This window comes from Hemibagrus wyckioides, linkage group LG02 (genome assembly GCF_019097595.1).
Source record: "Hemibagrus wyckioides isolate EC202008001 linkage group LG02, SWU_Hwy_1.0, whole genome shotgun sequence".
Lineage (NCBI taxonomy): Eukaryota > Metazoa > Chordata > Actinopteri > Siluriformes > Bagridae > Hemibagrus > Hemibagrus wyckioides.
In genome coordinates, this window is record NC_080711.1 from 12,015,285 (window position 1) to 12,138,653 (window position 123,369).

The following is a 123,369-nucleotide window of genomic DNA, read 5'->3' on the forward strand; positions in this document are numbered from 1 at the left end:
TCTCTGTGTTAGACTGGTGATTTGCACTGTTTTGTGCACATTTAATGGTATATTGCTATGTGTATTCAACCTCCACATTAAAAAAACAAAACAAAACATTTTTTTTAAAAAAAACAAACAAAACAAAACTGCCTACACACTGTTTTACTCAGAGAAAGGGTGTAATAACATCTACTCAATGCAAAGTGGGCAGGCAGTGATGAATAGAGAATTGCAGTGTTGTTTTTTTTCCTTCTTTCTTTGCCCCCAAATCATTGCTCTTTCCTCCTCCCCAATCCCTCGATTTTACTTTCTAAGCTCTCCTTTCTAAATCCCAGCAACTCGTTCAGCACTTCTTTTTGATTCTGTCCTTGTGGTGTAACGAAAACCGCTTTACGCTAATTTGAATCGGTCCCTCGTTCCACGTGGGATCTTACAACCCGTCATCCCAGACCTCCGTTTTCTTCAGCTACATGTCCAGAATTATTTATTAGACTGTACATTTTTGCGAGCTACCGAAGCAACATTGGCTGCAGTCGTGTTTACTTTTCCTGATAAACACAAACCAGCATGTACTTTTTCTTTCCCTCACGACCTTCTGATACAGAGACAACAAGACATATCACAAGATGTTCTGAAGAGCCTTTTCAGTACGATAGCCATTTTCATAAACTGCAAGAATTTCCCTTTTAAGGTCATTTCAGTTTCTTATTTAAAAAAAAAAAAAAAAGGAAGAAAAAAAAGAAGATTAAAAAAAAAGAAAAAAAGAGTGACCGTGTTTTATTAATCTTCTAAACTATGAGGATGATTGTGCCTTTGGAGTAATCAAATGGAATTCAAATGTTTTTAATTTAAGATATGAATAAATTAAGAATTTCTAAAACCGTGAACGTGTCCAACCTTTTGTTCTGTCTCTACCAATGGCTGAGAGCTGAAATGTCTCCTCAGTGGCAGATTGTATAGCTGAATACACTTCCTGTTTAACAACAACAACAAAAAAAAGACCTGTTGAATTGCTTCATATCAATAACAAGGTTTCTTGTCTGTTAGACGATTTCGAGACATAGCGTGCGCACATTGTGGTTTCCTCTTACATCGTTTAAGGAAGTCAATAATGTAAAGGCTGTATCAGTTCCTTGTAAAAACATGAACCGGAAAACAAGCAGCCATGTCTGTGCTCAGTAGGTAGATCATTCTCAGGCAGGTGGTTTGAATCAGACACTAGCGTATGTAATGTATTGAGTATTTGATGTGTTAATGTATATGAGTATTTCAGAAACTGATGAGTTTCTCTGATGTTGGTGCACAAAAACCTACAACTATGAGCATGAATCCACAGATCTAATGTGTCAACAAGTCAGGCTCTTGGAGGAATGGCACTTATATTTACAGTATTTGGCAGACACCCTCATCCAGAGAAACTTTTATATAACTGAGTTCAAGGGTCCCAGCAGTTCTGGGTTTTGATCTCAAAACCTTCTGGTCAGGAGTCCCACGTCTTATCTACTAAGCTATCACTGCCATGGATGGTGTAGGGAATGTTTTCCTAGCACACATCGCGCCACTCAATACCAGCCGAACATCGCTTAGACGCCACGGCCTATTTAAGGTCTTCCAAGGCATTTTAATCAGCTCCCTAGTCCAGTGGTCAGGGAATCGGTCAGAGAGTCGACAGTTTTAAGCACCGTCTCAATCACAAAATCCTTCCAGTCCACATGGAACATTCGCACCTGAAGAAATCCTACAGTAATTCTACAGTTAGTCCAGAATGCAGCCGCCAGAGGTCTTACCAGATCAAGAAAATTTGATCATATAACCCCAATATTATCATCCCTGCACTGGCTACCTGTTAAGTTTAGAATTGACTATCAATTAGCTCTACTTACGTACAAGGCTCTAAATGGTTTAGCTCCCACCTATCTCTCCAGTCTTCTAACACATTACAATCCACCACGCTCTTTAAGATCGCAAAATTCCGGACTCCTAGTAGTTCCCAGAATATCAAAGTCCACAAAAGGGGGTAGAGCGTTTTTGTATTTAGCTCCAAAACTTTGGAATAGTCTTCCTGACAGTGTTTGGGGCTCAGACACAGTCTCCCAGTTTAAATGTAGACTAAAGACTTATCTCTTCAGCCTGGCATACATCTAACACTTCCCATGACCTTGCACTCCAGTACATCTGATTAAATGCACATTATCATCTAGTACTGCTAATATTATGAACAGCAGCTACACTAATGCTGTTCCATTGTTTCCCTTCTTCTACCCATCCCGAGGCATACAGAGACTGTGCCGGCTCCAGTGGCATCCGGAGATGGACCAGCTCCAGCCGGGTTCTGCTTGTGAGGATTGGGATATTCAAGCAGCGCTGTGGACAACAATCTCCTTATTGATTTACATAACACTATACACATGCTGTATCTGCATCACACAACTGTCACCCAAATGAGGATGGGTTCCCTTTTGAGTCTGGTTCCTCTCAAGGTTTCTTCCTCTTACCATCTAAGGGAGTTTTTCCTTGCCACAGTCGCCTCAGTCACCTCAGGCTTGCTCACTTGGGATAACATCTAGGACTGTCTGTCTGTTTGTCTGTTCATATGTTTGTTGTTTTCTTATGTCGTTTCTCATGTAAAGCTGTTTTGAGACAATGCTCTTTCTTAAAAGCGCTATACAAAAATAAATTGAATTGAATTGAATTGAAATCCCACAAATGCGATGCAAAAACCAGGCAGCATCGATGCTTACTGGAAATTACTGTGATATTTTCTGACATCTCTTAGTGTGGGAAAAGGCTATCAATCAGTAGCTTATCATTTTATCGGGTTTTTTTTTTTTAAACTTTATTTGATGCTCTATATACTTTTAAGTGTTTAATGATAAAAAAAACCCCCACAGTAGCTAGAACTACATGCAACAGAAGAATCAATTTTGCATAATGTACTTTAAACAACAAATAAAAAAAAGGCTGATTTCGGTGTTGCCTGTTGTTAGTAAACACCTGTGGTGAATCTTTGTGAGAATGGAAGTATGTGGTCATATCACCAGAAATTAAGTAAGAAGTGACAAAGTGTGTAGTGAGGCAGTGTCCTTACCACTGACAATCTCATATAAATAATATACTAATTCATGATCTAGGGAAGTGATAAAGACACACCTCAAGTACTTTTACTGACGATGCACATCCCACAATTTACCCAGCTCTTCCAAAGCATGATAATGCACAAAGCAAAAGTTATCCCATGATGGTGTCAAGACTTACTTCTCAGTGACAGCTATGGAGATGTGCAAAATGAACCTGATGTGCAACATGGACCAGAACAAAGAAGGTTTTTCAATACCTTGTGGTTTTACCCAGAATTACTATGGTGTTTCTAATAAAGTGACTGGAGAGAGTATGTGTTTTAATCTGGGTGTTTCTCTAGATGCACACAGCAAACCTTTTACTTTAAACTAGATGAGTAAAAGAAAAATAATATGTCTGGGATATGTTAAGGATAAACTAACTAACTAACTAACTAACTAACTAACTAACTAACTAACTAACACACACTTTAGGATTCTTATGTTTATACACACACACACACACTGCTGTGTTTGGAACCAGCAGTAGTTTTTGTTACTTGACAGTTGACCACAGTCACCCCCCCACACACACACACAAACACACAGGCAATATTTTTTTCTAATTCTAAATCTCATTTCCATAATTTACACACAATTTACAGATCAGACAGTGTATGGTTTGATGGAGTCGAAAGGCAATCTGGGTAAATGAAAGTCTGACTCAAAGCGAAAATAAAGAAACTTGCCCTTGGAAGAAGGTTAAACTAAAACTATCAACTCTGAAGCTCACATATATATGTATGTGGTCTGTTCTTTGGGGGTTGTTCCTCTACCTGTTAGTTAATAGGATGTAACAGGTATCTTTTGTCTTATCAACTATGTTAGAAATTCTTAGAAACTGGTGTTTGATTCAAGGTCAAATTCAGGTTGATGTTCACACGGGGACCTGTAGAGGGCAGTATAGCACAAATGATGAAATGAAGCCTGGCACTTCAGCCTCCCTGAACGTTAGTGGTGAAGTGTGAAGCACAGAGATAGCCATGAGGAATGACACTGTTGGAGGTGCAGCTACACGGGTAGTCTGCTGTCAGTCAAATCAGCATGCTTCTATAGATTGACTGAGTTGCATAAAATGCATCTATTAAGTTGCATGAAATGCACAGACATTTTTATGCAGCTTCAGGTGAGATTTACTGTTTTTTTTTTCTTTTTCTTTTTAGCTTTTCTGACCTCATTCAAAGCCAAAAGTACTGTTTGCCCCTTTATCAAAAGAAAATCAACTCAGATGCCAAAATTGTTTCTTTAAGATAGATTCTTTAAAGCCTGAATGAGGCACCTTACAAATTTAATGCTTAACTGAACATTTTACATTAATTTACATGTAAAAGCGCCACCTAGTGGCTTTCTGTAGTCTAACGTTAGAAGAAATGTCTGTAGGGCAACACACACACACACACACACAGATTGAGAGAGAGCGAGAGAGAGAGAGAGAGAGAGAGAGAGAGAGAAAGAGATACATCTTTGCTCATGGGTGTTTCTCTCAACTCCAACAGGTGAATCTAACAGATAGGATAAACCAAAAACTTTGGATTTGAAAAGGGAAACACTGGATAGCTTCTTTGACTTCTAGGACCTGGTGTACTTCTACTAAGATCACAGGATCCCAGGCCACTTTCACTAAACTCTGGATGTGACCTGGTTGCATCAGAAACAGTTTAGGGGTTTTATAGCAACAAGGATGAATACTTATGCAATCACTTCTACATTGTTGTATATACAATCTTATGGGCTATTTCTTTGCCAATATACCTGATCTCACTTAAATCCATTTCATTTCCAGATACTTTTGCATGCTACTGAGTACCTGTGACATCTCTACATCTTTTTGGAACGTCATTCTTTTTAGTTCTGACATGAGGCTAGTTTCAACACCCGAAATAGCGCATGACTGAGTCAGTATAAAATAGGTCATTTTGCCATCCACATACATGCACATGGATGACACAATGAAAGAAACCTCTGAATCGGATCTACTGCCTGTCAGCCTGACATGACCACTCCCAACAGCAACACACAAGCTGTAAATTTCTCTTCCTCTTGGGCCTGATAGGAAGTACTGCATGTCCAAACAGCAGCCATCATTTAAAATGGTTCCTACCCTCAAGCAACATGCATCATAAACAGATAAAAAGAGTGTCATTCATTTTCATGACACTTATAAACTCAGCTTCTGACACTTCTAAGTCAAATATTCCGTAACATTCTTGTCTTATTTATGTTTGTTTTGTATCCATCTTTCTATTAGCAGAATAATTCTTCCTCTTTTTACTTCCTTTTTATATACTGAATATTTTGACCTGTCTTTAAAATGCTAACTCTCATGAACTCTGACTCTTCTTATTGATGTGAAGACACTAATTCAACTAAGATGTTATAAACATTCATTTCTCCCAGTTCAGGTCTCCTTTTTGACTAAAATAATTAAACACAAGATATCAGATTTAGTTATAAAGTGTAAAGTGAGGCTTTGGTCTTGATCTTAACTCATAGTCTCACGTTCATTTGGACTCGAGCTTGACTTGGCCTTGACCCTCCTTAAGACTCTTGAATCAGTCTTGGCTAGTCCTGGTGTTAGATTTGACAGTGATGGTCTTGAGTACAGCCCTATTATTGTGTTTATATTTGAGGAACTAGAACCAGCTAAGTTCACAAGAAAATATTGCAGGTACCTGTCAGTAACTGCAGCAATGGATAGGATTGGTCAAGCATGTTAGCAAGACTGAGTGGGAGTGGGAGTAAAAACCAGGACCTCTATAAGGTACTGTGTAAAACAATACCTGACCAACATACCAATATATGGGCATTCCCCAAACTGTTGCCAAATTTCTAAAAGAAAATTTTTAAATATACACAATTATATTAACTGTCTTTGTATACTTTAGCATTACACAATTTCCCTTCACTGGAACTAAGAGGCCCAAACCGGCACCAGCATGACAATACCCCTGTGAACAAATCGAGCTGCATAAAAACATGGTTTATCAGTGTTGAAAGAACTGAAGTGGTCTGCACAACAGTCCTGACCTCAGCCTCTCTGAACACCTTTGGGATGAACTGGAATGATGGCTGCTTCCCAGGAGTTTCCACCCAACATCAGTGCAAAGCATCACCAAAGCTCTTGTGGCTAAATGTGCAAATCCCTACAGCTATACTCCAAAATCAAGTGAAACCCTTCCCAGAAACGGGATGTTCAACAAGCATAGGTGCATTCACATAGGTGAAATGGTGAGATGTCCAGAAACTTTTTGTTATATCATGCATATTAGAAACTGATCCATTGGTTTATAAAACACTGTACATTAACTGGACATGTTATTAGACCCATCTAGCTTGTGGGCATCTTTTCCCTTGCACTGTTTGATCATCCTCAACCCTTCACCAGTGATCAGTTTCTGATGACAGGTTGCTGCTGGCCGACGATTTTTTGTTTGTGGATCATTTCTGTACCCAGCAGTTTACAAAGCCCAGCAGTGGTGCTGTATCTGATTCAGTGACACCAGAACACAGACACATACAGTACAATACCATGTCAATGTCAATCACAGCTCTTCTGAGAATGATGAACCATCGAAATAAAATCTGGTCAGTTGTAGTCCTTAACAATAACTAGTAAAAGACTGGTGAAGGTGGGCTGATAAATCTCATATCAACAGATAGGTTAACAGTAGTCTCATACGTATAACATGTACTTACATACACTATATAACAATTGAACCTAATAACCTCACATAATCTGCATTGACCAATATAATTGACTGGATCAGGTGATGCAGTGTGGTAATACTTTTCAGATCATGTTCAGCCCAGTTTATTGCCTGCTGAATTCATCTTAAAAAACAAATTGCGTTAGAATTGAGAGCATTTGTGAGTGATGATCAAAAATCTCCAGAGAAATATTGAAATTTTTAGAACAAAACAACAACAAAAACCCTTCAACGTTAGCTCATCTTAATACTCCGGCTAAAAGCTGGTATCAAGCAATAACCTCTTTGCCTGTAATTGCCAACAGGAACAGTAGTCTGTTCCCAGTGAGCTAAATATAGTCATTGGGCCACTCTGTGTCATAATACACGTGATACGAGTGGAGGGAAATATTGTACCTGACCTGACCTAACAGAGATTGGCCAAAAGTCAAATCTATTACTATGTTGTTAAGTCATGAATCAATACTCTACGTTGCTTGGTTTAAGCAGTAACCCATTGTGAGTTTTTTGAGAAGAGCAGAAGGTGAGAGAAAGATAGAGAGATAAAGAGAGAGAGGAAGACAAAAAGGAAGAGGTGGAGTAAGTTGGATGAAAAGACAGGCTTGAGGACGTAAGCTGAGATGCTGTTGGTCAATACACTGAGACGTCTGGCTATATTTGGCGGCTCCCCTGAGGTCTGCCTAGTGCAGAGTTTGGCCTTTTTCCCTCCTTTCCCTGGTTTCTGTCACAAGAACTAGAAAATAATATCAGCCCACTCACGGGGAAGAGTGTGTATTCAGACATCAACACCTCAGCACACATGCCAGCCCTGCCATCTTCTTGTCACACTCTTATTTTTGCTTTCTGTTGACTCTTTTTTCCTATCATTTCCACTCAGTTCCTTTTAGCTATCCGTTTGATGCGCTTGTCCGGCCTTTTGGCATGTGAAGCACCGTGGAGAGGGAACATATGCTGCTGCTCTCTATCTTTGCCATCCTGAAATGTGTGGCTTCCTCTGCCTCGTGTCCACCTGTTCCCGCAAGGCCTGCACTAACACTGGTGCTAATCTGCTAAGAGTCACCAGCAGCTTCTGCTGACGCGCTAACGGCTGTAATCAACGCTGATGACTGACAACAGCTACTGTAGCACTCTCTGGAGACAGACGTACCCTTCCTGAGAGACTGAATAAAGCGCTTTGGCAGAGTGAGTTGTCTACAAGAATCAATTCTTTTGGCTGCAATTTGCATTACAATACAGATCAATAAAAAGTACAGTGTGATATTATTAGAAAATACAGAGAACATGAACTTGAACTTGGACTAATCAGCTAGCTATGCTACAGGATACTTTGCACCACTGAGCTGCAACCATTTATCTCTTTTAGTAGAAGATTAAACATGTATCTATTTCATGTTGTACCTCCTACTGAGTCTAACTGCCCTTATAGAAAATTCCCATAAGACTCCCACTGGAATCTACTGCTCATCACTGGGAGTTCACAAGTCACCTAGGCCATTCCTTCAATATAATAGATTTGAATGATCATTGCAGTCAGTAGTGATTGACCTATAATAAGATCAAGTCAAGTCAAGAAAGCTACCTGACTTTTCAAGGACCATGTAGAAATCAGGCTTTAATGCAATAGTTAACATGTGCGTATTAATAAATATTCATGAGGCATCATTTCATAAATAACTGATTTCTTATTGATTCGTTTGTGTATGAATTTATGTCATTTTTATGGAACTTTAAAGAACAAGGGATTCTGTTAAAATCCCATATTCCAAATCATTGTCTTGACAAGTTTCATTTCCTGATTAGTTGTTAATTTTGTTAACGGAAACCTTTTAAAACACACTATTAAAGCAAAAAAAAACAAAGCAAAAAAACACCTTTAACTGATTTGCATAGCAATATTTATAAATAAATAAATGCTCTTCAGTTGTGAAAAAGCTTTTGAGATGATTTGGTTGGTTTAAACTTCTTATATTAGCATGTTAGCATTTTAGTCCTTTTAGTCTGCCAGCTCTTTCACCTCCTCGTCTGTAGAAATACTCAAACATATAAGATTCCAAAGCTTTAGCTTTAATGCAAATACCATCGTCAATGACATCATGCTTGTCTCCTACTTCATGCTAACTAACTGGACGAGTCAAGTTTCTGCCACAACTTTGTCATATAGCTACGTCGCATTCTGGGAAATTCTCTGTCTTTAATATTCTCTTCTTACCAAATTCTCACAGGATAACAAAATACATCACCTATAGCAAACAAATTAGCACCAAAATGACTAAACACCATAGAAATATTTCGTCATAAACATATTTAAATTGAATGTAATTCACTAAGGGTGGACTTTTCCTTTAAATAATTCCACACATGTATCTTCCAGCATGTAATTACAGCCTCATCTGTCTCACTTATTGATCATGCACTTTATTGATTTCCACAAATCCTGCTGATGAAGATTGAAAAGCGATACAGAAGATATTTATCACCCAGTTGACTGATGAGGTCATCAAGAACATCTGGCCAGAACTTGGTGCACATGCGTACATCAGGGCTTTTTATTGCAGACAACACAGAACCACAAAATCACAGTCATTCACGACTGAGGGATTTTACTCTCCACCTGCTGTTCGCATGATTTAATCATTGCTTGGTAGAGACAAGATTGTGTTTTTGGGTTTCTGTACCTGGTCGACCGTTACATTTTTGGCCTCATAAGAAGTTCAGGAGCAGTAGATCTGCTTAATTTCCTTCTGATTTCAATGGAATATGGCTGAAAAGTATTTCTCATAAGTACCATTTTCAAGTGTGAGAATATGTGTGAGGTGAAGGCTATTTATGTGAGCATGTGTCATTGTGTGAAGAAGAGAAAATGGGTTTGTGAGCGATTGTTCATGCTTGTGTGTGTGTGTGTGTGTGTGTGTGTGTGCGTGTGTGTGTGTGGGAAGCAGAGGGTTGAAATCATTTGCAGGCCCCTCAGGTTTTTAATACATCTACCCTGTGACGGGAGGACAGAGCAAAGTGAAGCCCTTAGTGCTGTGTTACTGTACAGAAGATCAGCACTACATGCATTTCATTAGTAACCTACATTAAAGTACGCTTTTCTTTCTTCTATAACATGAGTCGAGATGAGATTTGGTGAGTATTTTAAGGATCCTTTGCCTTTGGTGTTAAAAAAAACAAAAAAAAAAACAGCATCAGTGCTCCTTATAAGAGCTCCGAGCTTAATATAGTGACTTATCACAATAAAAGCAAGCAGTTCTTTCACCTGCATCTCAGTAACACAGTAACACATCCTTAAAGAAGTCAAACCTGTAATAAAGCTAAACGGGAAGGCTGTCACGAGTTCTCACCAGCCATTTGTACTGACATCATACCACTTTCACACCTGAGGAGTCAAAACCCAGCACACAAATATTCAAATATTCAGCTCACAAAAATGTGGGAAGGAAACAGAAAACAGATAAGGGTTCAATTAACCTGCCCAGTGACAGTCCTCTGAACAGTTTCTTCTGAAATGCTTCTCTGAGGTGTGTTTTTTTGTGCAAAACCGAAAAAGGTCTAAAAGGATTTCGGCTGGGAAAATAACATGAAAAGCAGCCTGGCTGACTGCAATTAAGAGCATAAGAGAAGTTCAAAGTTATAAGTCATCATAAGTTAATACAGGATACACAACATGTTGTCTTTAACGTGGCTGCAGATTGTCGGTTGTGCCGAAATATGATTTACACACAACTCAATTAAAAGCGCTGAGACATCCCTGACAATAAAGCGCAAGTCTCATTTCTCCATCTGGTGCTTGTCTTAAACAACGTCTAGGTGATGAATCTGAATAATAACCTTGTGGTTTTATGCTCCTGTCACATGAAAAATCTTGGCCATGGATGATGTACGTTTGCCAAGGGCTTGATATTTATAGCTCTTCCCGAAAAAGTAAATTGTTCTTTTGCTTTGTGTCATTACTCCAGCCTGTTTTTTTTTTCCCTTAGCCCAAATCTCTGACATGTAATCAATAGCTGTAAGCATTTTCACTTGCTGCATGCATTACTCTCGGCATAAATTTAGGCATGTGCAAAGTGCCCTATCCTCAAGATGAAGAGAATCAGGTGTGTATGGGATAGATATTGGAAGCTTATTAAATTCAGTTAGTGTCCTGATAATTGACATGATCACAATCATTCAAACTCTCTCTCTCTCTTTTTATTTTTAATATTTAATCACCATAATGCTCTAAGCATTGAACGTGTGCATATTTTGTGTGTGTGTGTTTGTGAAAGAGAGAGAGAGAGAGAGCAAGAGAGAGAGAGTACTAATCCATATCTAACAGCATCATCGCCTGGACCTGTTGATGACTTGCACCTCTCAAGGGTGAATGAATGAAGGCGGAGAGAAAACAGATATTGTAATAGAATGACAGATAACCCCTAAAAAAAAGTGTGTGTGAGCTTGAGAAATCTAAGAACCACAGTGTGGGACTTTGCGAGGGAGGGAGACGCGGTGGGAGAAGAGAGAACAGGATAAGTGAGAGAGAAACAGAGCAGGATGGAGTGGGGTGGGGTAGGGTGGGGTGGAGGGGACATGCAGGATAAATCCTTACGACATAATGATTACGGCTCACAAGCCCTTGCTCTGACACGGAGTGGACGAGGGCACGGGATTACAACCGGACACAGTAATCCGCGGGCCAAGACACCACTCACCACTGCAAGGACAAACAAACAGCAGTTTAGTAGATGCTGAAGTGACCTCTAACCTACTCAATTATCCAGGTAGAGAGGCGAAAAAAATCAAGAGTTTTACGGAGAGAAGTAAAAAGGAAAGCTCACTGCAGTTTAGAAGTTACCGCCTGCAACAAGAACACGAATGGTTTGAGCCCTGCCCGCTGGTCCGTGCCATCTGTCTGCCAGCCTCCATACCTCGTCTGCATCTGGAATAATTTCAGCTTGTCCTTAATGACAAGAACACAGTGGACCCACGTCTGGAGAACAGGTAGTCGAGGATCAGGATCTTCCAGAAATACTTCAGGGATCTTTTCTGGGGTGTGCCTGAGGGACTACACATGAGCTCCGTTTTCCTTCTGAAGAATTTTAGTTTCTTCACTTTGTATAGTGGACCGATTTTGCACCTCTTTGGACTTCACATGGAGCCAGATGGAAGGTGAGAACATCCTTTGACATTAACACATGACGCTCATTTTTTTTATTAGGATCCTTATCACAGCTGATATAAATATACATGCTCACTCCATGTAGTACTCAACCGTCTAGACATCTTTCTACATACGTATTCATTTACTCTACCTTTTCGTCGCTCTCCCTCCGCTCCGCTCCGCTCCTCTCCCTCCCTCCCTCACTTCCCTCCCTCCCCTCCCTCCTCATCCCACCCTCCCCTCACAGAACAAGATGATGTGACCTTCTGCCAAACTGCTCGAAACCATGCCACCGACACAGCAGGCTCCTCCATCCACTCTGAAATAGACTCAAACAAGTGCGGGAAGCAGAGAGTGAGCCGTACAGAGGGATAGAGTGAGGAGCGAGAGTGAGAGAAAAAAGAAAAAAAAAGAAAAGAAAAGAAACGGGACATTGGAGTCACAGAGGAGGAATGTGTTGTCAGGAGCCTGGGCTGGATGCGGTTTGTCATTGCAGGTAACTGATCACTTTTCATGCTGCTGGGTGTGTGAAGTGAATAGTTAACTACTGCCAGGGTGTGTGTGAGTGATTGTAATGCGTGCAAAGCTGTCATGTGTATTTTTAGATGCTGTGTTCTGTGTTGTGTGAAACCAGTGTGTGACAAGGTCCACGCATTCGGGTGTGTGTACACGTGCGTGAAAAGTGCCCTGCTGAATTTGTTAAACAGGTGTTATGCTTGGTGAGGGAGTTCATCCACAGGTAGGACGCTTGCTGAGACTGGAAAGGATTTCCTTTATTTGTCTTTATCTCTCAAAGGTGTAACAAAATATGGCCTGATTTAATATCTATATTTATGTAGTGGTGCGTAGCCAGAAAGAGACAGTTTGTCCTTGCACACCTGCTGTAATAAAGTAAAAGGAGATGTAATGAGTCTAAAAGCAAACTGGAGTCAGGCGAGTGCCATAGACACCGAAGCGCTGACAAGCTGCAGTAATTACCACTGGTCCACTTATTACACAGGCGGGAATGCATCCCGATGCGTTTAGGATGTGGCCCGTTGTGATTGTGATAGCAGACTTTACCTAAGGGGGATGTGCACCAAGGGTGAAAGCATTTTATTAGCTTTTAATAAGAAGAGGATAAATGACTGGGGATGAGACAGAGAAGAACAGAGGAGACTGATAGATTGAAGGTGAGGAACAACACTTGGGTGAGAAAGAAAAATATTTGAACAAATGGACTCACTAACATTCTGGAAATATAAGGATGATGTACCACACTACTGAACTAAGATGTTCATTATATTTGATTTATGACACTCGTCCTGACCTTCCTCAAAAAAAATGAGCTTATCCTGTAAATGTTAGATTAATTGCTTGGCAAAATAGTTTGAATTTTTTTGCAACAAAATCTCATAAAACATAAAAGTTAAAAAGTTGCATCTGGTTTGACCTTGAAGCCAAAACTTTATGGCATTTTATGGCGCAAGGTCTTCACATAATCATAACCGTCCATATTTTGTGGGGCTAAAAATTCAAGGTTTATTTTGGTAGGCATGGAAATCAGCCAAGGTCATATGAATGACAGAGCAGGAAAAAGTTTCGAGAAAATTTCCTCATGAGGCTGATGGAAAAAAAACCAAATCACTTCATGCTCACCTTCCAGAAAGTCTGCATTACCTGCTCATTATTCACTGAAAATCAGAATTTATTTAATATAAATGACTTTCTACTCGTTTACCTTCATAGAGTGCATCTTTTCTGATATCCCAAGCCATGAGTATGCATTGCAATATGTGATGGAGGCAGTAGAGTGGCCAGTACAGCTCACACAACAGGCGTCTAGTCAGAAAATTGCATACGATATTCTTCATATTATATGGATCAGCAGCCCTGTAACACTATTAACAGTTAAAGCGTGAGACCACGCTCTTCATTACACATGATGTTTTAAAGTACATGGCAATACACTAAATCTGTAAGGCATTCAGGTGAAAATCAATCCAATACACTGGTTGTGGAAGTAAGTGTGTGGAGTGTATGTGACAGTAAAGAGGTCTAAATGAATATTCCAGCCTCCTTGAGTGTGCTGCGTGTCAGCAAAGAGTTAAAAGGAGAGGCCTGACCATCCCAGTGTGTGTGTGGATGGAACAGATGCATTGAGCCCAGGGTATGCTGGCTCTACATGGCAAAGAATGGTCCACCACACACCAGGGTTCACACACACACACACACACACACACACACTGAAGAACACACTTTTTACTCTCTCGCGCTTAGCTGAATGTGTGCTTACAGATGAGTATGCATGCACACACACACACTTGTCTTACTATCTAACAGGGGACTTTCCACTGACATTTATTAATGCAGCTAATTGAAAAATAAATAAATAAATAAATAAATAAATAAATAAATAAATAAATAAATAAATAAATAAAATATATTTCATTTATTTGAATAAAGGAATTCTGTAAAAAATGTAAATAAAAATAATTAAAAAAAAAAAAAAACGAAAAAATCTTTTCCTTGTAGCAGTGAGCCAAATTTCCCCATAAGGTTAGAACTGTTAGGTATTATTATTTTTGTCGTGACTTTAGAGCTATCTATATAGTATATTACAAATAAATTTCCTTTTTTTACTGTATGTCATAATTTACCTCTTAAATAATACGTCACTTTACCCGACTAATAAGTGCACTGAATAGTTTCTCATCAAAACTGTTTTTTTTAAACAATGGTTAAAAATAAAAAATAAAGCCTTCATATTCCATTCGTCGTTCTCTCACAATGGCTCGACAGACAAAATGACTTGCCTTTGAGTCCACTTCTCACCTGAAGCTGGTGAACTGAGTGCAGGTTATTCTCTTGAAGCAACTTTTTGAGTGTCAGTTCTGAGGAAAGCACTGAAACTCGGTTGACGTGTATGTGTGTATACCTGAAGGAGCAAAAATCAATACATGAAATCAGCAATCGAGTGCAGATGTTTCAGCAGATGGTTGGTCTAATCTTGCCAGCTACTTGAATATGAATACATGCAGCAATGTACAGTTATGTGCCAACACACAGACACACACACACACACACACTCTCACAGTGCACACAGCAATGGGGAACAATATTGATTTAAAATGGCCCAAAGCAGACTGTCTTTGTGGTAGAGTTACCGTTCTAGCAGTGGACGTAAAAGCAGATAAAGCCGACGATGAAGCCAAACAGATATCAATACGACCACACAAAAATTCCACTGCTGTGTACAAACTGGGTAACAAACAGCCAATTAAAGATTCAGCGACTTTACTGGCTGGCCATTCAGACACCAGCTCCAAGTCTTGCCTATAAAAGCTGTCACGCTAGTGTTTGACTTCCAGATGAATGACTGATACATATTACTCGGCTCCAGCTCATCTCAGAGCCGTCTCCTTGTTTCCCCACAAAATGACCTCCAGCTCTGCATCACAGCTAAAGCTGATGCTTTGTCAGCGAGCTGCCACTAAGAGCCCATCGTCCTAATGAAAGCTTAAACATTTTAGAGCCACTGTCCCAGCTCAGAGCACTTTACATACACAAAAGGAAGTCTTCAGTATAATACAAAGTATTAAGCCCGATCATATAGAAGACAAAAAGAGGGAAATAAAGCATTTAATTAGCCTGTAGGGGCTAATAAACACATTTAATGAGAGATGAGATGAAGATTGGGAGACAGCCTTTAGACTACACACACACACACACATGCACACACACACACACACACACATGCACACACACAGCTGAACAACCACCTCCAATAAAGATTGGATCAAGGTCATGAGAGTGAAGCTGCACTCATGTGAGCAGCTTCACAGCCGTCATGGATCTCTTTCTTTGACTGATCATCAGCTGGTGTGAAACAGGGGAAAATAGCAACTTTCCATCGAGGCGAGAAAATCCGAGTCTCTCCAACGTGATGTGCGAGAGCGTTATAAGCAGGAGCTCCAACATACCGTCTCCTTTCGCGCACTAATTCGCGAGCTCACGCCTTTTGCGTGTGTGCAGAGACTGGAATGTCCCACATGCCTCCATTTGTATTCAGGCTGGCAAGCGACATGCACAATGTCTGCCGCTCTGTCCACTGAGGAAAACAAGAAAAACTCTGACAGACTGTTGACAAAAAAAAGAAAGACTGACAAACTGAGTTATTACCCTTCTATTCTTTCTAAAGTGCTTAAAAGTAAGCAGGGATCATTAGGAACAAGCAGATTAGCTCAGTCTCAGACAGATGACGTGGTTAAAAAACACTGTGTGGTGTGAAAATAACATGAAAATAATCAACAACAAGGTGTTACCATCGGAAGCAACTTGCCAACGAGTACAAATTTTATTTATTTATTGGCTATTTTTAACAACTGTACTTTTTATACATTAATAGTTACATTTAGTATCCACGAAACACGTAACTTCCTGTTATAGCTTGAGTTACCTGCTTAGTTGTTTCCACATTTTAAAAAGACATACACCTTGTCATTTTAGGGACAAACCGGACAAAACGTAATGTTGCATTGGAGCCGCCTTCCAAAGATACCAATCAGAGGCAAGAATTCACATTTTTTACACATATTTATTACATGTTCAGGGCATAAGAGCAGAAGGACAGCATTATAATAACTTGACACGAGTAAAGAAATACACCAGCATTTATCAACTTTATGTGTGATTCCAGGAGCAAACATTTTGTGGTGTTTATCTGTACTGAAAAAAAGAATGGAAAACTCTTTTAGGATGAATGAATATGTAGGAAATTCTTAGGGGAAGCTTTTAAAGATCTTTGCTAATTAAGCTCTAAATATACCACCTGCCTAATATTGTGTTGGTCCCCCTCTTGCTGCCAAAACAGCCCTGACCTGTCATGCACTGTGTATTCTGACACCTTTCTATCAGAACCAGCATTAACTTCTTCAGCAATTTGAGCAATTGGCAGCATTTGGCTGGCCATGACCCTGTCGCCAGTTCACCACTGTTCCCTTCTTGGACCACTTTTGATAGATACTGACCACTGCAGACTGGGAACACCCCACAAGAGCTGCAGTTTTGGAGATGCTCTGATCCAGTCGTTTAGCCATCACAATTTGGCCCTTGTCAAACTCGCTCAAATCCTTACGCTTGCCCATTTTTCCTGCTTCTAACACATCAACTTTGAGGACAAAATGTTCACTTGCTGCCTAATATATCCCACCCACTAACAGGTGCCATGATGAGGAGATCATCAGTGTTATTCACTTCACCTCTCAGTGCTCATAATGTTATGCCTGATCTGTGTATTACTGTATGATAAATTGTGTCACAACCTAAACATGACCATATGATCATGAACTCCAGTTCTGCAAACATGGCTAAAATGACATAAGTATGGTTTTGTTAAGACCTTTACAGTCAGCGTGTAACACTTGTATTGATTCATGTTGTGTCGGGTTTTTTTATCCTTTATTGAAAGGGTTTCTATTCCATTTCATACTAAGTCAATTTCAAGTTTTTGCTTATTTTCTTACACACACACACACACACACACAAACACACACACACATACACAAACTGTTGAAGTTTCTTCTTTACTGTTGTCTCATATACTGTAAGTGAAAAGGACTCTGGGTGGATGTGAATATGCAGCGAATGTGAGGTGCTTTCTCTGTCTACCACTGAACTTAATAGTACAGCTTCTAGAATTTGTTTTGAAATGGTAAACTGCAAGCCCATCATTCCCTGAATGTCAATCAGTTTGTTCAATCACACTGCCCTTGCTTCCACACTGCTGTATAGAGTTTGACATGCAGCTCAGTTGCTTATTCGATGTACACCAAAGAAACAATAATCTGCTGCCAAGGACATCTATGAGCTAGATTAAATAGCAAAATATTATGTTAATATACAGATTGCCAAGGGACAGTGTGTGTGTGTGTGTGTGTGTGTGTGTGTGTGTAAAACAAATGGTGAAGCTTGATGTCATCTGGATGAGGAGGGATTCTGTACTGGGTGCCACAACTACAGCTTAAACAGGGTCTTATGCTGATCCTCTGCTACACACACACACACACACACAATCCACATTTTGCCCCCTACACTGTAAAATCAGACTTGATAAGTTTACTTAACACTTATGTGAGACATCACTTAAAAACATATGCAAATGAAATGTATTGAAAGCGACAAATCCAAGACACAAGATCAAAATCTAATTGGGCAGAAATCAATGTCACTGATGTTTATAAAAACTGATGCACACAGTTTGAAAACTATGATTTTAAACGCAACCAAATTAGGTCTAAATTTGCCCTGATGGTGGCGCTAGAGCATTGGGACCAACACTTGGTCCAAATTTGGTCAGTCTGTTTCTTAAACCCTCCACAAACTGTGTGCCAAATCTTTTACCAGATGGTTCAATGGGCTGTCATATATATCGAAAGAAAAAGAAGAATATGAAGAAGAAGAATAGGTGGATAAGACTTTCAGTGCTTGGCCACCTAATAATAATAATAATAATAATAATAATAATAATAATTAGTTTTTTCCTCCGGGTGCTCCGGTTTCCTCCCACAGTCCAAAAACATGCCTCTAGGCTGATTGGAGCCCGTAGTCTGTGATTGCGTGAGTGTGTGTGTGTGTGTGTGCCCTGCGATGGGTTGGCACTCCGTCCATGGTGTATCCTGCCTTGATGCCTGATGAAGCCTGAGCACAGGCTCCCCGTGACCCGAGAATAGATCAGATAAGCGGTACAGACAATGAAATGAAATAATTCATTTTTATGCAGCAAACCATGAGCAATTAAAAGTAGTACTAACAAAACATAAAAGTTAAGTAGTTTAGGGTTGAATGCCTACAGCTACTTTACTTCACATATTTTACTACTTATATGTATACGCTGTATTTATTTCCTAAGTCGTAAGACATGTTCTTCTAACTCCTCTAATTTGCACAGATCAGCAGATTTCTTAGTGTCTAGATCAGATACATATTCATCTTATGGCAAGTTTAAGGGCTGTAATAGATCACCTCCTGACTGCCATAACTGAACACTTTATTATCACTTTGCACTTTACCTTACCTCTTAGTTTCTGTTATTCAGCAAGACACTGTGCTGCAGGTAAGAAGATGGTTTTTACCTTGCACCATATAAGAGCTACAATTGAAAATGAAAAGACAGACAAAGTGTTATTGTCATGTTATAACCGCTTTCCACGTTAAACCCAATGAAGCCCAGGCGAAGCGGCGTACTCTCGTTGTGTTTGCAGTCTTGATTCGAAAATAATGTGTAAGATTTACTCTGAATCAAGAATGATCTCTGTGTTTGTTTAAAGTGTGATTGCACTGGATATCTGCCAGGAAGTAAACAGACACTTTAGCCTTATGGTGCATTTTAAGCAGTCTCATTATCCGTATGATTATGAGACAAAAAAACAATAGCTAGTGGGTTTGACTGAGAATCAGCCTGGGAGGAAACTATAGATGTGGAAAAAAGAGGAAATAGAAATAGTTCTACAGCTGAATGCAAATTTCTTTATGTGTTTGTGTGTGTGTGTGTGTGTGTGCTGATACAGAGATCTCCTCTCTTCCCTTCAGGAAAATGTTAGATTATACAGTAGGTTAGAAATCAGCATAAGGGGAGTTTCTCCAAATAAAAGAAATAACACTCCACTTCAATGGAGAAAGGGGGTCAATGGGGCTTTAAATTCTGTTCATGGAGGTTGTGAGAGAAGAGATTCTCTCACCAGGTGCTGTTCTCTCTCTCTCTCTCTCTCTCTCTCTATCTTTCTTTCTCTCTAATTTGTGGCCTCTCCATCCTTCTCTGTGTTTGCATTAACATAAGCAAACTGACATTTTCCCCCCGTCTTTTTTAAGGACAGGAAATTACTCGGACATTTTGCATTGGAATCGCCCGTATATTTAACATCCATATATAACTTAATTGCATAGTGACCTTTGTATTCGCAAAAGTTAAACTCATTACAAGTTAATCTATCTGGAAGGGAAGTAACAAAAGAGTTAAACTAGTTTAGAGTGAGCTCAATTCAGTGTGCACAAAAAAGGTGTTGTATTGAGCACCAGTCATTTTCTCTTCTGGCTAAAAACAGACATCATGCAAATATTTTACTAAGTAAGGATTATGTTAGTTCGCATGAAGGTGAATAGCGGCCTGGAAAACAGACTTATTTTGTGGTTGATGTAAGAAAAGACACGCTAGCATTAGATGTCAAAAAATGAGAGACGATCTAACTAGATGTTTGTGACTAGAAAACGTTTTGACAAAGTTCTAAAAAGTTCGGCTAAAGCTAAAATAAACTAAATAATGGTTTAAAGAGAAGATTTGAAGTCAGGGGTCACTTTTGAAAGCTTTTTAAGTTTAGTAAGTAATTTGCTTAATTTAAAGAAAGATTAATTGGAGGCAAAGATGAATATTATGGGAACTGATGCCTATTAAATAGAGGCTAGGATAGCTTATGGAAATTTTTGAGCACAGTGTGGATTATGCTCTAAGTATGAAATAGACAGTAAGGGTTTAAGATTATTATTTTAGATAATGAAACGGCGATCAAGAAGTGTGCACTAGACTGTTTTTAAATTCCCCTTCTCAGCAGCTTCGACCTGTCCTGCTGTCTCGTGTAGAATGTTTGACCGATCCTGCTTTCACAGTTATCTGTTTTTGCATCTTCCACTTTATTTTCTGATGATGAATAAATGAAAACATTAAACTGACTGATGAACAGACTGATCACATTTTTACACATTTTAAAGAGATTTAATAATAATAATAATAATAATAATAATAATAATAATAATAATAATAATAATAATAATAATCATGGATTTCCTGTCAATTTTCCTCTAAACGTTCTCCTTTAGCTAAGTTAATTTTTTTTAAAAGCAGCATGTTCTTATGTTAATAAATATGGTCTTTTTTTGTCCCTAAAGCTACGTCCCACTTCCTGTTTTTTTTATATATATATATATACACACCAGCTGTCAGAACACAGTTTGGGCTTTGTTTGCCAGTTGGTATGTTCCAGCTATGTTATGACTAAAAGTGATTGATAAATGTTTGAGAATTGCCCTAATTTTAATATATATAATTATTATAAATTAATATTAATATTAATATTCATTATATATATGTAATTAACATATTAACATCAATATAATGTTAATATAATAATTTTAAAAACAACATTTTGAATATTGAAATATCAGTAGTTTCCATCTACCAGTTTGTCAGTAGGAATGGTTTTATTAATTGTGGTAAACAGGACATAATCTAAAACCATGGTCAAGGAACAGAAATAACTGAATAACAGAAAACCAGGCCAAAACAAGGACACAAACACTAGGCTATGTTTATACTGTGAGTGTGGCAGCGACTGTGAATGAATCCAGGTGTGTGTGTGTGTGTGTTTAGTAATCAGGTGAGTGTGAACATGATAGTGTTCAGGAGTTCTCAACAGCCTTGTTCGAAGGCTGTGCTGAATTCTGGGACTTGAAGTGAGACACAGAATAGCGTCGCTGACCAGACACCAGGCAATGAGTTAATATAATACTTACAGAGGTAGACAGTATCACCATTTCTACCTCTGAGGAACTGTGCGTTTCATTTGTGGTTCAGTGTTCAGTGCATCACTGTCTTTTCAATAACATTAATGTTAGGTTCCGCAAAATTCGACAGTCACTCTATTTCCTGAAATAGCCGAAAAACCATAACAACAATACATTCTGGCTCAGACAAAATCATTGTACAACAGGACAACATAGTCAATATACGAGATGACATAGACGTGTAATGAAATAAACCTGCCTTTACAGCACTCTCAATCATGTGAGAAAGATGCATGGGAATTTCTGTTTCCATTTTAGCTCATACACCTACACTAAATATTTTGCCACACTGGCCAAAAAGATAAGATTTTTTTGTGTCATTACGTGGGTAACAACGTATTGTACTGATATAGAACAAATGGACAAAAAAGCTTGTCACCTGCAACAGTAAGCATCAACAGACTTGTATATCATTTAAAGGTTGGTATGCCATTCATGTTCAAGCTACTGATCAACTCCCTGAAAGTACACGTACAAATATTATGACACATGCTAATGGCTTTCATAAATCTGTCTGCCTTATTTGCTGGGTATCATCACAGAGCAAATCTATCACTGTCTCATAAACTAAAATCTAGAGCCATGACTGAAATATTAGTATATCTGTACTCTCCCATCCCTGAAGTCTCATAGACTGTGACGGACAGACTGACATACTGTATGTCCCTGTTGTACAGTAATATTATCACAAAAGGTTTGTAATGTTTATGACCAATTCACCAACAGGATAAAGAGAGTATTGATGTTACCAGAGTGATGATACTAAAACACTCCATGTTTAATATGTAACTTCTGTTACTAAAAAGAAATCATGTTGCCAACGATAGGGATGAAAATGTAACTCTGGATGAGGAAACATTACACCAATCAGCAGTGAGAGGTGAAGTGAATAACACTGATTATCTCCTCATCATGGCACCTGTTAGTGGGTGGGATATATTAGGCAGCAAGTGAACATTTTGTCCTCAAAGTTGATGTGTTAGAAGAAGGAAAAATGGGCAAGCGTAAGGATTTGAGCGAGTTTGACAAGGGCCAAACTGTGATGGCTAGACGACTGGATCAGAGCATCTCCAAAACTGCAGCTCTTGTGGGGTGTTCCCGGTCTGCAGTGGTCAGTATCTATCAAAAGGGGACCAAGGAAGGAACAGTGGTGAACCGGCGACAGGGTCATGGGCGTCCACGGCTAATTGATGCACGTGGGAAGCGAAGGCTGGCCCATGTGATCCGATCCAACAGACGAGCTACTGTTGATCAAATTGCTGAAGAAGTTCATGCTGGTTCACCTTCAGGGATCTAGTGGAGTCCTTTTGGCAGCAAGAGGGGGACCAACACAATATTAGGCAGGTGGTCATAATGTTATGCATGATCGGTGTATGTCTTGTTTTAGTTTGGGGTGTTGGGGTTTTTTTGCTTTGAGAAACAAATGTGTGTGATGTCTTGAGCATCTTCATATTTAAGAAAAAAAAGGAAATTCAAATTTTAATTTAATTTAATTCATTTATATAACGCTATTTACAATGAACGTTGTCACAAAGCAGCTTTACGGAAATCCGGATATAGATTTAGATCCATGATGAGTAAGCCAGAGACAACAGTGACAAAAAAAGCATCTTGAGGTGACATGAGGAAGATACCTTGAGAGGAACTGGATTTGAGAGGGAAGCTTGACACCAGAGTCATTACTCTTCCACAACTGTATGCCATAAAGTCAAACAGTACTGAGCATGTTGAAAAGATATTCAAGTGAAGAATGGCTGAGACATACAGTATACAGTATTTACCAACATGTCAATTTGTGTGTAATTGATATAACTTATGTTACAGTCAGGATGTAAAACAATGCCTGCATCTATTTATGTCAAGTACTACAAATATTCACATCTTTTCTTTTCTTTTCTTTTCTTTTCTTTTCTTGTACAGAGATCCCCCCCCCCGACAGTAAAATCCGTTCTCATCACATGACCTTTTTTAGCTACATGCTGCAGGGTTCCCAGTCCCAATTCCTACCTCTAGTCTCAAATACATGCCATGTGAGACCTGAAACTTTAAAACCACTTCCATTCCAAAACAAAGAGTGCACACACTATTCATATTTGCATTTCTTTAGAACACATTATCTCTTTAATCCCCAAAAATGTATTGCACTAATATTTAGCGAAAACATTCAGATTTGCAAAATGTTGCTGGCACAATAGGTTTGAATGGTTCTATTATCAAAGATAATCCACCTAAGTCACGATCACTTTAAACTAATAACAATCACATGCTAGCAATCATTTAAATACCATGGATTGTCAGCGTTTCTCTGCAAAGTCTTGTACCATCATTGTGTACGTGATGATTCACAACGTTTTTGTTCTTTGCCTGTCTTGATTAGTGTTTGACTCTAGCCTGCTTAAATGCTACTGATTTAGTTTGTCTACGTATTTGATGATGAGTATTGCCTAACCCTTTACTTTCTCACCTTTTAATAAAACCAGAAAACCTGCACTTGTGCTTATCTGGCTGCCTTTTGAACCACTGCTAATATTTATTCAGTCTGCTTACCCATGTACAATTCATTTTGGTAGAATAGTGCTGCAGGAGCATATCTGAACTGGTTTTTCAGTGGAAATGATAGACAGTTGTCGGAACTTGGATTTTATTGCCAGAGGTGATCTGATGACAAGCAGACTTGTTGGTTTAAAGATTTGTCTTGTGTCACAAACCACAACCAAGATTCAAAAATAGGGACGATCTGATGTGATAGGATGTGACAATAATGATGCGGCTTTGGGATGTTTTGTTCAGATGCCAAGCCAAGAAATTCCATCTTGGCCTTCTGTCACTGTCCACATTACTTCTGGAGGGATGGTCAAACCAGGCTTTTCAACTCCGCTTGCTTAATCTATAATTGAAATTGTCATTATCATAACAACACTATCATGTCACCCACCTGTGTGACAGTCTTCCATTTATTTTGGGCAGATATTTATTCGGAACAGGCAAAGCCACGACATTGTGTAGCCAAGTACCAGATATTGTCCATGTTCTGTATTATTCGTTATACATAAAGCTTAAAACACCTACCAGAACCTCCCATGCTGGGTAATGCATAAAGGAACCAAAAACTTTATTTAATATGATGTAATTCTTGTGCAATAAAACGAATACATTTGATGTAAGACATATAGGTAGAATGTCAGAGTTACTGGATTATTGGTTTGATGAGATATTGCATTGCATTTTTGTGTTTTATTTTGTTGACATTACGGTTGAAATGTCTGGCTATGCGATATGATATGAGCATTTAGTCAAAACAGTGAGAAAGTGATTTGAAGGAGAAGAGAGTTTACTTTAACTCAGTTCGTCGAGAAGAGAAGTTTTTGGAATGCTCAGTTGAAGTATCCGATGGATTTCTAAAAGGATTAATCTTACAAAACTAGCATTGTTGCGATAACCACAACTCCAACCCTGACTCCTGATAACTCCAACCCTGACTGCTTCCACAGGAGACCATTTTAAACCTTATTGTGATAATCTGATACTTGATGACATCACTAAAATTGCTATGATCATATATTTCTAATTCAAATCTTATTAATCACATACACAACACAGTATGACATGCAGTGAAATGCTCATCATACTGTCGATAAAACGTACTTATTAGCCTCTCATCAATATATAACCAACTTTATTTCGAATCTTGGGCATGCTGTTATGGCCAAATCATCTCTGCCATCTTGTTCACACATCAGTTAAAAAAAAAAACTGAATTATTTTTTTACACACCCATTCTCTGGCCTTTTTTGATAATCAGTTATAATGATTTAGGATAATGAGATTTTGAGGTTTTATGAGATTGTTTCTCGGATTCATTCTAATCGTTGCCCTAGAAATCATTGCTGATCTAAATGATGATCTAAATCATCCTATCGTTACACCTATACTACACTTACCCACTTCTCCACCATGCTGAGCTATTCTGAAAAACATCCTCTGCAATAACAGTCTGCTTTGAAATGTTCTTACTCACACAACGCCTCCAGTCATACATACACTAAACCTGGAAGCAACTAAAAATGGTGCATCAATAGTGTGAACATATGTATATATATATATATATATATATACATAGTGTGGTGTAGTAGGTTGGTTACTGTAAATAGAGTCTGTAATTGCCACATTTCTATAAAATAGTCCAACGATTCAGGATTTATTTAACAAAGTTTTATTTGCATTGATATTGTTATTATCCAACTTATATTTTAGTAAATTATTAATTGAAAAAAATAGCATGATAATTACACATAATTTCCAGTTCAACAAACAAACATTTTTCACTGTGGCTCACTGACTATTTGGACTTTGGCTCTATTTATACGCTGGCTAACATACATGTGTCTCTCCAGTTTAGGAAAAAACCTCATACACCTTTGTTGTATTATTGAGGTTTCTTCTATGTCTGCTTCTCCTCTCCATCTCTCCCACTAGAGGGTGGTAAACCAGCAAGCTTAAGGAAGCATCCCGACTCTGTAGTTCTTTGCAACTGAGATTCGTCTGCCTGAAAGGAGAAAATGTCCCAGTCCTGTTCCATCATTTGAGTTGATCATTTTTATCTTTCATTTCTAAGTATGCACTGATATTAGAGCAGGAGAGACGGACATGGCAGAGCGCAGTTTGTGGATTGTTGGGTGCCAAGCTTGGTTCTTTGACTCCTGCTTTGATCTAATCTGGGCTGTGTGCTCTCAGGCCAAGCTGTACTGCAAAAGAGCCAAGAGCAGGAGAGAAAAAGACAGAGAGAGAGAGAGAGAGAGAGAGAGAAGGAGAGGTCACGCATTTGAAAATTGCTACTGACAGAAACTGGGGATAGGCAGGGAGAATGACACAGTTTTAAGCTCTGAGGGTGTAGGGGAGAGAGAGAGAGAGAGAGAGAGAGAGAGAGAGGAATTGGATACATGCAGATTTGTAGACTGGATTACATGTCTAGGGAGCATAAATTTTACATGCCTGTGTGTGACTGCAATTTAAAATTCAGGAGAAGATTATAAGGGTCAGCAATACTGTATGACAATTAGTTTTGGTTGGTACCAGCCTCACTTATTTGGTTAAAGGTCAAGCTACAACTTCTTAGCTGGGTGTCAATTATGGAAATTCAAAACGTATTTTTTTAAATTGACACAATTACTTTCTGGTAACTAAAAACCATTTACTAGATATAGACATATAATGGTGTCCCTCATGATTAGTATTCTTATTATGCAGTTTTAGTTCTATCAGTTTTCTTTAAAAAAAATATATGATTTAACCATTTCTGACACTTCAATTTACATAATAATAAAATAAACTTTCTGTTGCTGTATGTCTTATATTAGTGTTTACTTCACATTAAATGTGGCAAACTAGCAAAGCTAATTTATCGATGGGTCTTTTTCATGTAATCTTTTTAATTCTCTGCTTCTCATTAGTATAGTAATCCCTCACACGCTCAACCTTCAGAATTCCAGTCTCCAATCCCGTCTTTGACACATAGCTCCAGCCAGGGAGAAATGAACCCTCTATTTGTTTGCTATAGAACATTTCAAGGGGTTTATGTCTTTTCATGATTAACAGTGTTTGCAAAAACAACCTATATAAAGATCCAATCATTCATCTTATGCATTACCCTGGTGAGGGCCAGGGTCTATTCTGAGCCTATTACAAGGAAGGAATAAACCCTGGACAGAAAATACCAGTCACACACCTGTTCACACCCAGCGGCAATTTCGAGTAAATCTGGCCATATTTCTGTACTAAGTCAAGGTGTCCTGCTATTATTTTGTACAATGCTAATGTCAAATTAGCTAGCAATCATCAAGACTTTCTTATCCTAATATGTTCATACTCAACAGCCTTTCAACACATTTGACTTTATAGTATACCGTTGTAAAGGAGTTCTGATTTATAATCCCACTATCAGGATGAATTCTCTTTGAATCTGGTTCATCTAAAAGTGTCTTCTTCGAGTTTTCTCAAGGTGTTTACTCTTACTAATGTCACCTCTGCTAGGGTTACAAATCCTGCTGTTTTCTGTACTGCTTATACTATACAGCGTCACAGTGAGGCTGGAGTCTATCCCAGGCGCACAAGGCAGCTGACATCAAGCCATTGCAGGGCACAAATGCACATATGCTCACACAATACAGATAATTTAGAGATGCCAATCAGTGTACAATACAATGTCTTTGGACTGGGGAAGGAAACCAGAGTACCGAGAGTACCCCTGAAGCACAGCGAAAACATGCCACAAACACAGTACAGAGGCAGGGATCAAACCCCAATCCCTGGAGGTATGAGGCAACAAAGATAACCACTGTGCCTCCTGGGATCTAAATCTACATCTAGAATTCTGTAAAGCCTTTTTGTTATTATTAAACACTGTATACAAATAAAAATGAAACAAAATTTGATCTATCTACAGGCAGTAACTGGCTTCCAGGTCTGCCAGGCAATACCCACTGCTGCACCAGCAAGCTGCTTATAAAGATTATGTTAGAATTAATTGCATCGTGTCAAGCAACTGAATATGACTTGTTGCCAGTGTAATATACACCTTTAGTAATGTTTAAAGCAATGTAAAGCAATCGTAAGTAAATAACAGTGACGTTTACTGAAAGGCAGTGCTTGTACACAAAACCTGACATAAACCTTCATAAACATTTATCAAGTCTTAATCCCACAGATACCAGCTGGCATAAAAACTGCTTTAGTTCATGTTGATGTGAAGCCTACAAAACACCTGAGTCAAGTGGCAGATTTACTGTATGTTGGCATACAGTTGTACTAAGAGCAGATTTCGAGCTGACATTACAACCATAATAACTGTACCTCCGTACACTTCTGCTATTTCAGAGTAAGATAATAGAGATGATATGTCAAAAGTCAAAAGCAACCTCAGTCTAATTTAGAGGTAGAGAAAACATTCATAACCGTCATCGCAATGTCATGGCATTGACGTAAGTATTCATAAAAAAATTTATGAGCAGAATTACAACTCACTTGGCAAGCCATGTCATATCATAACAATTATCACTCTGACATATCACTTCCGCACTGAGCTACTGTCATTTATCATGATAGTCGAATAGAAACTAGCACAGAATGTGTCCAAATTGATCAAATCAGTCTTTAGGACAGCTGACACCTGCTGGAAAATGAATTATAAATGTTTATGCAGGTTTAAGTCATAAGAGCTACTAACATAAGAGCACTAGATGTGAGTTGGGCATACATGCTGAATGGAACACCAGTCTATAACAGAGCATCAGGTACACTCACACACACCTAGTGGAAGTTCAGAGTTACAAATCTACCTTCATGTGCTTGGAAGTTGTAAGGAAACCAGGAAAACCTGAAAGAAACCCATGTGGACATGGAAGGAAATTTAAATCTCCTTATAGACAGTAACACAAACTCAATGGAAGCTGGAACTGTAACATGGCAATGCATCAACATGCTGCCCAACAACCACACAGAATCATTTTGATGGTGCCAATTTTCTATGTGAACCAAAAATACCAGGAAAAAAAGCATCAGATATCCTCCACTATAGAAAGTTCATGTCATCTATAATGCTGAAGCTGGTATAATTATATGAGCATTAAGCTGGGCTTCTCTGTCACACTTGATAGGGTGATACCATTAGGCCAAGGGCCATGACAGGGAGGAGATTATGGGGGATTATGCAGTGTCTGGCCTGTAACACATGGTAAATTTGGTCAGCATGATAAGATTAGTCTCACTTCCACTCAATCTGAAACTAAAGCAACACGATCTCTGTAACCACTTGCTTTAGGTTCTGATAGATGTATACATACTGTACATTCAACCTTTATCTGAGTTATGATTTTCAAACAGTTGAACTGCATTGGGGGTTATAGAAGAGCGTGAATAGGGTAAAAATGTCTAAATAAGATTATTGTTAAAACCTTGTTGAAAACTATTGTGTTTTGCATAAGTATTCACCCCCTTATCCTCTAAATTGCTTGTCTGACTTTTTACCCAGTCACTCACTTTTGGTGCATAGCTTCATCTAGCTGTCATATTCATTACACTTTTAATGGACATATCAAACAGCAGCATCTCAGTGACTTTGACTATGGCACCTAGAGTTTACATAGAATGCTGTGAAAAACAAAAGCATGCAGTGAGCGAGCAGTTTTGTGGGTGGAAACATTTTGTTGATGAGAAAGGTCAGAGATTCACTAGATTAACTTCAACTGATAGAAAGGCTATAATAACTGAAAGTGTCACTCTTTACAACTACGGTGAGAGGAAAGGTACCTCAGAATGCACAGCCCAGTGAACCTTGAGGCTGTTGTGCTCTAAAAGCAGACGAGCACAATACGTTTTTCTCCTGAGCTTATAGTAGAAACAGACTTTTCCAATCCTCCACTGTCCAGTTTCAGTAACAGTGATTGCATGGATTTGCAAGAGTACAGGTGTACCTAATGAAGTAGACAATGAGTATATAATCTCAATTATGATTGTAACACGACGAAATGTGGAGGCGGGTTGTGAATACTTATGCAGTGCACTACATATAGACACCTTAAAACAGATGAACACTACAGCTGCAGAATTTCGACAACACAAATTTCTTGGCACAATAACAGAGCCTATGACCTTTTCATTTGGAAGATTAAGTCGGACTACCCTATAAAATTGAGACAAAAAAAGGAGAGGATGCCCAGAACCCCATGTTCTCTGTTTAGTAAAAAATGAGATTTTATTTCATGGTGTCCACCATCTGTTGGGCTGCGCTGGTACAGAGTGACGGCTGCGAGTGCAGCTGCTGTCCACCAACAGGGCACAAGGCGAATGCCCCAGTCTGCACGTGCCTGTCTAAAAATATCTCCTCTCCAAGCCACTAATGGCCTCTCATATACTTATTGCAAGAAGAACAGAGATGGAAAGGTTGTTGATAAGGAAAAAACCGAGGACGAAACAACGCAAGGCTGAGGTTACAAAGTGTTATTAAAAAACATTAGAATACTTTCCTGAGTTTTTTCCCCTTGGGCTCAGTATGATAGTTCAGGAATAAAAACCTCAATCAATATGCAGAATCTTAAATGATATTCTTATTAAATAATAATGAGGCCAATATTTGAATAGGAATACGTTCATTATAATAAATAAAGATGTACTGTAGAGGATTTATAACTAAATGGGCCCCTGACTGCAAAAAGTTTTGTGAATCCCTGATAAATATGCGTATTGTTACATTTAAAACTTTTTTAACCTCTTAACCTTTTAATCTATAGTCAGTGTACAATATTCAGTATATAGTTTAAAACAATGATTGAAAAAATAACAAAATAGATATTTTGTTGATGTGAATTTGGTTTATGATTTTATGATGATGAATTATATGTAATATTTTGAATATTGTGTGTGAATAATGTGAATATTTGGGAAACTATTAACATAGGGGGAAAAATGTGTTAAAGGCTTAGAATCAAGCAAAAAAATAATAATTAAACAAATATTTCTGAATGAATATTCAGTTATATTTGAAGACGACATACTGTATTCTATTATGGATCCTGGGTAGTATGAGAAATGTAAAGTCTAGCAACACAAATAGGGACAGAACTGAAATGTTAGAGTTTTATGATAAAATAACAATATTAGCAGTGATTCTGTTTGCTATGAATGCAATATTATTTTCATCTTGTGTGATTTATATAGCATTTATGTAGAGTGTGATACTTAACTCTGTCTGTGTTCTTATGCAATGGTCAGTGCATTCATGGTCAATTAAATTTTTATACTAAATGTTTAACGAATCAAAATTTAGTATGCTTAATCGGCTGTTTTTCTTTCAAGGTCTCTTGTATATGATGCTAATTATCCAATTAGCCAGAAATCTATTAGCTAGCCACTGAACATATTTTTTCACCTGGTAAGAAATCTTATTATACCCACTGAAGCAAAAACTCTCTTATGTTGTTTCTCGCTTGTTGTCCCTGCAGGCAGTAGGCGAGTGAGATGGGCGTTCGTCTAGGCCTCCTGAGCGATGCTCTGTGGCCGCCACTGCTGTTGTTGCTGTTGCTCTGTGCCTGGCACTGCTGCTGGGGCCGGCCGTTCACGATGCCTGATCCGACTGTGAACGTAGCAGTGGTCTTCAGTGGCTCTGCCTACCAGGTGGAGATTAAAGGACGACTGAGCCGAGAGAACTTCCTGGACCTGCCTCTGGAGGTGAACCCCATCACAGTGCTGGTGAATGACAGCAATCCTCGGGCACTGTTGACACGCATCTGTGACACACTGGCTGCTAATCGCGTGCACGGGGTGGTCTTTGAGGACAATATCGGCTCTGAGGCTGTGGCACAGATCCTGGACTTCATCTCCACGCAGACATCTGTGCCCATTGTAGGCATTAGCGGGGGGTCTGCTGTCGTCTTGCCATACAAGGTCAGAGCTTGGTGCTGATGTCACTATACACATGTCAGCTGTGTATATTTGCCATGTGTCACATTTCTGAGAAAGAGGCTGAAAAAGAGATGTCCACCTGGTGCTCAATGTAGCAAAGGTTATTATAAGTCACTTAAACTTAAAAGATATACATAGATAGATAGATAGATAGATAGATAGATAGATAGATAGATAGATAGATAGATAGATAGATAGATAGATAGATAGATAGATAGATAGATACTTTATTCATCCCAATGGGAAGTTTACAACTTCCAGCAGCATCAACAAACAAACAAATTAAACCCTTTAGTGTTTTTTAATATGATTACTAAAAATATTCTATAAGATTAATATAATTACTGAATAATAATAATAGTATTACTGAAAATAAAACAACTAAGGTCCTGGAAACATGTAGAAATGCCTGTACTGTTTATATGTATTTTGAATACTGACAACTCCTCAACGTCATCTACATCATCATTCACAGCTAGATACACTATATTGCCAAAAGTATTCGCTCACCCATCCAAATAATGAGAATCAGGTGTTCCAATCACTTCCATGGCCACAGGTGTATAAAATCAAGCACCTAGGCATGCAGACTGTTTTTACAAACATTTGTGAAAGAATGGGTCGCTCTCAGGAGCTCAGTGAATTCCAGTGTGGAACTGTGATAGGATGCCACCTGTGCAACAAATCCAGTCGTGAAATTTCCTCGCTCCTAAATATTCCACAGTCAACTGTCAGCTGTATTATAAGAACGTGGAAGTGTTTGGGAACGACAGAAACTCAGCCACGAAGTGGTAGGCCACGTAAACTGACGGAGCGGGGTCAGCGGATGCTGAGGCGCATAGTGCGAAGAGGTCGCCAACTTTCTGCAGAGTCAATCGCTACAGACCTCCAAACTTCATGTGGCCTTCAGATTAGCTCAAGAACAGTGCGCAGAGAGCTTCATGGAATGGGTTTCCATGGCCGAGCAGCTGCATCCAAGCCATACATCACCAAGTGCAATGCAAAGCGTCGGATGCAGTGGTGTAAAGCACGCCGCCACTGGACTCTAGAGCAGTGGAGACGCATTCTCTGGAGTGACGAATCGCGCTTCTCCATCTGGCAATCTGATGGACGAGTCTGGGTTTGGCGGTTGCCAGGAGAACGGTACTTGTCTGACTGCATTGTGCCAAGTGTAAAGTTTGGTGGAGGGGGGATTATGGTGTGGGGTTGTTTTTCAGAAGCTGGGCTTGGCCCCTTAGTTCCAGTGAAAGGAACTCTGAATGCTTCAGCATACCAAGACATTTTGGACAATTCCATGCTCCCAACTTTGTGGGAACAGTTTGGAGCTGGCCCCTTCCTCTTCCAACATGACTGTGCACCAGTGCACAAAGCAAGGTCCATAAAGACATGGATGACAGAGTCTGGTGTGGATGAACTTGACTGGCCTGCACAGAGTCCTGACCTCAACCCGATAGAACACCTTTGGGATGAATTAGAGCGGAGACTGAGAGCCAGACCTTCTCGTCCAACATCAGTGTGTGACCTCACAAATGCGCTTCTGCAAGAATGGTCAAAAATTCCCATAAACACACTCCTAAACCTTGTGGACAGCCTTCCCAGAAGAGTTGAAGCTGTTATAGCTGCAAAGGGTGGACCGACTTCATATTGAACCCTATGGATTAGGAATGGGATGTCACTTAAGTTCATATGCGAGTCAAGGCAGGTGAGCGAATACTTTTGGCAATATAGTGTATGTCTGTGGAGTTATGTACCTATATGTGATATTTTCTAATATTTACTAATTTAACAATATTAGTTAGTGACATTTTCCAATATATAAGCAAACTAGCATCCAAATTTAACCAATAACAACTCTGATCAGGCTTTTACTAAGCATGCTGCACATTCTTCATCAGGTTTCATATTTGACTGTTTTACCTTGTCCTTATTTGTTGCATCTCTTGGCATCTGAGCCCTGATGCACACACACACACACACACACACACACCTCTCCAGTCTCACACCAGATCTCAGTCTCAGTCATGGAGATGTAGAGGATGCAGAAGCAAGTTCATACTTTATTGTGTAAAGGAAACAACAAAGTGATACAAACTAAATAAGCAAAACACACATTATATACACAAAAAGATAGATAACACAATGCAACAAAACAAGACATCAACAAAAGCATGACAGTCAAGTACACAGAAACCAGAACTTAATTCGGGATGCTGATAAGAACAAGAACCACAGAACAGGTTGTGAGTGCTCACTGAGATATGTGACAAGATCATGTGACGTGAAGGGGGTGATGATTAATGTAGTCAAGTGTTGCTTTCGACATAATCATGACATTAATATGAACCTGACTGGCAAGCTTTTAAAAAATCCCTAATAGTTGTAGCATTTTAGAGCAAACAATCTGCTCATTGCTAATAATGTTTTGTAATAATGTGCTCAGTTACATCCCCAGTACAAGCAGAATATAAACATAATATAGTGAGATGTCTGTGGCTCCCAGTTGGGCACGCAAAATGTCCAATTTGAGAAAACCCTCCATCCAGCACATTGCTGGGGTAATTAGAATGATAATTAACAGGGTCATGACTGTCATTATCATTAACATCCTCAGTTAGTCAGCCCATCTTTGGTGACTTTTGGCACCAGGATAAGGAATCACATGGATACAGAAAAATGCCCTCTGCTGTTTCTCACTATGTGTACTTATGCAAATAATTTGCACAAATTAGGTACATCATATGCTAACAGCAAGACTATAATCCTGTCCTTTCCATCAGTCAGAAAAACTTACATACAAGGACAAATTTAAAACTGAATAATGACTATAAAAAAGCCTTATAACATATGTAGGTAATGGAAATGCCCCCAAAAAAGAAAATGAATACTTATGAGAACTTCAGGTCTCTTCCTACTTCATAGTTTTACATACATTTAGTTTCCCCCTGACATAGGCACTTCTGTGATTCAGGTGATTGCGTTACGGCTAACAATCCATTTTAAACGTCCAAAGTGCTAATAGAAAAGTGACATTTGTAAAATAGACAAGTGTGGAATTGTTTTTAGAGCCCCACAGGTTGGAAAATTATGGGTCTCATCTTCAGAGCCAGCTTTTAATTATAATAAAATAAGTACACTCACAGATTACATTCCTCTGAGTGGTAATGTATGTCCACTTGGAATATGAGCAGTCAGAGTGAAACACAGCAGTTCTAGCAGCTCCACATGGAGCTGAAAATGAAAATGCTTGCTAGGTCTACACATCCCAGTATTTATGGCTTCCATAGGGATAATTGTGAATGAGGAAGTGAAGCACTGCTGAAATGTACAAAGACAAAATGTCTTTCACGTCCATCTGGTAAACTAAGGTCCAGATAAGTAAACAAACCAAATACAGTGTAATATTAGCAATACGGCAATTGCCATAGAGCAGAGGGTGTTAAATACACCCACTTTATTAGGAATAACTATACACCTAAACATTCTTGCAATCATTTACTTAGCCAATCATGTGGCAGCAGCACAATGTATACATACATGCAAATACTGATTCAAAGCTCCAGGTAATGTTCACCTCAAACATCAGAACAAAGAAATGTGAATGTGTAATTTTTGACCATGGCGTGGTTGTTAATGCCAGACAGGTTGGTTCGTGTATTTCAGAAACTGATGGGATTTCCTGGGATTTATACACACAATTGTCCCTAGAGTTTACACAGAATAGTGCCAAAAAACATCCAGTGAGTGACAGTTCAGTGCAGTGTTGATAAGAGAAGAAGCCAACAGGAAGGATATAGTATCTCAAATAAACACTGTTTACAACCATGGTGAGCAGAAAAGCATTTCAGGTCATTACCTTCTAATGTTCAACTGTGCCAATTTAGTGAGTCTGTCCCCATGATAGTCTCTGTTTCCTGTTACAGGTTACTGACCTATATCTGCATGCTTTTATGCACTGCACTACTGCCACATGATTGGCTAATTAAATTAAATAATTAAATAATCCCTTATAGATAATACAAAAAATATATTTGCAGGTATAAGGTATGTAAAGGTTTTTAGAGTGAGAGAGGACTTCCTCATTCATCTGATCTATTGGACAATAACTGATAAATATTCAGACATGGGAGTCAGAGGAAATTGGACATTATGGCCTCCACAGCTTCATTAGATCCTAACAGCTGCTTGGGTAATAACGCTTTCCCCTCTCTCTCCTCCATATGTTACTCAGGTTTACTTCCTTGTCCAATAGATAAATGGACTTTGGAGCTTTGAAAGGGAATTTGGGCATCTGTGTGGTCTCTCTGAGGCCATGAAGTGTCATTTGCAGTGTAATATTCCTCCCTGAGGTCATTTGCCCTATAATTATCCAATTTTGTACAGCCACAATAGTTGATAACTCATAACACATTATAAATAAATAATTCATCACTTACGTAAAGGGACAATGTCTCTAATTGTGTTGTGCCACTGTATCCAGCCCCTTAGAAGAAGCTCTGTGTGGGTTTGAATCCCAGCTGTGTCACATGCTCTGCTCTGTTTCTCCTGTCACTAGTCAGAACAGTAGGTTGCTGTATGGGTACAGCAGAACAGAGTTTGTGATTTACTGGTGTAGGGCTGGTGAGATAAAAGCTGATTATAGAGCTAAAATGGATGACTAAGATTACTTTAGGTAAGTTATCATATTTAAAAAATGTTTTAATTCTAAATCAAAGGTATGATCTTTTTATACAGAGGCAGAATCAATACCACCTCTTGTAAATATATCAACAAAAACTCCATCTGCAGGTGTGCATCAAATAGACAAAAATATCTAATAAGCCAAATACTAAACACATACAGTATATAGCAATTAGTTTTAAAATATAAAATTAGTTTTAAACCATTCATAGTTTCTTCTTATGAGCAAGATTCTCTGATCAAATCAAGAATTTTAATTGATTTTAATTTTTATAAAAGTATGAATGACTTGGGTGTGTTTAAATATATGTGGTGTTGTGCGAATGTTTTGTGCTCTGTTGCAGATGGAAAACTCAACTTTGCAGCAGAGCTAAACTAGTCATCACTTATTTTTAAACTAATTTATTGACATTATTTTAATACGTATTTATTTATCTATTTATTTAAGTCACTGTGATTTCTATATGTGACTTGTGTAAATAAAGTTGCATAAAGTGTCTCTCTCTCTCTCTCTCTCTCTCTCTCTGTCTGACTCTTTTTGTCTGTCTCTGTCTCCCTCTGTCTCTCTCTCTCTTTCTCTGTCTGTCTCCCTATGTCTCTCTCTCTCACTCTCTCTGTGTCTCTGTATGTCTCTCATGCTCGCTCTCTCTGTGTCTCTGTCTCTGTCTGTCTCTGTCTCTCTCTCTCTCTCTCTCAGCAGTCTTCTGTCCTCAAGATTCTTGTTTTACTGACTGCTGTGAAGTGTAGACACCTGAGACCCCTTCCATAAATATTACAAAAACAAAAACAAAAGAGAAAACATCACCATGTTTCAGATTATACTTAAACAACTTATATATACTTATTTTTTTGCACATTGCTAACATTATTATGGTTTATAAATGAGGTTTGTGCTTTATTGATGTTAATTAATACAGTAAAGAACATAATCGAGTTGGAGCATTACTGTACATAACATTAATCAGTTTACTGTTTAAATTCAACTGATATTGTTCAACTTTAAAGGCTTATTAATTATTACAGTTTTTGTGAAGCCCATTGCTTCTTGCAGGATCGTTGTAAACATTTTACTGCCCTTTTCTCGATTCATGATAAGTGCTGACACTTTACCTGGCCGTCTAGATTTGGTGTGATATTGGTTTACATAATGAAGTCGATCTAGCTGCCTGCAATTTCTTAGTAAAAGTGCTGCACAGTCAGAAAAAAACAATTGCCTGCCTTATTGTATATCCTCATGTGATGTGATGTCAGATATGATGTCTGACCTGTCACCTAAGTTTTGATGAACTGCCACCACTGCCTGAGAAGTCTGCAGATCTTTTTTGAAACAGTTGACAGTTAAAATGACTGTCACCATAATTGAATAATTATTCAAGCAATGGCTCACATGACTGACCTGGCAGACTTTTGAAATACAACTCCGGTCATGCTGTGCTGACGGTACACACTTTACACTGTATTGAGCTGGCAGAGATGGACAGAGCTTGTAAAGTGTTTGAGCGACCAAGGTCGGTGTTCAAAGATACAGCTTATGTGGCACAGCCCTCATTAATGCCCGCCATGGCAAAGCCTCATGGCACCATGACAGCTGTCTCGGGTTCAGGCATGATTAAATACCCTTTCTCACAGAGTGCCACCCTGCTGCCCAGTCTGCCAAAGGAAGAGGAGAAAACACAATAAAATCCATCCTGATTTGTGGCATCCTAACAGTAACCTTGACTTATAAATAAATTTCCCTTAGTACTATAATTGGTATAATTTAGTTAACAAATGATGCGTAATAAGTACATCATGACCCAATAAATGAATTTAATCGACTTCAGTCATCCTCGTAGCATTTGTGCAGACTATAGCTACTATTTTATGATTTCCACAAGGTGTATATGAATATTTATGACACAGCTATACAAACTAAACATTGAATCAATATAGAATGACTCAGTATGAGCAAAGTATATGTGCAATATCTCCTTTTTTTTTAAAATTTAAGCAGTATCGCATGAGCAAGATTGTGGTTATACTGAATATCAGCACAGCTGTGTTTTGCCCCCTGAGGAGGGCCTTTCATTTATTTATTATATTATTTATAAATGTCGTAAAATTAATGACAATTCTTACTGTTTTCTCTGTTGTTATCTTTCTTTGCCAACTGTTCTGCCTTTCTGTACATGTCAGTCCCTTTGACAAAGTCATGGCTTCTGTGCTCGCCTGTCCCAGTGATGTGGATGTGATTGAAAAAACTTTCATTTAGATCATATTGAATCACTGGGTGCTACAAACATATCATTCCATCAACTGAGATCTGATCATCTCTCAGACTAGTAGTGTCTCAAGATTGTATTGTCTTCAAAAACAATAGTCAACAATAATCGTCTTCGAAACTCACACCCATATAGGACCGATATGAATGTATATCCAAAAAAATCCTTTTCCCTTCCAAACACATTCTAAAGTATCAAGCTATAGTGAACACTAGACTAGTGGTTAAACTCACATTCTTCCAGTTACTGCAAAACCTTAACTGACTAGCCTAATCACACACTATATATTACATTTACAGTAAAAATCCTGGCAGTGTGTAACAGGCTCCAGATGTGAGGTCTGTAGGTTAACTGTATCTCTCAAACCAAATTCTTCTGTGTCAACCTGTTATAAGTATTCAACAAGTATTGTTATAAGTATAAGTATTATATATATATATATAAGTACAGTACTAAAAATATGTTAGATCACTGGTAATTGTTCTGAAAAACTGTATTTTAACTGTAAAAGTCAGATGCATCACAGAGCAGCGTAACACACTCAGGGGAAAATGCTATCTGTCCTCGTTCACTTATCTGACCTCAGAGAGGCCCAGGATTGGCTAGAGTCACTGTGATTCACAAAGAAGAGAAAGTATGCCATCCCTCTCTCTCAGACAACACGGCCAATTTTGTTCCCTTGGCTCCTAGCCGTGGATGGCTGTAGCACAGTCAGGATTCGAGCTCACAAAATGGGCTAAAACTACTACACTGTTAATGTCATTTATATAGATGCATTTCTATATGGCTGTCTTCTGATTTGAAACCACAGGACATGAAGCAGTGTTTGATGTGATTGATAGATTTAATATAATTGCATGTTTGTTTGTTTTTCTCAAAACATGTTTTTTTGCTGAGCTTGCTAACTAAAAATATTATTATTTGTTAACAATGTAAGTGGCTAACTAACTTAGCAACATGACTTTAAATCATTAAAAAACAAATTTAAATTTTGCACATTTAATATTTTTGCATTCTCTACAAGAAAGTCTTAATGTTTGTGCTTAATCGTTCCTGACTGAAATGAAGAATTCTAGTATTTCACTTTTCACAAAAAAATTATATAGTATTTTACTGTTAAAGGCAGCAATGAAATTCAAAATAAATCAACTTACATTGTGCCAGATTTATAAAAGACTTAAATTAATTTAAAAGAAATACGAAATCTACACTAAATCTTTTAGATACCATTTAAAATATCTGAGTTGAGCAACAATCAGTCAGTGAAAGATAATCAGCAGTAGCTTTGAGAAGCTGCATTTATCTAGTCTTGTTTGCTATTTTAAGAACGATTTAAAGTCATGTTTTCAGTATATTGACACTATCTGATTCGGTTAGTAAGCATGCATCACAGTTAATCACTGATTAGAAAGCAGGTAAGTGATCATGCTAGTCTGCCAACATTGCTATTTCTTTGACCATCCTGTCATTACCACAGACCTGCCCTGGTAAATAGAAGCAGAGCAAAAATTAGCCTAGAAACCCATTTTATCCTAGGGATATTTTGCTCAATTGCTATGCTTATTAGGGCAATTTTCCATCATTGGCATGTTTAATCTTATGCATAGCTGAAGAGAAAGTAAGAAAAGTCACCCGTTGTCTCTTAAGACAAGCATCATACAACGTGCTTAAGAATTGATATTATTAATTATACATCTCAGTCCAGTTTAGTGAGGAAACGTTAGAATGTTCAAACATTAGAACTGTGTTCTGTCTATCACATCTAATCAGAGCAAGTGTCCATAGAGCTGCACTGAAATGAGAAATCAAAGCACATTCCCTATTGCCAGGCAATCATGGATTGATGCATTACTCACGCCACTGGCTGCCCTGACAGGGAATAAATCAATGATAGTAATAATTTTTGTTGAAGCAGGCACTGGGGATGTCAGAGTAGAAGATAGGGCATTGTAAATGTAGAGCATTATAAATGAAGGACATTGGCCAGTAATGCAAATACTCCACACTGGATACTATTGTATTGTACATATACACATTTAATACTGTAATATAAACAAAAAAAAAGGATACATCATTGCTTCTCCCTTCTCACATAAACATTTTAGGTTTAAGATTTACTTATATCACATTTGTCTACGATTTTAAGTTTTTTCAACCTCTTTGGCTTTGTTTGCCTTGACTTTCACTTTTCTGCTTCACATTCTTTAACATTTCCATACAGAGAGAACTTAATAGATTTAAGCTTCACTCAGCTTTCTACTCAGTATTCACTGTGACCAAACTGCAGCAGACTGTAACGTTTCTGACGCTTTAAAGGGTGCAATTTCTCTTTGCATATTCTATTATCACTGATCGTTGACCTATTCCAGATGAATTTTCACTTCATTGGATTTTTGCTCAGGACAAGTATTCAGGATAGCCATTTTTTTATTGAAAGTGTGTGTCTAAAGGAAATAGAGCTCTGAAGTCTATACCTTCAGCTTCACGTATTCCTATCCTTCAGATCAACAAACAACACACTGTATATTTAACATTAATTCATCTTCTGTAACCACTTTATCCTGATAAGCATTGTTCTGGATCCTTAGCCTTTCACTGGGTGTGAGATGACAATACAACCTGGATGGTTGATGTCATGGCACTACACACACACACATACACACACACATTAACAGCCAGGAGCAATTTACTAATCGCTAATACTAGTCGCTAATACTAATCACTAATACTAGTCGCTAATCCACCTACTGGAATTTTTGTGAGATGAGAGAAAACTGTGTAACTCCATATAGATAGCACCTCAAGCCCAGGATCAAACTGGGGTTTCTGGGATAGTAAGGCAGCAATGCTACCTACTGAACCACTATGCCAACCTATTAATAAAAAGAGAAAAGAAAAAGAAAAATACACACACACACACACACACACACACACACATATATATATATATATATATATATATATATATATATATATATATATATATATATATAAAATGACACTGTGCGTGTGTGTGTGTGTGTGTGTATTTTTCTTTTTCTTTTCTCTTTTTAATAAGTTGGCATAGTTAATTATATATATAAATTATATAATTTATATATATGTATATGAATGAAAACAAAAAATAACACTGTAATACAGTTTTTTTAAATAATGCACTAACATTATCATAATACAGTCATCTTGTACAATTAAAACAAATCATTATGACCATTTTTAAATAAAGATTTCAGATACAGTGATAAAAGGCCATAGAGAACAATTCACATAACTGAAATGTACCTGTGCATGACTACAGATACAATGCAATTACTATTTTAACTCCCTCTTCTAATATGCCCTTAAAGTATGTCATATTTAGGCCAAAGATCAGTCAGTGAGAAAAGCTTTGTGATTTTTAGAGCATTGAAAGGGGTCATTGCATACCGGGTGGAATAAACCAGAACATCTCTCATTTCCAGTTACATGAGCAGGCTTAGCCTACTTTCACAATGCTCCAAACATTTTCTTTGAAGGACATTAGACCATGACAGTAAAACAGCATTATGTGTAAAGTTTTGAAGCATTGTGAAAATGGTGACATGGTAGATGTTCAGCTGTAATCTAAGGTGAATGAAATCATCTCTTGCCATGCGGTACTGAGAGGAAAACAAGACTGGGTTAAATATCTACATTCGGCTTTCTGCAAGCAGCATTTGAAAGAACTTTCCATTAATATCATAGCATTATTTTATATTTCTGGTGTTATTGAAAGATAAAAGACAGGTTTGTTTTTAAACGTTTCATGTTTCACTGCTACTATATGTAATATCTAATATATTACACATTTTCACATATTACACATATTCTATTACTTCTCATTTCTTCTATTTCTATTCATTCTACTTCTTACATTAGTCTCTTAAATTTTGTTTATTTATATGGGCAGTCTATAGAGGAACAGGCTAGATTTTCATTTCACTGCAAGTATACTGTACACTGTATATAATTGTGTACTTGACTTAATTAAATCTTGTAACAGGACCAGGATGGTAAAGGAAGACAGTAATCTGTCTGTTTATTTGGCTTAAATCAATCAAGATCTTGACACAGTTCATGAGAATATATGAGGTAGTCATATATATATACTCAATAATCGGTGGTCTTAACCCATGATACTCAAATCTCTTTTTCAGGATGACGGCTCCAACTTCTTGCAGCTGGGTGCTTCCATTGAGCAGCAGATTAATGGCATGTTCAAAGTGATGGAGGAGTACAACTGGGACAGTTTTGCAGTGGTGACTAGCCAGTACCCTGGTTATGAGGCCTTTGTGGACTACATCCGCTCCTTCACAGACACCTCGTACTTTCTGTGGGAGCTACAGAACGTGCTGACCTTTGACATGTCAGCTGATAGCATGAATGACCTGCGTGCACGGCGTCTGCTACAGCAGATCGATGCTCAGGTGCTGCTGGTTTACTGCTCATTTGAAGAGGCTCAGTATCTCTTCAGCATGGCCAGAGAGGTGGGCCTAGTTGGACCTGGTTATATTTGGATCATCCCCAGCCTTGCAGTGGGCAACCCCAATCTGCCACCACCTGACAGCTTCCCTGTTGGCCTAATCAGCATCATCACAGACCGGTGGAAGATGAGTCTAAGGAACAGGGTGAGGGACGGTGTGGCCATCGTTGTGAAAGCGGTGGAGAGCTTCCGCAAGCACAGAGGCTTTGTTCCTGATGGACACGCTGACTGTCAGTCCAGTCCAGTGCATCCAGACAACAATGACACACTCTTCAGGTGAGTCACTGAGAGATGCGGTGATAAGGGATAAAGGATAAATAGAGGTTGTTGCTGTAGGGGCTCTAACAAAAAATGCAAATGAAAATCAGAAAATGCTACAATGAACCTGAAAATGTTACAGCTGCAAAAACACTACTGCAAAAACACAACAAGGGCAAATGTGAAAATGCAGCAGCAAATTCAGAAATGCATCAATATTAATTCAAAACATCAAATGAGTGGCTTCTTCCAAAGATCACATGCTTATTGCTGATTGGCTAAAGTCTAAAAGGACTTCAGTGTATTAATAAGAGTAAGTAAATAATTGTTTCTTAACTAAATACCAGACAGAAAACATCCAATTCGTTCCTCGTTATTGTCAATTCATCCAATCAGCAACGCATGTGTGATGTTTACTGATGTTTACCTACTTCAGGTAACATTGATTCTGTGTATTTGGTCTGTTATTGTATTTTTGTTGGTTGTATTTTTAGTATTGATGTTGTGTTTTTAGGACTTTAATGTCATGTTTCCAAATTTGCTTTTGGTTATGTTTTACTGTCACATTTTTGGCCTGGTGTTGTGTTTTTGGTTTTTTGCATTTATGAACATTCTGTTGTATTTTTGGTTTTGGAACATCGCATTTCTAATGTTATGCATTTGCATTATTAGTGATAAGCACAGGCAACAATTCTGACATGTGGCCCTGCAGAAATGAATGTTTGAGATTCACTAATAAAATTCACTGCCACCACAACTTCCCATTCTTTTCAAAGCACAAAGAACATTCGTTGCTCGTGGGAATCACACCAATGCTACAAACCAAATAGCATAATACATTTGTCCAAATATTGAACCATAGAGGGCAATGTTGTTGTTTCAACTTGCATGAAAAATATAAATGCTTACGATCATGATGCTTAGGAACCCTAACCTTTGCCAAACAACCGATGACAAATTGACAAGTATGAGCCTATATTTTTAAGCTTCCGTTGCAGTAGACATGGTGAAAAAATGAATTAATTTTGAATTAAAAGCTCTTAAAGCCAAACGTTGTACTATACATTCGGTTTATAAAGCATTAGCTCTTTCACAGTTAACTAGCATGCATGGAATGAATGGGCAGTTCTTCATTAACATTCAAGTTATTAACTAACTAGTATGAAGGAACTGAAATTAACTGCTCAGGAAGAATGATTGGAGTAGTTCATCTTTAACTGAGCAGTCTTCTTAATGATTGAAGTAATAGTAGTAACTTAAATGCTAATAAAGCTCTATTCATTTACTCCTGTTTATTATTGATTATTCCATGCACAACATTCCATGCAATATCTGTGAGCTATAGATGTGCATTGTAAAGTGTTTACTATGAAAGCCTCAATGATGTATACATCAGGCACAGGGATCAGAGGAAGAAATAGTGAATGATAAGATATACCATGAAATGCCAGTGAAGCATCTGTAGCAGGCAACACAGAGCAAATCCTATTTGGTCTAAAAAAAAAAAAAAGAAATCCTTAACAAGCCAGACAGAAGCTGAGCTTCAGGGCAGAGACTGAATGAATGCAGAGTTTGGGATGAGTCAAGGTCATTGTATGGAAACTGAACACACTCAGCAGTGACATGAGTCATGAGTCTAAAACATACAGGGCTTTACTCTACAGTATCAGTGAGCTCCAGTTTCCACTTACAGCACTCCAATACTGTAATTAATATATAATCAATACTCATTCCTGTCACAACAGTAGCATCTATGTAATAACTTTCAAATATCCACAGAGAGAGGTGATTTTAAATACTATTAAAAGAAATGGAAATCATAATAAATAAGCTCGAACTATTTAGATTTCTTCCAAGCTCCATTTTCACTTGAGAGGTTTCCTCAACAAAATTGCTTTATTAGACAAACCAATATTAAGATCTACAGACTAATATTCTATGTTTTTTTTCCAATGGTGCTTTAATGGAATTGGAGCATGGACATATAGTACAATTGCATCATATGTGCCCTCATCAACAAGCCATGGGCTGAATCAATTTTAATTAAGCCTGGTGATAGTCAGCTTGGGATTAAGTCAATTCGGTTGTTAATGAATTTATAGAGGATTGAGATTACACTGGCTTTTCACACAGATGACACACAAGCATACATGCTGTAGCCAGCAGGCTGAGGTCAGTTTGTGGGTGTTTGTGTGTGTGTGTGTGTGTGTGTGTGTAGCTTGTCCAATATCCTTCAAATCCCATTCTAATTATAATGGTGTTTTCACGGTAGCACATTTTTGACCTTGATTAATTTAAAGATAAAAAATCCTAAACTTAAAGATGAAAAATAAGAGCAAACGTGGTGTTTTGTATTTGTGCTTGGATGTGTGTACTCTGTGCTCTGCTGGCTAACACCATTTTTGTTTGGCCGTAATATTTGGCATTTTTTTGTCTTTTCTTTGACCATTTTGAAGTTACTTCTCTTCTACTATAAGGTTTTCTAAAATACAGGTATGAAAACCAGGACTCAAAAAAGACTGTTGGTTGTGTTATAAACAGAGTTTTAGTCACACCACTAACAAGATAGCTTGTTAATAAAACTGTTACACTGCAAAAAAAAACAAAACGTTCCCATTACATTTTTGAGGAACATAATTGTGTAATCCAGCACTGATTTTCTATATTAGGATATTAATGGTTCTAACTTTCTATTTGGAAGGGTTATCTGCTCAGCTATATCATTGGATTGAAAGGGTAAAACAGTAGTTATCAGCAGTAGTTAACAGCAGTCGGATGACAGTTTTCATAGAGTGAAGAACCCTTATAGGAATAATGGGATTACCTAATTGGACTTTACCTTTAATTCCAAAGAGTGCTCAAACACACCTTCTATGTGCCCAAATACCTCAAAGCTGTTAATTTTACAATCCTGTCCAGTCAGATGGTATTGAAACACTTTCCATATTATGGTTTTGACAATATTCTGACAATATGACTATGCATTATCCTAGAATTATTAGTGGCAGCACTGAAAATGTAAGTCACTATTAGTTGGCCCTAGCTTTAATTAAACTTCATGCCATTCCAATCCAAAATGTTACTGGTTTCTTTTCACAGGCACATGCTGAATGTGTCATGGGATCACACAGACTTTTCATTCAACAGTGAGGGATACCTCGTCAACCCTTCCATGATTATCATCACACTGGACCGGGACAGGCAATGGGACAAGGTAAGACTCTTAATTAATTGTATAATCCCTGTTAATGCATAGGGGTTTTTTTCCACAGATGATGCTGGAGAATTTTAAACAAAACACAAAATTCTGAACTATGAAAGTAAACTGGATGAGTACCAAATGATTGTTTGGTCAGCTTATCCTTTAAGGTGTGGTCACGTTTTCATTACATTTCGTTTCATTGTTTTATTAATTTGACCACTCAAAATAGCAACACATGATGAAACAGCCCCACACACTTTACAATTTCAACTATACAACCGCACACTAGAGCCTCCAGACACTTCAGACAGATTGGTACATTTCTTGCTGTGAACTCAATATAGCTGTTTTAACAGTCTGTAGATGTAGCTGTGTGATTTATAATATGATACCAGAATCGGTTTAGACCTGTTTCTGATTGGGTTGTTAGTTTGAGTGAGAAGTCTGCACAACTCTGACAGCATCTATAAACTTTCAGGGCTGCTGTAGAGGCCATTTTGACTTTACTGCCTTGGTTGATTAGGCTTCAGTATTCAGTTATTTTAAGATGAAAGTGGTGGATTTGTTCTGAAAATATAACTTACCACAAGTTGGAAATGAAACTGAGGCATTATATTTACACTCACAGAGCACTTTATTAGGAACACTATACTAATACTGGGTAGGGCCTCCCCCTTTCTCTCAAAACTTTTGTTTTCTCTCAAAGTCCTTTTGTCATAGATTCCACAAGATGTTGAAAACATTCATCTGAGATTCTGCTGCATGTTGACATGATTGCATCACACAATTTCTGCAGATATTTCATGTGCACTTTCAGTCTGCAAATCTCCTGTTTTCCCAAAGATTTACTCGATTCAGACATGGAGACAGGAAAGGTCACTGAAGAACACTGTAGGACTGTACACTGAACACTGCCATGGTCAAAAACAATACTTAAATAGGCAAGTGGTGATCGGTTCATAATAACAGGCCCAAAATGTGTCAAAAAGACTTTCCCCACACCATTACATCACCTCCATCAGCCTTGACTGTTCACACAAGGCAGATTGGGTTCATGGATTCATGCTGCCTGCAACAAATTCTGACTCTACCCTATACGCCTGAAGAGAACTTGAGATTTATTAGACCCAGCTACATTTTTTCCAGACTTCAGCTGTCCAGTTTTGGTGAGCCTGTTCCCAATGCAGCCTCAGCTTCCTGTTCTTGGCCGAAAGAAATGGAACCCGGCATGGTCTACTGCTGCTGTAGCCCATCTGCCTTGAGGTTCAATATGATATGCATTCTGAGATGCTTTTCGGCTCAATATGATTGTACAGAGTGGTTATCTAAATTACTGTAGACTTTTAGTCATTTCAAATCAGTGTAATCACTGAAATCTAAATATTTTAACTATTCTGCTGGTTGATTTGAATATTACCTGAAGCTGCTGGCTGGATCGGCATGATTGTGTACATTGTACTGTACGATATTTGTGTAGAGATTTCTTGTTAAAGTTCCAGATAGTGACTTGTAAGCTTATCATGTGCTTATACCATTTATTGGAAATGTGTTTACAGTCATAAAATGGACATGCCTATTGCAGACCCTCCAGTATTCCTTTTAAAGCCTTTCAACTGAGATGTTTTGAAATGTCTATTGAAATGGTAATAGATGACTCCAGCTCTGACAAACTTTTATCACATTTTGCAGGCTGATAAAAGATTCAGCAGAAAAGGATTCTGACATTACACATCGTTTCTCTTACAGAGGCGTTACCAATGCTAATGCCATTGAGCCATGATAAATGTATGAAGAATAAATATATTCAGAATGTAGTATTTTGGGTCTAAGCCATATTTTTCATCAGGGTTTTCGCTTGCTGTCATTCTGCCAAGTATAACTGACTTCCAGGCTCCTGTCAGCTATAAAAAGTGAAATGTATAGGTTAGTCAGAAATTTGTGGAACACCTCCTGAGCTTTTAAATGATTTGCTCTCAAGCTGTATCTTGCTTCAAACCAGTAGAGCAATGAATACTTACACCAATAATCACACATTTCTTTTCAATTTTCAATGAAAGAAAGCTAACATTTATACCTGTCTGCATAATGAAACTTCCTAAAGTAATGTTCGAAACATAAAAAGCAATAACTTCTGGAAAAATGGACTTGTTGAAGCAGGAGATCTAGTCCATTTTTGACTTTCTCAGTTTTCATTTCCATTCTGTCCCTTGAGGCAGAGTCCATTCTCTTGACTCATTCTCTCTCTCTCATTCACTTGAGAGATGCTGAGTCCTTGATATTGCTCACTCAGATCCATCTCTAAGCTGTGCTGCGGACTGATAATTCAGTCTACACTCATGTTGTGCTGCAGAGGTCATTTATTAGTCAGGTAAATCATCAGATAGCTCTTTTCAAAGCTCTTTGTCTGACAGCTGACGAAGACTCCCTCTTCTTATTGGAGTTCATGTCGTCTTCCAGAAAGGCTTCTTTTCAAAAAGACAGAAAAGTGACCTCAGGCATCTGGGATGATATTAAACAGAGAGTGAGAGACGGACAGATAAGGATAAGGCACCAGGAGTTGATCCTAGGTTACGCTTCACATCCTGCATTGTGATTTAAAACTAACAGAAAACTATTGGAAAAGCGATTTCTCTCTGCTTTGTCTTTTTAAATTACTATGAGATGGACAGAAAGTTTTCTAAGCTAGAGAACATCGCAAAATAAAAACTTATTTGTTCTCTGATACTGTATATGCTTTAAAATCTTTTTTTTTTTTTTACTTTTCTCTCTGAAATAACAAACACAAGACTGGTGTACATGAGCCTTGCAAATCCCCTACATCTGTGTATTCCCCAAATCTTCACTGCAGACTATAGATAACCAGAGTGTCAGTCAAAAATTGTGATAATTTTGTCCTAGGAATCTTGAGCAGCTTAATTCTGCTAGCAGCCTGGTCGCTAACAAGCCACAGAGTGCAGATCTGTTTCATCAGAGTGCTTTTGGATAAGATTAAGGCCCCTGAGTGCTCAGTTCTACACAAGCAGAAATTTTAACACTAAAGTTATCGAAGGAAAGCTAGTTGTTAGCAGGAATTGCAATGGGGCTTATTTCCTGTGTCCACAGGCACTTAACTACACTGTCATAAAACCCACTGTTTTCTTGCATTGAATCAAAAACCGTATTTTTAACAGACAACAAAAAGCATTAGATTCATTCAAATAATTTTGCTCAATTTCTCAAAAAAAAAAAAAAATTGTGATTAGTTTGTGCCTAATTATTTTTATCCTCTGGGCTTTTCTTGCATGTTTTTCCTGGCTAGTGGTTTACATATTAATGAAGACATTAAGCCAAATCAATGTGTGCTATTATGTTCTCGACCAAGCACAACAAAATATAATGAATACAATTATAGCAAAAGATGGTTTAATTAATTAGCCTCAAAATAATTAGCAAAACCACTGTCCAAATATGTTCCATAATATTTTTCACACCATTAAGAGTCCTGTTTCAATGCTTTGATTATGTAAGACAGTTATTTTGGAAGTAAACAATAATAAGATCACTTTAAAAAAAGAAAAAAGAAAAAAAAAGATGAGGATAAATATGTAAAAATATGTGTCAAAGGAAATTAACCATCCATGTGGTCTCAAAGCACTGCTGAAGAGTAAACACTAAATGAGGTGGACTAATTGAAGTGGAAGTAGATAAAGAGATGGCTCTTCTGAGTCAGCGTACTATATAAAAACAAACATTTAATTATGTTTTAAATAAGAGATTATCATTTGGAAAAAGCTGCACTATCTACAGATGTTGCATGTTATGTAATTGGCAGAGCTACAGATGGACAGCTAATGTTCACTCTGATGTTTGATACGAAGCAACATGCAAAAAATTCAACCCTGCTCATTTTCCTTCAGCTTTATTAAACCAGCCCATGTAAATTCCTAGAATATTAGTTAACACTTAGTGTTAGTGTTCCAACTATATAAGCACGTCGAAAGCACATAAACAATGATAAAAACTAATTTCATAAGGTGTCATGTGCTCTCAAAGACTGCAACACTATGCCCTGTAGATGCAGTCAAAGAAGATGGAGGTGTAAGCAACTGTGTACCGGCCCTTATGGGTTCTGGTGAAAGATCTAAAGATTAGTGAATAAAATGTAAACCAAATGTATGCTAACCTGATACTCATCTAGCTCATGCAGCATGTGAACTCGTACTAGTGTAGGATAGCTTTCCACACATCACCTATATAAGCAGTTCAAAAGCATATAAACATTTATAAAACTTTGAATAGGTGTCATTTCATTAACTTCGATGTCAAGTTGGCCGAGTCAGGTAACACAGAGTGACATAACTAGGCTGACTTTGAAATGGAGATTTGTTGTATAACATTTTTACATAGTGGAGGATTTGACAGTGACATATATTAGATATAGTTATATATAGTTTTATATTAGAAGAAGAAGCAATTATTTTTGTCATATATACATTACAGCAGTGTGAAATTCTTTCTTCGCATATTAAACCTTTGGATGTTGCGGTCAAACATAATACATTCACAGCATTTGGCAGACCTTTCCCAGAGTGACTTACATTTTATCTCATTTTATACATATAAGCAATTGAGGGTTAAGGGGTCTTGCTCAGGGGACCAGCGGTGGCAGCTTGGTGAACCTGGGATGCCTTCCAAACATTAGTCCAATGCCTTAACCACTAAGCTACCACATCCCCCAATACCCCAGACATTTTACAGTGCCCATGGAGCACAGCCTTGTTCAGGGGCCCAGCAGTGGCAGGTTGGTGCTGCTGTGGCTTCAGCCCCAATGAACAACCCAGAGCCTTAACCACTTAAGCTACCACTTGCTGAATCTAGAGTTTCATTACTTCTGCTTATTAGATTTTGAATATGAATATTATAGTTATGACAGAGTTATTCCTTTCTGGCCCTTAAATGAAACAAGTACAATATGAATATTTATGTGTTTTTAAATGAACATTCATGGCATTGTAATGAGTTTGTGAAAATTTTTATGTCTTTTTTGTGACTGGGATGTAGTCCAAGCATACTGAGCTACAAAAGACATTTTCCTGGAAAGTGTCGATTAACACCTGCTGCAATAAATCTTTATAAATGTTGATGTAGGTTTTTCTTAGTTGTCATTAAGGGTTTATGTAGGCTTTATGAACAACACAGTTAAGTAAAGCATTACTAACATTTGCAATCATGATAAACCATATTGTGACCTGATCTCCTGAGTATGTGAAAGACTTTTGATACAGGTTTGCATTCATTTTAGTTACCATCTCTTCTCCTTTGTTGTCCAGGTGGGAAATTATGAGTCTGGTATACTGCAGATGCGCTATCCGGTCTGGCCTCGTTATGGGACATACTTGGAGCCAGTGTCTGATAACCGCCATTTAACAGTAGCCACCCTTGAAGAGAGGCCATTTGTGATAGTGGAGGCTGTAGATCCCATCACTGGCACCTGCCTCAGCAACACTGTGCCCTGCAGGCGCCAGTCAAACAAGACAGAGGCGTAAGTAATCTTCTTTAAGCTCCTTATGGGTTCTAGTGAACAATCTAAAGACTAGTGGATAAAATGTTGTAAAATAAATACATGCTAATCAGATACTCATCCAACTTAAGCATCTTTGGAACAAAGGAAAATTTTAAACATGAACGTTAACTATCACAGGCATAATCTCATTTGTATACGAATTACCCCTTACGCAAAAAGACATTAGAGTGGTTTCGGTCTTAACGCTGAGTGAGCTGTAGTGGCCATTAGCATTAGTGGCCATTACAGAGTAGTCATTAGAGAGCATGCTCAGTGTAACATGACAAGAGTAACAGTTAATGAGTTATACACTATTAGCCAATCTAATTTGAGATTACGTACTACTGCTTTTTTTCCTGGTTCCATGATTTTAACAGATCCAGACTTCCTATTTACAGATGAACTAGAAATAATCTCTGCCAACTGGTCAGATGGCAAGAGGTTATATTGGGTACAGATCACACATTTTGGTGTGAAGTAGACATGCTGGGAGATTCAATGTCAGTTGATAATTTGTCTCAGATTGAGGGGAATCAACAGCTGTGAGGTGAAACACAAATCAGATAACATCCTGCTTCAAAACAACACTGGGATCAAATCAAAATCTTAAAGGAGTGAAATCCAATTAAGGTATAATGAATTAAAACAAAAACAGCAGCCAATTTGGATGAATATAATGACGGGAATAGTGCATGTTTTGGTAGAAAGAATAGGAATTAGAATTATATATATATATATATATATATATATATATATATATATATATATATATATATATATATATATACATATATATAATAAGATTTTTGCATTGTATTATTTCTAAATCAACATTATAGCTGACAGTGAGGGCTTAGATCTTGTTGTATATCTATTCCAGCTACACAGTTGATCTATTTAGCTCTACTTGTCCAGATGGCACTAAAATCAACTCCATAGCAGTCTATTTAACCTGTGCTGTACTTATCTATCAAAAGCAACACTAAATACCTTAATCTTTAGAGCAACTAGTGTCAAGTGAGTCAGTACAGACCTTACTACCAGGTTCTTCCTCAAATAAGTACCCATATTTGTTCCTTTAGTTGTTTTTACAGCTTGGTAGAGCTTTATATCTCCTGAGAGCCCACTGTACTCAGAGCACTGGCTGATCAGAGTGTCAAATCTCTGCAGATTTGATTAAAGTGCAGCCTGAGCAGAGAGTGGATCTCTGGGGGCTTTCTGGCAGGGACTGAAATCACCTTGCCCGTGTTCTCCTACAGCTGGAGTGAAAAACTTTCACGCACATTGTGTGTAAACACATTGAGATGCCTTTGGAAGCAGAGTTAAGCATCGTTGCTGAACTCTGAACGCTGCCAGGTGGTGTGACAGGGGAGCAGAGTGTTTACCATGAATCATCAGTGGGAGAGGCTTGTTTGCAGCCAGCAGTTTATTTGTTATCTTTTGCACTGATATACGTGTGTATGTGTGTGTGTGTGTGTGTGGGTGTGTGTGTGTGTGTTTATGCCAACCTCTTTAACCCCTCTTTGTCAGGGTACGGTTGTATGGATCATTAGTCTGGAGTGAGGTTACAAGGTGATTTGTCATTAGTGTGCTCTGGTTTTGCTTCTCTACAGCTCACAGATTTTCCACTTTCTCTCCAACTCTACAAATCATACACACACACACACACACACCTCATTGTCTTCTTATTATCTGCTATCTATTCTGGAAGCCAATTAACCTGCAGCACCAGGGTGAACCCTTTCCCCCCCAAGATCCCGATGCAGTACCAAACATCCGCCACTCACCTGCAGGCAAGGTCAAGCAAATCAGCTGCAAAGTTAAGTAAAAGAAGTTAGGAAACGTATATATGCTGCACAACATGCTTCATATATTCCCCTTGAAACCTGCCATAACAAAGCCCAAATCTAACCAGCAATAATGTCTAATCCCTAACAGTAGGCAGCCAAGCGTAACCTGTGCTAGTGACTTCATTTAAAGTTCTAGAGACGCGCTTTTGCCATCACAGAGCTGACTGAGTGCTGCCCCGTCTCACTGCTAGATCTCCTATAATCCTGCTTTTGGGAGACACTTTACTCATCACGCCCCAGTAATCCATACACTAAACCTCAAGAGTTGATCCTTATCCCACTGTGCCTGTCTGTCTTAAATGCAAAGCCAAGGCTGTTCGCTTGCCTTGTTCTGTTCAAGCCAACTGTGTGTAAATTCTGTATCTGTAAACTTTTGTCATGTAGAAAACATGCTACACTGAAAAGCAAATTCTTGCTCTTCTGTTGCTTAATCAATTCAGCATTAGGAATGACCTTTTAGTAGTAAATGCTGGAGTAAATGCTGGCTTTGTGTGAAGGTAATTCCTCACTGCTTCCCATCTCACTTCCATCACTATGTTGCAGCAGTTGCAGACTGAAATGCAATCACTGTCCAAACACAGGGGTGTGAATGTGATCAGTGACATAAAGAAAGGACTTCTAGGACTTCTTATAAACACTGTTTATAGTTGCTTATTGCTCATGCACTGAAACCTTAATCAGCAAGTTTTTCAGAATTATTACTAAAGCATAATAAAAGTATTAATATCCATCTGGATCCTTTGACCTTTTTTATCGTGACTTTTTCTCAGTGTGGTATGTTTTGTGCACATATAGAACTTTTTTCACAAGCACAGATTCTATTTCTCCCGTTTTTCTCTATCAGATTTGTGAGAACATTAACACACGGGGAACAAAGAGAAAGGAAAAGGTCAACAGCACTATATATCTCTAATGAAAAATAAACACTATAGTCTAGGGATGTCTATCTTTAAATACTTTAAATGTCCAATGCCTTAATATTCAAATACATTTTAAAAGCCTATAATGTTGCATTGTCACAAACACTTACAGCACCAGAGGTCATGCTTTAATCACATAAATTAACATGGGGTATTAAATCAGTATAGCGACCATTTGGTATTTTTGCATGATGATGAGCCAAATTACATGAATCCTGGTTTCCCAATGAAATTTAGCAAAATATCTGCAAAAACAAAACATTACTATGCACAAATGTATGCCACTTGACATTAGAAGTGACAAGATCAGTCTTTATAACAGCTGACACTTGGTATAAGCCTTATAAATGTTTCAGTGTTTACAGTATATACTGTAGGTTTATGACAACTGTAACGAAGAGATTATGCATGAATTTAGGAAGTTTCAACAGACTTACATTATCTGAATAAAGTATAACATGGAATCTTAAATATTTGGGGTTTTTCTGCCTATAAATAAATATAATTTTTGTATTTTTGTATTTTAATTTTGTATTTATTGACAGATGTAATAGAAATACATTACAGGTTCCAATATTGTGTTTTAAATTAGGAATAAAGTCAGTTGTTATACCTGAAAATAAAACGAAAACATTGAGACGTATCAAGATGCATAAAGAATATTTCTACACCACTTGCATTGTGGGTTTTGTGCATGTGTGTGCTGTTTGATTGACACATGTGCCGGCATCTGTGTGAGGAAACTGTAGAGTAGGAGCAGCTGTAATGTGGTTTGAAGTGTAAACTCTCAGCAGCGTAAAAGAGAACAAAAAGCAAGCAGAAAGAAACTTGGATAATATCTCCAGTGCAGCAGCTCTTATCCAGTGAGAATTAGCTATCCATTAGTGAGTCTAGATTTGTTTTGGCCAGGGCTGGCTGTCCTTCCATCTGTTGTAGCTGTGACATAACACAAGGACCTGCCGCGACGAGCTGGACCCACCCACCCACTGTTGACGTCACCGGTCCTCTTATGCGTTTTTACTATCTTACCATATTTTTTTTTCCATTTGCTTGAGCTTCCTTTTTCCCCCTTCTCTATACTGCTGACTATGTTTTTGGCACTAGACTAGTGTGCGTGTGTTTGTGTGTGTGTGTGTGTTTGGGCTTGATGGTTGGAGAGAGAAATGCAGCCAAATCTGAGCTATAACTGTACTGGAAATTGCACCATCACATGATGGGACATGATGCTGTTCTCCATCCGTCTCCAAATAACACACACTGACATCACCGTGCCATCTGATTGGATTTATTGACTCTGTCCTCAAATCTAGAATGTGTATTTGATTGATAACATCTATCAGTTTTGCACTAATGATTCACAATTAACAAAACATGAAGCCAGTCTAGAAAATGATGTGTTGGTAATGAGACACAGCCAGAGTTTTTCTCGCATTTATACACTAAATGTCCTGTTTTTCACTTCTTCCCCAGCAGTTATGACAAAGCTGCAAGCACAAAATGGCAAATTATGAAACCAGCTTGTGTAAACCGACTAACATTTGTGAATGATGGAAGAAAGTTCCGGTTGACCTGTTTAAAACACTAGATTAAATCAGATCAAATCTCTGGTATTGTTTCTATATTTCAATAGAAATCTGTAGGCAGAAGTAATGTCTATTCTTATGCCTACAGGATTGTTGGAGATACTGAGCCCTACACCAAACTGTGCTGTAAAGGCTTTTGCATCGACATCCTTAAGAAACTTTCCCGAAACATCAAGTTCTCCTATGATCTCTATCTGGTCACCAACGGAAAACACGGCAAGCTCGTCCGAGGCGTTTGGAACGGCATGATTGGAGAGGTGAGAGAGCACTGAGGCTGTAAAGCTCTGCTCATGTTTCAGTATTTGAAGCAGATAGTCTAAGGGGATTTACACCAAATTTAAAATAACTTTACAATGTGTATGTTTAGCTGTTAAACTTTCTATATTCCTGATTGAGGACATGTTACAGAGAAGCAGGAGCAGGACCAGCCAGTTAACTCTGGAATAAAACTGTGGACATGAAGACCAAAAGATGCAGCTGTTTTATATGTACAGTGTACAGTCTTTGTTATGCTACGTTGTTGGTTTTCCCTCCTAATTACAGCCAATGCATCTCTCGCAGGCTAAAATGGGATGTTAATTACTCCAGTAAAATGATTAAGTAGACTTATTTAAACTGAGCTATAATCACAGACGATTGCTGCTTGGTACAGTAACACAAACTACCACCAATGATATGATATGAACACAATGAAAGAGCATGAAAAAGTATTATACATATAAAATACACTGTAAAACATAATAGCCTGATTATGTGAGCTTAATTCTTCTATATAACTCCAATTATCAGCTTTTGGGTATTGAAATCAAATTTATTAATTTTGAAAAGCTGTCACATTGTCTTGTGAGTTTATCTTCTAGTTTATCTTCAAGTTGAGTTTGCTTAAGGCAGAACTTTTGTTTCCAGGATTAACCATGAAATGTTTTACAGTGCATGATTTCATGACCTTATTTTATCTCATGGTGCACACTTTCACATTTTGGTGCAGATCATTTAAAAAAAATTCTCAATTAATGTGAGGGAAGTGATGGCTCAGAGGTTAAGGCTTTGAGCTACTGATTAAATCAGTTCAAGATCTCAAATCCCAGCATTGCCAAGCTGCTATAATTGGGTCCTTGAGCATGACCCTGTCTCAACTGTTAGACACTCTGGTTGAAAGTATCAGCCAAAAATAGTGTATTTGGATTTTTTTTTCCAAGCTCAGTGTATTCATAAAATATTTGACAAGTATTCATTTTAATCCTTTTCTCCTATTCACTTTTTATATAATCATATTAGACAATTTCCCCCTATAGTGGTATTTCTCATACTGCAGTGGTACTTTGCAATTCACAGCAAAAATATGATCTGCTTTCTAAGTCTTGTTTTTCAATAATCCAATATTTCTGGTCTAAACTGAAAAACTACTTGAGTAATCTAAAGAAAGAAAGAAAGAAAGGAAGCAGGCAGATAAATATAAAGCTGGGTATGGAGGTGGATAGATAGATGTGTTTAGGTTCTTGGTTGACTTATTTGGATTAGGGTCAATTTTTCCCATGTACAAAATTATGTTTTTCTGAGACAATCACAGAAATTATAGAATGGGGTACAAACCCAAGCGTTTTTGACTGGACAGTCAATGAATGCTGAATGGCGCTAAAAGAAGTATGGCTTCTTACACTAGAACAGAAATGTATTATAAATATTACAGAGGTGTGATCATACATCCCAGTCAAACAGAAACATGAACGTCTAGCCTGGGCGACAGGTAAAACTACTAAAAGCTTTTCAAAAATGTATTGCCTTTTCTTATCTGACTGCTTTAGGTGATGAAGAGATCATGTGGGAGTGATCTGACCTGTCACTGCACCAAATGCCATAACAATTTATTAGAAAAATGGCTTAAAGCAGCATAGAAATGACATTTAGCCATCTGTTTCGTTGAATGTCGAGTTTAAACCTCAAAAATCTTTTTTTTCCGTCTCTTTAAGGTTGTCTATAAGAGGGCAGACATGGCCATTGGGTCTCTCACTATAAACGAGGAGCGCTCTGAGATCATTGACTTTTCCGTGCCGTTTGTGGAGACAGGGATCAGTGTCATGGTGGCCAGGAGCAATGGAACTGTGTCTCCATCTGCCTTTTTGGGTATATGTCTTGTATCATTCATGTTTTTTCAGCACATGTTGGGCATGTTATACTACTATATACCTTGTTATTTGTAAAAATGGACTTCAATCTATCACATCATCAGCACTAAATAATTACCTTACTGATTTCTTATAGCCTTGTGATTAGACACTTTTTGTCTTCTTTCTTTGTGACAGAGCCCTACAGCCCTGCTGTGTGGGTGATGATGTTTGTGATGTGCCTGACTGTGGTGGCCGTGACTGTGTTTGTGTTTGAGTACTTCAGCCCTGTAGGGTACAACCGTAGCCTGGTCAGTGCGAAAGGTAAGTGGAGCAGGCCTGAGAGCAGAAATGAGGACAGATGTACAAGATACTCCCAAACTAATGCAGCCTGATAAATCTGAAATGACTGATCTGATGAAACATTCGGCTTCATCGTGACCTGGTTTAAACGCTCATTTTCTTTTGCAGGAAGTTAGAGATCTTTGATTAATGGTGTAGATAGAACTTTTGTCTGGGGCTACCGGAAATTGAATGAAACCAAAGCCTTTATTATGAAATTGCCATAGAGGGCTAAAAAAGAATAGTGACCGGTGATCTTATGATGGTTTGAAATATAGCATACAACTCCCAGTCCTAGAGTATTATTCATCTTAATTCATATTATTCTGTAACTACTCCAGATTTTTCAGTAATTATAGTCAAACTTAAAGGAAAGGCAGTAGTGTAGTTATGTAGAGCTGTGAGGTGAATAAATCTGGAATTATTGACAGATCTTGCTAGTTTACATGGTTAACTATGTAAATGGAAAACACTGTAAAAGTGACCCTGTAAATTTAAAGCATTTATTACAGTATCTTAGTGGCAGCAGAATCACTGTAATAAATACTCACATTTGTTTGTAGTGGGCACGCTGTATCACATTTTATTAGCACACAAACTATTTTTCTGCTAAATATTAGCAGAAATACTAATTAGTAGCTAAACTAATTTCCATACAAAATCACTGCTTAAAAAATATGTTTTAATGTTTCATAAATCCTTTTGAAATTCCTTAATTCTTTTTATTCTAATTTCTAATATTTTAAAAGCTTTTCAGAGTAGTTAGCTAGCTAGCTTTGCTAGCTGTTAGCTAGTTATGTCAACTCTTAGCTGTTGTCTTTGATTACAGTATGGATGTGCATGAGCTTTTGTACTTTGTTACAGTATTTATACTTTACTTTTAACTATTTTCATTTTTGTTCACACATTTACAATTCATGAAGGTCTCTTCTCCTTCAGTCAGCCAATGACTGTTTGATATACATTAGCCGAATGGAATCTGTTTAAGATCAAGTTCTTTATGAGCCAAGAAAAAACATAGAATCATACAGAATTGTCATCTGCATTGACCTTCTTGTGCTACACAGTGTAGTTAATGCTGTAGCTAATATGTTTGTCTGAAGATGTTCAAGCCCCACACTGTGCTGTTGAACTTGAAGATAAGCAGCTCAGGGCCAACCTCTGTAAAATGTTTCAGTAGGCTGGATTTTTAACATGTAAATGTCTCTACTTTATCTGCCTATAATCAACATTTTAAACTTAGCTAATTTGCTCCCTATAAACATGGCTAATTTGCTCAAATTAATATGGCTATATTAAATTTTAGCCTGTTTTCTTTTGCTATTGTCAGGTTATACTAGCACTGATTCCCATAGCTTATGTAACCATATTATGATGCCAAATATTGATTATTATCGTAGATTACTTTATTCAAATAATCAGCAAACATAATTTCATCAGATAAAACAATACTGCTATTTACTTGCACTTCAGTACATTTTTAGTTCCATATTTCCACTTTTACTTGAGTTAGATTTTTACACATTATCTTTCTCAGTATTTGATTGGAAAGTTTCTGTTTAGCGTTTACCCACAAACCTTGATAGGACTGAGCAGATTTTAAGGAACTAGAATATTAAGAATGAAAACCTAAAAAAAGAAATATCCTTTTTAGATCCTGGTGGGCCAACCTTTACCATTGGGAAGTCAGTGTGGCTGCTCTGGGGGATTGTCTTCAACAATTCTGTGCCGATTGAGAACCCAAAGGGCACCACGAGTAAGATCATGGTGCTGGTATGGGCCTTCTTCGCTGTCATCTTCCTGGCCAGTTACACAGCCAACCTGGCAGCATTCATGATCCAGGAGCAGTACATTGACACCGTTTCTGGACTGAGCGACAAAAAGGTAAGCAATGATATTTTATTTTTTTTAATTTACTAAATTGATTTTAGAGTCACTATGGACAACTTGGTCCAACTTGGTGGAGGTGAAAGTACATGTTTTATGATGCTGAGTACTTTGTAATTAAATGTGCCTCATTTTCAGGAAGTGAAAACATCATCAGAAGCTGTTAAATTACTTGATTGAAAATAAAATATTTATATGTTTGCATATAAATCATGTATGACATCCGTCAGAGGAGGGGGGTATACAATTTGATTAAAAACTGCATAATTGTTTACAGACCCTAAATTACTGAAAGTAAAAAAGCAGATCATGAATCATAGCTAATTTCGGACTGCTTGCCTTTAACACTACAACAACACAAACCTTTTTAAAGGAGAACATGAATCTGACAACTGAGAAATTAAGGAAAAAACATATAACAAACTTATGATATAATTGCATCTGCATTTCTGTACTGAATTCCTAGTTTCCAGAGAGGCACAATTCTCCATTTAATGTCCAAAATCCCACATACGATTGAGCACAGAAATATAAAATGCCCCTAATGATATTCAAAATTTCAATTAAATCCAGCAATGATATAAATTGTGAGAAAAATGATTTCACTTCAGTTGTAGAATTATTTGGTGCCAAAGATGCAAGTGTTATTTGTTTCACTATGCATTGTGAATATTAAAAACAGTATCTGAACATTTTGTGCGTAATAATGCATTCAAGCATGTAGCTAAAAGTTTTAAGCTTTAATTATGGCATTACAAAGACCTTTATTATGACTAAAGTGGTTTGATTCGATTGGTACAATAAGATTTATTCGGACATAAGCTATACTTGTCAGAATGACCTTAAAAATAAATGGCTCGCGGCCACCATGTAGGTTGTGAGAAATGGATTCAATATTAAATCATTTCAAACTAGTAACTTGTTTACTTCTAGACAACATTTGTACTGGCATATTGTATATCCTGGCTTGCATTGGGAGCCAACATTAAAATGCAGCCAAGGGCTATTTGTTTCATTTGCATTTTGTATCTCATTACCTTATGGTTTAGACACATAAACGAGCACAGAGCATCACAACTTAGTAGAGTACCTTGGTAGTGTATATTATTCCAAACTACATTACAGTACATAGCTACATAAATATGAAAATTTTGGAAAATGTGGGACAAGACCACCTCATATCTCTTCAAAACATCATACCTGAAACAGTATTTTTTATGCATATCATTATACATTCAAAACAGGCTTACAGGCGCAATGCCCTAGAGGGAGCACTGAGTCTCTAGCAAAAGCTTTTACACATTTCCTCTGCAGCTCTGTCTCATTCACAGAGCTTCGTAAGATTCATTCAAGTAACACTAATCCTCATGCTGGTCATGCACAGTGGAAACATAAGTGAAAATACTAGAACAGTCCCTCACAGCAACTCTTAAATCCTCTAGGTATGAATAGTGACACTTGATGACATGGCTCTCATTAAATTCTGTTCAAATTTTATCCGCAGAGCTTAAAAATCTCTTCCACTCACTCATACTGTACATGCACAGCAATCCTCAACCCCAGCATTTCTCATGCTTTATATCATTACAGTGACATTATTGCTTGGTGTTGCTTTACTGCCATGTTTTAATGAACATAAGCATTGTGCAAAAACTAATTATATTACAGTATTTATTAAATGGAGAGAAAGAGATAAAAGATTATTGAAATTTATTAGAACCATGGCTCTGTGACAGTGGCAGTATTAGTTCATTGTACAACTAATCAGAGATTTGGAAGCTGAAATTAACATGAAGGGAAATTGAGTGCATAACCTTAGCCTTTCTAATTAGATATCAAACGCCTTCAGGCTGATGTTTATCACTACTACTTTAATCTCTGTTTTTTTCCCACAGTAAGCCAATTTTAGTTCTCATGACTGGTGTGCCATAGAGTCACACTTCATATGCAAAGTACAGAGATTAAAAATCCTGAGAATCCTGGGATTGTCAGACTTAAGACAAAAATTACATTTCATAAGAATCCACATAAAGAAATTCATCTTAGATAAAACAAACAAAAAAAATTAATCTTCCTCTGAAGCGGTTTAAAGCTTTCAACTTTCAAATTAAACTTTTGTCCTTCTTTGTTAATTTTGTGACATCTTGCCTACCTCAGTTCCAGAAGCCACAGGAGCAGTATCCACCATTTCGCTTCGGTACAGTGCCTAACGGCAGCACAGAGCGGAATATAAGGAGCAACTATCCTGAGATGCACTCCCACATGGTCAAGTACAACCAAAAGGGGGTGGAAGATGCTCTGAACAGCCTCAAAACTGGGTACAATTTGACTTTGCTACTCCAAATACTAACATATAACTTGACTGATGCTGTCAGTTCCTTCGTTTAATTTTCTACCTTTGTTCTAAACAGCAAACTCGATGCCTTTATTTATGATGCCGCTGTGCTGAACTACATGGCTGGAAAAGATGAGGGCTGTAAACTGGTCACCATTGGAAGTGGGAAAGTTTTTGCAACTACAGGCTACGGCATTGCCTTACAGAAGGAGTCCCGCTGGAAACGGCCCATTGACCTTGCCCTCCTCCAGTTTCTTGCTGATGGTAACCTCATAAAATTCACTGAGCAGTTTGCATATAAGATGCAGAGGGCAGCATAACCTCTAAGTTTGACTCTTTTACAAGCAGTGGTAGTGCCAAGCGCTTTCCATTTAGATCAGATAACACAAAAGCAACACAACGCTTTGCAAGTCAAGGACAAAGTAAACTGTTATTATAAATTAAGCTGTTATTATGAATAAAGTCTATGGAAATCACTAAATATTTAATTGAGTGAGTTATTTTGGTGTAACAGTAGTGGTAAGCTAAGAACATTTTCTTAGAAATAAAATAAGAAGCAGTGTTATATTATAGTATATTATCAATATATGACCATTCACTGAGCTTATTATATTACTTTCTTACCCATGCCTCCTTGTTCTAGTGTAAAGTATTACCTGACAGAGGTTTATTGTGCGTTTAAGGTGATACTCAGAAGCTGCAGACAGTGTGGCTGACTGGAATCTGCCGCAATGAGAAGAAAGAAGTGATGAGCTCCAAGCTGGACATTGACAATATGGCTGGAGTGTTCTACATGTTACTGGTGGCCATGGGTCTCAGTCTGCTGGTGTTTGCTTGGGAGCACCTGCTCTACTGGAAACTACGCCATTCTGTGCGCAAGTCTGAACGCCTCGACTTCTTACTGGCAATCAGTAGGGTAGGTGATTTCTCGATTTTGGTTTTAATTCCTTTGGTAAGGTGTAAATGTTTGTTTCTAGTATTTCCAACAGTTTCCTGTTGAAATCTGTGGAAACCTTGAACTCCTAAAATGTTTTACAACTAAAGATTACAAGGTTTTCTTTTCTTATAAATAGTTTGAGATTATTTAGAACTTTATTTTTGTTGTAGTTTAATGGATAGTTATAAGGCTGTGGCCTGCCAATTTCAGGAACAATTACCCAGCCAAATGCAATCATGGTTTAATTTGATTGTTTTACTGGTTGATCTGCAAAACTAAAATACTTAAACAAATACTAAATTTCCACAACGCCAATCAAGGTGAATCCCAATTTCTATCATATTTGTGTGCTGGTGTCAGCTGATATTTACCTAACAAATATTGGATATCAGCATCTGTCTAGAATCGGAGAATTGAACTGCTTCTGTAAAAATGACCACAATGTATTGGCCAGTCATATAACTACAAAAAAAAGTCAAGGACGCTCTAAATAATGTTTGATTAAAATGAAAGATCTGAAATGTTTCTCAGTGTTCATTACCTTAAGGCTACCCTGCATAGGAAATGCGTTCCATTTTGAAACTTTAATATTAATAACCTCATTATGAAATCTGGATATACTGACAGACGTGATGTTAGTTTAAGCCTGACAGGGTAAGATCCAATTTGAAAGTAAAATCTATTAAATAGCATAAAATAGCAGAAGAATGATACCACAAATGCAGCTTCTGACTCATTTTAAATACTGATAATACATCTAAGCTTTTAAGTGCAAACCAAAATGCAAATAAACAGCTGCATGTGACTTGAGTCATGATATGAACATTTATTCTGTTTTTGTTTACACTGACCTGACACTTGACAGAATTTTGACATAATCAAAGTAAATATATTAGCAAAGAAGCTATAATTTCATATGTTAGTGGCAATAATTGATGCATGTTTTACTTGCTAGAACTCTTTAATTTGTTGTTTCTTTTGTAGGGTATCTACAGCTGCTTCAATGGTGTGGAGGATACAGACCGCAATGGAAGTATACAGAGCCCAGATGTCACTAGCAGTTACACCCAGGCCAACATGCTAAAGATGCTTAAGACAGCCAAGGATATTGTCTCCTCTGCCAGAGTGGAGAACTCCTTGGACAATGCCACTAAGACGATTGAGAATTGGAGCCGCCGAGCTCCAGAAGCTTCAAAACCTTGTCTTCCGACACGTCTGATTAGCACTGATGCCAGTCATAGTCGTCTGCCCTATATCTCCAGTGTCACCAGCAACCATATACCTTACTCCCAGAGGGCACTGACTCCCACTTTCCCCCTGCATTATGGAGACAGTGCCACCTTGATTGAGAAACCTCGAGTAGTGACAAGACCTACCCCATTACGGTACACTCTTCCCGCAAGGACGAGTCACCATCATATATATGAACGGACACTACCCATTTCTAGTCTGAGCAGTCCCCATATTGCAATGAGGGACCCCCCACCTCCTACAGCCCCAAAGCCACACCACAGCGCCAGGCTATTCATGGACAGCCAAGGCTGCCATCAAATGACCCCCTCCTTTCTCCCTTACCGTGAGTTCCATGTCCCGGATATTTATGTGGAACACCAAGAACCTCCTGAGAGCCGGAAACTGTATACTGAAGGACTGAGTCGCAAGAAGAGGTCCCACAGCTATGTGGCACCATCACCAGAACCTCGGCGCAGGAATGATTATGATGAACCAACCTCTTGCCTGGCTGAGCTTAGAGCTAATCAGCTCCTAGAAAACCATGCCCATACTTCACCCTGCATGGGAAGCCACTACCAAAGGCCCAGTGGCAGCTGCAACTCCTGCATGAAACCATACCTGGAGCCAGATATGGATGATGTCCCTCTGCTGGGAAAGGAAAAACTGAACCGCCGCGCCTCTTTCCTCAGGGCCACATGGGGTGGTGACAGGTTGCGGCATCTAGATGAGAAGCCTTCAACGTCTGCATCTTCTAGTCGCATCAACATGCCTGACCTCTTTCCTCGTGTAGTGGTAGCAAATCCCAAGCCTTCAAAGATGTATGCCAGTGCTAGTAACAACTTTTGCTACAATATGCCAGCTGAGCCAGCCTATCTTGACCCAGCTCACATGGGTTCCTATCCTTACAAGCCACAGAAACTCAAATACTCTCATTCTACTCGCCTTCCCTCGTACCGTGAGGCAATTCTTCAGAATGCAGCAGCTCTGCGGCGATCTTCTTCCACAGTTGTGCACAGACATTACTCCACCTACCTGAACTCATACACTGACTTGCCAGTATACATGGGCCCACTGGCACAGGGGCCAGCACATTTCTATGATCACTCCAAAGACATGTGTCACATGTTCCCCTGTATCAACCACTGCACAAATGATGCTGCCCTGGTAACCCGGATAGGTGGAAGGCCTGTGATGTATGAAAACACTGCTTTTAGAGGCTACGAGGGTGCTGGATGTTCACGTGAAGAACCACCTCTGCAGCCACTGCACAGTTTACCAGCCTCATCTAAGAACAGGGACCGCAGACAAGTTTTGGTGGCACGGAGGCTTAACAGTCCATATGTACCAAAGCCCTGGGGCAGAGTATCTAGTCTGGAGTCTGAAGTCTAAAAGTTCTGTCCCATTATAAACTTGACAACATGGCGGAATAAGAAATGTGTGAACTTCCAGAAGTTTCAGGCTTAAAATCTTGCAAAGATAAAAGATGTGCTAAAGGTGGAAGTGGAAGTGGACTGGAAGTCCAGTGCAATAATATGCAAGGCAGCAGGAAGGGGAGAAAGGGCACAACTATGTGATTACTGCTGGGACATTAGTATACTTTAAAATGCTAAAAGAAGTAAACATAATATTGAATAATTGAATTCTTATATATTAAACTGAGCCTATACATTATTATTATTATTATTATTATTATTTAAAAAGGGTTTGAAATGCAGTTGCATAAGTACGGTCATTCTGTTCAAACAGATGGAGCAGATTGCAAATAGTAGTCCACAAGGGTTGAAATAATCTTCATGTAATGTTTGTTTTTGGACAAATCAGCATTCCACAGTTTTGGAGTCAACTCCAAGGCATTGCAAAATTTTATAAATCAACCACCACAAAAAGGTCTTCCAAAAATTTTTTGTAAGTTCCAGGTTTTCAGAAAGTTGTCTGTTTGGGGCTTTTTATTTGCTCCAGTGATGTAACTTAGATTTTAAGACTGGTGAACTGCAACTGATTTTTCCGTCTGTATTTCCACAATTGTTTCACTGTTTAATAAATGACTGGTGGCTTTAAGAGCCTTTTGGAATGGGCTCTGTTGTCTTCTGTTAAATGATCAAAATAAGGGAATTTTGTCCAATAGAAGATAGAGGACAAGCAATAAATGAAATATTCCTCTTCTCTAAAATTATGTATCTAAACACAATACATGCACAGCATAACCTTGACGAAGTCAACTTAATTCAGTTAAATGTAACTAAAATAATGCTTCTCTACCTAGAAAATCAAATTTAAAAAATAACAATTTTAAATCATTTAAAAATATTAGCCTCCAGCATGAGCTTTACATTGCTAAAAAAAATGTTCTTCCTTAAAACAAACTGTTTCTTTCCTTCTTGTCGTGAAGCTGTGATATGCAAACAGAAGTCTGTCAGTTTTGACAGTAATATTGATGCTAAAGCAGGTGATCCTTTTCCTGACAAATGATTCCCTGCATGCAGATACAATATCACACGGAGAGGGCATATGATGATAAACAGCCATACATCAACCCTCAGACAAAGCCAGCAGAATATGTACATCTGTTTAAAAGTCAAGGGGAAGCAGATATGTGGACTCCAACTTGGCCATCCTGCCTGGCATTATCTATAGAATAGTAGCAGTATAGAATGAATGCTATGGCTACATATAATGTAAAAGAAATTGGGTTCTTCCTGAAATAAGAAACTTTAATAGTAATTCATTCATTTCACCCACACTTTGTTGACGTTCTTGTTGTTTTCTTCCACCAGGAAGCTTTAACCTCCATACAACAATTTAAACCACTCAAACTTCTATAATTTTATAAAGCATAAAAATAAACATATAGTCATAGTATCTAACAGACTATAAAACAATACTCAAACACAAAACACACTATGAACACACTAAGGCCAAAAGTAGACGCACAACCATCATACCCATATTTGGGTCTTCTTCAAAATTTTCACCCACAGTTGGTGGTATGTGATTGTCTAGAATGTCTTTGTCTGCTGTATTATTAAAGTTTGACATTACTGGGGCTCAGGGGTTTAGTCTAAACCTGTTACAGTATGACATTTCCCCTGAGTGCCTTTATTATTGCTGCACATTAGAGCACAGTGGAATTCTTTTCTTCACCTCTCCTAACTTTTGCAAGTTGGGGTTAGCCATGGTACAGCATTTGGCTTGGTAGTCCTGCGGCTTAAAGCCTGATCAGTTGGACAACTTCCTAGAGCCATAAGCACTTCCACTGACATGGTTTGCAAGGTTAGGGTTAGGGTTCCATTGGTAGTTTCTAAAATTCTTTGTCTGACATGAAAAAAGATAGCACAACTATTAATTTGTACATAATAACAAGTTATTTCAGAAACTATAAATTATATGATTATTGTATTGGCACAGCACACCATGGAGGTATGTTGCCACCTCTTAGTGCCAGAGACTGTGGTTTGATCCTGAGCTCGGGTTGCTGTTTGTTTTGTTTCTGTTGGAGTTTATTTTCCCTGTGTCCGCATGGGACGTCTTTGGTTTCTTCACACCTCTCAAAATATGCCAATGAATGGACTGATTAAGATAAATGGACTGGCATTCTTTCCTGGGATATGCTCCAGATCCACCATGGGCTTGACAGGATTAAGCAGCTACTGAAAGTGAGTAATTATTTTATTATACTGTGGTATTGTATGTTGTGTGATCTTACTACCAATCACACACTGCTCAACTAGATCTTTAAAGACGTAATTACAGCAGTCTGTATCTGGTATTAAATTGACGTGGCCTGAGCACCAAGCTGTGATGGCTGGGTCAGATTAATCTCTGGATCAAGGTCTAAACCTGCATGCTGTACCAGCAACAGTGAACAGATAGTTAGTGCTCATCTTCAATTCCAGGAGGTTCTGCAGGCGGCTGTCTGAGTGTGTGCCTTGCAGAAGCTATATGTTATAGCTATACCATTAGCAAAAACAGGGTGTATTGAGGTTGGAGAAATACTATGTGAATAATCCTAGCCATGCTAGCTGCAGGCCTGCTTGTCAGGTAGATGGCAGGAAGTGTTGGAAACCCTGAACAGAACACTGACCCAATCATGTGGGGTGAAGGTGCGGTTGATGGAGGAAAACTGAATCCGACTGCAGTGCTGCTGTGTTAGCAGATCTGATTATCCAGTGGTTCTCAACAGCAAACAGTGTGCAGTATAGGAACGGAGACCCACTCCACTGTGTTAGCCATTCTTAACCAAAAGGTAGGTGGAAAAAATGTGATAAAAAAAAATTATTAGATTAGATTAAAAAATTAAATTCTAAACACCAAGTGAGAAGACCAGATAACTTCGCAATCTCAGTGCTAAAGATTGCAGTATGATGAAGGATTAAACAAAAGAACTAGTAAATATTTAGCATGTCTGGTTGGTTAAACACAATAGCAAACCATTTAGAATAGGCTAGAAAAGTTCTGCCACATCACTGACAAAAGCAAAATCAAGATCTGGGTTGTTAATGTATGTGCTGATTGTGAAGGTGACTGCAGAAATCAGGGGATTGATCATGTGAGTGATCATGTGAATTAGTTTAAAGTTCACTGAGCTACAGAGATTTATGAGAAGTGTAATTCATATATTAATCAGCAATAAATCACAAGTCTAAATACTTTCCATATGCCAGAACGTTTAAAGGAAAAGCTACTTATCCAGGATTCTTTACACAGGGTCTATTCTTGGTCTTTAAGTTTAGCTTGTGTTTACTCAAAGCTCACCAAGCTGATCATTTGGCAATGAACCAGGCAAATGGCAAGGTCTTGTCTATGTGACGATGGACACATAGAAAGTGACCGTCTTATCTCTTGCTCAGAATGTTATGAGCTTTGCATGGTGTCTGTAAAACCAGGAGTAATTGTGGAGCCGTGCCATAATCTCTGAAAATATGATTTCCAAAAGAATAAAGAGAGATAAATGCCCTTGGCTCTTAAGAAGTGTGAGAACTTCCCAGTTAATCAAATCCTAAAATGGAATCTTAAAAACGTCTGCGCTCCATGCAGCTCCAAACCAATTTCATTCATTTCACACTCTAATTAATGATGGCTACTCCTTCACTCTCTTGCATCTTACTCTTTTGATAAAGTTGAGGCACACATACCCCCCACCCCCACCCCCAAAAAAAGCCAATACCTGCAAAAATTCCATCCAATATTTTAAGTGAAATGTAGGCTGAGATTATAAATGGCCCAGAGGAAATATTTTATGAATGCCATTTTAGTCTTGATTCCCTCAGAATAGTGTTGCATGCATTAATATTCACAGGCTGTGAGCTGCAGGAAAGAATTTCACTTTCAGATCCTGTTATACATGACATTTTACAGTACTACAGTTATACAGAGTATAAATCAGGTAAGAGTAATACCATAACCATGTCTGTCCACATACTGGCAAGTTTTGGAAATAAATACAGGTATAGTGAGGGGAAATACATATGCAGACACTTTTGTATTTATTATTTAATATATTTCCATTGAGTATGATCCATTCAAAAAATGATACACAAAATATCTTATTGAATTTAAGCCTATAAATATGAACAAAAAGTATGTATACATAAGAAAAACAAAGATTTTGTTTTTCAAAAACAGCACTGATACAACAACATTAGTACATTGTTATACAGCTGGTTTTGGCAAGTGCAGAATAAAGATAGCCAGAATTAATTAGTTTTATACAGCATCGTGGTTCAATTTCGGTCTGTTCCTCTAGGCAAACCGTTACAAGGTAGTTACCAGGGTCACACTGTGTCACTTGCAGTGTCTCTAATATGTCCCGGTCCATCATTCCATTCACAGAAGCGAAGAGATGCAGCCCCATGTCATGATTCTCCCACCTTCATGCTTCACTGTGAGTATGGTCTTCTTACCAATTTCAAATTATTGCCAGAGTTCTATTTTTGTCCAGAGTATATTGTTCCATAAAGAGCCGTCAGTTGTCTAAATGCTTGTTTGCAAATTTCAGATGTACATTTGTAGGCTTCTTTTGTAGCAAAGGAATTTTACAAGGTTTACAGGAACAGAGGTGGCTGGAGTACAGGTTTCTACCTTTTTATATCAAACCCATCAGAGCATTATTTAAAAAATAAATTCTAAAAATTCGTTCTGATTCTAAGTGGGAAAAAAAATTGAGTACAATTGAGTAATTCTGAGTACAAAGTGAAAAGACCTGTAAATTTGAAGATATATACACTGGAGTATATTAAATAACAGTAGGTGTCTGAATGCTTATTTCCCCTCACTGTAGGTAAAAATAAAACCCATACATGAGATGTAAGACGTTCCACTCATATTACACAATGAAAAAAATTTCCTCCCTAACTTCACCAAATCTAGTGTAGAAAATGAATTCTGTATGCTGAAAGAACTGTCCCTTTGATGTACAGTACAGCTTGGCCACCAAGAGCTGAGGAAAGTGTTTACCCCCCCCCCCCCAAATTTGAAGAAGTCCATGTGTGAAGCAAAGGCATGACGAATGAGTTTAGATAACTGATGAAGCATGGAAGTTACACTGTGGAAAACCATACTCTTATATCCTTATCTCTCTCTCTCTCTCTCTCTCTCTCTCTCTGTGTGTGTGAATGATATGGCACTCATCCCATGACGAAGGGCTGGATCAGCTCCAGCTCTGGTTGAGGACTGAAAAGGAGGAAGGTGCAGAGGTCTGCAGGCTGAAGGGCAGTTGAACGGGCTGATTAACCCCAAGGGCAACTTATTCAATCACAGTCGCTCACAATGATGTATGATGGGACATAGCGTCAAGCGGCCTGGACGCTGCAAACACCTGTGATGCCCCCGATCATTCAGCTGTCCAAGAAGGCGCAGAGTCATCACATAGATCTGACTCAGCCAAGCTTAAATGGGGCAAATCCTTGAACTCTCCTAGTGCTGGCAGTGACAGTTGACACAAAAAGAGGACGAAAGCAAGAAAAGTGCAGATTATTCCAGAAGTTTAATATGTTCACACTGTCAATACGCTGACCAAGAAAAGATTCCCTAGTGGAGTCTCATTGTCTCATTACTGGACCAAATTTCTCTTCTGAATTTACCCTGATTTATTTCCTCACCTCACTGAAAACAATACTATCAGCAAGTGGAATGAAGGCAAGAAATCACAGACTTGCGTGATAATCTGTCTCTGCTATCTCTTTGATATATTCTGTCCAAAGTCAGACACAGCATGCAGTACATGTTGTATAGCAGCAAGACAAATGTGGGTGCTGGTATGAAGAATTAAATAAACCCGGATAATCAAAGTGTGTGTGCACGAGAGCGCATGAGCATATGATAACTAGGCCATAATGGATCCGATTCATTAGTCTTCACTCTGATGGTGTCTCAGAAGAGAGTGGGTGGGGCTGAAGGTCAAGAAGCTGAAGGTGAGATTAATAACTGAATTATTTGGGAATCGGATCAATCTCTTCGACATGGCAAGAATTCTAAAATTCTGCAGGTGCTATGATGGGATGATGACATACCAAGAAAATGGACACTGAAGATGCTCCAGGATTAATTTACACTTGATATATAAATGATTTGCCCTAGAAGTGATAAAATACATAAATCTACATCAAAGGTTTTTAGTAGCTGAGGTGCTGATGAAAGTCCTGCTTTTCAGCTGCTTAATGGCTTCCAGTTGGCTTTTTTGACAAAGTGTTTTGTCAGACACAGTAAAAATGGTAATGGATGACATCTAAAGATTGAATATTGATCAAATATATGCTAAATGAAGATTAAATCTGACTATAGTGTGTACTCACTCACAAATGGGCACTCATAGTAAGCTAGTGCTTGTTTGGCTTTGATGGGGACAATTTCTCAGACTTTTACAAACCCCAGGAGAGCTGATTGCACAATTGAAAAAAAAAATGCACAAAAACAAAATAACATATCAGTTACCATATTCCTGTATTTAGCAACCATAGAGCAAATAACACACTAATAAAGACTCAAATATCTATATAAAAAGACTAAATCATGCTATTATTACATTCTGAAAGCAAAAGCACATATAGGGGCTGCTCTGGGAGTATCTTTAATATTCTTTGTTGTGCTCATACTCTAAGTATCTAAGGCTACTCAAAGGCTGATGCACACCAAAGATAAAGTTTCAATCGGCTAAAACCCAGCACCTTGGTCTGGCTTGCGTCTTGAGTAAAATCTAATTAAAAACGTCCCACCTTTTTACAACATAGTTTTCAGATGGAACAAATCCCAAATGATGTTGAAGAGGAGCGGCTATAGCTTTACAGCGTTTGCCTTTGTTCTTTTTTTGGCTTAAACAGCATACCAGACCGCAGACTCTGGCTTCTTCCTGGGCACAAGCATGGCTCTGGACTTGCAGGCAGATGCCTTGACATCTGGGGCAGCCCATCAGCATGTGGAACAGCGTGTGGCACAAGGGCATTAAAGCCGGAGAGGATGCAGGCGTCATGGTGGCGGCAGATTGTGAGGCACGATGGCATCTGATTCTGCTCATCCATTATTGCTGGACTGCAGATGGGCAGAAGTCCCCTGAGGATGAAGATCTCAATCGGCTGTTTACAGCTCAACATGGTCGTTTAAAGTCATGAAAGAAAAGCAGTGAAATAGAAAAAAGGAAGCAATGATGAACAATCAACTTAGTAAGCAGTTACTGATGACATTAAAGAGACAATAAAGTCTGGGAATAACATGAATCCAAGATGATGCAGGAAGTTGTGGAAAGTGGTGAATACTGGATACATTTATGCTCTTAAGTGTCACAAATCCTTGTCATCGGAGAAACAGTTGAAATGAGAAGCCAGATGATTTACACTGATGACCTCCGTCTAACCCACTAATCAGACTGATCTTTCCAAAGGTAAACCAAATGGACTTTTTGACCGGATAAATTGCTTCCTCATTACCCTTCGCTGGAACGGTCTCCTAACAATTATCCAGCAGTTTCATCAATTAACCTGTGTGGTGGTAGGAAGGCTCTGATGATCCCATCCTCTCTTGCAAACGTTTATGCCAGGGTCCATTGAGTGCAATCACACAGAGAGCTTGATATTATCCACCACAGAATCATGAAACTACACCGGCATTCTGGGCACATCACTGCACTGAATAAATTATCCCACACTCCATAAATTTACCCAGATGTTAAGATTCACCTTGAGGATAGGGCTTAGGGTGCCATCACTGGAGAAAGTGGAGTTAGAAAGAATAAAATATTTGAATAGACAGAAAAGAGACTGAAGCAAAGGGTGCTGTGATCCAGGAAGAACAAATGGAGCATTTATTTACACACCTGCATTAGAGAGGGAAGTACGGCTTTCACCTGAGCTTAAAAACATGGACATTATTCATAACGAAAAATGTTGCCATTTGATCAGAGGCATTAAAAAGATCGAAGTACAGATGCAATGTAGATTTACATCTAATGGGGGCTGTTGATTCTTAGGACTGGAAAAAGGCACACAGAGGCCTGTTCCAAATCCAATCTGCCCCATTTCTCATGCTCGTGAGAAGGCCATGATAATTCACTGTGTAGCGCTTAATGACTGTTGTGTTTACCTCCTCCGTATCTCATCAGAGGGAAAATAAGCACTCGTCTCCACAATCCCAGCAGGGGCCACACTGCTCTGTGTAGTATCTACAGGGACAGTGACAGGGAGAATTAATGAAATTACTGCACTGAGATCCATGGGCTTTTCCAAAGGAAGGTTTAAAAAGAAGCTACAGAAGATGAAAATAGTGAAATTATTATTATTATTTAAATTTCATCTAATCTAAACTCTACTAGCCATCCTTTTGCCATCACAGCAAATCAGGGCAGCTTTTTTTTATTTAAACAGAGAGTGTTCTAAAAGCTCTAAGTAATGTTACTGTGTGAGTGCATCAGTGATGTGTGGGTATTAGTGTATGTGAGCATAGTGTTGTGTGACAATCCTGGGCTGGAGTGAAAAGTCAGAAACTACATTCCTATCAATCTATCTACCTCCAGGACACACACACACACACCATTTGGTCCTTCCTGAGAGCTGTTCCCTGTCTCATTAGCAGGATGGAGCTTCAAGGTCAAACCAAAGGAAGACCTAGATTCTCTCCCTCCTGCTGTGTGCCAGGGTGGGATGCAGAGACCACCACACATGTTCAGACATAAATAAGTCTCAGAGATTGTTTGCAAAGAATAATCCTCTGGTGTCTGACTTGATAAAATAGAATCTAACGGCACAGTAATTAACTGCACTCTTAAAATCACATTAGGTTTCGTCACCCATCACTCCTCATGTATTACCACAGGAGTTGTGTATTTCCTCTTCTGCAGAAGATGCGGTGAAGTGTACATCAGAGACACAGAGACTCAGGGAAAAAGAGTTCATTTACACTCTCCGAAGTTTCACTTCCAACACTTGCTCATCTGATGAAGGAAATTTTTGTCCAAAATCCCCTTTTTTGTATTTTTCTTCCTGTCCCAGAAATTGTGCATTACACATTTTTAAAATGTTCATTATACAACAGTTAGATGTGTATCATTCCACTCTGTGTGCGTCACTTAAAATTCCACTTGCTGTTTAAGGTCTTTTTTCTCTCTCTTGAAGATAATAAAGAAGACCTACCCTGGAGATTTTACTGTATCTTAAAACATTGTCTCTGATTCTTACACAGCACTGACACTGGAGACTCCTTCCAAAAATATTGTGACTATAAAAATCATACCATTATAGAAGAATTAATATAAATATGTCAGATCCACTCTGTGATAGGAAATGAACTGTTTTCTAGCCATTCAGAAGGTGGAGCATTCAGTAGTGGTATAATGTTCTTTATAGGACACATTTCTTTAAAGAAAACACTTCCGATTTGATGACAGTTTTTTTTATCTGTTAAAACTCAGATAATAATAAATCCCTGAACAACAATCTGATCATGTCTGATGCACTAAACTGCTATCATTCATTCAGCTAAAACCATTCATCATGTTCACTGTTATATTCATTTGTCTGTGGTTTTTGTTATTTCAGAAATATTAATTGCTGAATTTCTAAATAATTACTTTTTGTGGTGTTATGAAGCACCACAAAATTTATGTACAAAATGATTTATGTACTTCTGGCTTGACTGTGTAAAGTTTAAAAACATTATATTCTCTTCTCTATGAAAGGAGACTCCATGGCAGATTCCATAAAGCCACTTTTCACTCAAAGATTTGTAGATGAATGTGATAATGTTACTCTGTCCTGCAGATATCTATCCAAACAGATGTAAAAGTGATAACATTCCACCACATCTGTCTGCTGAAATTGATCAAAATAATAACCAAGTGGATCTGATCATGCTGTATCAGACTCTGCACTATACTACTGTGCTCTGCAGCCCACAGTGACAGGAAATCCCACGGCTTGAATGTAGTTAATCCACATGTATAAGAATGAAACTGTATATTGTGGCCATTAGTGACAACTAAAACCTCAACAGAATGAGATAATCAGTTATCAGACAATGTGTTTCAGGTGAGACTGTGCAGGAAATCCTATTATATTAGAATTAGACCTTTTGTTGTGGAGCAGTTCCCTGCAAGACCACCAGAGGTGGAGCTGGAGGGTGTTTCACCATAGCCTGCTTTTAGTTTCTGTAGTCCTCACGTGTATTGTGCCACGTCCTTCTAACTGTTTCGCTTTCCCGCCATGTCACCTGTTCCCATTTACCCTAATGTTTTGTCCTATACATACCAGCCCTTTTGTATCAGTCTTTGTCAGTCGTGCCTTTCTGTCAGAACTAGTCAGTTCTGACTAGAACTGTCCCATTTACTCGTGCATTGTTTACTGTTCACTGTTAGAAAATTTGACTAATAAAAGTATGTTGGTTTCAAATATTGTTTTGCGATTCATGATCAGGCATCTAAGTAAATTTATTTAATGTAAAGTGAATTTAGACAGGACAGGACATAGGACTTTCTCAGTGGCCAATTCAGCGGAGTTTTACAGCTGCTTTCGATGTTTGTTTCCTACCATTTATTAATGTTTTTCTTTGTGGAAAAGAAAGTGCAAAATGACAAATCTAGTAGTATTTGAGAGAAAAATATTTGGGGGTTATGAAGACATCACAAAATATGTCAAAATATATAAAATTATTAATCCAGAGCTTATGTGAGTGGCTGTCTAGGAGAACATGCTAGATGTTGCTGTGGCTGAATTCTGAATTTTGCGTTTTCTATTTAGAATGTATTTCACCACCTCACCTTTCAAAGCCATGAACATATTTCACCAAAACAATTTGTAAATGTTTTTACTTTCTATAGAATGTTGCCTAGGCTGTATGCCTGCAGAGTAAAAGTTGAGTAAAGAGACAAACATGGTGGTAAAAACAATAAAACTGCTTACTGACTTGGAAACCATGCTGTCTGGGGCAGAACACAAACTACAAGAGTTAATCACTGACCCTTTGATACTACACAATTGTACACATCTCATATAATGTCATTTCTGTGACACAAAAAAGACTGAACTCATCTGAAACTCTGCCTTTATTGTTCTTTCACTTCTGATGCTATCTTGATTACAGGGGGAAAAAAAATTCTATTTACCTACCTGTAACTTTGTGTGTTTGTTAGGGCTGAGGGGTAATTTTAAACTTTGTAAAATTATTTCTTCCTTATTCTTAAATAAACCTTATTTTCTTACTTTGCATCTAATAATAATTCCTGAATGTTTCACCATCAAATATTCTTATTTTAGAATATTTAAAGAGAGAGAGAGAGAGAGAGAGAGAGAGAGACTCAAAATGTATGTAAGTTTAATGTCAAAATATCTAGATATATCACAAGAAAATGAGTGAATCTGTGGCTTCTTTGGACTATGTTTTATTATTAATGCAAAATATTTCTACAGACATTTCTATAAACAGTATACAGATCAGCACAGTTGTCATGAATATGCATAAATACAAGTAGGTGGAGCTAGAGGTGGAGATGTACATCAAATAGTAACACTGGCATTCATTTCTAAAGCTAGAGGTTTGAACTAATAACTCAGGAAACAATGTTGTTCCTCTTCGTGATTTTCTTCACAGTTGCTGATGTTGGTAAGTCACATACACTGCACCCAAATGTGTTATTTTTTAAAGAAGACACAATTTTCCATGTGAAATGTGTCATTTTTTATTAAAATATTACAATATTATCACAGTGATATCACTATATAGCAGAAGCTGCTGACAATAGCATTAAAGCAGATCAAACCAATGTATTTTCAACGGAAGGCAGCAACATCTCACTGTCCTGCACATATACTGGAGCAGTTTACAATCTCCTCTGGTATCTGGTAACAAAAACCTGGATCAAGACCTGGGTTTCTGCTGCTAACTGGTGAAAGCAGTATACTTATGTCACTCAGGCTCCACCGGATCCATGATTGTCCATAAACCATGATAAAACAAGTAAGAAAGTGGATCTGATCTCCTCTGTATCAAACACTGCTCTATATTACTGTGCTCTGGGGCCCACAGTGACAGGAAATCCCGTTGCACTGTACAAAAACTTTGGCACTGTTTTGTTATATTTCTGCCAATGCTTTAGAGAAAGTTACATGCACTTTTTGTGGGATTCTCTCTTTTTCTCTACTGGTCAAGGTCTGTTACGGAGTCTGTCCAGCACATGATGTAGAAAAACACAATGGGACGTCAGTCCCTTGCAGAGCTCCATACACAAACTCTTTCACACAAAAGGGCTATTTCTCCTAGCAAATTTATTACTGCTGTGTTTTCTGGAGGTGCTGCAAAATTGCACATAAACTGACAGTAACCTGAACTCAGCATCAAACTGCGGACCCTGAAGCTGTGATGCAGCAACGTTACCTGCTATATCACTGTGATATCACATTGTTAATATCCTGCTTGAAGTGTTTTCTTGTAGTGTGAGATTTCTACCCTCATGGTACAATTCCTTATTCACTGATAACAAGTGCATTAAAGACAAAGCTCGGTTCAATCCTCACAGCAGAATTCCACAATGCCAGTGGACTTACGAGCCTCTCTGTTCTGACTGGAGTAACTACACTGTAGATGTCTTGTAAATACAATTTAAATATAAGGTCTAATATAAAATTATTAATCCAGAGCGTGTATTTGTGTGGCTGTCTGGGAAAACATGCCAGATATCACTGTGGCTGAATTCTGGATTTTAAGTATTATGTATTTTGACGCCTCAACTTTAACAAGCAATAAACATATTTCACAACAACAATGTGTGAATCTTTTTATTTTCTTTATAATCTTGCCTAGGCTGTTGTCAATGTCCCTTTAATATTAAATAATTTTAATTGTGATTAAAATGAAATGAAAGTGTATTGGAGTTATCGGGTATGCCACACTACATGCTCACTTGCAGATGAAGTTGACACACTACACCATCTTTCAACTGGAGTAATCCCTGCTAAAATGTGTCTGACTCTCAAATCCCTCTTTCTCATGAAAATAATCACGAGAGCTGTGAAAGTCAAGCTCTGATCATGCATTTGTGGTGAATGGGACGTGTTATTATCAGTATAAAACTGTGCCTTAAAGCTGCTCCAGTAGATTGATTGATAACTTTAAATTGCTCCTAATTGTGAATGAGTGAGCAGCTTTGTGTGTGTGTGTGTGTTTGTGTGTGTGTGTGCGGGAGAACACAAGATGGCACAGTCACATATCTTATTGCGGGTCACGTACTAGAGCTTCTTTCTCTACGTTTGATGCTACTAGATTAACTAGATTAACCCTCTGATGCATGAATTATGAAAGCCTGAGTCAAGATTTTTTTCTTAAGTATTTGTATTCTTCTTAGGGCATGAAAAAAAAAATTCATATTGATCCAATTTCCTTCAGAAGTCACCTAATTAGTAACTAGAGTCTGTGTAAATACAGCTGTTCTGTGAAGCCCTCTGAGGTTTGTTAGAGAACATTAGTGAACAAAGAGCATCATGAAGCCCAAGGAACAGACCAGACAGGTCAGGGATAAAGTTGTGGAGAAGTTTAAAGCAGGGTTAGTTTATAATAAAAAAAAAAAAATAGCATCTCACAGAGCACTGTTCAATCCATCATCCGAAAATGGAAAGAGTATGGCACAACTGCAAACCTACCAAGACATGGCCATCTACCTAAACTGACTATCTTAAAAGAAAACCTGTTAGAGTTTCCAAAAGATTTGAGACTGGGGAAGAGGTTCATCTTCCAGCAGGACAATGACCCTAAACATAAAGCCAGAGCTAGAATGTTTAGATCAAAGCATACTCCTGTGTAGGAATGGCCCAGTCAAAGTCCAGAACTAAATCCAATTGAGAATATGTGGCAAGAATTGAAAATTGCTGTTCATAGACGCTCTCCATCCAGTCTGACTCAGCTTCAGCTATTTTGCAAACAAAACAAAAATTGGCAAAAAAGGCACTGTACAATAGCTAAAGGCCAGAAAAACTCAAGTACTCTCAGAATACTAAGTTTTAGATGTGTAAATAAAATCGCACAGCTCTCCATAAATAGTAATATTAATACACCATCAGTATCTGCAGCAAAGCACACTATCACAGAATGTGAGCTGCATTATAATAGTAACAATAATAATTGTTACTCACACAAACTACAGCTAATCTGCACAAAACTGTATATTTTTAAACAAATTCCTTATAAGTAAAGCAAATATACACTGACTACAAACAAAACAGCCACAAGAAAAGGTGAAGCAATTACATGACTTGTGTTGGAAATCAGTGGCGGGCCATGCATTTCACACCTAGGCCTTCACTGGTGTCCTTCCTGAACGAATCCACCTCTATACCATCATTATGATGCCACGGCAATAGATACTAATCAACCGTTAAATAACAAAGTAAAAAAGAAATTAGGCTACAGTATTTCACACCTCACAAGGAATAGTCCATTTTATTATGGTTACTTTTCTCAAAAAAGACATTCTCCATGCCGTATGCAGCAAACTGCAATCTCCGGAGGACGCAGCATCCGAAATGAGATGCAGCGAATATAGAAACACTGTATAACAGTGCGTTGTGTTAAAGGCTCTTGTAGCGAACATGAATAAAATTACATTACATATAGCAAAAAAACTAATTAACACAATTCAGTCTCACAAGTTTCCTTTCACTGCAGCAAAAAAACAACAAAAAAAACAATTTTCTTGAAAAGTCCTCCTTGAAAATGCATTTGTAAGGATGTCCGCGACCAAATCGATTTCTTCTCCTCTGTCAGCCATTGTGAGTTAAAATATATATATTTTATTTAGTTTGTGCGGTTCACTACCTCTGACCACTCCAATTATCCAATCAAAAGACGTGAAATTGCCGACGTAATCGTATGCCTGCTAGATGGCCCCAGTGACGCCAACTCGAAATCTGATTGGTTAATGGGACAGTTTAAAAAATTGCCACTTATTTTAAGCTACAGGCGCCTGCACTATTGATTCTGAAGATGACACATGATGTCAGCCACTAGCTGAAATATGATTGGATAAATACTCTTATCATAAATATACACTACTGGAAGCAGCACAACCAAGAGAAAAGCTATGAAATGTAGAAAATAGACTATTGGAAATAATTTAATACACATTCATGGAAAAATATATTAAATATATTAACATGCAAGTCAGTGATTCAGATCACTGCTGTTTGGGCCAGCAGAGAAGGCCTTGCTGGCCCTGACGGTCCGCCACTGTTGGAAATATCCTTGGCGATGAGAATGTCTGTCAAAGTTGATGAAAACCAAGTGGATCTGATCATCTCCTCTGCTGCTGTATCAGACACTGCTCTATACTACTGTGCTCAGGGGCCCACAGTGACAGGAAATCCTGCTGCACGGTAGAAAAACTTTGACACTGTTTTGTTATATTGACAGCCAAAATTATTCTACTGATCATTTTGAATTTGTATGCCATATCTGGGGGAAATCTGTCTCTAATGTGATTTACAAAGAGTTTATATTTTTGACACATGTTGCATTATTAGGAGACAGCCAGTGATCCTCAGTGATCAGTCTGTGCTCCTCGGCTGGTCTAATCATGACAGACACATCACTAAGGATCTTTTCTGGGACAGAAAATCCCAGAAGAGTCTCAATTTCCTGCAGAGACAGAAGAACACACACTTCCCTTTCATCCTTATCACTACATTCAGGAAAATATATAGCTAGTGTCCCGAACAGCTGTACCACTGTTTAATATGTGAAACTGAGTCTCAGGAAACATCAGGGTCTCTCTTACCTTTAATGAGGATCCTTACAAGAAAACATGCATTTATTAAATATTAGATTAATGTGCTGTGTTATACACCTTGTGATGGAAGAGCGGCGAAGCGTGGCAAACTTTCTCCAGCCAGTCAGAACAGAGAAAGCCGCTCTTCACCCTCCTGGAGTTACCGAGAGACTGATGTGGTGCATCGCTTCTGACCAGCTAAAAGCGTGTCTTAGGGATTATTAATAGAGTGTATGTTGTTCATTTTTTGCCACTGCAGGCTGTCACTGTATTTTCCCTGTTTTCCTCCTTTTTAAAAATAATAATAATAATTATAATAAAAATTTGGAGTCTTAAGGTTTCTTCCTCATGTCATCTCAAAGGATTCTTTGCTGTAAATGTGGTTTACTCATGAGGGATTTAAATCGACATTTGCATAGTATTTCATTGAATTTCATTGAATTAAAGTACCTATAATTATGTAATGAACCATTTGCCTAAACCATTAGTTTAAAAAGTTACAAAAACCATGAAACCGAAGAGAAACTAGTTTCAACAAGAAGAGAAAACATGCCAGTCATGCCAAAAGAATGAACATGTGCACCAGATTTCTGGTCAGTGGGTCATATTTTCCCCCCTTAAGTCCATCTACACTGCTTTTTGTTTCACAAGTTGTTTTTCGCAACATGTTTTTATTTACAGACAGACAGACAGACAGACAGACAGACAGACAGACAGACAGACAGACAGACAGATAGATAGATAGATAGATAGATAGATAGATAGATAGATACTTCTATATTCATCCCAAAGGGAAATTTACATCAAAATTGTCTTTTCTTTCTTTTTAATATTAATTGTACACACTGAACATTTTACACTAGCTAGCTACTAGCTGATGCTCAACTAGCCTTTTTTGTTGTGTGGCTTGTTAACTATTGCTAGAATGCCCTATATTAATTTATTACTAGTTTGTTTCCCTTTAACCATTAAAAAATTGACAAGTGACTGAAATAAAATAAGATCTTTCCTGCTTTGCTGTGTGCCTTCATGTGCTAAATCTCTGAGGTAAAATTTGAAAATACTGTTGTGCATTTCCAGCCATGCTAGGTTGCAGGCTCAGTGACTAGCTAAGACCTGAAGCAACAGATTTGTTCAGATTCAACAGCTTTAGCATGATTAACTGTGGAAATGCAGGCCTTTCATATTTTTATCAATTAAGGGATGTTTAATTTTTAATTATGCCTCTGTCAGTATAGTTCCCCTTTTCTTACATTCAGAATGAGACACAATGGCAAAACACGTGCACACACACACACGCAAACACACACACACACGCACACACACACACACACACGCATGCCTTGTTATCAGACAGCACTCTGGTCAATGGAACAAAAGCCACACTAAGGCTTGTCTGAAGGAAATCACTGATTTTTATTCTCCACCACTATATTTACTTATCTGACATTAAGACTAACTGTTAACTAACTGATTCAATAAAGACCACATGTGACTTTTATATTTTGTTTTATTTTTTTTTATGAACAGTTCATCCAGATGTCCTTAAGAGGGGTGTGCAAAAAACAAACATTACAGCAACAATACAGCAATCTCTGTTACATGCCTCCATATTGATTCAGTACAATCCCTGTGCACTAGACTATTATTACATCTATATTTTAGTCTTATTCAGTGTGATTATGTCTGTTTAATTCTGTCTCACCTACACCGTGGTCTCACATCCCTCCTTAAACCAGTCGTGTCTCAGGATTCCATCAAAACTTGGCCGCCCTTCAGGTTCTTTATCCAAGCACCACTTTATCAAGCCACGGCACTCTGTATAAGCAGTGACGAGACAAGGGTTGAGATATAAAATTTCACTGATATAAAAGAATCATTAAAAGTGATTCCTCTGCATTTTCTTACCAGTAGACACATCAGGAGCGAACTTCAGACAGCCCTTGGTAATCTCCTCATCACTATTAAAGGGCAGGGTTCCGCAGACCAGGTCAAACAGGACCAGACCCAGACTCCAGATGGTAGCAGGAACAACAAAATATTTTCTGTCCAGTACCCACTCAGGAGGCCAATAATATGGAGTGCCTGAGTGAAAAGCAAGAGAAAAAGAAATTCACAATTCTGCACTGCATTCTCTATTTCACTGTGTCCCATATATATATATATATATATATATATATATATATATATATATATATATATTCTGTACTGACCTGCATAGCTCATAAAGGGCTCGTCCGTTAGCAAATTACCGCAGCCGAAGTCGATCAACTTCACCTCCAACGTGTCCGGATTAATCAGAATATTTGCACACTTGATATCGCTGTGAAAAACTCCACGATCGCTGCAGTGACGAGTGGCTTGAACCACCTGCCGCATGACCTTTCGAGCCACCGATTCAGGCACCCGGCGGTTGTTATTTCTCTTGAATTGGGCCAGGTCCATGCAGGGGTCAGGTCGCTCCAGCACCATGATGAAGGATTCGGACGTCTCAAACCAGTCCAGCAGCTCCACCACATTGTCACAGCGAGTAGGCGTGGACACCATCTTCATTAATGCCACCTCCATAGGCAGGCTGTCTGTCTCTCCAGGCTAAAATTACAAACACACTTGGTTAGCATGGGCTAGCATGGTTAGCATGGATATGGAGTGAATACGTCTAAATCGTGGTATTCAGAGGTGGTTCACTGGAGAAGAACTGAAATGGCACTGACTTTAGATCGGTCTTCCTCTGATATCTATTATGAATAATCAGTAATAAAATTGGAATCGGAAAGATGATTGAGAGGTGAGTAGTTTGTGTTGATTGCAGCAGAAACAAGGAAAGGATCATTCTGGTCTAAATCTCTATAACGTGACTGCGATTTGCACCTTATTGCTACTCTGCAGGATCTCAAAAGTTTACTTACGATGGTGAGGAAGTCTGTGGCGAAATATTTGAGGACAAATTTAATGGCAACCTGTTGACATGGAGAAAACAGAATGAATCACTTAAACAATTCATCATTTTACTAATGAGTATCATTTCTACATAGACATATACACTACATTTGTTTATGTGTATTAATTGACTGAGACTGTTGTGTGGAACTTGACGCCGCCTCTACAAAGATATCATGTGCTGCAGGGTTTTCTCATTTCTAAGAGACTAGAACGATTCACAGCTAAAATGTTCGGAGAGGACAAACACCTCCATACAGCAGGAAATGTTTTACTTTCAGTGTTTGTACTTCCACCAGTTTCAAAGGTGAATTCCACCAACCAATCAGTATGTAAATCCTGAAAAATTGTATTATTCTGAAATAATACATTGTTTTGTTTTTGTTTGTTTGTTTTACAATAACAGTAGACCTATTACCTTTTTCCCATCTGCCTTACGGACTCCAGCGTAGACAGAGCCGAAGCCTCCTCTCCCCAGCATCTCTCCCATAGTGTACCGGGAATCAAACTCATCTGTTACACACACAATAATTCAGTTCAATAAAAATAAGAATGAAAGAGTCTCATGTTCCTGTCGTCTCACAAATGAGAGGTTTGTCGATGGCGATTATATGACCGTGTCGTTATTACACGTGTCTCTGAGTACAGTGTGATGAATATGAGCACCTGGAGTTAATATTACAGTCTGAATAGAAAAATGAATCAGAAAGTAAGTTCAATGTATTTTCAGCTATTTTGTAATAATCCAGTTGTCTCTGTAAGAGAAATATCTTCCCTGCTTAAACACTCTGCATATGGAGCATCTCAAAACTTTACAATCAGTCAGTATAAACATTTAAAAATCATTGTTCCTACTAGCTGAGCTCTGTTCATATCTGACTAATGTTAGGCTGGCTGTACATAACGCTGTTCTAGCTTTTTACTTTATAATAAACATCAACATTTCTCTCTCCAGTGAAATATACAATTCTGTGGATTGTAACTTACCGTGATCTGAAGGGTGGAACTCAGGGCTATCCAGAGAACCGGAGCTAGAAAAGTCTGAACCGTCTTGGAGCAGCTGCTGAAATTTTAACAGCCACTCAGGTTCTTTTTCTTTCTTCTGTTGAAGCAGCTTCTCACAGAGCTACAAGATAGACAGGAAGAGTAATAAAAGTAAGATGAAGACTTACATTCCAAACCTCTGAGCCATTTCACAAAAGGAATGATCTTATTTACCTCTATAGCCACCTTTACGGTTCCCCCACTGACACAGCGAGGAAATCTGAGGACCATTGTAGCGATGATCTCACAGTACTCAAGAGCCTGAACATGAAGTCCAGCTTTGGCTAGCATGTAGGCATGAAGGAATTTGAACTCCTAAAACCAAAAAAACATTGTTCATCCTTAGTATGATGCTTCCTTGTTACATCTGTCATTTACAAAGAAATAAAGAGAAATTCCAACCTGGAAGACTATCTGGCCGGACCCTGAGGTCAGAGACAGCAGGTACTCATAGACCTCAGTTCTCTCAATAGCCTCCCTCTTGGCTGTATTCTTGTGTGGTACATTTAAACTGTGCAAAAAGAATAATGTGTTAAAAGAGGAAAATAAACACACACACACACACATAAATACACACACTCATAATTACCCATCACATCCAATCAAGTGAAATTGATGACGTAATCCCAGCTCCATGCGTGCCAACACGTAGCAGATATGTGCTGCATAGATCCATCCTTTGGAGACTGAAGATGAAAAACCAAACACACGTGAGGATCCATGTTCAAAAACCAGCCCAGAGTTCATAATATACACCACGGTCCACCTTGTTATGAACACCTGTACATTTATCTATTTCTCCATTAAACTCACACACCACAAGCAATCAATTTGCTGATATACTAAAACTGACACTGACCAGGTGTTCCTAATAAAGTGGACGGTGTTAGCAGTTACATGTTCATTACAGAAAAATACTGTGGAGGATATCCATACCAAATTCATCTCCCATGTTAACAACAGATTTTCTGAGTTCATCTTCTGGAGCACTGGAGCATAAAAGACCCGCCAGAGGAAGACACCAGTTCTCCCAGTTCTTAGCATGCCTGAGCTGTAGCAGAAAGTGTCACGTTAGTCCGTGTGATACTGACAAAAACAATACACATAATGCAGAGAGAAGGCGATGAGGATACACTCACTTTCGGCGCTGTTCTCCTCAGAACACTATAGCCCTTGAAGAGGACCGGGGCGACTTGAGCCATCGTTATACTCTGTAAAAGAAAAATATCTTTAATATATACAGATATTTATCCATTCATGCCCTTTTTTAAAAACACTTAATCTCTAAGTTGATCTGCTAAGAACAGCCATCAAATCTGCACATACTTTTCAACAAACTTCAAAAACAACACCAATAAAACAAGTGATGTGTTTTTGTAACACATAGCTTATACCATTTAGTTCAGGCAGATAATTCCACTTTTTCAGTCCTAAACCTAGCCTAGTCTTCTAAAAACAAGTCATGTCTTAGCAAGCTAATCTACCCACCATTCTTGCTCAGCTAACAGGAAAAAGTTACTAGTAGAAATTTACAGAATTTTGGCAAATACTCTTATCCAGAACAACATCCATTACTACAAGTGAGCAGTTATACAGGTGAAAGTCAAAGGTCTTGCTCAAGGGTCCAGCAGTGGCAGCTTAACAGTGCTGGAATATAAACTCATGATCTTCTGAGCAGTAGTCCAACAATTTAACCACTGAGCTACCACCACCTTTTGTAGACCCAAGACCATGATTTGTCTTTTACAGTTTAATGAACTCCAGGACTTACTCCAGTTGCATTACAGAGGCGTTCCATAATCAGCCAGAAGAAATAGTTATACTGTTGCTGAGGTTCATCCAGGTGTAGCAAACAGTCTTGACTTTTCCCCTGGATGAATCTCATCAGGTCCTCCTTCTGCATCTTTTTACTGTAAAGGATGTTGGAACAGCAGGCTATGAATTACTGCACACACACACACACTTCACTGCTGAAACATTAAACATGTTAAAGGGGGAAAACAGTCTCACCTCATCAGAGGGCCAGGAAAGTGTAAATTCAGCCCATCAGGTATGTATTTATCATCACAATCCAGTACATCGTATTTAGCAGACATTTCGGACATGTCTGAAAATTCTAAAGTCAAACAGAGATAGAAAAGAGGTCATAATCACGGCCGTAAGTAGCTAAGAGAAGAGCGAGGTGTGGAGACCAGGAGTTTCAGTGTGTTTTACCTCTCATGCATGGATATTGATCAGCTTCTTCTTCATGGTGAGGTTTATAAACCTCAGCACATCTATTCATCATTATCACCGACATCGTCTTTAATAACTTCTGCAAATCTGTGGAAAAGCAGCAGAGGTTTCTAGTTATTTGGTTAAACTATTTCGAATGAATTGAATGAAAAGACATGTTTGTTTTTATATTCTCTATTCATTTTAAACTGCAGACACACCAGCTTCTTCTAGTCATTGTAATTCATCATCACACTAAATAATGTAGGGGCACCATAAATATGTTTTATTGACTTTTTCCTAGATTAGTCTCTTCATATATAAAGTTCCAAAAATACATTTCTTTTCCTAAATCCAATTCCAGTGTGTTACAGGTTCTGATATCTGATGTGTTTCCACCATTTTGTTCCACCATTTTGTTTGTGCTGCATATCTGCCTGTATTACTCTAATGAAATACACTGTAAGCCCGGAGAAGTTGAATTTACTTCAAAACAATTGCCTTAAAAATGTTAGCAATGAAGTTTAATGAAAACTCAACTGGGTTTAAGTTATAAACCTTAATTCAGTAGACTGTGGGACAGTCGTACTGTCCCTATCCTCCTCCTCCTCCTCCCCCTCCTCCTCTGCCGGGAGCAGCCCGCTAGACGGGCTCGTTCACGGGGGTGACAAAAGTAGCTAATCGGTAGCTAACAGGTAAAGGATGTCCCGTCGAAGTGATGCTTTAACGGCTCACAAACAGCCTCCCGGGTGAACAAATACAACAATGAAAGCGGAAAAGGTATAAAATGTCTGTTTGGTCGAAATCCGCAGCAGTCAAGAGCGCGAGCTAAACTGTCTTCATGGCAACAAGGAGGCGCGAGCTTTATACAACTTCATCTTTTCTTAAAGCCATTTAACTTAAAGTTATAACTTAAAAACACTCAGATTTAGTAGTACTTATTTAGTAGTACTCCACTCAGACTTAAACAGTTTGTGTACATTCTACTTGCTTATTTAGACATGAACCCCGGGCTTACAGTGTAGTAGTATTTTATGTTGTAAATGCGGCCATAGACTCATCTCCTAAATACACTTTTAATCTCTGGTGTGTTCAGTGTGAGTTTACACACCAGTCAGTTTCACACACACACACAAAAGAAACCTCACTCACCTAAAACCCAAAGTGTGTATTATCGAGTTTCCGATAAGAAATCTTCAGCAGTTTCCAGTTAGAAATCTTCTGATATGTCTCTCTCACGTGAGCGCGATCAGTATAAAACGTCACAGATAACGTCACGATTCTGTTCGGATTCTGTTCTGTTCTGTAACCTGGGTTACAGTCTAATGTGGCAGGGATAAACACACTAACCCGGATGTTTTTGCTTGCTTGTTTGTTGTTTGTTTGTTTGTTTGTTTGTTTCTAGCGCCCAAGCTCGCTTAACTTATTCATTTGAACTTTCAGTGAAATGTCTTCAGTAACAATGAAACTATACGCAATCAATCTTCTTCATAAGTCTAGAAACATACACTATTATCCCCAATAAGTTAGCTCAAAAACATGTGAGGTAACCTATTACCTCAAATCATTATTATTTACATCATTATTCATCTTATTTCCTGTAACTGAAAAGCTTCAAGACAAGAAACTGGGATAACCAACAGGGTTACAACATAAGTATATAGCAGCTCTACCCCTGAATTTAGTTCACTCACTCTACACAACTACAAAAATAGACAACACGTAAAGTGTTCCTGATAACAGACATAATTTAGGTCTTTTAAAGAAAAACACAACAAGTAAATCAGTTCAATTAGATGCTCCTACAAAAATCGTGGTGAACCTCTATCAGTGTTGTCACACGTTTATATTTTCATGTGCAAATTAGGTTTGTGCCTTACAATAAAAAAATACAAAACTAAGCGGTTAAATAAAATATATTTTATTAAATAAATACAAATACTACCTGCAAACAATGCAGTAAAACATCAACACAGATTACAATACAGCCATACAAAAATACACCATAAACTCATTATGATTATTATTATAAACTAGTAGTAGTAGTAGTAGTAGTAGTAATGCATACATTTATACAGAAAAATATTTCCAACAAACAAAAAATGCAACAAATTCCTTCTGCATCAACCTAAGGAAACAAAAGGAAGAATTATTTAATTAGCTTTGTAATTAATGAATTGTGGCATTTAACAGTTACTGAAATCCATGATCTTATCCTAAGATTCCATCTCCAACAGATTTAAGTCTAAGTCATGCTAGGTCATTGTTAACTGTTCATTGTTACTGTTTCTTGTGTCTATGCCAAAAATAATCACATATTTAGATAAATAGTCTGATTGCAAATGAGCGAGGAAAGAGCAAAAATAAATATCAACTGTGGTTTATCAGCCAATGTGGAATAATGTTGTATTGTGTTGGTTATTCAGTTCACTGATGCTGTGTGAAGTGATGATCAGTATAAAGTTACGCTACAACAGCGTCACTTCCTGGGTGTGGCCTTCTAGAGATGTGTTCCCTCATGTGATGCACCGCACTGTATGCATCCTCAGGCAGCCAGAAACCTAGCTGTCAACAGGGGACTGTTTTAATGTCATTTCCCACTCTCTTTGTGTAATATACAGGGGCAGTGCAGGATGAGAGTTTGTTAGACAACAGTAAAGTTAACAGAACGTTCTAAATCCATTGAATAATGTACAAATACTTTCAACCAGGTGTGTCCATGGCCCCCATGGCACAGCGGGCAGACCACAGAAAATCCCATGAGTTGGAGATGTGGAAGCGCAAAGTAGAGTGGCACAAGGAGAAGATTGATGAGCTGACCAAGGAAAGAGACTATCTAAAAGAGCAACTAGCATCAGGTAAGTCTCCCTACAGACAAAATGAATTGAAATTATAGTACAGTGAATTTATTATGTCAGATTAGCTTTGTGTTCCAGTGTGCCAAGTGCTGCTAACTGTGGGTCTTATGTATTTGTATCTATTTAACAGCTCTTAAAAAAGGAGACGCAGGTTCCATCCATCTCCCTTGTCTTCAAATTCCTCTAGTGACAGATCAGATGAATCCTCCTCTGATACTATGTCTGACTCCTTCACTAAGACCTCCTCATCAGAGGGGCACAGAAAGAAGATTCTTCACCACTTCAGTAGAAAAGGGACCACGTCAGCTGCTTTCAAGCGTGTTGGGGTGAACTGGAACACAGTGGTAGTCAGTGCTCCAATCACAGAGCTGTACTTCGCTGCACCCGTCAAGTTTCAGGAACTTATATCAGATTGCTAAGGTTTAATTTGATTTAATTTGCAGCGTTATATTTTCTGGAGGTTTACAGTTTTGCACTTTTTGTCACGCACTGCACTGAATTCTCACTTTCAAACCTTTTACACTGTTAAAGATATTTTGCTAATACTCTTTGTTTGTTGCTTATTTTGTTGATTTTTGTGACATTTTATAAGATTTTTATTTGAGATTTTTCTACGAGAGGTTTATTTTTGCTTTTATATCAAACGTAAAGTTTTACAGTTCTATTTTTGCATCATGGAATAAATATTTCTATTTACTGTGCCACTCTTTGCTGTGATTGTTTCCTTTTTCTGTTGAGAAGATAACTGAGTCTTTAAATCTCATTTGCAATTGCTTTAAAAGGCATAGATCATCCTCGCTTTAGATGAGCTCACTGAAATAGTTAACTAACAACTAGTAAATGGGTATCTACCTGAATTAATATATATTTATATATATGCTTTTTGATCAACGATAAAGCATTTATTATGACATTTATAAACTAAAGCATATTAATATAGAAGCAAGTGCTTTGTAAATGATTAATAAAGTATGTACTCACGCTTAACTAATGCTTAATAGTGTGCAGTTATTATAAAGTGTTACCCTGTGTGGCTATCAGTTTTGTGTGTGTCATGTATGAAGTAGAGAAAGACAGCGATACCACTGATGCACTGATACACACACTGACCTTCACGTACATGATTCATAGATTCCCCTTTACAGCTATTTATAGTGTCAGATTTAAAAAATAAAAAAGACGATTCTATTGATTGCATTGAGGGTAATTCACACGGAATATCAAATAATAGCTGTACCATAAGGTAAGTGCCAACAAGCACAGATACAGAGTTGCATAAATGCATGTCCCTGTATGCACACACACACACACACACACACACCCTCTATGTCTTTCTTTTTGTGTAAGATCTCTCAGCAGTGTTGATACACATATTGTTTTTCACACCACAGTTAATGAGCCTCCTCTATGTTTACAGCACATTGCCTTGCTCAATGCCCCCTTTACCCACACACACACACACACACACACACACACACTGCAGATGGTTGACTCCTGATCATTTTTGCCATTGATTTCTCACACAAGGCCAAATCCAGCCAGTGACATGCTCAGGAGAAATGGCCATATTAATCTAGTGTGATACATACAGCCCTGGTTCCACTTCATAAAGCTCACATGGCGGGTTGGGGTATCAGGACAAATGCGTATAGGGGTCACGGGGTGTTTTTTGGAACTGAAAAATGAAACCAGATTCAGAGCTTGGCTTCTGTTAATGAACCTATAAACCATCATGTGGAGCCTTTGGCATCACAGCATTCAGCAATGGAATGGTTACATCTATCACTATGCAATTTGCACATCTGGACATAGATAATGTCAGCATTAAGTTATACAGTATTGTCAACTCAAACATGTGGATGTATGTTTGTATCTTTTATCTTATCTTATCTTATCTTATCTTATCTTATCTTATCTTATCTTATCTTATCTTGTCTTATCTTATCTTATCTTATCTTATCTTATCTTATCTTATCTTATCTTATCTTATCTATAAAACTCCTAGCACTGATTTGAAGAAACCTATATATCGAAGTGTTTTTGCTTCATCGCAGAATGAATCACGTCTCATCCTTCCTCTTCATAAGGAAAGTAACACTATCTCGCTAACTCTGATGCGCTGTAAATGAGCTTTGAGATATCAGGGTCTCTGTAATTATGTGGTGCTTGAGCCTCTTCCTGCTACAGAGAAAGACATGAGAAAGGCGCTGCACTCCTTCAGGAAATGGTCTACTGTGTTCTAGAGGACACACATTAATCTCCCTGCTTCGAGACAGCAAAGAGCGGGAAATAAAACTCCACAATTATCCCACTGTTTTCTCACTATTTGTGGGACAAATTATGTCTATTTTTCTGATCTCCCTATTCAAGCTGAAAATAAGCTAATAAAGGCAGGACAATAAAGAGAGCGAGAGAGAGAGACAGAGAGAGAGCGAGCGAGAGAGAGAGAGAGAGAGAGAGAGAGAGAATTTTAGGAGTCTATTTTTTAGAATAGGGAATTTAAGGCTATAGAGACAATTTTAGGCTGTCTTAACCCAGTAGAGTTCATTTTAATGGAAACATTAAAATTCTTCCCCTATGCTGGAGAATGAGCAAATCCAACTCCCCCATACACTTCAATCCAGCCATTTCCAGCAAGACCTTCATGAGACCTGAGACTCCCTCGCTCCTTGCTTCACCACACTCTCTCCTTGTTATGGCACCTATCTCAGTTTAGATTAATAGCACAGGCCTGCTGTCATTTTTATATCAGCATCATAAGTGCGCTTGACTCTACATTTACAATAATGCTAGATTGTTTTGCCTCATGCTGTTTATTTTTCAATCTAACTGTTCTGATCTAAATCCTCCTGTATATAAATGACCTTGGTCTGAAGTGAAGACACCAGTGAAACATTATGTTGTATGTCATGCTTTAGTGTGTGTTAAAGCTGCTTGGCAGCATTGCACACTTCATCACAGTTTTCCCACTGAGTCTGTTCTTCAGCTGAAGAACTTATTTCTGCTTGTTGTTCTTCATTTTTTTTTACTCAGGCATGAGATTAGAGCTGAATGTTTCCATTTTGTAAACTTGACATTCATTTTACGTTTCAGCAACCTCCTTTTCTTCTACTCCTAGCTTCACTCAATACAATCTCAGCATGGTACAGACAGGAAGTAGAAAAGAATAGAGGAATAGAAGTCCTTTACTTTTTCAATTCCTACCAGTTACAATTCCATGTATCATTCTGAACATGGAAAAAATCTGTTCTAGATCTGTCCTGTCTCTTCCTTGGGTAAGTGCACTAGCCCAGCTCTCTCTCTCTCTCTCTCTTCTATGTAGTTTAATAGCCACTTCAGGAGGCCAGCTCTTAAAACAGTATGGACGAGCAAACTACTTGCCATCTGTCAAAGTCCTTTGCTGCACTTGACAAGAAAAAGTGAAACAGTAGTCTGTCCTTCCACTATAATAAGAGATTTCCAGAAAGACAAGGTAAGACATCATATAGATTGCCAGGTTGTGAACTTATTGTCTGTATGTGTCTCAGTATAAAAGCGTTTAAAGCACAGATAGCCAGGTGGCTCAACATCCAGGAGCACAGATATCATCTAATTCCCCATCCATCCCAACATGGATATCCTTTTATTCTTCATCTTTGTTCAATCTGCACATTTCATGCTTTTTGCCATTCGGCTCATCTGCTCTCTATTTATCAACAAACTGACTAATTTAGTTACAATTCATCATGCTCTTGTTGCGGAAAACTTTTTTTTTTGGCCAGCTGCCAAGATCGTGCCATCTGCCTTTTCTTGATGGCTGCTGGTGCTGTGGAACACAGTCTGTGTCTACCACATGCCAGACCTGTGTCAGGGCCAGAGAGTGAGGAGTAAAATGAAAAGAAAATGACTTTCTTTGCTCTCTAAATATTCCTTTTATAGCTGGCAGCTTATTATTACCCCAGTGGAACAATATCAGTTGACACTGTCACTGATGGAGGACAAGAGATAGAGCCGAGAGCTCAGATCTTCAGACGTTTCTACACGAACCCATCCTGAAGTGCATGACTTCTAATTGGAAAAGCAAATAGTTCGAGTGACTCCAGTTCAAAGAGCACCTGACTGATGGAGGTAAAGAAAACCAGCTGACTGGTAGGCAGAAAGTAAGAGCAGCTGTTGTGCAGCCTGCAGATTTTTCCCCCTCTGAGCATCTGCCACTGCAAATTGATTACCCTGGGGTAAGCCAGGTTGCTCCACCCGCTCCTCACTAATAACATCTCTTGCTTTGATTAAGAGACGAACAAGCCTTGTACAGCCGCTCCCCAGCCACACTAAAATATAGACCCCTGTGTAAAAACACAGTGAAGAGGAAAAAGAGGAGGACAACCAGCCAGAAGAAAGAATTATATCGAGGAAGAGAGAGAGACGTTTAAGGAATAATGTGTCTCTGGTTCAGACAAGTTCCCCAAGGTAGTAGATGGACAAAAAAATAACTCTTGAGGAAATGAAGATAAAGAAACCCAGAGAGCTGCCTTACAGTGTAGCTTATGCAAATAGAAACAGCAAGCTCAAGTGTATGTGTAAATGTTAAAAGATTCACTATATAATAAGTAAGACTTTTTCCGGTCTGTGGAGCTGGGAAATAAAATTCTCATATGCTGGACCTTTCCTGTTAAAGTATTTCCTGTCTATATGCTGGTCATCTAGCCAAACAGCGTTTCACAGAATTTTCTATCCACTACATTTATTTAGAAATACCTTTACATATTTAACACTTTAAACATATTTTTAAAGCAAAATATATTTCATAAAACCGAGATGTTTATGTAGAAATATACATTCTTTTACATCAAATGTACAGTATTGCAGAATAAGAGGGAAAAATTCATATTATCCCCAGACAGTACTTCCTTTTCCTTTTGATTTTCCCCCCAAATCATTGCAATACCTGATCATGTCCACATATTTACTTATTGCTGTAGTTCTGGAAAATTCAACCTACAGAACCAAAAGTCTCACCCAAGGTCTTATTGATTTACTGGAATTGATCAACTTCCAACCCAAAAGACAGCAAGGTTTAGTGAAAAGAAGAAAGTGAGGGAAACCAGCCAAACATCTCAGACAGGAAATGAGACTCTTGTGCTTACCACTGTCATGAGTGGATTAGATCCTCACACTGCAACGAAAACTAATTTAGTTAAGCAATTGATTGGTTTAAAGGAAATGGCTCCAGGTTGTGAGAGTTCACACTGGCTGTGGTTCAACAGCATATTTAAAGCTTCCCATTTGAGATTTTATAGCACAGTAAAGGAACTGAACAAAAAAACCCCCCACAAAAGTCCAGTACTTCACTTGTCCTCACAGTCATTTGTACTAGAATTGTATTCAGACAAGAAGGACAGTCCTTGTGATATGATATGATAAACAGATTTTTTTTTATTTTACACACAGAAAATGTGTTGCTGTATGTTCCCTAATAAACCAAAATTAGATTATTAATAATAATTAGGGACAGACACAGCTCGCAGCCTAATGTAATATTTAAATAGTCCTGTAATGACTACTGCAATCATTCATTACATTTCAGAGGACATTATAAGTCTTTGACAAAACTATTCTTGGATTGATGTGTTTTGGCTGCTGCTAATGACTGTCACAATAGCAGCACTGCCAAATATTAAATAGGCTGAAGGTTAATTAAACCCATTTATACATTTCTTTCACTAGCCAGGCTCGACGTTTCTGCTCAATGTTTCTTCTAACTCACAAATGTACTTTGTATGCCACAGACTCTGAGAAGTGTTTTCAGTGTGCTCTTTTCTGACAAGACTTAATTGCCCACCTTGACAGGCAGACACAGATACATAACAAATTATCGATCAGCCGTAATTCCAGTAATGACTTTGGCGAGGCAGGTGCTAAAGAGAGAGAATATATAAAGGTGAAGGAGGCGTCTTAGGTGCGAGAGAAATTACCTTGCTAGATGTCTGGAGAGAAATGTGGCTGGCTATAAAAAAGTTACTTTCACTCTGCTTCCTGAAAGACCTTTTCCCAGATTTTTATATGACGCAATAAACATGACAAGCCTGTCACTAAAACTGTAATGAATATTTAATCTACTGGAAATAAGGCCCCTGAACCCCACTCCTCTTCTGCACCTACTGCTCCAGCTAATACACAGCAGTGCAGAAATTGTTTGTCCAGGATTTGGCACAATTTATTTAGTCAGGCTTAACATGTCACTTGGATTAGTTGTTATTTGTATATAGCTATACGCTGGTCTGGGTGAATGAAGAACAAAAACCAACAAAGCTTATATAACAGAGTAGACATTTATCTCTTAAAGGAATTGCCTTTGTCAGCATAAAGACCATTTCATTACTACAGCAGAAATGAAGGCTAAAACTGAGGACATTTTTTTTAACCAAAGCTGTACCTAAATGCTGCTAACTAGCAAGCTAGCTGCTGTGCTAACCTTTACCCAGCCAACCTACACAATTAAAAAAGAAAAGAAATCTACTACGCGAATCCCAGAAGAAGTCCAAGTAACTGTATACAATTAGCTTCTTTTAAAGGAAGTCAGCAAACTGTGTCTTCTAACAAATTGAGAAGGAACTTCAAGTCCAAGGTCATCGCTTTGAGTTCAGTTAAGCCTAACATCAACAGCATGAAACATATTAAATTTAGCAGTGTACCAGGACAGCCTGGTCTGTGCTGCTCTCCAGCTCCTGTGTGGAATCAAATTTTTGATTATGAGTCAATGCTCTCAATATCTGAGCCAAAAAGACATGTGATATGACAAAATGTGCAAAACTGATGCCTGTGGCATTCTCAATGCCATAAAATCACATTATGCCTGTGGCGGAGTTTTAATGTGAGTAGATTTCATGACAGTTTTTTCCCCGTAAACCTGCTTTATTCAGTTCTGTAATGTTGAGCAGTTTCAACTTTATAAACCAGTGCCTCGGAACCTCACATCAACTGGATGGATGTAATGATGCAAATGAATATCAGCTATATGGTTGGATTCTCCAGTCACATGTTTAAGGCAAATAATTAGAGTGTGTAATTTGTGAAAGAGGCAACAGTGCTAACATAAAAATGTTTTTTAATTCTGGGTGAATAAATAAAGGCAAATATTTAATGCTTGGGTGATAATAAGTGTTTGCACTCACTTCAGTCACTAGCAATATTTACAGAGGAACATCTGCTTCCTCACCTGTCTGAGATAGGAAGGTCTAACACATGCTCGTTAACCCAGTGTTGGACATTTATTTCACACAGTACAAAAATAATAGCCTCATGAGACTTTTGCTGCAGAGCCTGGTACATTTCATTAAAAACATGGCCCACCAAATTGTGTTAGACTTTAGACACAGGCTACAGTTGGGCATCCTGATACCCCTGATAATCCTCAGTACTTTATAGCTGTTGGCTTGCCAACTCATATATTTTTGTAAACCATTTGAGCCTGACACATCCGAAATTGTCTTTTTCATTCACTAAGTGATGGAATCTGAAGTGAATTAGTGTTATCCAGCAACACGGCATGCTGCTGAGACAAACAAATGAGAGCTGAATAGATGAGTCCCTGTGTGTAATCAGGAGTGTGGAGAGATTACCAAACAGACCCTGCAGCTTATTGACTCCATCCTCTTACTCCCCACCAGTCAGCTATAAAGCCACATAAGAACAGAACAAAGCTGCCTGTTGTCTCTAAGTAGACACTGCTGAGATTCACAGCACTCAGACACTTTCAAAGCTGGAATATTGAGGAACAGGCAGACAATTTATTGTGTTATGCTGTATTTTTAGGAGCATCACAGAAACCATCCAGCGTTTTCTCCCATGCCGAGATTTAACAAGAACGGCTTTAAAAATTCACCCAGATGTCTGTGTGATGTTGGTTTTGTACGCAAGTTCACAAAGATGCGATAACACACAATAATATCTGACTGAACTTTTTATTATTCCACAGTGGAATGCATAAGCATGGCCACGATTTAATAAAAGCAAGGCAAGGCACTCAAACACGCATCTAATAAACAATCAATATATTTGGCTCATTGTGTAATGAAGCTAGAGAGTGATTTAATAAAGGTCGTAATGACTCAAGAATGTTTTAGGCAGCAGTATTATAGGAACTAGAATCAAGATTCAAAGATTCATTGGTGTTGATGCTGTCTTCATATGACCACAGTATGCTCTCACATTTAGCTTTCCCAGGCGTTCTGGGTGTCATTCACATGCCAGACTAGTTTAGCTTTGCTGCTTTCGGTTGTCTGGATGGACAATTTTAGTCCATCATTTTTGTCCCAAGCTTCCCCTGCAGGAGAGAGGTGAGAGGTTGCATGCTGTGAACAGTCTTCACTCCTCTGTTCCTGTTATAAACTCTCCAATAAACACTGACCTACTTTGATCTTCTCTCTCTCTCCCTCTCCTGGCTCTCTAAGATGTCTGTGGTCAAACACTGACAAATGGCTTTAATTGCATTGGAGTTGGACTCAGAGGGAGGGGAATGAAAGGCTAATGATGTACAATGGTGTGGCACAAAGGCTGAACGTTTGAGATGCTAGACGTATGCAGGCCTGTGGGACAGAGTAGACCAAGGCCAATGAAAGGCAAGCAGATTAAACCACTGTGAGTTTAATCTGTGAAAGGGCATGAGAAAGGGTGTTGCTGCAAACTGAACAGCAGAAAGGCTAACCTGTGTACTTTTCCTCTGAAAAATCTTCCAGCTTATACGCTCAGGTGTGATGGTTATTTGGTTTGTGCAAATGCTGGAGCAGAGAAGTCAGATTAGGAATATACAGTATATAATATACTCTCAGATTGTTATTTACCTCAATCCACCCAAAGACACCTCATTAAAAGACCTCAGTTAATCATTCAGTGATCCTAACAATAAAGATGAAAACTGCATTTCGTAGCTAGATTTAATTCAGGTCCTTGTGTTGCTAGTATAGGCTGTAAGTCAAAAGTACGACACTTTGTGAAAAGAAACTGTGTGGAAAAATTATCAGCAAAGGCCAGGAAATAATTTGAGCAAAACTGTTGCTGGCTTTTGAAGACAAAGATAAAACTTAATTTTAATGTTGTTCTTTTGCTCCATATTTTACATTACAGCTAAACAAATCACTCAAAACATCACATGAAATTTATCAGCATGGCAATTATCACTTTTCATCTGGAATATCGGTGTACTGGAGACACAACCTAGAAGAAAAAGGCCATGGAAAAACACAAATCTTAGTTTTATTGTTTCTATCTTAAAAGCAATCCACATTATACAGCATGTGACAAACAGTTCGTTCTTGAAAGACCGATAAGCAAATTGTTGCAGTTGTCACATCATGATCAATTTGAGAAGAATCTCTCGTCACTGAACAGCGTAAATGAAGAGAGACTTGCTGACGAGGCCAGCTGAGGAAAAAAAAACAAGAATGTTTAGACTTGGAGAATGATATGGGAACATCTGTGCATCATCATTAGTGGGGACAGGAACAGGGGTACAGGGGTAGTAACAGGACATCCAAGAGGGTTGGTTGTTGGCATTGCATTAAGCTGGCAGGATGTGCAAAATGTCTGCTGCTGCCCCTGAGAATAGACAATAGACATAACCTAATAAGTCACTGAAAGCTTCACAAGCATTAGCCCTGATCACTGATTCTGTTTTGATATGCTTATTGATGCCAAGAGTTAAAAATTGATTTCATTATATATGTTTTATTATTAATATCCAATGTTTGGTCAAAAGAAGTTGGCAACTTCTTCCAGTTAAAAGCAAATTGTGCATAGAATACAGTACAGCACAGATATCTGACATGAGCTTAGCAGAAATGAACTGAAACTTATTCCGAACCAAAGCAAAGACCTTGAAAGGTAATTTTAAAGTCAGCTTCAAAATTCATTAGTTTCAACATAAATACACGGCAAAGAGGCAGAAAAACATTTCACACCAGGTTCTCTGATTACTCGTGTGTCAAAAAAAAAGAAAAGAAAACACAGTAGAATTACTTTTTTATTTTTAGTTTGTTTTAGTTTTAACAGGTGACCAGTTAGTAGTAGAACGTCAAGTCCTTTCCACAGACCTATAGTGTGCTCGGCATATTACAGGAACGTGGCACAGGATTTATGGTGTGTGTGTGTGTGTGTGTATGTGTGTCATAGTGCTGTAAAAGATCTTATGGATTAATGTTTCCCTGAGGGAGGTGTCAGAGAGGCGGAGGCGTGTGTGTTGACCAATGTATATTACAGGAGAGAGGGGGAGGATGTTATTGATGATTTTTTGAATAAATTCTGACACAACGCAATTAACTTCAGATTCGGACCCTTCCTGGCTGCTGTGCTTTTCAAATGTTTTAAAATGTTTAACCTGGCTAAGTGATCTTTCATTTAAACATTATTTGCAAAGCATAAACATCCCCCAGCTACTGTTCCTCCTAAACTGCTGAACAGAGGAAAAAACCCTCCTGTAATTAAATAGCTGTGTTAATGGAGCACTGGGATTTCCAATCTGGTGTGTTTGCAGATTGCAGCTCACAGAGGTTTGAGTCCCTAGACATGACTGTGGGCATGTATCTGAGTCCCTATATGTAAATCTTAAACTTGAATAATCATCCATGCATGCTTATCCAGCTAGCTATCCTGACAGGATCTTTCAGTCATATTTATGAATGGTTATTCACTGTTAATGTATCTAGCCAACTTGCTAACATGACATAGCCGAGAATTTCTGGCAGGATTTTTATAAATGCTAATCATCGCCACTGCTGATATAGATGCACTCTGACAGGATTTCTCGCTGGATTTGAAGCCATATTTATAAATGCTCCTCACCTTCACTGTTAGTCTAAACTGCTAATATCCTGACAGGATTTCACACTGCATTTTAAGTCATATTTAGAAATGCTCACCATCTTCATTGCTATTCTAAATGGGACACTAACAGGATTTCTGATAGGAATTTTTTTAAATGTTTAGAATATATATATATATATATATATATATATATATATATATATATATATATATATATATATATATATATATATATATACATTTGCATACGCATCCATAAACAGTTATCCAACAAGCTAAACTCACAGGATTTTCAAGTTATATTTATAAATGCTCATCTTCTTCACTGCTAATCCAGACGGCTAACACCCTGACAGGATTTCTGACAGGAATTTTTAAGTCACCTTTATAAATACTCACTGTTAGTCTAAATAGACATCTTTAGAGGATTTCTCAGAAGATATATAAGATATACCTTACATACCCACTGCTAATCTAAATCACTTACATCCTTATAGAAATTCTGAAAAGATTTCCAAGTCATATTTATTAATGATAAAATCTTCACTGTTAATCTAAATGACTAAAATCCTGACAGGATTTCTCATTGAATTTTAAGTCATATTTATAAATACTCACTGCTATAAACCTTCACTGCTAATCTAGACAAACATCAGACGATTTCTCATAAGATTTTTTTAAATATTCTTAATCTAGACTGCTAACATCCTTATTGGATTTCTTGTTAAGTCATATTTATAAATGCTCATCTTCACTTCTAATCTAGATGGCTAACACCCTGGCAGACTTCCTGACTGGACTTTAAGGCATTTTAATCATAATCTTCTGACTGCTAGTCTAGACAAACATCCTGAGATGATTTCTATAAATATACAGAATTATAAATGTATATTATTTGAAAGTATTACATTTGAATAAGTATTTATTCACGGCAATCTGTTTATCTATCCTGACAGGAGTTTTATGTCATGTTTATAGATATTCATAATCTTCACTGGTAGTCTAAATCACTAACATCCTGATAAATGCTAATCATCTTCACTGCTAATCTAGATGGCTAACATCCTGACAAGTTTGCTTACAGAATGTTTATAAATGCCTTACTGTCAGTGCTAATCAACTGTGACAATTTCTGCCAAGATATTTTTACTCATTCTTAAATGTTTACATAGATCATATGTTCTAGTCCATATGTGATATCAAAGACAAGCCCAGCTCTATCACACAACGATACACCGATCAGGCATTATGAGTACTGACAGGTAAAGTGAATAACACTGATTATCTCCTCATCATGGCACCTGTTAGTGGGTGGGATATATTAGGCAGCAAGTGAACATTTTGTCCTCAACGTTGATGTGTTAGAAGCAGGAAAAATGGACAAGCGTAAGGATTTGAGCGAGTTTGACAAGGGCCAAATTGTGAAGGGTAGATGACTGGATCAGAGCATCTCCAAAACTGCAGCTCTTGTGGGGTGTTCCCGGTCTGCAGTGGTCAGTATCTATCAAAAGTGGTCTAAGTAAGGAATAGTGGTGAACCGGTGACAGGGTCATGGTTGGTCAAGGCACATTGCACATGGGGAATGAAGGCTGGCCCGTATGATCCGATCCAACAGACGAACTTCAAATTGCTGAAGAAGTTACAGTGGATAAACTTATTATGAATAATGATACAGGAAATTGCATAGTGCAAAATGGCTTTTTATAAATATTTTAACTAGCATAGCTTTTATGTAGCTTGAAAAAAACTGTGTGTGCTATCTGATATGTTCTCTATCATAACTAGACATTTCGAAAGCTAAAGCCTTCGAAAAAGTTGCACACAATTGAGAGTGTAAAGCCAGGAGAGAAGGGCGGATGTAAATCAGCGTCTGGTTTTCTGCAACAGACGGGCAAACGAAGATACACAAGAAGAGCTGTAGCAGACAAACTTACGCCCCATAGACATAAATACTGCCCATAAAACCAGACCTCAGCAAGCTCTCGCATGCGAGGACACTCTTCTGGGATACTCACGCTGTCAGAATTTGCCACACTGAACATTTAAAGTTATTACTGAACTTTTTCTTGCCACAAATTACATCATTTAATTTCATATTCATCAGTTTATTTTATACAGAGTCATTAGTCATTGTCTGAAGGTGAATTCATTTGTATTTACTCACCCACTTTATAAAACAGGCCACAAATGTGACATTTCCATATAATCTCAGTTAACTTATCTCACTAAATCTTTTATCACTGTGTTGTTTTTGTTACGCAACAGCCTCATCATATCACATACCATCATATCACATGATCATGACACTCACATACATGCCCCAATCATCCTGTTTCACTCTGATGAACACCCATATTTAAGATCCTGTGTTTCAAACTTTTCTTTGTCTAGCTTTTGCAGGTGTCATGTCGTGTTTGTTGCTCTGCTGGCCGTAGATGCGCCTGTATGTTTTGCTTTTTCAGTTTATTTGTACTGTGTGTTTGTTTCTGGTGCAATTTATAAGTAAAAGCCTGCACTTGCATCTGTGGCTTCTATGTTTTACCTGACACACAGGCTGTATTGTCCACTGAAAATGGCTTGCATTAAATAATCAAACAGCAAAATGCTACACTATATTGCCAAAAGTTTTGGGACACCACTCCAAATCACTGTTTTTCAGGGGTTGGGCTCGGCCTCTTAATTCCAGTGAAAGGAACTCTTAATGCTTCAGCATACCAAGACATTTTGGACAATTTCATGCTCCCAACTTTGTGGGAACAGTTTGGAGCTGGCCCCTTCCTCTTCCAACATGACTGTGCACCAGTGCACAAAGCAAGGTCCATAAAGACATGGATGAACGACTTTGGTGTGGAGGAATTTGACTGGCCTGCACAGAGTCCTGACCTCAACCCGATAGAACACCTTTGGGATGAATTAGAGCGGAGACTGAGAGCCAGGCCTTCTCATCCAACATCAGTGCCTGACCTCACAAACGTGCTTCTAGAGGAAAGGTCAAAAATTCCCATAAACACACTCTTCCTAGAACTGTTGAAGCTGTTATAGCTGCAAAGGGTGGGCCAACTCCATATTAAATTCATGTGCATGTAAAGGCAGATGTCCCAAAACATTTGGCAATATAATGTATCTGAGTGATGAATAATATAGACACACTAAATACTAAATTTCTGCATTTTAATGAATTTTAGGGAAGCCTGAGTTTCCAAGCAGTCTTAACACAATTATCTATGTAGAACAGTATATAAACATCCTAAAATAAATTGTGTAAGAGTCGAAGCATAAGAGACAATCAATGTATCTTCAAAAACATGTCTGTTGTGTAGTAATGGAGAAGTGAACACAGAGAAGGTGAGAGGCCCCAGATTATTTTAGTGTATACTTGAAAAGAATTGTATTTTCATACATGCACAATCCTAGTCAATAAATTTAAGTCATGATTAATGAGAGGTCCTACAAAGCATCAGCTTGATCCACAGATTTAAAAATAAAACCTTAATGAGCTTGGAAAGGGAATGAGAGAGTGAGTGAATGAACTCAGCAGCGTCATGAGTTTGACTAATTGTCTGCTTGCTAGCCATCAGCCCCTTGACATTTGAGACTAAGCGTAGCCACTTTATTGATAAGCCATTTAGGCAAAACAAATGGTACCCCTGAGTCAGCGCTAATAACACTGGGTTGCAAAGGAGCATTACAGATGGGATGAATTACATAAAGACTGATTATATACGACAACAAACACCTGTTTTCTATTTGTAGTCTGCCAGTGGACAGTAGCAGTCTGACCTAGAGCAAGGCCAAGGTGTTGGAGGGAAGACAAGCAGCGAGATGGAAGGAGCTCAGAAGAAGTTTACAAGTAACAAAAACTTAACACATCCATCCATCTTCCCCAGCCGTAAAGGAAACCACAGAGGTGTGTATTAATGAGGTAAGTGCAGAGATAATGAAGATAATGAAGAGCAGGGAAGGTGATGACAAATTCAGCTAAGAGATCCCTCATGATGAGCCACTGGTTTTGCAATTAAGGGCAGGATTAGAGCTTCTCTTTTCATTATCGTTTGAGCGACGCCTGCTAGGAAAGCGTTTTAACCCGTTTGTTTACTGTTTATTAAATTCATCCCAAGCGCACACAAGCTCAACCAGCAGGAGCAGATGTTCTGCTGTTAAATTTACTCTCTCTGTCTTTCTCTCTCTCTCTCTCTCTCTTTATCTCTCTCTCTCTCTGTCTCTCTTTCTGTCTCTCTCAATTAAAAGCAAAAGCTCAAACTTTGGTCCTGTGTCACCATCACACCGTCACACCGGTGCTGCATGAATTTAGCCTTGAGCTTTAAAGTCTCGCTGAGTCAGTGTAGACTAGAGGACATTAAAACAGCAACTTTAATGTGGGGTGAAAAAATAAATAATTAAATAAGTAAATAAATGGAAGATTAAGATAACAACCATGGCCAGGCCTGTGAGACACACGGTTTTATTTTTGTCTCCTGCTGTGTGTGACGGTGTATCAGGGTGAAAAAATTGCATGTGGATGATTCTTTATGATGCTCCAGGTTGCTGCTGTTGACCACGGAGGAGGGGTGTGGAGCACAGGCAGAAGAAGGACAGATGGTGTAGACACAGAATGTGTGTGTGTGTGTGTGTGCATGCCTGGGGCTTTTTAATACAGCATTCAGACATATAATCATCTGCACCGGAGAGGCTCGGACCTCCAATCATTCCACAATAAAGCTTTCAAAGAGCCGTGAACAGATTGGACACGGGGCCTTTGGGGAGAGACAGAGGTAAAGGTTTAATAAGGAGCAGCTCTCATTCTTCCCTATTTACAGTGTAAAACCGTCTGCGTAGGATGTGTGCTATTGGCAAAATAATTAGAAATCGCCTAAATATCACTGTGTCTGTTTTTAGTACATATTTAGGACATGTGCTAATGATTCAGGTAACAGTCACTTGTCATCGCTAGCTGTGTATGAAACTGTTTGACTTTTTAAAAGGAAGAGTTACAGTTATTTACATGCCACTAAATATATGTCATTTTGTCCAGCAGTATTGTTTAAATGGTATAAAACCATACAGTGGAAAAGTTCTATTTATTGCTTTACTGCTCTAAATCTTACAATCACACAATTTGTCAGCCAGAATTTTATAACTGCAAGGTCTGCAAAGGGCGTCACAGTCACATCTCAGCAAAATCTCCTCAAACGAACAGGTCATTAAGTACATTAGCAAAAACAAAGAGCGATTAAAGCAGTAGGTTAAATGCCTGTGAGCAGGAACATTGGGATCAATAAACATTAACTCAGCAAATTGCCTATGTTCATAGGTGCAAGGCAGAATTATACAAGCATATACGAGTTCAGAGTTCAAAAGCACATGTTTGATGTTAATTAGATTCCTCTTGATGTTACTTTGCTAGGTCATTTGCTTACTGGACAGTATGTGGAGCTGCTATTCTGGCAGTGTAGGAAAAAATGGTCTGGAAATGCAGATAGGTGTGATATTATGAAGCTAGATGATTGCTAATGATTCATTTAGGAAATGAAAGGTAAGTGTAAAGTGGCAACATGACCTGCTGTGCCATCGAGTCACCCGCTAATGTTATATTGCATGTAGTCAATTAACCCAGGACTTTTTGTTTCACGACAGGAGTTTCACAGCAGCGCATATGAAAAGAGGGATATTAATATAAGTGTGGAAATCTAATCATTCAAAATATGTCTGTAGTATTCACCACAGTGTGGTCCTACTTTTATTCCATTTGCTAAATGATGTGAAGAAAATACATTCGAGCTATCCTGGGAGAAAATCGCAAGCGTTCCTTCACTGTAGGGGGTTCCTGTAAAGTCTACTTCTACAATTCAAGTTGAAACTTTCATTCAAAAACAAAATAAGTATAAGCAAGAAATTATTAGCAGCCTCAGTTAGTTAATCATACAATGGAATGGTTAAACATGTCTCAGGGAGTGTATATATTTGTCTCCTTAGTGTCGGGGGGGAAAAGATTCAGGACTGAAGTGTAGCTTCTTTCCCAAAGTCTACAAAATCCTCCCAGTAATTCCTTTTCAGCTGTTGAGTTGTTTGACACACTACAGTACACTCTGTATACACTACAGTTCACTTTACACAATGTGCACTACCTCTAATGGCTTTATTTTATGTGCAATATATACGTATAGATTTTCTTTTTTACCATTTTACTAGAGGTCAAAAAATGGAATTTGTGCCTGTTTTAGTGTGTGCATGCTCAACATTACATTTCTTTGTAAGGCGGTGGTGATTAATGGCTAATATGAACGTAGAGACACTCAGGGATTTAAGGAATTTGGGTATACGAAGCCTACTAGGTGCAATATATTCATAGAAAATGTAAAAAAAAAAAAAAAAAAAAAGATTGCTAGGCTCCAAGGGCACCAACGTAACCAGAGATACAAAATTCTATAAATTTAGCGCTAAATGAAAAACAAAAGAATAAATTATGTAGTTTCTTTACTCGTGCCACCACTGAGCAGCCTGGGGGGTGCACTGAAGTCAAGATAGCTTGTTTAATGTTTACCTCTGCTGAACACTCAAGCAGGTAGTTTGTTAGTTTCATAAAAGTGTTAAGAATGAGGAGTCTTTATGGTTGTTGTTGTTTTTTAGGGGGCACCCTGAGGTCCGAACATGCCAGTGGTTTCTATCGTCAAAATAAATGGGGATATCAAAGACATTTCTGGTTCAAATTTGGAGGTGTTTTCTTCGAATTCTGTGAGGCAAAAACATTTCACACTGAAACGTGTCCTGACTAATTTCATATCAGACTCACAGCCATAAAATAATTCATTTGTTCATACGTTGTTACAGAGAACGTTACAGGAGGCCATTCATAGCATTTGTAATAACTTTGCTGTGTGACACTCTCACAATGCATTAACACTATTTTCTAGACTCTCGAGGTACTTCATATGATTATCTACTGCCAACTTGCACATGTGTACTGTGATGTAAAAACTGATGCAAATATTAATATATTAATTAATATGATTACATTCACAACTGTGTTTCATATCTGCACTACTATGTGTAACTTAACTTACTGTATTCTATATTTAATGTTTTCTTCTTTCTTTTTAGTCTTATATTTTTGTGTGGGTGTACATATATATATATATAATTTTACATTTTATATTTTTGTGTGTGTGTGCATGTTGTATCTTGAAGCTGACTAAGCGTATCTATCTATCTATCTATCTATCTATCTATCTATCTATCTATCTATCTATCTATCTATCTATCCTGATTAAAAAGCATAGAGCACCAGTTTTCTGGTAAAAACGGTTAAATTTCCTTCTTTCTGCCTGAGAGTTACCACAATAAATTTTGCTGTACTGTATACACTGACAAACAAGTGTCTTAAAGACCCGATTCGAAAAGCTAAACTGACTCGCTGACAGACATTTCACTGTTATAGCTATTGGCAATAAGCAATGGCCCAGCAAAGCAGACTTTTAAGAATCTGAGCAAGTTGAGGGCAGAAAACATTCAGTGGAAGACCCGAAATATCTGTCTGCGTCTTAAAGGTCATTTCCGTAAGGGGCAGAATGAAACCCACTCAAATGCTTGCGCAGTGTCTGGCACCAAAGTCAATACTTGGACAGTGAATATAAGTCTTAAAAGGTCGTCCGGGGTGTGTTGGAACTAAAAAGTCATTTTTTTGTGTAGAAAATCAAAGCAATCGAAGCAGGAGGGACTGCGGTATGCTACAGCCTGTAAAACCTGTCACGACAAGCAGCGGCGGAAAATCTTATAGAATGATTTTTGTTCATAGCGCTGGTGGGAAATACGCTGCGGGATTTTGTGAATCATGCAGGTGTCTCTGCCATGGCCTTGAGGACACAATTCACAGTTTAGGCTTTGGCAGTCATGCCTTCAGTTGAAGACTAGATACTCAGTGTTCTTCGTTAAATGGAGACTCTGATGTGTGATACCTACAAGGAAAGTAAAGAAGCCACCAATCAGTTTACTAATGAGCCACAATGGTAATGTGCATACCTAGAAGTGTAAAAGTTCAGCTTAACACAACATTAGCTGCATCAAAGTCCATAAAGACCAGTGACTACATTATAACATGACCTGCACGAGGAGTTTCAGAGTAGCGAATACTTCATGGGATTGCAACAGTTTTCAACAGTCATCAATATCACTGTGTAAAGGTTATGTGAGATTTCATGACTAAAGTATCACTTAACTGTTTATAACTAGCAAAGGACGATGTGACATCCCCAAATCACTTGAATATCTTTAACAATCACTTGATGTTATAAATTCTATACATTTTTTTTCATAAACAAGGTATTAATCTTACAGACAGCACACTCTATATCTGACTTTAATATGTCCTCTGTTTTAGAGTTACATGTAAATCAGCCTGTGCCATTAACATGATAATACCATATCAGATATGTAGCGAATATGTAACACCAGAAATGTGCAATATAAAGTGTCTATAAATTTCCAGAAATTAAATCAAAGAGTGCATGAACTTTGTTTGTGTGGCAGAACATAGCTTCATGTGATCGAGATAATGGTGGATCCGGGTGCAAAATATATCCTGATTTCTAAATTACTTTGTTTAGCACTTTGTCACTTTGTTAAAATCACGTTTTGTATGCTTTCATATCCTATACTAACCTCCCCAATAGGGATTTTGTACTGATGATACTCTTAGTCCCTGATATAGTCAATACGTATCAGAGTGTATTTGTGGACAGAGACGTCTGGTCACTTCTGGTCACTTTGTGTTTTTCTGTCTGCCAAATGCCCTAACTGTAATTGTAAAAGAATACTAGTTTATTGTAAGGCATTAGACACACACACACACACACAGGATCAACTTATTGCAGCTATTTCAAACCCTTGCTGTCACAGGCTCCGTGTGTGTGTGCGTCTGGCCCCATCATGCCAAAGCATTAGTTGCTAAGTAGTTCCATTTTCTACATCCATTATAAAGTAGTACAATAACTAGTGCAACAAAAATTTGGAAGCTGGTAAAAAAGCACCATGTCAGAAGCTTGTTCAAGAATTAACCCTTGGTGTAATCTATCTGTAAACCTGTTTGCAGAATGCCTGCCTCATCTGGTACATCCTGCTTATCTAGAACAACTGTGTGGTCTGAAATGCCTTCCAGAATTCAGTAACAATCACATTGTGTGTAGTTGTTATCAGTAAGGTGGTGATCAGAAATGATACAACTTACCAAAGCTGTACTAAAGTCTTAACCTGTTAACCCACTCAAATGGTTCACATTGTTTTAATGATGTTCTGGAATAAACAGACTAGATACAAAATTCACCAGGACAATTCAATCAGTCAATCTGAGACATTGTTTATAACCTTAAGGCTTGTTTAGCAATGCTGTAGATTGGGATGGTCTCTATCTGTGGTATATTTACCTTTAGTATTAAACTTTTATTAGTGTTTCTCAAAGGTCTGTTATACATAGTGAATGGTTTTAGAAGGTATAAGCTTTCTGTAGTGATTTTCCATTAGACAGAATAAACAGGGGTTTCAAAATATGACGATGATGCTTGTTGTTGTTGTAGTTGTTATTATTATTATTATTATTATTATTATTATTTTATTGATTGCCATGTACAGATTAGTGAAGGCATAACATCGTCATTTTTGTAAAATATCGCAATCCTCCTTTCATACTCTTTACTCCACTGGACATTTATCTCTGAATCGTACCTCAATGCATGAAGGTACCAAGTGAGACACAGCTTTAATTACTGTTGGCAGACACTACGAATTTTTGGTGATGCCATATGGGCTGATTAATGCTGTACCAGGATTCCAATCAATCATCAATGACATTCTCAATTATTTTGTCACCCTAGACGATCATATTCACCCTGTGTACATTGTTCTCAGATCCTGTGTACTCTTTGTGAACATCAAGCAATACCGTTTCCACTACTTTCTTAGAAAATATACAAACTCAGAGGCGGGAATATGGAACATAGGTTTCTGCAGGATTATCAAGTGCTTAGAAGGGTCTGGACATCCGCTTGTGTCTTCCACAAGAAGGATCACAAGACTGTAAATGACTATTGAACAAGGATTTATTGTAATTTTGCACAGGAAGGTAACATTTTAAAGAACTGATATCAAATATATTGCTTTATTACAATCCCTACTGACATATTACTATAAGGATCTTTAATATCTACTGCTGCTGCCAAGGATTCCTATATTTCTTTTCTGATATTAAATGTAAAAGTATAATTAACACTGGCTGTTCTCCTTGTCACATTTCTTGCTGCAAGACTATTTTGACACCACATAAGAACCATGAGATAAACTAAGCAGTTGTTACCTCTAAGATTATTAAGAATGAAACCATGTAGACATAATAATAAAAAAACCCAAACATTTAATAAAAGATAAGGCCTGTGTTGTGGAAGATGGAGTGGAAGCTGTATCTCAGCTACTTCACATTCCACCCACATGACTTATAGAACATGATGAGTCTAGCGCTTCGTGAAAGAGCATCAATCCAAACGCTTTCTCTTAATCCATACTCTTCAGGCCACACAATCCACCTCCCCAGATGGAAGCCCTTGGGGCATGATGGGTGTCACACACATCCTCAAACACACCCCCAGTGTGAAGTTGCCAAATCTTGAACAGTGCAGCTGTTTTTATGGGCTGCCATTAAAGATGTTGATGAAGCAGCTTCAGGGAAGTATAAATCACAGTTTGAGTGTTCTCTCTTTCCCATTTTCTTCCCATTACTCTTTAAATGTCTGACACATGCATATTGTCATCCAAAGTCATTGGCATCAGATACTGCAGCCTACTGACTAATGCGATAAAGAGATGGACGCTTCTAAATATTGCATTGTAAATGTACTGAGGAAATAAATCATTTAGGCCACTTAAACTTCCAGCTTAATAAAGCATATCATTCAGTTCCTACTGTGAACTATTTAGTAACTACATTGGAACTAAGAAGTAAGTCTGGACTCAAGGAGAATATTTGCTGGGCATCAAAAACTGCTAGCCTAGCAAGTCTGCAAGTATGCCTGTAAGATAGGCATACTGAAGAGATTGTAGCAGTATGGCAAAAACACAGAATTCTTAGTTGATAGGAATGGTTTGCTTAAGGTGAAGGCTTTATTGGATGATGAAAATTAATTGTGCTGAAATCCAATAACTTTTTATTCTGTGGTGTGTTGAAACACTGCTCTCTTGTGCTCTTATAATAACCTCCATTTTTCTCAAAAGGCTTTCCACAAGATTTTGGATCATGACTTTGGGGATTTGTGCTCATTCAGCCACAAGAGCATTAGTGAGGTCAGGTGCTGATGTCGGGTGAGAAGGTCTGGCAACTAGTCAGAATTTCAATTTAACCTTAGGGTGCTCAGTGGGGTTGAAGTCCGGGTTTTGTGCAGGTCACTTGAATTCTTCCAGCTACTAACCCATAAGGTTATTTAAAATGAAGTCTAACAACATGAACAAAGAAATCAGTACTTTCAGTTTCAATTTTCAGCTTGTTTTGATCATCATCCTAGTTTACATTAAAATAAATAAATAAAAATGTATACTTTTGCTTCTGTTATGGAATCATGCTTGGTGAAATATTGCTGTTCCTCTAATTATTGTTATTATTATTATTATTAACATCATATTCGAATTAGTCAAGTCCTAGTTTTCATTTCCTTATTGTGATTTGCAATGATAATTGATTTGTACAGGTTTTTTTCCATAAAAAAATCATGTCAGTATTGCATTCTCTACCACTGAAGTGCTGTGTGAGGGCCCGAAGTCTCAGTATAAATGCTGTAATTTTACAAGCCCAAACAAGGCTTTCAACAGAGTAATATATGTAATGGTGTGTAACACAGGTCCATTTTTTAACACAAAAAAAAGCAAACACACATATAAGCATATTCTCCCTCACAGTGAGAATGCTGATGGTGTCTCGTTATTGTTGTTCAAGAGTTCTCAGGAGAGCTGGGCCTTGAGGTATTTCTTGAAGGTAATATGTTAATCTTCTCCTGTATATAATTCACTGAAACTATATAATAGCCTTCTGCATCATAAGCAGTGGAAAAAAAACAGTGAGAATGAATACATTAAAGAAAGTGCTGTGAGGAATGTGGCAGTGGCAGTTTATATTTATTTCTCAATAGGAAGGATTGTGTATGTAGCTGATGTTCTGCAGTCTTTGGTCAATCTGCCTTTCTGGACACATAGCTGAGCTCCTGAGCCACATGATGGATGAGGGACAGAGGTTTTGACAGCCCTACAGCCCCAACAGGGAGCCTTAACGCTGGGATCAGATTCATCTCTCTCTCTCTCTCTCTCTCTCTCTCTCTCTCTATCATACACACAGTCTCTCTACGCCTTCACTCCAGCCAAGTCCATCTCATCACCACACACACAGCACAAAAACAAAGTGTGATGGAAATATTGGATTGTGAAGGTCAACACCTTCTTAACCACTGATGCAGCAACAGCAAAAATGGCACATCTAACGTGATGGATATTTAGGGTGGGGCAGTGCTAACAGTCCTTCACATGCTGCTCTCATGGGTCACACAATACAAGGGTGAGGGGTGTATGTGATTGATTTTTGATTTAGGTGAGAAAGTGTGAGAAAAGATCATGTGCCAGACAGCAGCAAACTGTGAAAGCTCTGGCTAGTTGACCTCAGATGGGTATTTTAATAATATGGTGTGTGTGTGTGTGTGTGTGTGTAGAGGTGAGAGAGAGAGCGTGTGAGAGCTTTTCTTCCTCATGAGACAGCTGTGTGCAGGTGGGCTAGATTCTCACCGCTGAGCTGAAGCTCTGCCTCCCTCATGGGAATCTGAGAAAGGGAAAGAGAATCCAGGAATGTAATGAAGATGCAAGCTTATTGGGAGTCATCTTCCTCTTCTTCTGGAAGTAGTTTTTATCTGTCCTTCCTGCTACACAGCCAGCTGGGAGGTTTCCAGTCAGAGGATGATTGCTCAAGGTGGGACCCAGCCAAGACCTGCTGCAGTTTATTTCGGTCGCTGTCCATGGTTCTGGATTTACTGCGTTAGTATCCTTAAATAAAGCAGAGCATCTCACCGCATAGCATATGTCTGTGTTAAATAGCAAACCTTCTCTCCTTGTTTAATGGAATCTACTGATCTGATATGTTAAAGTACCATTTTCTTTGCTATTAAATTTATGTATCACTCTTGTGATGTTGATGATATTTAATTTTTCATATGTATAAAATATTTATTAGAGCACACACTAAAAAGCAACATTACTAATTAAAGCATAATGAGAAATATATATATATATATGCTCCACACTGATAAAAACTGCACAACTGCGTCTTTACTACCTCTGCAGTTTCCTCCTCGCATCCTCATAAACTTTGATCAGTGTAGCACAGAGAGCATCCTGACAGGTAGCAATGCCAAACAAAATTGCAAACTGGGCAGCTGAACATAGTACTGGTGGATCTCTTCCAGGACATTTATATCAGCCTGTGAAAAGACAAGGCAAGAAAAATGATCAAAGATCTCGGTCATACAAACCAAAGTCGGTTCTCTCAGCCATGACAACATGATAACTAGCACAGAGTGATTCGGGAGGAGTTCTTTTCCACAAGCAATTTGAATTCTTAATGGGGCCATTTTCACTGACCCCATTTTTTTTTCTCATTTTCCACTTCATGGACAACACACACACACACACACACACACACGGGACCTGTGTGCACATTAGTATTGTCGTTGTGTTGTCGTGTTCTATTATATGTGCACACAGTGTTGTCTCACATATTTCATCCCTTCGTACCACTACACTGGCGCTCTGTTCCGGACATATTTTCAATCAGTATAAACAGATGAATTATTTTATCGCCGCAAGTCTGATAGGATGCTGTTGGCTTTCAGTGCGAGACATTTTTTACCTCTGATAGGATAACTTTACATAGAGTTTTTGTGGTTGACAACATCTTAAAGAAATTAAGATGCTTATAAACAAGTACAGGGGCATCTCAGAAAGCAGAAATGGGTTTGATATCACTATTTACTTTGAAGATATAAACATTTGTGTGAACAAAATCCTAATCGTTTTTGTTTAAAATCTTAAATCCCTGAGTTTCTCTTTAGATGAGTGATTAACCACTTGACAATGACAATTGTCAATGCTGACATGACAATCAAAGTCAATGCTGAACATGTGCACACTAAAACAGGTGCAAATTCCATTTTTTTGCCCTCTGGTATGTTTCAAAGAGCTACTGATACTTAGTTTTAATGCCACCCTTAAGCAAATGATGGACATAAATCAAATATTTGGCAGACATCAGGGGAATCTTCATCCAGCAGTTGTTTCTATCGATCAAATGCTAATGTGAGTAGACACTAAAAGCAGAGTGGCGTTCCACCTTTATGTCATTCTTTCAGGTTGGTACACAGCAGGATAAAGAATGAGGTTCAGCATGATGTTTAAATTGTAAATGACCATTTACCAGCAGTCAGAAGCAATGGAGTGTCTATCTTAATTTCTTCTAAGATGCTTAGGATCTAGTAGATGTGCCAAGATGATCACAATATGATGTGACCTATCTATCTATCTATCTATCTATCTATCTATCTATCTATCTATCTATCTATCTATCTATCTAGTCACTGTTTAGGAGTAAATTGTAATAATGAATCTTAATCTAAATATGATAAGCTTTATAATATTACATTCCAAAACCTGAGCCATTCCTGCTTTAAACTGTGCTTTATCCATACATGTGAATGTATATGAAATATAAGAAAATGTCATGGATTTTTCCTGATAATATAATCTATATGGCCAAAAATTTAAGGACACTTGAGCATCACTCCCATATATGATCCTTCCTCAAACTGTTGCCATAAAGTCGAAGGGGAAGTCAAGTGTCTTGAAAATCTTTGTATGCTGTAGCATAACAGCTTCCTGAGAACTGAGAGGTCCAAACCTGTTCCAGCATGACAATGCCCCTGTGCACAAAATGGGATATATGAAGACATGATTTGCCAAGATTGGAGTTGAAGAACTTGAGTGTCCTGCACAGAGCCCTGACCTCAACCCCACTGAACACCTTTGGGGATTTATCTGAATGCAGACTTCATCGAACATCAGTGTCTGACCTCAGTAATGCTCTTGTGGCTGAATGAGCAAAATCCAGAATGAGCAAAATCCAGAACGAGCAAGCCTTCCCAGAAGAGCAGAGGTTATGATAGCAAGCTGGACTAAATCAACACATACATAAGAGTATGATTGTTCAGGTGTCCATAGAATTGAAGAACTGAAATTTTGCATCGGCATGCAAAGTATTTTTAGCAAAAATACCGAACTGAACAGCAGCTAAGTTGCGTGTATGTCCAGGAGCCATTCAAAACTTGTTTGCTTCAGTGGTGTCACGTCCGGATACCCCCAGCTTTTATTCACGCAGACAGACAGACATGGGGAAGACTATCCTGATCATGTAGACTAACATAACACTAACTAAACTGAAACAAACAAAACCTTTAACAGAAACTAAGATTAAAACATGACTTTAACCAGGACATAGTACATGAAACACTGAACAATGACCAACAAAGACAAGTACACAAGGATCCCTATTTAAAGGGTTACACATTATGGTTAATTGGGAACAGGTGACACAACCGGGTAGCAGAACAATGGGAAAGGCGTGGCACAAAATACACACAAAGAAGCAGGCTTCCAAGGTTCACCTGCCAGCGCCCTCTCCAGGCCTGCCAAGGAACTGTCCAGCTGTTCCTGGCAAGTGGAAAACCAAGTGAAGCCAACCAAAGTGAGTTTCCAAATTTTATTTTTCAGTCAGCAAAAGCTGTTTCAAAAGAGTCAAACCACGATACCAACATTGCATTCCGCATACCTTCAAAAGCTACATGATTTTCAGCTGTTTTTTTGTTGACAGATTGGTGGCGTGGGTGAACTGTTCTATTTTTAGCTCAAGCTTGGTGGCACGACTTCCTGTGAGGAGCCTTGACATGGAATGCTAGGCTTGGGTCAGTTCTTTTTAAGCAGCCATACAGTTTACATATGCTTTGTATTGATAATATTGGTAATATTTTGGGGTGGCTGGAACGAATTATCTGCATTTACATTATTCCTTCTAGATAAATTCGTTCCGCAATACAAAGTTTTGCCTTAAGAACTCGCCTGTGGGACGAATTAAATCCGTATGCCGAGGTTCCACTGCATGTTTATCCTTATACAGTAGAACATGCATATGTTTTCCAATACATTTCTTGAATTTCTAGACTTTTAATCTGAATATGAGTAATTTAGTATCCTATACGTTCCAGATATCTGCTAGAAGAAATTTAGATGTAAATTTAGATTCCTACTGAACAAGTAAAAGTAGGAATAGAGGAATAAACCTTGACAGGAACAAGATTCAGAAAGGAACACATTATTTGCTGGGTGACACCAGACAGTGAGATAATAAATCATCATACATCTACCAAATAAGTAAAATAGTACTAAGTTGAATGGATGGCACAGAGAAGGGATGGCATTTTATGTTAACCGCAGCAGATCATTTAGCTACAAAGCTACAGCATCTAGGTGAGAGTATCTACTGAAGTGAAGATGAGAGGCATAAACCTGGCATAAATTTTTACAAATCCTATGATGCTCCTGCTACTCTTCCAAGATCCAAGAAATACAAGAAACTTGAACTGTCCCATTGGGGCTTTTATCAGCAATCTGTACATCCTAGAACAGTATATACACCCTACATGTACTGTAAATTCCGAGGGTTTATAGAAGTTTATAGAAATTTCCATGAAGGTTTACATGTTCATAAACTGTAATAGGAAACTTTCCACATGCCACTTTGCACTCAGCAGACTGAGAAGCCATGCCAGGATCTCCAGCCTGCCAGCAGCATCAGTGCCAAAGCAACACTGAGTGATTAACTGCTCTGCTGCACTCTCTTAAAGTGTAGCACCAATTTGGCCTCAACCTCCCTCGTTATTTACACATTAAATGCCTACAGCTCAACATGAGCATGCATCTGTGCATAATGTCCCCTGTTCGCTGAGACTGGACTGTGAGAATTGGCTGTTAAAGAAACATGAGGTTGAAAGAATAATTCAGTAAAAGGCACAAACCCCGCTGTTCAAAAAATTCATGTGGGACCAGTGTACAACAAGAAGATTTAGCAAAAGTGTGTTTCAGAGTGTACTGTGACCATGTGACATTCTATACCTTGTATAAGTTATTCATAATGTGTACATTTAACTTAAATACGTTTTCTGAAAAGCAGGGTTTGTGCAGTGAGTTTATTATTCATTCAAGCTCATATTTCTTTAACAGATGATTCATAACAGGCCAGCTTGAGTCCCGGGTTTGATTGTGAGCTCAGGTGACCATCTGTGCAAGGTTTCACATGTTGTCCTTGTAGGTTTTATCCCTTCTTCCAAAAACACCCCGTTAAGTGGATTGGCTACACTAAATTGCCTATATGTGTAAATGAGTGTGTGTGTGTGGGTGGGTGTGTGTCCATGGTGAATTGTGGTTGACTCATGTCCCATCCAGGGTGTGTCCCTGCCTCATTGTACCAAGCATTTTAGGGTTGAGCTCTGGATTCATTTCAACCCTGGATAAAGAGGTTAATAAAGATGAATGAATTAATAAATGAACGAACAAATCATATGTTTTTGTAGCATCATCAAATTCCATTAGTCTGTCAGGGAGATTCAGTAAAGCGTGAGAGAGATTGTGTTAGAGATGCTGACAGCAGGAGAACTGCACTTGTCCAGATACCAATATAAGACAGCTGTAGGAGAAACAGAAAGAGGCACGACTAAATATGAGCCCTGATGGAGCTACAAACAGTAGGCACCTAGCAGCCCCATGAATGAGACTTTGAGGAAAGATAAAGACCATTATACACAGGCCTAATAAATGATACTATAAAGTCCAATTTTTATTTTGTTGGAAGACGTCGTTAAAAAACAGAACATATTCAGTGATATTCAGTCCAAAAAAGACTGCACCGGCATTCACAAATAATGTAGCTCTTATATATTATGATATCATTACAAACAAAATGAAAGCTCTTCTCACACCTCACACTGCACCACACTCTGTCAGATCCTCCAGCACTCCTCGCCCAGTCCCACCATCACTCAGGGTACAAGGAAGGCATCAAGAATTTTCTATGTTCTGCTGCTTGGGTTCTCCTAGATGTCTGTACAGCAGAGTCACTGGCTTTAAAATCGCACTCGCTTTATTTATTAAAAAAAGTGTGTGCTGTTCTTGCTGTATTGCCTCCCAACAGAGTTTCAGCCCGATGCTTTTCTTAGTCTGTGACCTAGTGAACCAGTATTGATGCATTTATTGATAGAGACTTCAAAGCACTTTTGTGTGTCTCTCTGGATAAGGGGGTCTGCCAAATGCTGTGAATGTAAATGTGATGTCAAATAATTCATTTACTAAGAAATATGACACTATATACGTATATGGGAGGTAAAAAACTCTTTTGCACACAGACTGCTAGAAAATTCACTCAAACATTGTTCAACAACTCTACAAGTGTACAGAGGAAAAGACAGCGATATTAATTAGTGACAGATTAGGGAGCAATAGATATACACAGATCAGGCATAACATTATGAGCAGTGAGAGGTGAAGTGAATAACACTGATTATCTCCTCATCATGGCACCTGTTAGTGGGTGGGATATATTAGGCAGCAAGTGAACATTTTGTCCTCAAAGTTGATGTGTTAGAAGCAGGAAAAATGGACAAGTGTAAGGAGTTTAACAAGGGCTAAAATGTCTAGACAACTGGATCACAGCATCTCCAAAACTGCAGCTCTTGTGGGGTGTTCCCGGTCTGCAGTGGTCAGTATCTATCAAAAGTGGTCCAAGGAAGGACCAACGACAGGGTCATATGCGGCCAAGGCTCATTGATGCACATGGGGAGTGAAGGCTGACCCGTGTGATCCGATCCAACAGACGAGCTACTGTTGATCAAATTGCTGAAGAAGTTAATGCTGGTTCTGATAGAAAGGTGTCAGAATACACAGTGCATGACGGGTCAGGGCTGTTTTGGCAGCAAAAGGGGAACCAACACAATATTAGGCAGGTGGTCATAATGTTATGCCTGATCGGTGTAGATTAGGCAGCTGTATTAGATAGAGATCAGATGCATTTATCAGCTAGAGGAATATAGATTAGAGATAGATTAGATAAACACAGACTAGATAGCTATATTAAGAAATATGACACTATATACAGTAATAAACTGTAGGGAGGTAACACTTTTTTGCACACTGACAGAATTGTATTAATCTGTTATAAATAAATAAATAAATAAATAAATAAATAAATAAATAAATAAATAAAGGAGAACCAAACCATAGACAAAACCAACTGAACTTTAATCAGCCTGAGTGCTTGGAGTTTGCTTATGAAACACTGGCACTGTACCAGCACAAAAGGGCAGCATGGACCCTGAGCAATCACTGCCTCTATTAGCACACTCCCTATGGGACGATCCCTAACCGCCCTGATCCCTCACTCCAGCGCAAATCATCCTTAATGGTGCCATCAGTGGCTGCCGGGGACGAGAGTTAAAGCATCGTGTTTATACACACACCTCAGCAGGTAGAGATTACCGACCTCAGCAGTGCCGTTATCACACAGTGCAGACTCACAGGCCTCCAGAGGGATAAAGCAGCAGAGGCCAACCAGTAAAACCTCCAGATTTGACAGTCAGAACTATGAGATACATGGTTTAGTCACAACATCAAACTCATCCTGTTGATATTATTCTATAATAATGAGGACTGAATACTTGGCAACAACTTGATTTGATGTGTAACTTCATAAAACAAGGATAAGAAATGTAACAAACTGATTTCTGAAAGGTTTGTGCCAAAACTACTCAGGTGACAAGACTACAGACAAGAAGATTGTAGTGTATTTTTAACCTTGGAAAACTTATTTTTTACTTTTGTTTTACTTTTTTTATTTATTTTTTTTTCCCAGACCGAATAAAAGTAAACTATATTGCCAAACGTTTTGGGACACGCCTCCAAATCACTGAATTCAGGTGTTGTTTTTCAGGGGTTGGGCTTGTCCCCTTAGTCCCAGTGAAAGGAACTCTTAATGCTTCAGCATACCAAGACATTTTGGACAATTTCATGCTCCCAACTTTGTGGGAACAGTTTGGGGATGACCCCTTCCTGTTCCAACATGACTGCACACCAGTGACCAAAGCAAGGTCCATAAAGACATGGATGAGCGAGTTTGGTGTGGAGGAACTTCACAGAGTCCTGACCTCAACCTGATAGAACACCTTTGGGATGAATAAGAGCGGAGACTGCAAGCCAGGCCAAAACTGAGAGATCTGCCTTTACATGTACATAAATGTAATATGGAGTTGTCCCACCCTTTGCAGCTATAACAGCTTCAACTCTTCTGGGAAGGCTTTCCACAAGGTTTAGGAGTGTGTTTTGGGGGATTTTTGACCATTCCTCTAGAAGCGCATTTGTGAGGTCAGGCTCTGATGTTGGACGAGAAGGCCTGACTGTGCAGGCCAGTCTAGTTCAAGCTAACCCAGCCACTGAAGAGTTAACTCTCATTGCCGGACCCAAGCCCAAATAAAATGCGAGGGTTGCATCAGGA

General features: G+C 38.3%; 2 protein-coding genes across 3 annotated transcripts; one reads left to right on the forward strand and one right to left on the reverse strand.

Annotated features, from left to right (window-relative positions):
* The first annotated feature begins 11,427 nt into the window (after positions 1-11,427).
* On the forward strand, positions 11,428-67,663 carry grin2ca (glutamate receptor, ionotropic, N-methyl D-aspartate 2Ca). 2 transcript variants are annotated; one of them, XM_058419076.1, is made up of 14 exons: positions 11,428-11,950; positions 12,190-12,438; positions 31,532-31,973; positions 43,105-43,706; positions 46,788-46,902; positions 52,200-52,411; positions 56,874-57,042; positions 58,756-58,909; positions 59,089-59,214; positions 60,887-61,116; positions 63,277-63,437; positions 63,531-63,718; positions 64,138-64,370; positions 65,376-67,663. In XM_058419076.1, exons 3-14 carry the CDS (start codon positions 31,548-31,550, stop codon positions 67,011-67,013), a joined length of 4,254 nt encoding a protein of 1,417 aa, XP_058275059.1. In that variant the 5' UTR covers positions 11,428-11,950; positions 12,190-12,438; positions 31,532-31,547; the 3' UTR covers positions 67,014-67,663. The 2 variants fall into 2 exon arrangements, with proteins under 2 accessions (XP_058275059.1, XP_058275068.1); XM_058419085.1 differs by lacking the exons at positions 11,428-11,950; positions 12,190-12,438; positions 31,532-31,973 and adding an exon at positions 36,543-36,660 and having other exon boundaries at positions 65,376-67,662.
* Positions 67,664-84,562: 16,899 nt separating this feature from the next.
* Positions 84,563-88,043, reverse strand: LOC131370106 (serine/threonine-protein kinase pim-1-like). The gene is made up of 11 exons (XM_058417201.1): positions 87,981-88,043; positions 87,778-87,892; positions 87,431-87,527; positions 87,244-87,352; positions 87,016-87,156; positions 86,785-86,923; positions 86,216-86,310; positions 85,767-85,817; positions 85,071-85,449; positions 84,766-84,942; positions 84,563-84,675 (listed from the first exon to the last, which is right to left on the reverse strand). The coding sequence occupies exons 1-11, from the start codon at positions 88,041-88,043 to the stop codon at positions 84,563-84,565; spliced, it is 1,479 nt and encodes a 492-aa protein (XP_058273184.1).
* Between the last annotated feature and the right edge of the window lie 35,326 nt (positions 88,044-123,369).

Bases quoted from the DNA above. Each gene is read 5' to 3' on its own strand.
- LOC131370106 (XM_058417201.1), bottom strand. From the start codon at position 88,043: ATGGCTCAAGTCGCCCCGGTCCTCTTCAAGGGCTATAGTGTTCTGAGG. The intron at 86,311-86,784 runs GTAAGTTACAAT...TGTGTGTAACAG, and splicing joins GTTCCACCCTTCAGATCACG to ATGAGTTTGATTCCCGGTAC. The intron at 85,450-85,766 runs GTAAGTAAACTT...TTGTAATTTTAG, and splicing joins CCACAGACTTCCTCACCATC to CCTGGAGAGACAGACAGCCT.
- grin2ca (XM_058419076.1), top strand. From the start codon at position 31,548: ATGGGCGTTCGTCTAGGCCTCCTGAGCGATGCTCTGTGGCCGCCACTG. The intron at 31,974-43,104 runs GTCAGAGCTTGG...TCTCTTTTTCAG, and splicing joins CTGTCGTCTTGCCATACAAG to GATGACGGCTCCAACTTCTT. The intron at 58,910-59,088 runs GTATATGTCTTG...TCTTTGTGACAG, and splicing joins GTCTCCATCTGCCTTTTTGG to AGCCCTACAGCCCTGCTGTG.